Source organism: Equus caballus, chromosome 6, assembly GCF_041296265.1.
Source record: "Equus caballus isolate H_3958 breed thoroughbred chromosome 6, TB-T2T, whole genome shotgun sequence".
NCBI classification, from domain to species: Eukaryota; Metazoa; Chordata; class Mammalia; order Perissodactyla; family Equidae; genus Equus; species Equus caballus.
Window position 1 is genome coordinate 47613472 of NC_091689.1, and position 126829 is coordinate 47740300.

The following is a 126829-nucleotide window of genomic DNA, read 5'->3' on the forward strand; positions in this document are numbered from 1 at the left end:
AACACACAAAAAAATATGAAAATATACTATACACTGGTAAATATAAGTATATAATCAAATTCAAAATACTCTAAATACTGTGATATGGTAGTGTGTTAACCACTTAGCTTTAGTATAAAGGTTAAAGGATGAAAGTATTAAAAATAACTATAGCTATAGTAATTTGTTAATGGATATACAACATAAAAAGAGGTAAATTGTGACATCAAAAACATAAAATAAAGGAGGGAGTAAAAGAGTAGAGTTTTTGTATGCTATCAAAATTAAATTATCAGTGTAAAATAGACTGTTATAACTATAAGGTATTTTATGTAGGCTTTGTGGTAAACAAAAAGCAAAAACCTACAGTAGATACACAAAAGATAAAGAAAAGGAAATTAAGGCATACTGTTATCAAAATTCATAAGTTACAAAGGAAGATTGCAAGAGAGGAAGAAAGAAACAAGGGAACTATAAAAAAAGCAAGAAAAAAATAGGATGGCATTAGTAAGTCCTTACCTATCAATACAGTCATGCATCGCTTAACAACAGGGGTACTTCCTGAGAAATGTGATGTTAGGAAATTTTGTCATTGTGCAAATATTATAGAGTGTATTTAACAAACTTAGATAGATAACCCACTACACACTTAGGCTATATGTTACAATCTTATAATTATTGTATTGTGGTCTGTCATTGACTGAATGTCGTTATATTGTGCATGACTTTAATTACTTTACATGTAAATGGATTAAATTCTGCAATCAAAAAATAGAGTGGCTGTGGGGCCAGCCCTGTGGCATAGTGGTTTGGATCATGTGCTCTGCTTCAGTGACCCAGGGTTTGTGGGTTTGGATCCCGGGCATGGACCTAGCACCACTTGTCAAGCCACATTGTGGTGGCATCCTACATAAAGTGGAGGAGGATTGGCACAGATGTTGTCTCAGGGTCAATCTTCCTCACACACACACACACAAAATAGAGAGGCTGAAGAAGTGACATCAGCATCATGGCAGGGTGAGTTGTTCCTTTTTTCCCTCCCAGCTAAGTTACAACTAAATGGACATCCATTAACCAATGGAAGATTCCCTTCATAGCACAACAGGATGCCCAAGAGATCCATGTGACTACACATCTGAAGGTGGGTGGATTGGACTCCTGGGAAACAGTGGAAGGAGGGGAATGGCCACCTCCTCCTCCCTGGTTGCAGCAATCACCCCAAGTCATGGATCCTCACACAGTGGCCAGAGTGACTGAGCAGAGGTGGGGGCAGCCTGGCTTATGTGTGAATGTTTGTAGAGCAGTGGTAACCTGGTCTGTGGGAGAGCACACCATCATGTGGTGGCCACATCTGTGTGAATGCTCCCTGCTGAGTGGTGGTGGCTCAGTCCATGAGGAGGCACCCCACCCAAGTGGTGGCTCCACTGGCATGAGCATGACAGCTGGCTCATGTGAAGGTTCACCACCAAGTGGCTGAGGCCTGGCCTGCACAAATTCAGAGTGGCCCAACTGGCACAACTATGAGCACATGGGGTGGGAACAGAAAAAAAAAGCCCCTGCCCTCCCAACCCAAGGGTGGCACGTGGACTTTGTGGCTAGAAGCAACAGGAACCACAGCAGAACTGGTGACTCAGAACCCCACTGAGGGCAACCCTGACACCAGCTCCACCAGCAGCAGGGGATGTATACAAGTCCCCGGGTCCCCAGACCCCTACCAGTGGCAGTGACATCTGTGAACCCAGCACCCCTGGCTGAAATGCAACCAGCACCCTAAGACAACCTGGGAACAGCATCCCAGGTGGTGCATGGGACAGAAGGATGCGAGCCTGCAGAGAGTCAGTGGAGGAACACAAGACCCAGGTAACCAGGACCAAAGTAATCAAAGCTGTACCCAAATAAGAAAAGGTGATTACTACCACAAATGCCCCAGCAGAGATTTAATTCACCAAATACCATCAAGAAATAGATTAACACTGAAGGACAGAAGGAAAATGACTACTCCTTAGACACCAAATCTGAAGTCACAGAAGTTTACAATCTAACTGAGAGAGAATTCAAAATAGCTGTCATAAAAAAGCTCAATGAGTTACAAGAAAACTCAGAAAGATAGTTCAACAAGCTCAGGAATAAAATTAATCAACAGAAGGAATATTTCACTAAAGAGATTGAAGCTATTAAAACAAACCAAACAGAAATTCTGGATATGAAGAAAACGATTTATGAGATAAAAAATAATGTAGAAAGCATAAAAAATAGAGCCGAACTTATGGAGGAGAGAATTAGTGAACTTGAAGATAAAATCCTAGAAATGCTTCAGGTAGTGGAGGAGAGAGAAGTAAGATTTAAAAAAAATGAAGAAATTCTTCAAGAAATATCTGATTCAATTAGGAAAAGTAACATAAGGATGATAGGTATCCCGGAGGGAGAAGAGGGGGATAAAGGAGTAGAGAACTAGTTCAAAGAAATAATAGCTGAGAACTTCCCAAACCTGGAGAAGAACCTAGATATATAAGTATATGAAGTCAATAGAACTCCTAATTTCATCAATGCAAAAAGACCTTCTCCAAGGCAAATAATACTAAAACTGGCAAAAGTCAATGACAAAAAATATTAACAGCAGCAAGAGGGAAGAAAATAATCTGCAAAGGAACCCCCATCAAGCTTTCAGCAGATTTCTAGGCAGAAATCTTACAGGCTAGGAGAGAGTGGAATAATATATTCAAAGTAGTGAAAGAGAAAAACTATCAGCCAAGAATACTCTATCCAGCTAAACTATCTTTCAGATATGATGGAGAAATAAAAGCTTTCTCAGATAAACAAAAGCTGAGGGAATTCATCACCCCTAGATCTACCTTACAAGAAATGAAGGGAGCCCTCCTACCTGAAACAAAAAGGCAAAAGTTTACAAATCTCTGAGCAAGGAGAAAAATAGACAGGCAGAATCAGAAAATTAAAGCTCTATATGAGAATAGGTTAGCAAACACTAAATTATAACATAAAGGATAAAGGGAAAGAAAACATCAAAAGTAACTATAAACACTTCAGGACAATGACAGACTCACAACACGAAAAAAGAATAATTTGTAATAACAAAGACAGAGAAGGGGAAGAGGAAAGGGATGGAACCTGCATAGGCTAATGGAGATAATGGGCTATCAGAAAATGGACTATCTCATCTATGACATCTTTTATACAAACCTCATGCTAGCCACAAAACAAAAAATCAGAGCAGAGTCACAAATCATAAATAAAGAGAAAACAGAGACAACTACCAAACTGAAATGGAAGTCAGAAATACAAGGGAAAAGAAACAATGAAAATGTAGAACTGGAAAACAAGAGATAAAATGGCAGTATTAAGCCCTCATGTATTAATAATCACTCTAAATGTAAATGGATTGAATTCACCACTCAAAAGATACAGATTGGCTGGATGAATAAAATAACAAAACCCAACAATATGCTGCTTCTAGGAAACACAGCTCAGCTCTAAAGACAAGGGTAGGCTCAGAGTGAAGGGATGGAAGACGATACTCCAAGCAAATGGCAAGCAAGATAAAGCAGATTTAGCCATACTTATATCAGACAAAGCAGACTTCAAGATAAGAAATACAATGAGAGATAAGGTTGGGCATTATATAATGATAAAAGGGACATTCTACCAAGAAGATATAACACTTATTAATATGTATGCACCTAACACAGAAACACCTAAATATATAAAGCAACTAATAACAGACCTAAAGGGAGAAATTGACAGCAGCACAATAATAGTAGGGGACCTCAAAACCCCATTTATATCAATGGATAGATCATTGACCGAAAGTTAAGAAGGCAATGGTGACCTTGAATGAAACACTAGATCAGATGCACTTAATAGATATATATATATATCATTCCATCCAAAAAAAGCAGAATACACATTCTTCTTAAATGCAAATGGAACATTCTCAAAGATAGACCATATATTGGGAAACAAGGCAAGCCTCAATAAATTTAAGAATATTGAAATCATATTAAGCATCTTTTCTGACCAAGAAGCTATGAAATAAACTACAAGAAAAAAGTGGGAAAGTCACAAAAGTGTGGAGACTAAACAATATGCTACTGAACAACCATTGGACCAATGAAGAAATCAAAAAAATACCAGGAGACAAATGAGAATGAAAACACAGCTTATCAACTCTTATAGGATGCAGCAAAAGCAGTACTAAGAGGGAAATTTATAGCTATACAGGCCTACCTCAACAAATAAGAAAAATCTCAAATAACTAAACTTAAACTACACCTAAAAGAACTAGAAAAAGAAGAACAAATCAAGCCCAAAGTCAGGAGAAGGAGAGAAATAATAAAAATCAGAGCAGAAATAAATGAAATAGAGACTAAAAAAACAATAGAAAGGATCAACGAAACTAAGAGCTGGTTTTTTGAGAAGAGAAATAAAATTGACAAACCCTTAGCCAAACTCAATAAGAAAAAAAGAGAGGACTCAAATAAGTAAAATTAGAAATGAAAGAGAAGAAATTAAAGTGGATACCACAGAAATACACAGGATTATAATAGAATACTATTACAAGCTATATACCAACAAATTGGATAACGAAGAAATGGATAAATTCTTAGATTCAGACAACCTCCCCAAACTGAATCAAGAGGAAATAGAGAATCTGAATAGACCAATCACAAGTGAAGAGATTGAAACAGTAATCGAAAAACCTCCCCAAAAGCAAAAGTCCAGGACCAGATTGTTTCTCTGGTGAATTCTACCAAATATTCAAAGGAGATTTAATTTCTATCCTTCTCAAAATATTCTGAAATTTGAAGAGGACAGGATATTTCCTAATTCATTAGATGAGGCCAACATTACCCTGATACCAAAACCAGACAAGGACAACACCATAAAGGAAAATTACAGGCCAATATTGCTGACGAACATACATGCAAAAATCCTCAACAAAATATTAGCAAATCAAATACAATACATTAAAGGGTCATACACCATAACCAAGTGGGATTTATTCCAGGGATGCAGGGATGGTTCAAAGTCTGCAAATAAATCAATGTGATACAACACATTAACAACATGAGGAATAAGAATCATGTGACCATCTCAGTAGATGCAGTGAAAGCATTTGACAGGATCCAACATCTATTTATAATAAAAACTCAATAAAATGAGTATAGAAGGAAAGTACCTCAATATAATAAGGGTCATATATGACAAACCCACAGCCAACATCATACTCAATGGTGAAAAATTGAAAGTCATTCCTCTGAGAACTGGAACAAGACAAGGGCGCTCACTATCATCATGCTTATTTCACACAGTATTGGAAGTCCTAGCCAGAACACTTAGAGAAGAAAAAGAAGTAAAAGGGATCCAAATTGGAAAGTAAGAAGTAAAACTGTCACTATTTGCGGATGACATGATTCTATATACAGAAAACCCTGGGGCTAGGCTGTAGCCAAGTGGTTAGAATTCTGTGCACTCCACTTTGGCAGCCTAGGTTCACAGGTTAGGATCCCAGGTGAGGACTTGCTCCACTCATCAGTCATGCTGTGGAGGTATCCCACATGCAAAGTAGAGGAAGATCAGCACAGATGTTAGCTCAGGGCTAACCTTCCTCAAACAACAACAACAACAACAAAAGAAAAGGGAAGAGGTTTGGCTATGGATGTTAGCCAGAGGGTGAATTTTCCTCAAAAAGAAAATAAAAAAAAGAATAACACCTTTAAAAAAACAAAAAAAGAAAACCCTAACAAATCCACCAGAAAACTATTAGAAATAATCAACAACTACAGCAAAGTTGCAGAGTACAAAAACTAACATAGAAAAATCAGTTGCATTTCTATACACTAATAACAAGCTAGCAGAAAGAGAAATCAAGAATACAATCCCATTTACAATTGCAACAAAAAGAATAAAATATCTAGGAATATATTTAACCAAGGAGGTGAAAGACCTATACACTAAAGATTATAAGACTTTATTGAAAAAACCCGAAGAAGACAAGGAGATGAAAGATCTATACACTAAAAACTATAAGATCTTACTAAAAGAAATCTAAGAAGACATAAAGAAATGGAATGATATTCCATGCTCACGGATTGGAAGAATAAACATAGTTAAAATATCCATAATACCTAAAGCAATCTACAAGTTCAATGCTATCCCAATCAGAAACCTAATGACATTCTTCACGAAAATAGAACAAAGAATCCTAAAATTTATGTGGAACAACAAAAGACCTTGAATAGCCAAAGCAATCCTGAGAAAAGCAGCAAAACTGGAGGTATCACACTCCCTGACTTCAAAATATACTACAAAGCTATTCTACAAAGCTATAGCAGTCAAAACAGCATGGTACTGGTGCAAAAGCAGACACACAGCTCAATGAACAGAATTGAAAGCCCAGAAATAAAGCCACACATCTATGGACAGCTAATCTTCGACAAAAGAGCTGAGAACATACAATGGAGAAAGGAAATTCTCTTCAATAAATGGTGTTGGGAAAACTGGACAGCCATGTGCAAAAGAATGAAAGTAGACCATTATCTTGCACCACATACAAAAATTAACTTAAAGTGGATTAAAGACTTGAATGTAAGACCTGAAACCATAAAAATCCTAGATGAAAATATAGGTAGTACACTCTTTGACATCAGTTTTATCAGTATCTTCTTGAATACCATGTCTGCTCAGGCAAGGGAAACAAAAGAAACAATAAACAAATGGGAGTATGTTAGACTAAAAAGCTTCTGCAATGTAAAAGAAACCAGGAACAAAATGAATAGACAACCCAGCAACTGGGAGAAAATATTTGCAAATCATGTATCCAACAAGGGGTTAATTTCCAAAATATGTAAAGAACTCATACAACTCAACAACAATAAAACAAACAACCCGATAAAAAAAATAGACAGAGGATATGAACAGATATTTTTCCAAAGAAGATATACAGATGGCCAGCAGGCACATGCAAAGATGTTCAACATCACTAATTATTAGAGAAAAGCAAATCAGAACTACAATGAGATACCACCTTACATCCATCAGAATGGCTATAATTAACAAGACAAGAAATAACAAATGTTGGAGAGGATGTGGAGAAAGGGCAACCCTCATACACTGCTAGTGGGAAGGCAAATTGGTGCAGTCACTACAGAAAACAGTATGGAGACTCCTCAAATAATTAAAAATGGAAATACCATGTGATCCAGCTATATCACTACTGGGTATTTATCCAAAAAACATGAAAATTAACAATTAAAATAGATTTATGTATCTCTATGTTCAGCACAGCATTATTTACAATAGCCAAGACATGGAAGCAGCTCAAGTGCCCATTAATGGATAAATGGATAAAGAAGATGTGGTACATGTATGCAATGGAATACTTCTCAGCCATAAAAAAAGACAAAATCATGCCATTTATGACAACATGGATGAACCTCGAGGGTATTATGCTAAGCAAAATAAGCCAGACAGAGAAAGACAAACACTGTATGATTTCACTCATATGTGGAAGATAAACAAACATATAGATAAGGAGAACAGGTTTGTGGTTACCAGAGGAGAAGGGGGTGGGGGAGGGCAAAAGGGGTAAAGTGGCACATATGTATGGCAACAGATAAAAACTAGACTATTGGTGGTGAATGTGATGCAGTCTATACAGAAACTGATATATAGTAACGTACACCTGAAATTTACACAATGTTATAAGCCAATATGACCTCAATAAAATAACTAAAAAAAAAAAAAAGAAGAAAAAATATATCAGTTCGCTGAAGTAGCAAAAATAAAAAAATCCGAAAGCCAAAAAAAAATTAGAGTTGCTGAATGGATTAAAAAACAAGAACCAACTATATGCTGCCTACAAGAGGCTCACTTCAGCTTTAAGGACACATAGAGGCTCAAAGTAAAGGGAAAGGAAAAAGGTATTCCATAAAAATGGGAACCAAAAGAGAGCAAGGGTGGCTATACTTATATCAGACAAAATAGACTTTAAGTCAAAAGCCATAACAAGAGACAAAGAAGGTCATTATATAGTGATAAAGAGGTCAATTTATCAAGAGGATATAACAATTGTCTCTCTGTCTATATATATATATATGCACCCAACATTGGAGCCCCTAATACAAAAGCAAATAATAACAGATCTGAAGGGAGAAATAGACAACAATATATTAATAGTAGAAGACTTCAATACCCAACTTTCAACAATGTAGGTCATGCAGTCAGAGAATTTAATAAGAAAATATTGGTCTTGAACTACATTTTAGACCAAATGGACCTAGCAGACATACAGAACATTCCATCCAAACCCAGCAGAAAACACATTCATCTCAAGTGCACAGGAAACATTCTTCAGGAAAGATCATATGATAGGTCACAAAACAAGTCTTAACAAATTTAGAAAACTGAAATCATAACAAGTGTCTTTTCCAACCACAATAGTATGAAACTAGAAATCAATATCAAGGGAAACCTGGGAAATTCAGGAATATGTGGAAATTAAATAGGCCTCTCCTGATCAACCAATGGGTCAAAGAAGAAATCAAAAGAGAAATAAAAAAAATCTTGAAATAAACAAAAATAGGAACACAACATGCCAAAACTTATGGAGTGCATCAATAGCAGTTCTAAGAGAGAAATTTATAGTGATAAATGCCTACATTAAGGAAAAAGAAAGATCTCAAATAAACAACCTAACTGCACACCTCAAGAAACTAGAAAAAGAACAAACTAATGCCCATGTTAACAGAAGAAGGAAATAACAATGATCAGCAGAAATTAATCAAATAGAGATCAGAAAAACAATAGAAAAGATCAAGAAAATGAAGAGATGGTTTTTTGAAAAGGTAAACAAAATTGACAAACCTTTATCTAGACTCACTAAGAAAAAAAGAGAGCAGAATCAAATAAACAAAATCAAATGATAGAAGAGACAACTGGTGCCAAGAAATACAAAGGATCATAAAGACTACTATAAATTCCTAGAAACATACAACCTTCCAAACTGAATCATGAAGCTGTAGAAAATCTGAACAGACCAATAACAAGAAGGGAAGTTGAATCAGTGATTGAAAACCTCTCAACAGAGAAAAGTCCAAGACAGATGGTTTCACCTATGAATTCTACCAATTATTTAAAGAATTAATCCCAATAGTTCTTTAACTTTTCCAAAAAATTGAAGAGGAAGAGGCACTCCCAAACTCATTTTAAGAGGCCAGTGAAATAAGCCATGATGCCACAGCCAGACAATGACACTACAAGAAAAGAAAACTACAGGCCAACATCCCTGATGAAGCTAGGCACAAAAACTCTCAACAAAGTATTAGCAAACTGAATTCAACAGCACGTTAAAAGGGTCATACACCATGATCAAGTGAGATTTATCTCTGGGATGCAAGGATGGTTCAATATATGCAAATCAACAAATGTGACAAACCACATTAATAGAATGAAAGATAAAAATCATATGATCATCTCCATAGATGCAGAAAATGCAGACAAAATACAACATCCTTTCATGATGAAAACTCTCAACAAATGGGTACCTCAACACAATAAAGGCCATAGGGGAAAAGCCCACAGCATATTCAACAGTGAAAAATTGAAAGCATTTCTTTTAAGATCAGGAACAAGACAAGGGCGCCCTCTCTCACTGCTCCTATTCAACATAGTACTGGAAGAGCTGGCAGAGCAATCAGACAAGAAAAAGAAATAAAAGTCTTCTGAATTGGAAAGGAAGAAGTAAAATTGTCTTTGTTTGAAAATGATATGATCTTATATATAGAAAATCCTAAAGACTGGACCAAAAAACTATTAGATTTAATGAGCAAATTCAGTTAAGTTGTAGGATACAATATCAACATACAGAAACTAGTTGTGTTTCTATACAGTAACAACGAACCATCAGAAAGAGAAATAAAGTAGACAATCTCATTTATAATAGCCTCAAAAACAATAAAATATTTAGGATTAAATTTAACCAATGGAGGTGGAAGATCTGTACACTGAAAACTATAAAACTTTGATGAAAGGAATTGAAGAAGGCAGAATAAATGGAAAGATATCCTGTGTTCATGGACTGGAAGAATTAACATTGTTAAAATGTCCATGCTACCCAAAGCCACTTATAGAATCAGTGCAATCCCTGTCAAAAATCCAATGGCATTTCCCACAGAACTAGAACAAAGAATCCTAAAATTTGTATGGAACCACAAAAGGACCAGAATAGCTAAAGCAATCCTGAGAAAGAAAAACAAATGTAAAGGCATCACACCCCTGATTTCAAACTATATTACAAAGCTGTAGTAATGAAAACAGTATGGTACCGGCATAGAAATAGGTGCACAGACCAATGGAACAGAATTGAGAGCCCAGAAATAACCCCCTCATTTATTATCAACTAGTATTTGGCAAGGGAGCCAAAAAGACTCAATGGGAAAATGATAGTCTCTTCAATAAATTGTGTTGGAAAAACTGGGTAATCATATGCAAAAGAATGAAACTGGACCTCTATTTTATACAATCCACAAACATTGACTTGAAATGCATTAAAGGCAAATGTAAGACCTGAATCCATAAAAGCCTAGAAGAAAACATAGGGAAAAACTCCCTAACATTGGTCTTGCCAACGATTTTCTGGAAGTGACACCAAAAGCACAAGCACAAAAGCAAATATCAATAAGTGGAACTACATCCAACTAAAAGCTTCTGCACAGCAAAAGAACAATCAACAAAATGAAAAGGAAACCTGTGGAATGGGAGAAAATATTTGCAGACCATGCTGATTACAGATTAATATCCAAAATATATAAGGAACTAATACAACTCAATGGCAAAAACCCAAATAACCTGATTAAAAAACAGGCAGAGGACCTGAATAGACATTTTTCCAAAAAAGACATACAAATAGCCAACAAATGCATGAAAAGATGCTTAACATCACTAATCATCAGGGAAATGCAAATCAAAGCCATGGTAAGACATCACCTTGTTATGGAACCTGAAGTGAGTTCGGTCACCCATTGCACAGCAAGCCAATCTCTGACACTGGGTGTTGTGGAAGAAAGTAGGAATTTTATTTTTGCACAGTGCTAAGCAAGGAGAGAGGGCAGCTAATGCTGAAATCCGAAACTCCCCACAAAGCTAAAAGGAAGGGTTTTTATTTGGGGTTTTAGGTAGGGGAGGAGGAGCATATGGCCTTGCTGGTCGGAGCTTTCCTACCAGCCTGTCTTTGGCCTTGAGGCTACTTGCAGAGAGGAAAGAGCCCATGACCTTGCTGGTCAGCAGCTTTCCCACCAGCCTGTATCTCTTTGCGGGGAGGAGATAATCCAGGTGCTTGTCCTTCACGGTGTCTGTCTCCATGGAGGATAGCAGATTCTGGAGCCAGGAAGCCAGAGAATAAGCAGGGAATGAGTGTTTTGGTTTTAATACGCTGGGTTTAATGTAGGGAAACTGATATCAGGGTCGATATCAACCTCACACCTGTTAGAATGGCTATCATCGAAAAGACAAGCGTTATTAAGTGTTGGTGTGGATTTGGAGAAAAGAGAACCCTTGTGCGCTTTTGGTGGGAAAGTAAACTGCAGCAGCCACTATGAATAACAGCATGGAAGTTTCTCAAAAAATAAAAATAGGACTACCATATGATCCAACAATCGCATGTCTGGGTATATATCTGAAGGAAATGAAATCACTATTTCAAAGAAATATCTGCACCCGCATGCTCATTGCTGCGTTATTCACAATAGCCAAGACATGGAAACGACTTGAGTGTCCATCATTGAATGAATGGTAAGGACAATGTAGTGTATTATATATACACTGTATTATTACACAGCCATAAAAAGAAGGAAATCCTGCTATTTGGGACAACATGGTTGGACCTTCATGGAATTCTGCTAATGAATAAAGTTAGACAGAGAAAGAAAAACACTGTAAGATCTCACTTATATGTAGAACCTAAAAAAGCTGAACTCATAGAAACAGAGAGTAGAATGGTGGTTGAGAGAGACTGGGGGTGGGGGAAATGTGGAGATGTTGCTGAAAGGGTACAAACTCCCAGTGATAAGATGAATAAGTTCTGGGGATCTACTGGACAACATGGTGACTACAGTTAATAATACTGTATTATATACTTGAAAGTTGCTAAGAGAGTAGATATTAAAAGTTCTCACCTGGGGCTGCCCCGCAGACTAGTGGTTAAGTCCATGCACTCTACTTTGGTGGCCCAGAGTTTCGCTCGTTTGGATCCTGGGTGCAGATGTGGCACCGCTCATCAGGCCATGTTGAGGCGGCGTCCCACATGCCACAACTAGAAGGACCCACAACTAAAATATACAACTATGCACTGGGAGGACATGGGGAGAAAAGCAGAAAAAAAAGTTCTCATCACAAAATGAAAAATGATAATTATGTGAGATAGAGGTGGTAACTAACTTTATTGTAGTAATAATTTCTCAAGATATGCGTATATCAAGTTATCATGTACACCTTAACCATACACAATGTTATATGTCAATTATATCTCAATAAAGCTGGGAAAAAAAGAATTTCTTTTTTGAGATAGGATGGGGAAATATATTGGAAGGTAGAGGAGCTGCTGGGTATTGAGAGCCTCACCAGGCCAGGCTGTGCTGGACTACGTTAGGCTGCTTAGGAGGGCTGAGGACCTCATGGATTCTCCCTGTGGCTATGGGAGAAACCAAAGCTATAAAGTATCGGGGACAGTGACTATAGTTAGTAATATTGTATTGTATGTTTGAAATTTGCTAAGAGAGTAGATGTTAAAAATTTTCACCACAAGAAAAAACTTTGTAACTATGGTAGTAATGGATGTTAACTAGTCTTGTGATCATTTCACAATATATACCTATATCGAGTCATTATGTTGTACTCCTGAAATTAATATAATGTTATATGTCAATTATATATCAATTTTTTAAAAAAGATCAGAGAATAAAGACACTGGCTGAAACAGCATGTAGGATCCGATACTTTCTTTTAGTGGGTGAGAGAGGAGTAATTGAAGAACTGTAAGGTGGGGTGTTGGTCTCCTCAGTAAAGATGCTTAAAATTGTAAATCTTCATAGCAAAGTGGCCTGGGTTGCTTCCTGGAAATCTCACTAGAAAAAAATTCAGAAATCCTTAGGGCATCAGGAAATGGATCTGGTCCAAAGCTATGTAGGTTCCAAAAATCTACAGTTTTAATTCCTTACTCTAGCCTCTCCCAAACTTCCTCACTTTCATCCAATTAGTTACATTCTCAGGGGAGAGCTCTGTAAGTTCTTCACAATTAGCTTGTGTTTCAGTGACTGAAATGCTCCATTTCTGTAACACACAGTTTATATTCTTCTTCTTACTTCTCACTTGGCACTTTTTCTATATTCCTCTATAAAGGTCTTGAGTTTTTGGTGTTGACATAATTTTGGTACAGGTGTTTTACTTGTCATTTTGTTACTTGGGCTGTCAGCTTATCATCCTACAGTGGGAAGGAACAGGTTCAGTTTTAGCTACAGTCTTTCCGTGATCTTAACCATACTGTTTATGGATCTTCCTCCCTTCTCCTTGAGGAATACAACTTTCTTTTAAAAAATGTATGTTGTGTGATGTGAGGATTTCCATGGGCTTTCTCCTCCACTATCTCTTATGGGGAAAATTCCTGCAAGAATCATTCTGGCAGATTCATATAATAAAGAATGATTCTGGATTTTTAGTTGGATTCTAGAAACCACTCTCTCCCGGGTTCCAAAATCTTGATCCTTTCTCTGCCCATGCAGTTCCTTTTCTCTAAGTTATTTTTGGCACCGTATTTGTTTGTGCTGAATTTCCCTGACCCCTATCCACTGCCCACCTCAAGTTCCATTCTACTAACAGTCTGAATGGCGTGAAGGTGTTTATTCTTTGCTATTTTCTATTGAGTGCTTTGCCTAGGCTAAGCTGGTTTCTCATTACTATATTACAGGTTACCAATCTTGGAAAAGCCTTACCAGCCACAATGCCTTCCAACATTTGGAAAGCCATGCAAGCACAGTTTGTTGTAAAAAAGAACCCAGACTTTTTATGGTTGATCATGAACGTCTGTGAAATCCAGATTATGAGCGCATTTTCTCATGTAAATGATGGTTTAATATTTTTTATATGATAAGTATATTAGCAATGGAGCAAACCAATTATTAACTTCTCTATAAGGTTGTCTTTGTCTCTACAGAGTTTTATTTGGATGGGTGCTTGGAAGTCCCTGTTTCTTGGTCCTCTTCCATACTTTCTTTTGATTTCTTCTCTTCTCACTGTTAAGGCTACATGTTGCTGCATTATCTGAGTTAATGTAGTAACAGGTTTGTGGATGACCATTTAATTTCATTTCTGAATGACTAATTTCTTTCTACTTTGGGACAGAAGCTATAAGTAAAGATCAGGGAGGACCAGTCTTCTTGAGCCACTGAGCCTCCTGGGAAATTCCTCATAGAAACCTGTTAGGCACAAACATATCCTGCCTCTGCACCTGACCTTCCTGCTCCTCTTCTCTCTATCTGTTGTTACCCTTACTGGTAATTTACTGTATTGTGCAGAACAATTTAGTTGTCTTGGTCTCTACAACATCCTTTAAGATCAGCTCTAGGGGACTGTCCTTCCACAACGTGAAAGGCTAATTAAACTGTTTTCTTAAGGAAAAGAACTCTTTCTACACCTCATCTCCATCCTGAAGTCATATAGACAGTGCTGCAGAACTTTTTTAATAGAAAATTTTTCTTCCTGTTATATTCCTGTGTGGTTTTACTTGAAAAGCAGCCAAATGATAAATACATACACAAATATCCTGTCTCCCCCGTCGGGTCTGGTTAAGACTTAACAAGAAGCGCCATGATCTCCACCTGTTAGTATGTTGTGGTTTGTCTTGTGTATCTGTGGAGGCAGAGAGAGATTTGCGGCATTTGTTACTATATGTTTGTTGGTGATAAGCTGCTTCTGTTTTTGAAATTGGAATTCACTTTATTAATTGCTGAAATTTTATGCCTTTGAAATTATGTATCAGTTACCTAAATAATGTTTTCAAAAATAGTTCTCCTTACTTATGATAATTCCTCTTAAATGTCCTGCACAGTGTCATTCAGTCATTCAATAAACATTAGTTGAGCATCTATTAAGTTATAGACATGGGAAATATAGAGCCAGTCCCCTCAAAATCTAGTTTAAGAGATTGAGTGGCACATAAATAAATGAGTTAAGAATTTCAGGCGCTGTGGTGGCGGTACTGGGAGGCAAAGCAGGGCACAAAGGAGGTAAGTAGGTATAGGCTTTACCCCCGCCTGGGCCCTTGTGGGGCCTTAGCAGATGCCTGTAGCCTGCAGGGTCTTGGTTAGCATTGAATCCCTTAGAAGGATTCAATGATAAGGAAAGGAGAATCTGTTCACAGACTTTTTAGATGTGAAAGGGAAGAATAAATTTTGCTGTATTTTCAGTGTTTTCAAGCAGGTCTGCAGGCAGGACTAAGCTGCGCCAAAGCTCCATGTGCAGCAAAGCACCAATGTGGGAGCATCTAGCTTTGAACGTCAAGTGTCAGCCATAGATGGGCAATCTTGGATCAGCTGCCCAATTTCTGCTCCTCTTTTATTTTGTTCTGAGCTGTCTTCTGAGCTAGAGGGTGAACTGTGGGGGCACTAACCTGGGATTTGAGTGGCTTAAGAATCTCCACCCACAAGGACTCCAATTGTTGGGGAGTTGTTAATTACATAGCTCTGATGAGAGGCAGATTAGTCAGGAAGCTAGTGAAGCTTAGGGTTCGTGGCCTCTCATCACACCAGCCCCTTCCGAGGCCCTAAGAGGGGCCCTGGTGTTGTGCCCACAGGGCATATGTCTTGAATGCGCCATTTTCTTGAGTTGAGGAAAAGACACAATTCAGGGAAATTATTTTTTGCCCAAAGGTCAAGAAGCTAATTAAACGGGCTTGAGCATGGAGCACTAAATCCACATTTTCTCAGAAAATCATGAAAAATTGAAGATGCTTAAAAAACACATGTTACCTTTTCATTAGTATAGGAATGGTGGAAAATAAAAATAAAATAAAAGATGAAGGATTAACCAACCGGGAGGAAAGGAGAGATGATTAATGGCTATGGTCAAGATGCTGAGACAAAAGTGGGGAAATGGGAGTGTGACTGTCAGGACAGACGGATATGAAAGGAAAAAGGGGCTGGACCTAGGTCCAGTTGCTTTTAAAAAGGGTTTTAGATCTAGTTGTCAGTAAATAAGAAATGGTGACTGGGAACCAGCAAATCCAACAGAGGAAGCAAGGTGAGATCTGAGAGAGCAGATGGAAAGGATGCACAGATCCAGGAGTGCACAGATCCAGGAAAATGAGAAGCACCTTCTTCGTGTGACAGATGCCATCTTCTTTTCAAGTCTTCTTTCTCCTTTAGATCAGCCGGAATAGACTATGTTCTGCTGCTGGAACAAGTTAACCCCAAATCTCAGTAGCTCACACACACACACAGATTTACTTATCACCAAGCTACAAATCTGTTGTGGTAAGTGGAGGGCTGTGCTCCACATAGGATAACTGCTCAATTGGCCTTCTGGCTCCACCATCTCGTAGAGGTGCCATCTGGAACATGCAGTTTCTTGGGCAGCAAAGAGAGAGACTAGAGAATCATACTTGGGCTTTTCACTGCCTCCACTTGGAAGTGACACATATGACACTCACTCACATTTCTTTGGCCAAAACTAGTCACTGGGGACTGGGAAAATAAATATTTGTTCAGTATTATGTCTATGCCACGTTCTTCAATAGAACTCTTGGTAGTGAAGCTGTCAGTTTTTTCTTGTCTTGGGGAAGCTTCTGAGGTACAGCTGTGTACAGAAATTGAACATGATCTGAACCTCACTAGAGTGGGATTTGAAGACATTTTATCTTCGATTCCTTTGACTGGTGGATTCTCTAACTCCTTACCTTGACTTTAGTCTATGCTGAGTGTGATTTGTCAGATTTGTGTCCCCCGCTTCCCCACCTGCCATATCCCCCCGTAGTCATTAAGTGCAGGGCTATTTTCATCCTTTGTTCATGCATTCATTTCTTTATTTATACAATATTTATTAAGTTCTTTCTACATGTCTTCACTTGGTCCTAAAGAGATAATGAAGAATAAGACATAGTCCTTGCTTTCAAGAAGCTCTCACTTTGGAAACAGTAAACAAGTCTGTACAGATTAAATAGACAGTAGTAGTTTTGAGATGGAAGTTGACAGCTGCATGCATTTATAAACATGGAAAGATTTGGGAATTATCTATCTGTGGTGGGCTTAAAAACGTAACCTCTAGAATTCAAATATGCATAAATGTCATGTTCTCTTTTTTTAATAATTGGTTTCATCTTGCTCAGTAGCAAGGGGTATTTATGCAGATTAAAAGTTTCCATAAAGTTAATTCAGACTCTTTCATTTAAATGTCTTCTTTGGGGCCGGCCTGGTGGGGTAGAGGTTAAGTTTGGTGCACTTCACTTTGGCGGCTGGGGTTCACTGGCTGGGATCCAGGTTCAAATGTACACCACTCATCAAGCCATGCTGTGGCAGCGACCTACGTACAAAATGGAGGAAGTCTGTCACAGACGTTAACTCACAGCTAGTCTTCTTACCAAAAAAAGAAAAAGTCTTCTTCAACTTAGCTCAGCTTCAACATAATAAATACTTTGTCAATTCTGGGTTCAAACTCCCTGTTGCTGTTGGTTTTCCTCTTTTTCAGCAAGCATTCCCTCTGTTTCTCCTCCCAAAGATGGTGTCTGGGATGAGGGGCCTTCTTACTACCCTAATGGTAGCAGGGAAAGGGTCCTTGGTCTGCTTGCTCTCCACTTAGCATCTGCTTGTTGTTGATTTTAGTAGCTTTTATCTGGTCTGGTTTCTGGGCAGCATTGCGCTGGACTTGTGGAGAAATGAATGAAGCCTATTCAGTGTCAAGCTCTTTGCTAGATGTTGCTAGCTATAGTCTGCAAAGGGCTGAACAATGGTGATGGGCTGGACCTGAGATGAGGTAGGCTTTGGTAAAAGAACCTTTACCAACCCTTGTACTGTCCACACAAGGAACACAGATGTGTGAGGTGGATTGCCAATGTGTCAGTGAAACAACTCAATTAATATTTCTTTTTGATGTGTAGATCTTTTTTAATTCATAAGGAATATTTTGTATCTTAGTCACTCTGTTTCTGATAGGTCCTGAGGAACCGTCCCTCAAGTAAGAATGTTTAATTATTAACTTCCCCAGAAAAGAGATTACTTAACCTCTTAAACCTCTACTTTCTCATGGATGGGTTGAGAATAATAGCGCTATATTACTGTATTGTTGTAATATATTGTATTGTTTTACCATCCATAAGACCAATTGAGCAGTTATCCTAAGTAAATGGACAGAATTCTTTCTGCTCTTTGCTTCTGCACTTCTTATTCAATAAGAAACTGCTGAACTAAAAAATTTTATAACAAAATTTTCTTCCTGTTACAGTCATGTGTGGTTTTAATTGAAAATGTGCCAAATGATAAATACACAAACATCCTGCCCGTTTAGCCATATCTGATTAAGACTAGAGCAGCAGGCTCCATGGTCTCCACCTGGCAGACCATGTTGTGGTTTGTTTTCTGTGTTTTTGAATACATGAAGAAACCTGTAGCATCTATATATTTCCAGAACTGGCTATCTTAGCCCTGCCCTGGGGATGGGGCTGCATTTGTTTCTGGAAATTGGAATTTACTGCATTCACTGCAGAAACGTCTTGTTTTGAACCATAGCTCATACCATTTAATGGTATTGTATTAAATACATTAATATAATAGCATTTAATTTTATTGTATTCTCATTATATCAAATGACATACCTTGTATTGCGATGGTAAGTACTCACTACATCAAGCTGAAAAATGTTCTCAAAACTTATTTTTATTGAGACGGTTTGTGTAAAACACCTAGCAGAGTGTCATTCATTCATTCATTCAATAGCTATAACTTGGGGTTTTTTAATAGCCAGGCATTGGGGATATAGAGATGAATTAGACACAGAACTTCTACTAAGAACATTAGAGCTTATAAAGTAAAATTGGCAAGGAAACATAAGTTCATGAAAGCGTTACAGACACTCAGGCAGAATTTCATGATCAGTAGAGTAGGAGCAGTAAAGAGTGAGGGCCAATTGTAGGAGGCTCGCAGCTCTCGGCAGCACCAGCTATCATCACACCACCCAGCCACCACTGGGGTTCCAGGATAGATTTTTGACAGGCTCCAGCCAAGGCTAGAGGTAATGTAGAATTTAATTTCACATTCTAGAGTCCTGTGATTCTTGGGATGGGATGGAATAAGATGCCCTGTTACTACTTCTCTACTACTATGTACCAGTACTAGTTAGCACCTGTAATATCACTTATTAATGCTGACTCATCTAATCCTCAGTAAAACCCTGTTATCTAGGCATGACTGTTACTCTCATTTTATAGATGAGACAACCATGGCACAGAGAGTTTAAGAAACCTGTTCAAAGTCACATCTATAGCATGTGCAGAGCTGGGAGTCAAGACCAGGCAGTCTGGCTTGTGAGTCTGTTTGCTTGACCACTGCGTTGCACTCTCTCAAGTTCATTCTGGGACCCAGCTGGGTTGGTGTCCTCTATAAAACTTTCCTCCTTTTTCATATCTATGATGAGATTGTACACCGATATTTCCTTATACATCAAAGAAGATCTTACCTCTCTTGGGGGGCAAGTTAGCCCATGTTGAAACTGCACCCCAAGCTGTGGAGAGTGTACAATGCTGCTTGGAGACAGCATGCCAGCCCTGAGCTGAGCTCCTCCTTTTCAGCCCATCCTTCCCTGTAACAGGGTCTGGAACTGTTAACGTTGCCTTATCTATGACGTCTCAATCCTGGGTTAAATGAGACCATATGAAATTGGCTACATTAAATGCATGCCTATGCCCTCCCAGGGGAAGGCATGGCTGGACTCCAGCAGCCATATCCTATGTCCTAGGTGTCTGGGTGAATGGTTTCTAGTGATGGTTAAAGTCCAAAACTGGGGAAGAAATGTTAAGTCTGGGCCCCAGAGGGCAGACAGCATCAACTCTAAGTGACAAAGCAGATCCTGATCCCAGCTCCGGCACCTGAGTTCAAATCTTGCTTCTGATATTTGTAGTCAATTATTACGATTAATATGTTAAGATTACAGATAAAGAAGCAGACAGGATTCGTTGTAGCCATGGGGCTTAGGAGTAGGAGGAAGAAATGACAAGTAAGTGATTCTTGCAAAATTAATAGGTAAATATTAGAATACTTATGGAGAGAAATGCACGTGTTCAATTGTGTTTTATCCCTTTTAATTTACCTGAGTCTCAAGGAGAAAGAATGGGCATGGCAGGAACAGGGAGCCTGTGTCTACTGACCTGGATGAGGTGGGTCCTTCTAGTAGGGAGTGTGACAAGGCTGTGGACTGTCTCAGCTGCCCTCAGTGTTTGTCCCACTGAGAACTTCAGGTGTGGGATGGGGAAGGGCATGAAGCTGTCTTTGAGCTCTGGTGGGGACTCTGGGGATAGGGGTGTCATGGAATGCTTCCTTCCTATATCTGTGTGTAAATGGTGAGGGCCTGAGTGAGTGGACCACAGGGTGGGTTAGTGTGCCCTGCAGGGGTGCACTATGGCAACACCGAGCTTGAGGGGGCATGAAGAGTGAGGTGGTAGCATGTGTTAGGAAGGTTGAATTCTGAGGTGGGGACCCTGTCTTGTATCCCTCTACTGCCCTTCTTTCTCTCTGTACTGACCCCAGAGCTTCTTGCTGGGGAGCATCTGGGAGCTTCTCTGATCAATGGAAATCAGAACAAGGCAGCAATGGCTAAGTCAGGCATAAGCCCCTTCTGCTTTTGGCTTTCCCTTCAACCCATCTGGGCTTTCATTCATCCACATTTCCACTTGACCTCAGAATGAAGGAGGTGGAGTCACGGATGGTTTCAAGCAGCATTTGCCCCCTTCTCTTTTCTCTTTCACATGCCTCTTTTGCCCCCTGCCCTGAGCCACCCCTAGAAAAAGACTTTCTACTTCCCTTTTTTGTCTCTGGCAATTCCCTTAAATTATATTTTGTGTCTTCTTTAGCTATGGTTTATACTACAGTGTTGTTCTGAGTCTTACCCAATGAAACTCTCAACATACAAAGAGGGAAAATTTGAAGTTTAGAAAACCTTAGTCTTTCAAAGCTATTTGTTTTCTTCTTCAGGCCCAAAAATCCTATTTTGGAGGACTAGAGTTGAATGTTGACCACTTCTTTCTCTCTGTTTCCTGTAATAACAATCTCTTTCTCTGCTGAAGCATCATTTGGTGATTGGCTGAAAGGGATAGTTTACATAAAATAAAAAGAAATAAAAGAAAAAATATTTAGCATATTTTAAAAGCCCCTTATATATAGCTATTGTGTCCATTTGTCTATCTATCTATCCATCTATCCATCTATCTATCCATCTATCTATCTATCTATCTATCTAGATACCTATCTTTACAATCACCACTATCATCAATCTATCATCCCATCTAATCTTTCCTTAGTGTCTATATTGCTATCTTCATTAATTTCTTTCATAGTTCAAACAATGAAATTCTAATTATTAGTCAATAGATCATACTAGGATGTTTAAATACAAAATAGATATTAATTGTGATTTTTTTTTTTGGTGAGGAAGATTGTCCCTGAGCTAACATCTGTTGCCACCCTTCCTCTTTTTGCTTGAGGAAGATTGTTGTGGAGCTAACATCTGTACCAATCTTCCTCTATTTTTTGTGTGGGATGCTGCCACAGCATGGCTTGATGAACTGTGTGTAGGTCCATGCCCAGGATCGAATGAGTGGACCCCAGGCTGCCAAAGCGAAGTGCCATAACTCAACCACTATGCCAGTGGGCAGCCCCCTAATTGTGATCTTTTAAAAAAACAAGCAATTAAATTTTACTTGGCTCCTTCAGCTTCCAGGAATTTGTCATTCCCAGCTCTGCCATCTTGTGGCGATCCTATAAACTGCACACTTGCGATCTGGAACCTCTGATCTTAGACAAGCAACATCCATGTAGAAGCTGATGCCTTCACACAGTGGACAAGTCCCCTGATACTGTGAGTGCATTACTACTTGACTTTGAAATTTCTTTTTAAAAATTAATCATTTACTTATTTGGAACTGAGAAGTCTAGAACCCGTTAAGCGCTGTGTAAAGATCCCATGTCTACTTGAGCTGAGGGCTGGCTGCCGGCCTTGGGAAAGTGCAGGGGTAGGGGTTAAGGGGAGGTCATCAACACAAGAGTCTCTGTTGCCTTAAACACACCCTGCCCCAGCCACTTCTGAATGATAAAGTGACTTAGATCTGGAGTGAGAAGAAGGATATAGGTTTATTTTTTCTTTTCTACTTCTTCAAGAAGGTTGAGTGATTCACAGGAGAATATAGTCATGCATCACTTAAAAATGGGATACATTCTGAGAAATGTGTTGTTAGGCGATTTCATTGTTGTGCAAACATAGAGTGTACTTACACAAATGTAGGTGGTATAGCCTGCTATACACCTAGGCTATAGGGGACTAATCTTATGGCACCACCATCATATATGTGATCTGTTGTTGACTGAAACATCATTATGTGGCTCATGACTGTAGACAGATTTCCAGGTACTACATGGGCAATATGGTAAAAACTTAATATTTTTCCCATTTGACTAATAATAAATTTCTTTTATGCAAATGTAATAATAATAATTCCCTTTCTGGGTATCTACTACAAATAAATAATCTGAAATGTAGGCAAAATTTATGTGAAAAGATTTTTATGGTAATATTAATTATATGAAAATGAACATATGGAATTTTCCTTTCCATCTTCTTCCTTTTCCTCATTCTTTTCTTCTTCCTTTCCCTCTCTGATAATTATTGGTAAGATATTACCATTAGGAAGCTAATTCTTTAACATTTTCTTATTTTCAAAAGGATAAGGGATCTCTACTGACTTCAGCTTTTCAAAGGACAATTTAAATTTTAAATCAGAATGTCATTTTTATTAATTTACACTAGGAAATGCAACTGTCAGATGGACTGGATATTACTCGAATACGGTCGAAGCATCTTCTAACTGTAACCCACAAGGGTGGAGGAAGGTTTGGTATGAAATGATTGAAAACCTACATAATGAACAGGGGAAGCTGGATATTTAGTTGGAAGGTTTAATGGTCTCAAGCTCTGCAAACTGACAAACCCATCTTTCCAACAAAGATGGATGTATCTTCCATTCCAACCAGAAAATATCATACGCCCTCAGGAGACCAGACCATCATATTGGCCAGTAAGGGCATTCTCTAGCTTAAACTATTCTGGTACAGGCAATTCTCCTGCTTGTTCTTTGATGGTTCTTTTATGTTTCTGGAGTAGAATGTTAAAACTGAACTTTCTACCAAGACATCAAAATGTAATAGATATGAAATTCTGGAGCCAGACAGCTAAATATAGAATTTGCAAAGGAAATATATCAGACTTGCTTCCATGCCACTTGGCCCCCTGAAGCAGATTATGGACAATGAAGGGATCATAATGTCAAGAGGGGGATTTGTGAGGGAAATATTTTTCAAAGAGAACTGTTGCAATGCTGTGAGCTCTCTTCCTCACCGAGAAGGAAGAAGTGAGGGAATCTTATATCTTTTATCTCAAGCCTAATGAGAAAGATTTTCATTGACTAACACGGAGAGCTTGAAATATTGAGAGACTCAGTGAACTCATTGAACTGGTGCTGGTCGGGTGCAGGATAGAGGTGGCTATTCCCGGCCTGGCCTGCACTCTGGGAATTTGTTGGCATGAGAGGCTATACATGGCCTGTGCCGGAGAGAGGACCAGTGCAGGCTTGTCTTGGGTCCTGTCCAGGAGGGGGTGAATGCTTGATTTCTAGGGACAGTGGGAAGAGTTGTGAAATAGAGATGCATGGACCATGAGAAGCGAACTGCAAGAGAAAGGTCCCTGGTGACAGAAACCTCTGAAGCACTTACTCTGAAGGTAAGCGCGAAGCCACCCTGCCAAGGACGAACTTCCCTGACAGCATACGTCTCTTCTCTCTCACGACAGCAACTAGCAAACGGGGAAGAAAATGAAAAGGTAGAGGAAACAAAACCCAACAAAACCTACTTTCCCCAAATTAGCTAGTCCTGAATTGCAGGCCTTAGAATAAGGGAGGGGGAGGAGAAGACTTACTTTTGAAGAAAGATTGAAGTTTTGATTATTATCTTGGTCTGGACAAAGGCTTACTCTTAACATTTGCAGGTCCTGGCAAGGATGCAAATTGGGGCCCACATACCACGTATTGAAATGTTTAAAAGGCCTAATTAAAGTTCACAAACTTAAACAGAACATGTTATAGCCTCTTCCCTTGACAATATTCCTTCTAAATGACAAAAAACGAAAGCTGTTTGCTGGATCCCTCAGTCTCCTCTTCCAGTAGCCCAGGACATTAACAAGACAAGTACACCCTTTCTCTTCCTCTTGATTTGGGGGGAACTCTTTCTCCCTTTGCTGAGGCCTGTCTTTGCTCAGCCCCACTTTTCGCACCTTTTGTGCTTAAGTGCTGAAGCCAGAGATTTTTCCTCATGCTTCCCAGTCCAGGGCAGGTGACCTCTGCTCAAAAGGTACCCTGATCCCCTATCCTCTCAGAGGAACCTGAGGCTGGAAGTCAAGGTTCCTTGTGGGAATGTTGCCTTGTGGGAAGAGCCATCTCGAGGCTTCCCCTCTTGCTCTCCCAATTCCTACACCTCCCACATAGCAAGGGGCCTGTCCTGTAAACACGTGTTCAACCCAGCTTGTCTGTCCTTGCTCTGCATAAACCAGGGCTTCTCAAATGTTGATATGCATAAGTATAACCTGAAACCTTTGTGACAACACAGATTCTGATTTAGTAGTTCTAGGATGTGGCCTGAGAATTTTCATTTCTGAGTTTATCTTCCTAAGAGTAAGTCCTTGGTTCTGGGCCAGATTTCGAGAGTTTCATGCTATTCAAGAAAAATATGAATTTATATGTACCTAAATGAAGGCAAGAATGTAGTCTGTGGGATGGTGATAACACTGATTTTTCAACTGATGTTTCACTTGGTGAAAGGAATATCTTTGAAGAATGAATTTCCCAAGGTCAGTGTGGGTGAATGTATTTAAATTTTTAAGAGAACAGCACTCGTCTGTGAAGCTCAGAGTATTTATTATGAATAATTTCCTTTCATTATAGGTACATGTAAAAACATTGCAGTAATGAAGAAGATACATTCTCATTTATTTGGGAAACAACGTTACAGAGATTCTTTGAAGAGTTACTTGCTCCAAAAATGGCACTATATGGTGCTAAGCTCAACATCATCATACGCAGGGTCTTCTTGTCTCAGGACCAATGAGGGTTCTTTCTCTTCTATGCTACAGTTGACAGCTTCTCTAGGAGACTGTAGAGAGATGTCTGAAATAGTAAGGAGAACCTTGGTTTCAGTGCTGACAAAAATAAAGGAAGGTGGAAGGAGACGTAAAAAGTGGTTACAAGATAGGGAGGAGGGACCAGTGCTGTGGGGACCCAACGCTTGTCTGAGAAGCTAGATAGAGCTACTCCATACTGACTCAGCCACTCTGTGCAAATCTTGTCTTGATTTCAATAGTTGGAAAGAAGATAGATCAATAATGGCAAGGAGTGGACGACAGACACAAACACTCTCTTCTACAGAAGTCTGGTACAATTCCTTAAGGAATGGAGGGTGGAGATGACTCTCTAGAGCACCTCAGATGACCTCTCCTCAGCACCTCAATAATAGATCAAGCCTGACCTAACATTAATCATGAGAACAATTTGGGTTCTCTGTCAGATGCCAAAAGGGAGAAGCTCAGCCAAATCCCACAATCTCCTACTCCCCAGGGACCACATACTCAAATATAAGCAGAAAGCCTAGTCCTAAGGAATGAGGGTCTTCATCTATCAATTGAAACAGTGAGAGAAATGTGTCTTTGTTTCCTTCTAGTGCTGAGATTTTATGACCCTCTAATTAAGGCCATTGCACATTTTTCATAGATAATGGGCAATATCAACTTTAAACATTTGGTTAAATAGTTACCCCAAGACAAGTTTTCATAGTTCACAAATTTAATTTACATTGCCACTAAAAATCTTTCCAGATTAGTTCTTGCAATCCAAGAGAGTCCGCAAATTTATCGTTGGAACATATGTCTCAATTTGGGGTATGAAAAATGAGAACAAAACCTCTGCAACTCATTACAGACATTTCTACATCCAACTGATGGTGGACATGGACACAGAGAACACAACATGTTTCTCCTCTCAGAAGAGGTAAAATATCTGTAATATACTAGGGAAAGGGAAGAGCTGATCTTATCCAGGTATACGAGGCTACCTAGATTCTGATAGTAAAGAAAAACTGACTATTGACGGTCCAAACTCATCTTTTCCATGGCAGGGAAGTAAGGCTACTGGAGACAGAGCTGTCCACTCACCTGTCTGGGAATACCTGGCACTATCTCCCTCCTCTGGGGAAAAATAATTCTCACTCATCCCAGGGAAAGAAGGAATTTCAGGAACAAATGACTCTTCAACATCATCATAACCATTTCCTGTGGCATTGACATGCTGTCCTGGAGGCTCTGAAAGTAGACAAGGACTTAGGGGGAACAGCAAAATATGGGTTGGACTAGGTGATATCTTAAGTCCCTTCTAATGCAGAGACTCTAACAGCTGATAAATATAGGCACCATACCCAGGGTTGTCTCAAAGGCGTATATTTGATCTCAATCTTCTCAGAAATCATTTGTATCTTCTAAATATTCCAATACATGAAGGTCAATAATATTTTTCTAATATGGTCTCTCATACCATAAATCATCAACAAAAGCAATTGTGCTATGAATTTCAGGTACTATTTTCAAGCATATGGTACTGAGTTGTAACATATAATATGCACACATCAGTGACTGAGGAAGGATGAATCCAGATCGAGAGAACCCAGGCTGTTCATGTGCCCTCTGAAGCTGTGGGAGACACAGAGCTGGCAGGGAGAGGGAAGCATGGATATCTATCACTCAGTGACAGGAGATCTCACCAGTCCCAATCACAGGAGGCCTGGGTTTCAATTCCCTCTAGACCCAACTGACCTCAGGATCTGATCCCCAGGAGCCCTTCTGGACATGCCTCATCCTAAGAGCTGTCCATCTTCACTATCTGGAGGAGATCCTGGAGGGGCATTCTCCTCTCTTAGGTCCCTTGTAAATAAGAGTTTCTAGTAGGGGGTAAGCACAGGTACCAAGCACTCCATGTATTCCAGGGCTTACCAAAAACACTTTTTTGGTCTCAATATATACATAATCCATTAAATGATCCAAATATCATACTCTCTCAGGGTCCAACCATACTTCCAAATGTTCTCTATTGCTACAGAATTTTTGAGATTATCAGTTTCAGATGTTATTTAAAAAAACATGGCCTTTGAACCCATAATAATACATTAGATGCATGTCTGTAAGTGAGGAGAAGTAGCTGTGGATGCAGAAAGCTGAGTATGATCTTTCTCTTTCTGAGGTCACAGAATGGGCAGAGAGAAGAAAAAATTGTTGTGAACTGGAGAGAAGAGATCCTTCTCATCCTAATTGTAGGATGAGTTCTCTTCAGATGAGATTCCTCCTCCTCATCCCCACCATCCAAGGGATGACCTATCTCTACTACCTGGGGCAGATTCAGGGTCTCCAGTCTGCTTGTTGTCCCCTGGGTAATATGGCAGCTTAGTCACTGAGTCATCAGACAGGTTATCTGTTAAGGAGAAAAACATAACAAACAGAAAACTTTTCCCACACCAGGTGGCCCAATGTCATGGTTTAGAAGAAACCTTGAGGATTCAGACTTGTAGAGAGAAGGCTTGGAGCTCTTGACTTAAGAGGAGGCTGACTCTGTGAGGTTGGGTTAGTGGTTGGGTCTGTTCTTGCTGAAGATAACCCATGGCTAGCTCATGAACAGAGGGGAGGGCATGGAACATACCTGGGCTGTCCAACAGGTCTTCCTCTGGTTTTATGATGTAATCAATCTCTTGGTACAAGGGCTCATCAACAGCATCTTCAAAAGTAGATAAGGCTGGGGAGTATGGCATGACTTTAGAGACTGCCCTTGGAGGTATTCTCTTTACCAATAGACAAAGTTTTCAGTGCTCTCCAATTCTCACACTTGGGGAAACCCCTGTGGGCTGCTAGGGCCCCTTTCTTAGCCTTGTGCCTTTTTGAGACAGAACTAAATTTCCTGACCCTGATCTTGATCCTATACTCATTTTCCACTGACACTGTTCACACAGGAAGTTATAATTTTTGAGAGTTTACATTCAACCCAGGACCAAGGATTCAATTCTTTCAAATCTTAAAGTCTATTGTAGAGAAGGTGGACTTTTGCCAGATAATGAAGATGGAGACCAATACTTGTTCACTTTTCTTGATGTCACAACTGGCTTGGTATCACAACTGGAAATAACCTTTCCTCTACTTTCCAGATCATTTACCACCCCTAAGGCCCACCTTGATGCTCTGCTCTCCATCTGTGCAGCTGAATTCCCAGGATGATAAAGATCAGGAAAAGAAGGGCCCCCAGTATGATACAGAAGATCCCAGGTAGGGAGAAGAAGCCAGGGACAGGAGCTGAGCCTGAATTGGTGCCTGAGGAGAGAAGAGGGCCATGTGGTTTCAGAGAGGGTCATAAGCCTAGGAGAGCCGTCCTCCCCACCTCTTATCCCAGTCATCCCTTGAGACCTAAAGACCACGAAGTCACCATTCAGATACAACGGATCTGCCTGAACCCCAAGATATGATTGACCCAGTCCTGAGCAGTGTCAACTGTCTTCTGAATCTGGCTCTAAGGGATTTTTATAAAATGAAAGCTAGTAAAGCTTTGGAGCATTGCAGCTGCCACAACTTAATAGGACTAAAAACACCTTAGACCTTGCCTATGCTAATATGGTTAATTTTGCCAGAAATATTTATATTCAATAGAGCAGGTCCCTGAAAATATGGTTTTCTCCACTATCACATGGTTCAGAGCAGAAGGATCACTTACTTGCATGGTTTTGGAGAACTGCTTTCCTCTCACCTGCAGAGAATAGGAGGAAAATGGGCTCACTGTACTGAGTTGGCCTGGAAAAGCCATAGGGTTACCCTTACTAACCACTGGCATATTGTTCTCTCCCAGATCCCAGGATTTCAGGCAAACCCTCTCCTGGAGCCAGAGCACAGAACAGCAGGTTAGTTCAGGAAGTGCTTGTGGATCTAAATTCATACCTCCTTCAATTTTTGGTCAATTCCCGGATCCTCCACTCACCAGAGCACCTCACTCCAGCATCCTCCTCATGCTTGCAGTCATTCTGCCCCCAGGGCTCCGCAGCACAGGCCCACAGGGAGGACTCCCTGCCCCTGCACTGCACTTCATCCAGCCAGATGCTCCCATTTCCCAGGCCAAATGCTGCCTTTTGCAGGGCATCCAGAGCAGAGCCACAGCCCAGCTGCTGACACACCACCTCGGCTTCTGCCAGGCTCCAGGAGTCATCACATACTGTACCCCAGGAGCCATTGTGCCAAACCTCCACTCGCCCTGAGCACTTGGTGTCTCCTCCTCTGAGTCGGAGCTTCTCTTTGTCTGAAAAGGCAGCAGCACCTCCTGTTACCAACCCTGGTGGGAAGGAAGAAGCCCCTGGGAGCCAACAGGGGAGGCAGGAGGGGCTGATGTACCTGTGCAGGGGGCAGCAGTTGGACAGCTCTTGGGTCTCATTCCTGCAGAAACAGACAACAGGGAAGTGCTGGATCAGGGACAGCTGGGGGTGGTCTTGCCCCCAAATAAGATTATCTAAGGTTCTTGGCTCAGTCCAATGACAAGTGAAAATAACAGGTTTCATGATTAATCTAATGGGCTGGATTAATGAGACATTCACTGGATCTTAGCCCTTATCTCCAGCTGAAATTATTTTATCAGTTTACTTGTTTATCACTCACTGCATTCCAGAATAAACACAGAAAGACATGCATGCAGACAACCACACACACCCACACACACCCCTGAATGAAAGCTCCACTAGAGGAAGGATCTTGCATATCTATTCACCCCTGTGTTTCTGCTATTAGGACAGTGCCTGGCACATTGTGCACATTCATTCAACAAGTATGTATGGAGAATCTTCTATAATTACTGTGTATAGGGGCTTGATAAATATTTATTGAATGCATGAATAGATGAATACAAGTCCAGTAATTCCTTTAAATTCTTACTAATCAGTAAAATAATAAAGAAAATATAAATGAATGGTAATGGTTTGTGGTAATAAATAGTGCATGTTAAAAATAATTAGTCCATAAGCACAGAATTAGTTTATATTCAATATTCCATTTACTTAGTTTTTAATGGAAAATTTTAAAACAGATTCTAAACTACTCATCTATTTTTGAGTATGACATGTGGGCAAGCAAAGATTACTATGTAAGAAGAAACTTAAAAAAGGGAATGTACAGACTAGAACAATCAAAATTCAGAGAAAGACAGTTGGACAAAGAGCTCGCAAGTAAGACATAAATGTCTGCATGAGACTCAAACAAATATACTGAAAAATAGATTGAGAGGACATAGAGATAACAAACAAAAGACAAAAAATAAAAGAATTAAAACTTAAATACATATAAGTTCAAAACAACAGAAGAAAACAGAAGTGTACTTGGTACTTTTCATAAAATATCGGAATTTCTATATTCTTTCTAAATCATCCAATCAAACCTCCTACCCTATGCAGAGAAAATCTCAGAAAATGATGGCAGGACCTTTTTGGGGTGGTTTTTCACTTTCAGAGTCAGAGACTTTACAACCTCTCAATTCAGAGTGTTTTACTGTAGAAAAGATATTATCAATATAAGGTTCAATGATTTAAACCATCATTGGCCTTCAACAGGGAAAAGACAATGAGATGAGGAAAGAGGCAAGAAAGAGGGTGAGCCTCTGCCTTTGAAATATCTATGGCTATTTTCTCTCCTCTGGGAGATTTCAGGAGACTCCCAGCATGTTGTCCACAGTACAACTGAATGGTATGTGTGTGTGTGTGTCTGTGTGTGTGTGTGTGTGAGAGAGAGAGGAAAGAAATGTTGAGAAAGGTGTTATTGCCTAAATGTTTGTCTCCCACAAACATGTACTTATTTATTTCTATATGTTGAATATCCAGGTAAGGACTGACAAAGAAGAGGCAAGAAAATGGAATATAGTTAAATGATTATAATGTTGTGTTTTAAAAAATATAATCTGGCTAAGAAAAAAATGCGGATATGAGGAAAGTGAAAAATTAAGAAAAATCGACAGAGGAAAAGATTGAGTGTCTCCATGAGGATAAAAATGATTGGTAAAGGAGCATTATGGGATATAAGACATAAGGATAAGAAGCAGATCTCATCAAGATGGTGGTGTAGGCAGACTCTGAATTCACCTCCTCCCATGAACACAATCAGACTACAAATATTGTTGGAAAAATTACCCTGGAGGGGAAACTGAAAACTGGATAAAAAGAACCCTCACAACATGAGACAGTCCTGAATGAGACAGAAGAGGCAGAAATTCCTCGGGAGAGAAAAAAAGCCACTTTTGTGAGCCACGGAGATTCACAGCCAGCTGGGTGGGAGCCACCTAAGGGACATAGCCCTCCCTGGAGGAGTGGGATCCTAAGCAGGGGCCCATTACTGCTATAAGCATCCTTCAGACTTGGCACAACTGAGGTGAGTGTCCTACTGTCTGGCTTCACTGGATTTTAACTGCAGTGAGGAATATCCCCAGAAAAGCTATCTGACAAGCCTGAAAAATCCCAGCCCTCAAAGGGCCCTTGCACAAATTCACCCATCTTAGAAAACAACCTAAAGTCACCAAAAAGAAGGCTTCACAGTCCTTTGGTGAAAAGAAACTCACCTGGTAGACTCTGGGTGCATCTCAGTCAGAGGTGAGACCTCTCCAGAGACTGAGACATTGGTGGCAGCCATTGTTGTGATGTAGTACAGGTGTGCTGACACAGAAGCTAGCAGATGCCATTGAAGTTCTTCCCCTGGCCTGTTAGCCCAGGGGTCTGCCACACCCACTAGAGCACAGGTTTAACCAAGTTCAGCCAGGGCAGGCAGCCTGCCCTAGGGACCAGTCCCACCCAACAGCAAGCCCTCAGGTGACTTCTCGGTCTGCATAGACTCAGTGCCTTGATCCTTTACAGGCAGATGTGTGTGCCCCCCTCTGTGGGCCAGGGCCTATGTGAGGACCAGATAAACTGTAGGGGGTATTGATGGAAAGCTGAGGGGTCTGCAGTGGGGTGACTGGATATGCTCTGGGGGTCAGGAAGTGCACATGGGCCAGGACTGTGTTGATGGTGTGTATGGAGCTGTGGGGGGTGGGGCTTATCAGTGGCAGAAGACCTGTGCTTCACAAACAGCCAAAAAGAGTATCAGCCCCACCTACCAAAGCCTGAAACAATTGGGTGCTCCTGTGCCTAGGGCCAACCCCACTCAGCTGCAATCCTAAAACAGCTGACAACAGCCTTGCAGGCCTGAGGCCTACAGTAACTGTAAGCCCCTGAGCCTAGTAACCAGCTACACTGGGTACCTACCCAATTAACAGGAAAGCTGCAATAGGAGTGTGCTATTATACCTTGTAGCCAATGGTGCTGGGGTTTCCCAATCCCAATTTACAAACAGCCATGCAGCAAGGGAAAGACTAGATTCCCTGGGTACATGCATTAAGAGCAAGTCTGTCACAGCAGAATGACACAAGTAGCCCACACAGGGGTCACTCCTGGATCATTTGGACTGGTGATGAGAGGGAAGCACACTGCCAGGCCTCAAAAGGTGTCTCTTCCACACGGCCACTTCTCCAAGATCAGGAGACATAGCCAATTCACCTAGTACATAGATACAAGCACAGAGAAAGAGGTGTAATGAGGAGGCAAAGGAATACATTCCAAGCAAGGGAACAGGACAAAAACCCAGAAAAAGAACTAAATGAAACAGAAATAAGCAATCCACCTTAAAAAGAGTTCAAATAAAAACTCATAAGGATGCTCAATGATATTGGGAGAAGACTGGATGAACACAGTGAGAACATCAACAAAGAATTGGAAAATATAAAAAAGAACCAATCAGAAATGAAGAATAGAATACTGGAAATGAAAAATTCACTAGAGGGACTCAATAGCAGAGTAGATGATACAGAAGAGCAGATCAGCAAGCTGGACAAAAGACTAGAGGAAATCACCCAAGCTGAACAGATAAAAGAAAAAAATAATTAAAAAGAATGATAACAGTCTAAGGGAATTCTGGGACAATATCAAATGCTCTAACATCTGTATTATAGGTGTCCCAGAAGGAGAAGAGAAAGACAAAGGGGTAGAGAATCTATTTGAAGAAGTAATAGCTGAAAAATTTTCTAACTTAAGGAAGGAAACAGACATCCAAGTACAGGAAGCACAGAGAGCACCAAACAAAATAAGCCCAAAGAGGCCCACACCATGACACACTATAATTAAAATGTCCAAAATTAAAGATAAAGAGAGAATCCTAAAAGTGGCAAGAGAACAGCAACAAGTGACATACAAAGGAAAGCCCATAAGGCTATCGGTAGACTTCTCAGCCAAAACCCCTCAGGCTAGAAGAGAGTGGCATGACATATTTAAAGTGCTGAAAGAATATCCTACAGCCAAGAATATCCTATCTAGCAAAGTTATCATTCACAATGGAAGGAGAGATAAAGAGCTTCCCAGAGAAGCAAAAATTAAAGGAGTTTATCACCAAGAAACCAGTTCTACAAGAAATGCTGAAGGGATTTAAGTGGGAAAGAGAAGACCACAAACAGGGTCAAGAAAATTATCAAACCACAACAACAACAAACAAAGCAGGCAATAAAATCCCTGGTAAAGGCAAAAATATAGTAAAGGTAGCAGATCAACCACCTATGAAGATAATATGAAGGTTAAAAGACAAAGTACTAAAATTACCTATTTCAATGATAAGAGGGTAACGGATAGACACACACAAAACAAGAGACTAGATATGATTTCCAAAACATAAAATGTGGGAGGAGAGGAGTAAAAGAGTAGAGCTTTTAGAAAGAGGTCAAGCTAAAGAGACTATCAACTCAATACAGATTGCTATATATGTAGAATATTATATAGGAACCTCATGGTAATCACAAACCAGAAACCTAAAATAAAAAACAAATAAATAAGAAGAAAGAAATCAAACACATTACTAAAGAAAGCCATGAAACCACAAAGGAAGAGAGCAAGATAAGAAGAAATGAACAGAGAAGAACTACTAAAACACCCAGGAAAAAAGTAACAAAATGGCAATAAATACGTATTTATCAGTAGCTACTTTAAATGTCAATGGACTAAACACTCCAATCCAAAGGCATAGGGTGGCGGATTGGATAAAAAAACAAGACCCATATATATGCTGCATTCAAGAGACACACTTCAGACCTAAAGACACTCAGACACTGAAAGTGAAGGGATGGAAAAAGATACTCCATGCAAATGGCAGAGAAAAGAAAGCAGGGGTAGCAATACTTATATCAGACAAAATAGACTTTAAAACAAAAACTGTAGCAAGAGACGAAAAAGGGCACTACATAATGATAAAGGGAACAATCTAACAAGAAGATATAACACTTGTAAATATCTATGCACTCAACATAGGAGCATTGCTAAATCCAGAAAGCAATTATTAACAGACATAAAAGCAGAAATAGACAGTAACACAATAATAGTAGGGGACTTTAACACTCCACTTACACCAATGGACAGATGATCCAAACAGAAGATCAATAAGGAAACACTGGATTTAAATGGCACATTAGACCTGATGGACTTAGTGGATATATATAGAACATTCCATCCAAAACCCACAGAATACACATTCTTTTCAAATGCACATGGCACCTTCTCCAGGACTGATCACATATTAGGCAACAAAACAAGTCTCAATAAATTTAAGAATACTGGAATAATACCAAGCATCTTTTCTAACCACAAAGGTATGGAACTAGAAATCAATTACAGGAAGAAAATCAGAAAGGCCACAAAAATGTGGAGATTAAACAAAATGCTACTGAACAACGATTGGGTCAATGAAGAAATCAAAGGAGAAATAAAAAAATATCTGGAGACAAAAGAAAATGGAAATGTGACATGCCAAAATCTATGGGATACAGCAAAAGTAGTTCCAAAAGGGAAGTTTATAGCAATTCAGGCCTACCTCAACAAACAAGAAAAATCCCATATAAACAATCCAACAGTGCACCTAAGAAACTGGGCAAAGAAGAACAAACAAATCCCCAAATCAGCAGAAGGAAGGAAATAAAAATCAGAGCAGAAATAAATGAAATAGAGACTAAAACACAATAGAAAAATTAATGAAACCAAGAGCTTGTTCTTTGAAAAGATAAACAAAATTGACAAACCTTCAGCTCGACTCACCAAGAAAAAAAGAGAGATGGATCAAATAAATAAAATCAGAAATGAAAGAGGACAAACTACAACAGACAACTCAGAAATACAAAAGATTATAAGATAATGCTATGAAAAGCTATGCCAACAAATTGTATAATTTAGAAGAATGGATAAATTATTAGAATCATACAATCTTCCAAAACTTGAACAAGAAGCAGCAGAGAATTTGAATAGACCAATCACTAGTAAGGAAACTGAAACAATAATAAAAACATCCCCCAAAATAAAAGTCCAGGACCAGATGCCTTCCCTAGTGAATTCTACCAAACATTAAAAGAAGACTTAATATCTATCCTTCTCGAACTCTTCCAAAAAATTGAAGAGGAGGGGAGACTTCCTAACTCATTCTACAAGCCAACATTATCCTGATACCAAAACCAGACAAGGACAACACAAAAAAAGAAAATGCAAAAGAATGAAAGTAGACCATTATCTTATACCATGCACAAAAATAAACTCAAAATGGATTAAAGACTTGAATGTAAGACCTGAAACCATGAAAATTCTACTAGAAAACATAGGCAGTATGCACTTTGACATCAGTCTTAGCAGTATATTTTCAAGTACATGAGTGACCGGGCAAGGGGAACAAAAGAAAAAATAAACAATGGGACTACGTCAAACTAAAAAGCTTCCACACAGCAAAGGAAACCATCAACAAAATGAAAAAACAACCTAACAATTGGGAGAAGATATTTGCAAACCATATATCAGATGAAGGGTTAATATGCAAAATATGCAAAGAACTCATATGTCTCAACAACAAAAAAACCAAAACCCAGTTAAAAAATAGGCAAAAGATCTGAACAGAGATTTCTCCAAAGAAGATATACGAGTGGCCAACAGGCATATGAAAAGATGCTCAACATCATTAGCTATCAGGGAAATTCAAATCAAAACTACAATGAGGTATCACCTCACTCCCATCAGAATGGCTATACTTAACACAATAGGAAACATGTGTTGGAGAGGATGTGGAGAGAAGGGAACCCTGTACACTACTGGTGGGAGTGCAAACTGGTGCAGCCACTATGGAAAGCAGAATGGAGTTTCGTCATAAAATTAAGAATAGACCTACCATATGATCCAGCTATTCCACTGCCGGGTATTTATCCGAAGAACTTGAAAACACGAATGCATAAAGATACATGCACCTCTATGTTCATTGCAGCCTTATTCACAATAGCCAAGACTTGGAAGCAACCTAGGTGCTCATCAAGGGGTGAATGGATAAAGAAGACATGGTATATATACACAATGGAATACTTCTTAGCCATAAGAAATGATGAAATCTGGCCATTTGTGACAACATGGATAGATGTTGAGAGTATTATGCTATGTGAAATAAGTCAGAGGGATAAAGCATCAAATGCCACATGATCTCACTCATAAGTAGAAGATAAAAACAATGACAAACAAACACATAGCAACAGAGATTGGATTGGTGCTTGCCAGAGGGGAAGGGAGGAGGGAGGAGAGGGAAAAGGGTGGTTAGGCACACATGTGTGGCAATGGATTATAATTAGTTTTTGGTTGCTGAGCATGATGTAATCTACACAAAATTCAAAATATATTACTATTTACACCTGAAAGTTATATAGTGTTATAATCCAATATTACTGCAATAAAAATAAAATTAAAAAAGTGATAAAAAAGGAAATATGATGTACATTTGAAATTTATATAATGTTACAGACCAATGTTATCTCAATAAAGAAATAGAAAAGGTTCAAGGATAAGAAGCAGTGGTCAGAGAATGGAATAAAGAAATCAAGATTTCAAGATGTTTAGTTATTGATGATTATTAGTGTATGCATAGGCAGAGAAGGAATGGAAGGAAAGGTGCTTAGAAATGAGGATCTCAATGAGTTGAGAGACCAGAATGTTGTATCAGTTGTGTTTAAAGATGCTGAAGTAATGACTAATGGTTCCAGGAATAAGGCAGAGATGAAGAACCTGGTGAGCCTAAAGTTGCAGTCTTCAGTGGACAAAGGGAAGTGACTAGAAGGTTGGATGATGACAACAACAAACAAATAGTGGGTAGCATTGCTTCATGGAATGAATTTCAAAGTAGCTGGATGTTGAGAAGAAACACAGAAGAGGAATTACTGAAAAGGACAACTGAGAGCAAGGAGTATAACTGTTCCAAGTCTCAGTCCAGAGAAAAGTGTGTTGAAAGAGAAACACACAGCCTCCGATTCACAGGGAAATCAGTGTTTTCAGAGAAAAGTCAAGTTTTTATCAGAACATGAAAGTGAAGGCAATAGTGATGATATAAGGGAATTTGAAGATGATGGGCTCAAAATTCCAGGAGACTCTGCAGAAGATTTTGAGAGAGTCAGATGAAAGGGACATATTAGTACACAGTAGTAAAGGAGGAAGGCCCAGAGGATGAAGGATCAGTCAAGAAGACTTGGATTCTGAGGGCCTCTTAGAAGAGATAAATTCAAACAGAAAGATACAGGGAACCCAGGCCACTGACCACACAGCAGTTCTCCATGATGAGGTAGACAAAAAGATAAACAAATTACTCTTTAACAGGATTGTTTTCTTGGGTCTTGGGTCCTGCCTAAGAGCAGTCTTGGCTCTGCTCACCATTCCAGGGTAAACCTGCATAGCTCTCCCTCAACCTCTTTCTGTTATGGCCATGATGGACTTTTCTCAGTACCTCATAGACACCATATTTCCCACACCTCAGTATTTACACTGACCAAAAAGATCTCTCCACTTTCTTTCCTTTATTGGCTTTATTGATTTGTTTTTCAGGTCTCACTCTAAATGGATTTATTCTTTTGCCGCACGTGCACACTTCCTCAGAACTTTCTATTTCTTCATGACACTAGAAATTTCTGTCCAGAGAGTGTTTTTAGCATTGGATTGTAGCTCCATGAAGGCAGCATGTGATACATAATAAGAAATATGTCTTTGGTCTTCTTCCCATACTCGTGGCACACAGCTCCTAAAACCCTAATTTCCTAAGTGATAAGAGCTTTAGGGGCATCTTTCGTTATAATATTAGTTCTTGTTCCTGGATGCTGAAATATCTATGAAGCAGAGAGATAATACTGCAAGGGTTTTCTTTTAGTTATTCATAAGAAGCCTCTTTCAACCATAGGTAAGTTTATGTAATAGAGTGATTTTTGGAAAGCTCCTAGAGAGATAACCACAAGATGGGGGCTAGTTGCCATAGGAATAAGCCATGTGATTAGAAGGCAGAACTTTCAACCCCACCCCCTGACCTATTAGGAGGGGAAAGGGATTGGAAGTTGAATCAATCACTGATGGCCAATAGTTATATCAGTCATGCCTCCAAATGAAGAGTCTACATAAATATTAAACAATGGAGTTTGGAAAGCTTCTGAGTTAGTGAACACATGAAGGTGCTGGGAGAATGGAATGCATTGAGAGGGCATGGGACTTCCTTGCACCTTTCCCCATACCTTGTCCTATGTATCTCTTCTATGTGATTGTTCCTGAGTTGTATCTTTTTATAATAAAATCTAGTAAGTAAATGATTTCACCCAGTTTTGTGAGCTATTTTAGCAAATTATCAAACCCATAGAGGGGGTTGTGGGAACCTCTGGTTTACAGTTGGTCATCAGAAGCACAGGTGACAACCTGGACTTGTTATTGGTGTCTAAAGTAGGAGCAGTCTTGTAGACTGAGCCCTTAACCTGTGGGATCTGATGCTATTTCCAGGTAGCTAGTGTCAGAATTGAGTTACATTGTATGACACTCAATTGGTGTCAGAGAATTTCTAGGTTGGAAACCCCCCAAAATTTGGCGACCAGAATTGTATTGATAGTAGAGTACAGTGGTGAATTGACAGAAAAGAGGCATTTTCCTTTCCACAGTAACTATATTTCCTTCTCTTCTCTGTCCTCATGCCTGGAACATAAGTTTGTACCTACAGGGACTCAATTACTGTCTGTAAGTAGACAGACTTGAGAAGTAGTCTGAGTGATGTAAATGCCTTGCAGAGTAAAAAAATCATAAGCTTATGAGATGGAGCAAACAGCATTGGATTCCCTGCACTGTGCCTTGTTTACTTTAAGGTGTTGAGTATATCATTTAAATACTCCTAACCTCAGTTTCCTCATCTGAGTAAAATTATCACCATAATACCTATTAAAACTTTGTTGCACATATTGAATTTCATTAAATGTGAAAAAATTCAATATAATGACTAGGACATAGTAAGTGATTCGTATGACTGAAGTCTTACTTCTCATCCTTCTGACTGAGCAAATATAGGTTAATAAACATAATCTAATACTGCATTAGCAATTCCTTAGAAAGCTTAACAGAAGGGATGGAAAAAGATTTTACATGCAAATGGAAACCAAAAGAAAGCTGGGTAGCTATATTTATTTCAGACAAAATAGACTTTAAGACAAAGACTGTTCTGAAGGAAAAGAAGGCCATTATATAATGATAAAAGAGTCAATCCAACAAAAGGATATAATATTTATAAATATTTATGCATCCAACATAGGAGCACCTATACATAAAGCAAATACTAATAGACCTAAAAGGAGACATAAAAAGCAGTATAATGATAGTAGGGGACTTTAATATCCTCCTTATATCAATGGATAGATAATTCAGCCAGAAATTCAATAAGGAAACATTGGCCTTCAATGACACATTAGCTCAGATGGCATTAGCAGACACATACAAAACATTTTATCCAAAAGCAAAGGAATACACATTCTTCTCAAGCGTGCATGGAACATTCTCTAAGATAGATCCTATGTTACTCTCAGAAATAAAATAGAGACTAAAAGACAATAGAAAAGATTAATGAAACTGAGTTGATTTTTTGAAAAGATAAAGTTGACAAACCTTTAGCTGGAATCACTAGAAAAAAAGAGAGAAAACTCAGACAAATAAAATCAGAAGTGAAAGAGGAGACATTACAACTGAAGCTACAGAAATGCAAAATATCCTAAGAGATGACTATGAACAATTATCTGCTAACAAATTGGACAATCTACAAGAAATGGATAAATTCATAGAAACATAAAAACTACTAAGACTGAATCATATAGAAATTCTGGACAGATTACTAGTAAGGAGATTAAACCAGTAATTGAAGACATCCTAACAAACAAAAGTCCAGGACGTGATGGCTTTACTAGTGAATTCTACCAAACATTCAAAGAAGGATACCAATCCTTCTCAAACGCTTCCAAAAATAGAAGAGGAACGAACATTTCCAAACTCATTTTATGAAGCTAGTATTACCTGGACGAGGACACTTACAGAAAAGAACATTACGGTCAAATATCCCTAATGAATACAGAACATGCAAAAATCCTCAAGAAAATACTAGCAAACAAAATTCAATGATACATTAAAAGGATCATACACCATGATCAAGAGGGATTTATTCAAGGGATACAAGGATGGTTCAACATCTGCAAATCAATTAATATGATACACTATATTAACAAAATGAAGGATAAAAATCATATGATCATCTTGGGAGTGACATCAGCATCATGGTAGAGTGAGTGGTTCCTTTTGTCTCTCCCCTCTAAATTACAACCAAACAGACATCCATAGACCATGAGAGGATTTCCTGGAAAGCTGTGGAGCTATGGGAGAAGCCCCCCTCCCCCAGTGACAGCAATACAGGGTGTAAATGTTCACACAGCAGTCAGATGACTGTGAGTGGAGGTAAGGGTGGCCCAGCCCCATCTGTGTAAACACCTAAGGAGTCATGGCAGTGGTGGCCAGTGGCAGTAGCACCTGGTGGTGGCTCCATCCCACAATGGTCAGTGGAGTGGCAGCAGCCTGACCCACACAACTGCAAGCAGACAGGGTGGAATCCCCCAGCCCCCAGCGACGCCACCCTTGAGATCAGCTCCACCAGCAATGGGGGCTATATACAAGTCCCCAGGTCCCAGGCCCCTTCCAGTGACAGCAACAACTGTGAACCCAGCAGCCCTGGGAGTGGTGCAACAAGCACCCCCAGACAACTCAGGACCAGCAGTGCAAGTGGTGCACAGGACAACAGCATTTGAACCTCTGGAGACGCAGTGGAGGAACATGAGACCAAGGAGACCAGAACCAAAGTAACCAAAGCTGTATTTTAATAAGAAAAGGTGATTACTACCACAAATGCACTGGTAGAGGATCAATTCATCAAACACCAGGAAGAACTACAGCAAAATGGAAGAAAAGAAGGATTATGACAACTCTCCAGAAACCAAACTCAGAGTCACAGAAGATTACAACCTAACTGACAGAGAATTCAAATAGCTGTCATAAAGAAACTTAACAAGTTACAAGAAAACTGAGAAAGATAGTTCAGTGAGCTCAGGAATAATATTAAGGAACAGAAGGAACACTTCACCAAAGAGATTGAAGCTCTAAGAAAAAAAACCAAACAGAAATTCTGGATATGAAGAACACAATTAATGAGATAAAAAAGAAATGTAGAAAGCATTAAGAATAGAGCAGATCTTATGGAGGAGAGAATTAGTAAACTTGAAGATAAAAACATAGAAATAATTCAGGTGGAGGAGGAGAGAGAATCAAGATTTTAAAAAGTGAAGAAATTCTTCAAGAAATATCTGACTAGTTAGGAAAAGTAACATAAGGATTATAGGTATCCCAGGGGGAGAAGAGCGGGAGAAAGGAGCAGAGACCTTACTCAAAGAAATAATAGCTGAGGACTTCCAAAACCTGGGGAAGGGACTGCATGTGAACATACATTAAGTTAATAGAACTCCTAATTATATCAATTCAAAAAGACCTTCTCCAACATATATAATATTAAACTGTCAAAAGTCAAAGACAAAAAAGTATATTAAGGGCAGAAAAAGAGAAGAAAATAACCTACAAAGGAAGCCCCATAAGGCTTTCAGTGGATTTCTCAGCAGAAACCCTACAGTCAAGGAGACAATGGAAGGAATATTCAAAATACTGAAAGACAAAAACTATTAGCCAAGAATACTCTATCCACTGAAATTATCCTTCAGATATGACAGGGGAAAAGAAGATTTCTCAGACAGTCAAAAGCTGAGGGAGTTCATTGCCACTAGACCTGCCTTACAAGAAAAGGTGAAGGGAACCCTCCTACCTGAAACAAAAGGGCAAGAGTTTACAAAGCTTTGAGGAAGGAGATAAATAGACAAATTCAGAAAATTGGAGTTCTATATCTGAATAGGTTAGCAAACGCCTAATTATAACATAAATGATGAAGGGAAAGAAAGCATCAAAATAACTATAAACATTTTAATCTGGTTACAAACTCACATGACAAAAAAGAATAATTTGTGAGAACAAAAACATAGAAGGGGAAGAGGGAAGGAATGGAATCTGTATAGTCTGATGGATATAAAATGCCATCAGAAAAAGTACTATCTTATCTATGAGCTCTTTTATACAAACCTCATGGTAACCACAGAACAAAAAATTAGAGTAAAGTCACAAATCACAAATAAAGAGAAAACTGAGGAAAAAAATCACAAAACACCACCAAACTGAAATGGCAGACAGAAATACAAAGAAGAAGAAACAATGGAAGTATAGAACAACTGGAAAACAAAAGATAAAATGGCTATATTAAGACCTCATACATCAATAATCACTCTAAATGTAAATTGATTGAATTCACTACTTGAAAGACACAGGGTGGCTGGATGTATTAAAAAACAAGACCCCAAAATATTCTGCCTCCAGAAACACATCTCAGCTCTAAAGAAAAACATAGGGTCAGAGTGAAGGGATGGAAGATGATACTCCAAACAAAAGAAAGTGGAAGTGGACAAACTTATATAAGACAAAGCAGATTTTGAGATAAAAAAGATAAAGAGAGATAAAGATAGGCTTTATATAATGATAAAAGACATATTCCACCAAGAAGACATACACTCATTAATATAAATGCACCTAACACGGGGGTACAAAAATATATAAAGGAACTATTAACAGACCTAAAGGGAGAAACCGACAGCAACACAATAATAGTAGGGGACCTTAACACCCCACTTATGTCAATGGATAGATCATCCAGACAGAAAGTCAACAAGGACACAGTGACCCTAAATGAAACACTAGACCAGATGAGTTTAATAGATATACGTAGAACATTCTATCCAAAGACAGTTGAATACACATTCTTCTCAAGTGCATATGGAACATTCTCAAAGATAGACCACATGTTGGGAAACAAGGTGAGCCTCAATAAATTTAAGAAGATTGAAATCCTATCAAGCATCTTTTTTGACCAAAATGGTAAGAAACTAGAAATCAGCTATAAGGAGTAAGCTGGAAAAGACACAAATACATGGAGACTAAACAACATGCTACTGAACAACTATTGGATATGAAGAAATAAAAGTAGAAATAAAAAAATACCTGGGGGCAAATGAAAATGAAAACACAACACATCAAAACCTATGGGATGCAGCAAAAGTGGTACCAAGAGGGAAACTTATAGCAATACAGGCTTACCTCAACAAACAAGGAAAACCTCAAACAAACAATCTAATAGTATACCTAAAAGAACTAGAGAAAGAACAAACAAAGCCCAAAGCCAGTAGAAGGAAGGAAATAATAAAAGTCAGAATAGAAATAAACAAAATAGAGACTAAGAAAACAATAGAAAGGATCCATGAAACTAAGAGCTTGTTCTTTGAGGAGATAAACAAAACTGACATGCTATTAACCATACTCGCTAAGATAAAAAGAGAGAAGACTCAAATAAATAAAATCAGAAATGAAAGAGTAGAAATGACAATGGGCACCACAGAATTACAAAGGATTGTAAGAGAATATTATGAAATGCAATACACCAACAAACTTTATAACCTAGAAGAAATGGATAAATTCTTAGAATCACACAACCTCCTAAAACTGAATCAAGAAAAAAATAGAGAATCTGAATAGACCAATCACAAATGAAGAGACTGAAACAGTAATGAAAAACCTCCCAAAAAACAAAAGTCCAGGACAAGATGGCTTCTCTGGAGAATTCTACAAACATTCAAAGAAAATTTAATACCTGTCCTTCTCAAATTATTCCAAAAAATTGTAGAGGATGAGATGTTTCCTAACTCATCTTATAGGGCCAACATTACCCTGATACCAAAAACAAACAAGGATAACACAAAAAAGGAAAATTACAGACCAATATTGCCGAGGAACATAGATGCAGGAGTCCTCAACAAAATATTAGCAAATCGAATACAACAATACATTAAAAGGATCATACACTACGATCAAGTGGGATTTATTCCAGGGATTCAGGGATGGTTGAACATCTGCAAATCAATCAATGTGATACACCACATGAACAAAATGAGGGATAAGAATCACATGATCATCTCAATAGATGCAGAGAAAGCATTTGACAAGATCCAACATTCATTTATGATAAAAACTCTCAATAAAATGGGTATAGAAGGAAAGTACATCAACATAACAAAGGTCATATATGACAAATCCACAGCCAACATCGTACTTAATGGTGAAAAGCTGAAAGTTATCCCTCTGAGAACAGGAACAAGACAAAGGGGCCCACTCTCACTACTCTTATTCAACATAGTGCTGGAAGTTTTAGCCAGAGCAATTAGGCAAGAAAAAGAAATAAAAGGGATCCAAATTGGAAAGGAAAAAGTGACACTCTCACTGTTTGCAGATGACATGAATCTACATATAGGAAATCCTAAAGAATCCACCAGAAAACTATTAGAAATAATAGCTACAGCAAAGTTTCAAGGTACAAAATCAACTTATAAAAATCGGTTGCATTTCTATACACTAATAACAAATGAGCAGAAAGAGAAGTCTAGAATACAATCCCATTTACAATCATAGCAAAAAGAATAGAATACCCAGGAATAAATTTAACCAAGGAGAGGAAAGGCCTATACACTGAAAACTATCAGACATTATTGAAAAAAATCAAAGACAACATAAAGAAATGGAAAGATATTCCATGCTCACAGACTAGAAGAATAAACATAGTTAAAATGTCCATATTACCTAAAGAAATCTACAGATTCAATGCAATCCCTATCAGAATCCCAATGACATTCTTCATGGAAATAGAACAAATAGTCCTAAAATTTATATGGGACAGCAAAAGACCCTGAATAGTCAAAGCAATCCTGAGAAAAAGAACAAATCTGGAAGTATCACAATCCTTGACTTCAAAATATACTACAAAGCTATAGCAATCAAAATAGCTTGGTGCTGGCAGAAAATCAGACACCTAGATCGATGGAAAAGAATTGAGAGGTCAGAAATAAGACCACACATCTATGGATAGGTATTCTTTGACAAAGGAACCAAGAACATACAACGGAGAGAGGAAAGTCTCTTCAATAAATGGTGCTGGGAAAACTGGACAGCCACATGCAAAAGAATGAAAGTAGACCATTATCTTACCCCTTAGACAAAAATTAACTCACAATGTATTAAAGACTCGAATGTAAGACCTGAAACCATTAAACTCCTAGATGAAAGTATAGGCAGTACACTCTTTGACATCAGTCTTAGTAGTATCTTTTTGAACACCGTGTCTACTCAGGGAAGGGAAACAAAAGAAAAAACTAACAAATCAGACTACATCAGACTAAAAAGCTTCTGCAAGGCAAACGAAACCATGAACAAAACAAAAGGCAACACAGCAACTGGGAGAAAATATTTGCAAATCATATATCCGACAAGGTGTTAATTTCCAAAATATATAAAGAACTCATATAACTCAAAAAAATACCTCATCAAAAAATGGGCAGAAGATATGAACAGACGTTTTTCCAAAGAAGATATACAGATGGCCAACAAGCACATGAAAAGATGTTCGACATCACTCATTTGGAAAATGCAAATCAAAACTACAATGAGATATCACCTTACACATGTCATAATGGCTATAATTTACAAGATGCGAAATAACAAATGTTGGAGAGGATGTGGAGAAAAAGGGACCCTCATACAGTGCTGTTAGGAATGCAAACTGGTGTAGCCACTTCAGAAAAAAGTATGGAGATTTCACAAAAAATAAAAAATAGAAATACCATATGATCCAGCTATCTCACTACTGAGTATTATCCAAAGAACATGAAATCAACCATTCAAAGAGACTTATGCACCCCTATGTTCATTGCAGCATTATTCATAGCAGCCAAGACATGGAAGCAACCCAAGTGCCCATTAATGGATGAATGGATAAAGAAAATGTGGTATGTATATATACAATGGAATACAAATCAGTCATAAAAAAGATAAAATTGTATCATTTGCGACAACATGGGCAGATCTTGAGAGTATTATGCTAATCAAAATAAGTCAGACAGAGAAAGACAAACACCATATGATTTCACTCATATGTGGAAGATAAACAAACACGTGGACATAGAGAACAGATTAGCGGTTACCAAAGGGGAAAGGGGTTGGGGGAGGGCAAAAGTGGTAAAATGGCACATATGTATGGTGACAGATAAGAAGTACACTATTGGCGGTGAACACAATGCAGTCTATACAGAAAGTGAAATACAATAATGTACACCTGAAGTTTGTATAATATGGTAAGCCAACATGACCTCAATAAAAATAAAATCATATGATCATCTCCATAGATGCAGAAAAGGCATTTGACAAAATTCAACATACATTTATAATAAAAACTCTCAACAAGTTGAGTAAAGAAAGATTGTACCTCAATGTAATAAAGGCCATATATGACAAGGCTACAACTAACAACATACTCAACTGCAAAAAGCTGAAAGCTTTTCCTCTGACATCACAAACAAGTCAAGGATGCTTACTTTTGTTACTTTTATTGAATATAGTTTTGGCATTATTAGCCCTACCAGTTAGGCAAGAGAAAGAAAGAAAAGACATGCAAATCTGAAAGGAAGAAGTAAAACTGTCACTATTTGCAGATGACGTGACATTATATATAGAAAATCCGAAAGACTCTACCAAAAAGCTGTTAGAATTAATAAACGAATTCAGTAAAGTTGCAGGGTACAATATCTACATACAAACATAGTTGCATTTCTATACACTGACAACGAAGTATCAGAAAGAGAAATTAAGAAAACAATCCCCAGGCTGGCCCAGTGGCGTAGTGGTTAAGTTCATGCACTCCACTTCGGTGGCCTGGGCTTGACAGGTTTGGATCCTGGGCATGGACCCAGCACAGCTTGTCAAGCCACGCTGTGGCAGCACCCCACATAAAACAGAGGAAGATTGGTACAGATGTTGGCTCAGCGACAAATCTTTCTCAAGCTAAAGGAGAAGGATTGGCAACAGATGTTGGCTCAGGGCCAATCTTCCTCACACACACACAAAAGAAAACAATACTATTTACGATTGCATTGAAAATAATAAAACATCTAGAAATAAATTTAATCAAGGAGGAGAAAGACCTGTACACTGGAAACTATAAGATGTTGATAAAAGACATTGAAGAAGATAAATAATTGCAAAGATTTGCTGTGCTCACTGATTGGAAGAATTAATATTATTGAAATGTCCACATTACCCAAAGCAATCTACAGGTTCACTGCAACCCTTATCAAAATTCCAATGACATTTTTTGCAGATATAGAACAAACACCCTTAAATTTGTATAGAACTACAAAAGACAAGAAATAGCCAAAGCAATCTTGAGAAAGAAAAAAACAAAGCTGCAGGCAACATGCTTCCTGATTTCAAACTATATTACAAATCTATAGTAATCAAAGCAATATGGTATTGACATAAAAACTGACACAGAGATCAATGAAACAGAATAGAGAGCCCAGAAATAAATTTATGCATAAAGGGCCAATTAATTTACGAGAATGGAGCCAAGAATATACAATGGGGAAAGGATAATCTCTTCAATAATAACGTTGGGAAAACTGTACAATCACATGCATAAAAGAATGAAACTGGATTATCGTCTTACACCATACACAAAAATTAACTCAAAATAGATTAAAGACTTGAAAGTAAGACCTCAAACCATAAAACTCCTAGAAGAAAACATAGGGAAAAGCTCCTTGACATTTTTCTTGGCAGTGATTTTTTTAGATTTGACACCAAAAGCAAAAATTAGGCAAGTGGGACTACATCAAACTAAAAGCTTCTGCACAGCAAAAGAAAACATCAACAAAATGAAAAGGCAACTGACAGAATGCGAGAAAATATTCGTAAATTATGTTTCTGATAAGGGGTTAATATCCAAAATATATAAAGAGCTCACACAACTCAATACCAAAAAAACCAAACAATCTGATTAAAAAATGGGCAGAGGATCTGAATAGACATTTTTGAAGAAAACATACAGTTAGCCAACAGGTACATAAAAAGGTGCCCAACATCACTAATCATCAGAGAAACACAAATCAAAACCACAGTGAGATATCACCTCACATCTGTTGGAATAGCTAATATCAAAATGACAAGGGGCCGGCCCTGTGGTCGAGTGGTTAAGTTTGCACGCTCCACTTCGGGGGCCCAAGGTGTTGCCGTTCCGATCCTGGGCGCAGACATGGCACCGCTCATCAAGCCATGCTGAGGTGGCATCCCATATAGCACAAACAGAAGGACCTACAACCAGAATATACAACTATGTACTGGGGGTCTTTGGGGAGAAGAAGAAGGGGAAAAAAATAAGATTGGCAACAGATGTCAGTGTAGGTGCCAATCGTTAAAAAAAAGAGGAAGTAATAACAGTTGGCAAGGATGTTGAGAAAAGGGAACCCTTGTGCACTGTTAGTGGGAATGTAAATAGGTGCAGCTAATATGGAAAATGGTATAGAAGTTCCTGAAAAAATTAAAAATATAACTATTATATGATCCAGCAATTTAACTTCTGGGTATTTATCTGAAGGAAATGAAAACACTAATTTGAAAAGATATGTACACCCCCATGTTTATTGCAGCATTAGTGATCATAATCAAGACATGGAAGCAACTTAATGTCAATCAATGGATGACAGATAAAGAAAAAAATGTGGTATATATGTGTGTGTATATATATATGTTGTATGTATATGTTGTATATGTGTTATATACATATATATATATAATGGAATATACTACCCCATTATATGGTATTATTCCATTATATTCCATTAATGGTATATGTGTTATGTATATAATGGAATATTATTCAGCCATAAAAAAGGAAATCTTGCAATTTTCAACAGCATGGATGGACCTTGAGGGCATTATGCTAAGTGAAATAAGTCAGACAGAGAAAGACAAACACCATAGAATCATACTTATATGTGGAATCTTCAAGAAAAACAAGCTCATAGATACGAATAACAGATTGCTGAGTACCAGAGGTAGGGGGTTGGGGTGGGCAAAATGAGTGAAGGTGGGCAAAAGGTGAAAACTTCCAGTTATAAAATAAATAAGTCCTGGGGGTGTAATGTACAGCATGGTGACTATAGTTAACACTGTATTGTATATTTGAAAGTTGCTAAGAAAGTAGATCTTAAAAGTCCTCATCATAAGAAAAAAATCTTTTAACTATGTGTGGTGATGGATGTTAAGGCTGACTTATTGTGGTGATCATTTCCCAATATAAACAAATGTAGAATCATTATGTTGTACACCTGAAACTAATATAAGGTTATATGTCAATTATATCTCAATCAAAAAAAAAGAAACAAGGTTGGGACATATGGATTAAATTTGCCCCATTCAAACTTCATTTTGTAGACATATCTTACACTCATCACTTAGATTTGAAAATATAAAATCTCACTAACAACATCCCACAGAGCTGGACAGACACATAGAAACAGACAGTAATTCACCTGTACACGTGATATAAGCTTCCTGTGTTGGAGGGCATGAACTGTATTTCCAAGGGTCGGAAGGACACTGCCAGAGGGACTTATCAGTTTTCCGACACTGGATTCCATCTACCCATCGTGGTCTAGAACCTTCTCTAAAGGCAACAGAAGTATTTAGGGTCCCACTGTCTCCACAGCCAAGCTGTCTGCAGATCATGGACAAGGTCATGGCTTCCAAGCGGTTGCGGCAGACACTGCCCCAGGTCCCGTTGTAGAAAACTTCCAGCCACCCAGCACACTCCTGGTCCTCACTCACCATCCTGAGGGCCAGGAACTCTAAAATTGAAAGGGGTAGGGGAACAGGGCACAGTGAACATTCCACTCAACGCACTGCGTTTTTCTCTATCGCACAGATTGTGAACAGTCATCGCTGACTTTGCTGAGGAAGCACCCACCAGGTGGCAAGACTGAAAACTGTCTCTTTTTTACCTGACTTTGTCCACTTGTGTCTGTCTTTCTATTTCTACCACAATGACGTAGTGGAATATGAACTGAGAGGACCCCTGACCTGGCACTCTGCATGGAGCGAAAGCTGAATCCTGCATCCTGACAGAACTTCTGACAGAGTGTGTGAAAGGGAGTGAGGATAGTGAGGTGGTAGGCAGAATAATGCACCCCCAAAGATGCCTATGTCCCAATCCCTGGGACCTCTGAATGTGTTACCTCACATAGCAAAAGGGACTGTACAGATGTGATTAAGATAAGGATCTTGGGATGGTGAGGTTAACCTGGAATGTCATGGATTAACCAGGTGAGTCATCTAATCACATTCTTAGACCCACTATCCTTAAAAGTGGAATACTTTTCCTGGCTTTGGTTAGAGGGAGATCTAACTATGGAAGAATGGTTAGAGATGTGCAATATTGCTGGTCTGATGATGAAGGAAGAGGGCAATGAGTCAAGGGATGCAGTCAGATTCTAGAAGCTTGAAAAGACAAGAAAAGGATTCTCCTCCAGAGCCTCAGAAGAGATACAGCCCTACTGACACCTTGATTTTAGCCCAGTGAGATCAGTGTTGGACATCTAACTTACAAAACTGGAAGATAACAAATATATGTAGTTTAAAACCACTAATAATGTGATAATTTGTTACAACAACAAATGGAAACTAGTACAGTGGATCTCAAGATTCTACTACCGTGGGTAACTGAAGACTGAGCCCTGCTTTCAAATGGAAACTGTAAGAAATGGCTCTGCCAGCAGATATTTCTGAGAAGGAAGGACGAAACCCTTAGCTGCTGTAGGAGGAAAAGAGTGCCTAATCTTCATAACTGCTAGAAAGACTGGCATTATGGAAGCAAGCTTTCTTCTATGGCTCTTCCAGCAACACGCCCTGGAGGCTGAGACTCCCATCTTCCAGAGCCCCACCTCCTCCACCAGCCTATGGACAATGTGCAGCGCAGACCTGAGCAGATGACCCCTGCGTCCTCCTTGTGCCTGCAGTCGTGCTGCCCCCAGCCTGGGGAAGGGCACTTCCACACGTGGGACTCCTTTCCTCTGCAGTTCAGGTCATCCAGCCAGATGGGCCCTGATCCCGCCCCAAAGTGAGCAGAGACTGTGGCATTGAGGGCCTCTCCACAGCCCAGCTGTCGGCACACCACATGGGCATCGTTCAGGTCCCAGTTGTCATCACAGATGGTGCCCCAGGAGCCCTGGTGAAGGATCTCCACTCTGCCAGCACAGGGACCACCCCCGTCCACCAGGCGGAGTTGTCTGCTGTCTGAGGAGAGAGAGTCATGCCAATGGGGCATTTAAAGGTCAATGAGAAGGGTTTTCTGGTCCTGTGGGACCCCTCACCTGAGCAGTGGGCAGCGCTCTCCTCTGAGGCTGCAGAGCCTGCTGGTTTGGACACAGAGTCATTGCACTGAGGCAGCACCTGGGTCTGGTTTCCTGCAGAAACCACAGTGGTCAGAGGGTTAGCAGGGTTGAAGAACAGGGAATTGAATCAAACTAAATTACAATCTAGTGTGGGGTCTGAGATGAAAGCTGTAACATAGTAGTCATGTTATCGTAATTTTAGAGTTCGCCTTCTTTATGGAGAGTTCTGCTTCTGACAATGCCAAATTTTCTGTTTTAAGCTAAGCGTTGCACTAGGAGTGAATTTAGAAAAGCAGGAACCTATCAATAGTGTTTGAAAGTGTTGTAGAGCTACCATGGCAGTGAGAAGTTTTGGAGGCAAGATCTCAGAGACAAGTAAAGGGCGGAGGTGAGCCACTTTCCCCTTTAGGGCTTTGTCAATTCAGAGGTAATAGCTGAGGCTGAAAAGCTCAGCAGAGACTTTGCTGGACTCACAGGCTCAGGAAACACAAAGTGTAGTTCAGGGTCAGCCAAGGAGGAGGAGCCTGTTAACCAGAACCCTTGTACCACAGAAGGAAGAGTGAACTGAAAGTAGACTATTGCTCACAGCTTCTAATCACTTCACCTCCTCTTAAATAAGGTGACCCGTAAATCAGGTGCCTAGAGGAAGCAAAATATCCTTTCTGAAGGATTTCTGCAATTTTTCACCTAAAGTCTGTCATTAAAAAAATACTCATGTAAAAGAGATTTCATGGAAAATGAAGAAGGAAAAGGAGACATTAGGAAGATTTTCACAGGGCATCTAGCTATTGGCGTTACCTGACGAGGAGTGTAAACAACCATGATGGAAATGTTTGTGGAATTAAATGACAAGATGCTATCAGAAACTATCTTTTAGTTTGCTTATTGGCCATTTGTATATCATCTTTTGGGATGTATCTCTTCAAATCTTTTCCCATCTTTAAACTGGATATTTGTCTTGTTTTTGAGCTGTAAGAATTCTTTACATATTCTGAGTGTATTTTGTCAGACAAACATATTGCAAATTTTTCCCTATCAGTGGAATACCTTTTCATTTCTTAATGTTGCCTTTCAAGGAGCAAAAGTTAAATTTTTTTTTTTTTTAAATTGGCAATTAAGGGGCCTGCCTGGTGGTGGGCTTGTTAAGTGTGCACATTCTGCTTTGGTGGCCCGGGGTTTGCCAGATTGGTTCCCGGGTGCAGACATGGCACTACTTGACAAGCCATGCTGTGGTAGGCATCCCACATATAAAGTAGAGGAAGATGGGCATGGATGTGAGCTCAGGGCTGGTCTTCCTTCAAAAAAAAAAAAGAAAGAAAAATAAAAGATTGGCAATTGAGCTAACAACTGTTGCCAATCTTCTTCTTTTTTTTTTTCCTGCTTTTTCTCCCCCAACCCCCCCAGTACATAGTTGTATATTTTAGTTGTGGGTCCTTCTAGTCGTGGCATGTGGGACAGTGCCTCAACATGGCCTAATAAGTGGTGCCATGTCCACGCCCAGGATCCGAAAGCAGCGAAACCCTGGGTCTCCAAAGTGGAGCATGCTAACTTAACCACTCGGGCATGGGCCGGCCCCAAAAGTTTTAAATTTTGATGAAGTCTAACGCTCAATTTTTTAAATGCTTAATGCCTTTTCTGCCTTAGGAAATGTTTGTGTACCCAAGATCATGAAAATTTTCTCTTATGCTTTCATTTAGAAGTTTAATAATTTAAAATTTTACATTTAGGTTGGTAATAATTCTGAGTTTATTTTTTGGTATGGTGTGAAGAAAGGGTTGCAGTTTATTTTTCACCCATTCAGACATCTATTTATTCCAACATCATTTTTTGAAAAGACTATACTTCCTCCAGTGAAATATTTTGGCATCTGCATTAGTTTTTTAGGGCTGCCATAACAAAGTGCCACAAACTGGGTGGCTTAAACAGCAGAAATTTACTTTCTCACAATTCTGGAAGCTAGACGTCTAAGACCAAGGTGTTGGCAAGATTGATTTCTTATGGGGGCCAAGACAAGGATCTGTTCCAGGCCTCTCTCCTTGGTTTGTAGATGGCTATCTTCTCCCTGTGTCTTCATATGATCTTCTTCCCATGTGTGTCTGTGTCTGAACCTCCTCTTCTTATAAAGATAGCAGTCATATTGATTAGGGTCCATTCATATGGTTTCACTTACCTTAATTACCTCGTTAGAAGCCCTTTCTCCAAATACAGTCATATTCTGAGGTGCTGCAGATTAGGACTTCAACACATGAATTTTGTGAGGGAGGAGGACACAAATTAGGTCATCGCATCTTTGTATACAGTCAACCTACTATACAGGTATTTGGGTCTATTTCTGAACTCTCTATTCTGTTGCATTGATCTGTTGCATCTATCTTTACTCCAAGACTGTACTGTCCTGGTTACTGCAACTTTATAGTTAAATCCTGAAATCAGGTAGCTTCCAAATTTGTCCTTCTTCAAAATTGTTTTGCCCATTTCATTCTACATAGATTTTAGAATTGGCTTGTCAATTTCTACCCAAAAATGCTTACCTCATTGAAATGAGTTAACATGGTACCTTAGCTGCTTTGGTCTGTTTTAGTGAAAATAAAAATAAGAGAAGCAGTCTGAGGCTGCCAGAGTCTCAGAGTTATAGCTAGTGATTTACTCTGTAAAGGGGAAGGCCATAACACCATAAAAGAGTTGGATGGATATCTTCTACAATCAGAATATGGTCCCAATTCAGTGGAAGATCACTAAAAAGACCTTACATGAAGCAGGGGAAAAGAATCAGGAACTCCTAAAACATGGAGATATTAAGTCAGAGGGTTAAGACACTTTGGAGGATAGTATAAACATTTTTTCCCCAAACCGTTATTGTTAGATTTTGTGCGTGGGAGATCAAAAAACTATTTCCTTTGTACTAAATTCTGATGAATGGAAGGGCATATACAGTCTTCCGCAAGACATTCAATTTGCTGTAGCTTTTGCAGAAATGTGGATGGAGAGACAAGCTCTCAAGCCGATGAGTTATATGAAGGCAGGTGTGCATGACTTATGCCCTGCATAAGAGAATTGTCCAGCTCCACTCTTAAGTGGAATCCTCCCTCTGAGGGTGCTGAAATATTGAGAATGCAAGCATGTTTGCATTGGTTATATGGTGATACTAAAATTTTCCTGATCCTATGCTTTTGACCCTGTGATAAAAGGGGCTTTTGCTGCTTGGGCTCCCTATCTGGCTGTTATTTGGGAGATGAGATGATATCAGGGTAACTGTTGTGGATCTTCTTGCCCAACAACTGCAAATGGTGCTAAACAATGGGAAAATGATTAGAATTTTTCAAAGAAAGGAAACAATAGGTTATAAAAACACGTTGGGGCAATTAAACTGGGTGGAAGTGTTCAGCTGGTTGATTAAAAATGGAATGAAACAGGAGGAGACAGATGGAGTAGCCACCAAAATTTTATGAATCACCATAAGAGATTAGGTGGTCTAGCTGTCCCCAAACTCCTCAAACCGTAAAAAGACCAGGGCAAATTCATTTGGTTACTCCCAGGCTTGATGAATTTAAACTATTCACTGATTACACAAAAGAGGAATCTATGGATCTGTCAGAGCCAGTGCAGGTTAAAATGATGCAAGGTAAAAGAGAGGATTATGACTCTGAATGACAGGTGGGCCAGGGCACAGCCACCATCAGGGGATAGGAAGTTATTCCAATTGGTAGGAGGAAAATGGCTTGAGGGCGGTGAGAAATAATATTGGGATTTTTGGTGCTCAATGTACTGTCTATACCTAAACCTGACAATGGTAAATGAAAAAGCAATATAATTAATTTAGGAGGATATGGTGATATAATTGTAGAAAGCTTGCAGGTAAAAGTATGGCTAAAAGTAAAAATTTATAAATAAAAATAATGTATGTTTTTGCCTTGCCCTTGCTTGAATGTATTATAGGAATGGATGTGATGTCTGAATTGAGGACTCTTCCCTTACTCAAACCATTGGGAAAAGTGATGTTATGCTTTTCATTCTGTTCTAATTGGGGCTGCTAAGTGGGAACCTTAGAATTACCTAAACCCACTCAAGTGACTAATTCAAAATAGCATAAGATACCTTGGGGACATCAAGAACGTAGGCCTTATTTAAGGATCTCTCCAATATGACCGGTGGGAAAAACCGATGAATCCTGCAGACTAACAGTAGATTACAGAAATCTTAAAGTAGTGCTCCCTGTAGCAACAGCCGTATCCAATATAATATGAACAGCTCAAACTGTGCAACAGTTAAGGAAGATTGATGTTTTGTGATTGATTTGGCTAATGCTTTCTTTTCAATTTCTACTTTGGAAAAAAGTCAAAGCCAATTTGTGTTCATGTGGGATGGACCCCAATATCAATTTACTGTGCTTCCACAGTATTTAATTCTCTTCTGTATTGTCACAGCTCAAATTGAGGTACATTCTGCATAATACTTGGCTTGTATTCTTTACAAATGCCAGTGTTATTAAATAAAGCAAGATTCAGAAAGTGTTCCACATTAAAGGAGAGTAAATGGAGAAAACAGAATGCAGCACATTACCTTACATTTCTTTTTTGCCATGAATACTGTACATGGATCAGTTAATAAAATCGGAATAAAGCTTATGGACTAGAAAATAATATTATAGCAATGTTAATTTCTTAAATTTGGTAATTGTACTGTGGTTATGTAAGGAAATTCCTTCAAGTATTTTAGGGGTAAAGGGGCATCATATTAGCAACCTACAAATGTTAGCTACGAATTCAGAAAGATTTCACCTATTCAGGGAGAAATGGGGCAGGAGGAAAGAGAGACAGACAGAGATTACAGCAAAATACTAACATTGGAGAATCTGGATAAAGGTTATCCGGGAATTTTTATACTATTGAAACTTTTCTGTAAATACCAAATAATGTCAAAATAAAAAAAATTAAAAATAAAAGGTGAAAATAAGTCAGAGAGGATTCATTCCTAGGACATCTTCACTAAAATCATAAAATGCCCAGGAGAAAACCTAGTAAAAGATGTGCAAAACCTCTGAGAGAAATTGAAGACATAAAATGAATGGAGGGATATACCAGGTAAAAGAATCGGGAGACTCAATATTGTCAAAGTCGATTCATCTCCAAATTCATACGTGGATTAAATGTAACCTCAATCAAGATACAGCTATGTTATTTTTTTTTGCTGAAAAATTGCAAGCTGATTCTGAAAGTTATATGAAAATGCCAAATACCAAGAATGACCAACACAATTGGCAAGAAAAGCAACAAAGTTAGAGGAGTTACTGTAAAGTAGCTCCTTTAAAGTAAAGTTATCCAGACTTACTATAAAGTTGCAATAATTAAGAAACTGTAGTTTTGTGCAAGGATAGAAAAATGATACAATGGAACAGAATAGAGAGTCTAGAAAGACTCAGACGTACATGCACTCTGCTTATGACAAAGGTGGCACTGCAGTGGGGTAGAGAGTCTTTTCAGGAGAAGATTCTGAGTCAATTGGATATCCACATTAAAATAAGAAACTTGACCCTTATCTCACACCACACACAGATATCAATCCCAGAAGGACTGTACAATTTTATATGGAAAAGAAAAATTATTAAACTTCTATAAGATACTCTCAGAAAATATTTTTATGATCTTGGGGTAGGCAAAGTTCTCTTCAAAAGGATGTAAGACACACTCAATGTACAGGAAAGATTGATAAGTTATACTTTATTAAGATTAAGAATTTGGTTCATCAAAGAATACTATACTATTAAGAGAGTAAAAATAAAACACAAAGGGTTAAACACATAAAATAAACAATACATATTTGCACCAAAAATCCCTGTCATGGTAATTTATAGCATTGTATTTGTAATATTCAAGAGCTGGAAACAACTCACATTTCTACCATCAGTTGAATAGATCAATACATGGTCATGTGATCATTCAACGGAATATTCTACAGCAATAAAATGAGTCAAGTGTTGCTATAAACAGCAACATGAAGGAATCCCAAACATAATGTAGAGTTAAGGAAGTTAGACAGAAAAGAAAACATGCTACATAATTTTATATAAAGTTCAAAAATCGATAAAAATATTCTATGGCAGTAGAAGTTAGGAAAGTTGTTTTCTTTGGGGAGGAGGGAGGGTATAATGATTAGTGGGATGTAATGATGACTTCTGGAGTGCTGTTAATGCTCTCTTTATTGATCTGAGTTGGGCCATGACTAAGATATACACTTATTGCTTATACATTGTTCTCTATGACTATGCTTAAGTAAAAATGTTTATTAAAAAATCTTATTCCTCTTAACACTTCTTGCCTTGACCTGAAAAACGAATGAACAATGAGAAGAACCATATCTCACCATGAAATATCTTACTTTTGAAGCCAGTTTTTCCACACTTTCTGCTCTTAGAGACATTTCACTCAAGGAGCATCCTAAGTACCAGTTAGCCCCTCCCTCTCTCTTACCTGAGCAGATCACAGAGGCTGTGTTTCCATGGGTACAGTCAGGAATGCCCAGGGCAGTCACAGGGCAATTCCACAGGAAGGACTCAGCCCCTGAGCAGTGAAATTGGGCTTTCCAGACCTGGTCACCTCCTTCCACAAAGTATGTTTCTTTTGGGGTAGAGATGGCGACTCCACAGCTGAGCTGATGACAGACAACATTGGCATTGGCCATACTCCAGTGGGAGGCACAGAGCGTTCTCCATTCTCCAGAAATATTCATCTCCACTTGTCCCTCACACTGAGAGGTGCCATTTTTCATGAGCCGGACTTCTGTGTACTCTGATGGGAGAAAATAGGATTTCAGCCACATCCCAGTTTTCCTTAGCACGGTATGCAGGGAGGTTCAAGTTCTGCTCTGCATCTCACCTGAACAGACAACTTGAACAGCCCCACTGTGGTGGCAAGAGCCTCCTGGACAGGGCACTCTGGGGCAGAACCAGAGCTCAGGCTCCTGCCCCTCACACCAGAACTCTTCAGCCCAGACTCGTCCATCTGACTCTCTGAAGGGCACATCCCCCAGGACAGACACAGCCTTGCCACACCCCAGCTCCTCACAGATGACCTGGGCAGTGGGGAGTGTGAAGTTCCCATCAGACACTGGAGTCCAGTCTCTCCCAGAATGCACTTCTACTCGCCCTGAGCAGGGTCCATCCCCTCCAACCAGATGCACAAATCCTAAGAGAAAACAAACAAACCCAGTGAGTGTTCATGATTTTGGCTCAGCAATTGGAAACAACATTTCACAGGAAATGTGTGAAAGCTTTTCTTTTTCAGGGGTGGGGCATGGTGAGAGAACTTTACAGTTAGTGTCAGAATTGCATTTTCATGAGCGAGTTTCTGATGAGAATTCCAGAAGGATTTGCAAGGTCATTTTGGAATGGCTAAATCCCAGGAACATATACCTTGAAGTTGGTTAGAAATCTGAAGTCCTTATTTAGGGGTTTGGAAACTCCAAGACCCAACGAAAGTGCACTGTAGTGGGAATTCGAACTTGGATGCAGAGATATGAAGAGCTGAACTAATCCAGAGTTAAAAAAGAATCAAGGGATTCAAGAGACTAAAGGCCTATCAGTCAGACCAGTTTAGAGGACCATCCTGAGATTTCTTGGGATAGAATTCTGGCCAGCTCTCTTTCAGGGGCCAATCCTCAAGTGACTGAGGATAGGGGAAAATCATGAGTGCATGCCAAACTGTAGACAGACTCAAGGGAGGAAGTATAGATATTATAACTAGTTCGCCTTTAAGATTTCACATTTATTTATTTATTTTTTTCCAAGTAATTTTATTAGGATTATAATAGTTTATAACATTGTGTAATTTCCAGTGTACATTATTATTTATCAGTTCCTGGGTACACTTCATAGTGCTCATCCCCAGTAGTCTAATTTTTATCCATCACCATACATATGTGCCCCTTTATCCCTTTCGCCCATCACCCCCGCCCCACCCTTCCTCTCTGGTAACCACTAATCTGTTGTCTTTATCCATGTATTAGTTATCTCCCACATATGAGTGAAATCATGCAGTATTTGTGTTTCTCTGTCTGGCTTATCCAACAAGAAAATTAAAAGAAAAAAAAGAAAAAAAAAAAAGAGGAAAACATGGCCAGTATCCAGTATTTGTGGAACAAAAAAAGGTTTCACGTTTTATTTTTCTGATAAGTTTTGAAGGTGAAAAATTACAAGAATTTCTTAGTTGGGCTGATTGTGAAAGAAGCTGTCCACAGATAAGTGGACACACTTTATTACCCTGGGTTTCTCCCTTCCACCTCCTAACTCTGCTACTCTCCATTTCTCCCACTGCAAACAAGAAAAAACAATCTTAAGAGCTACAAATGGACGGAAGGGAGAATGAAAAAGGGAAGCAACTTTTGTGGAAGTGGAGTGTGGGTGGGATGTGTGGTAGACTAAGTCGGGACGGTATGAGGTATGACTGAAGGAAGGAGACCAAGGGAGAGACTCATGATCATGATTTGGTCATCCAGGGACCATATTTTGCATAGAGGAAAGATAATTCAATGAACCTCCCCTCTCGAAATCATAAGGAACAATTTTTTAGACACTTGCCTGGTTTTTGAGTGTGCTCATGATTATTTATGTAAGTGGTAGAATTTTTTCTGGTAAAGGACTGTGATTGCATAAGTATGTGCACTTTGAGGCAGGTATGATAGATTTTCAGAAAGAATGTTCTAAAAAAATAAAAATCTGCTACAGAGAGCAGGAGAGAACAGGAACGACACCACAGGATTTAAAGAATTGAAGGATCAGCTTGACCTCTTATACAAGAATGAATGGTGAGAGAAGAGGATCTGCTTGCCCTTCATTTCTTCATTTCCGTCTCTCCAGACAGACTCGGGTTAGGACTCCTAGTCTGCTCTGGTTGGGAGGTTGGTCATAGGCTACTCATAATCACTTTCTACATAATAAGTTGTTAGTTTCTACATTAATCCCATGAGATCACAAACTTAGAAAGAACAAGAAAGAAATCCTTCTTGTATGCTATTTTACTTAGCCTGACACTATTAGATACCGAAATATATGCTGAACAATTAATAAGGTCTTGTACACATCAGTATAGAGCCTTCTAATGCAAATTACTATTAATTCTTTTTCATTTTCTACTTGATTTAAAAATTCACATGGAAGAATATGTAAAAATTGCAAGGGAATTTATGAAACAGAAGGCTGATATGAGGGGATAAGATATTAAAAATATTAAAACCAACTGTGTTCGTGTGTAACGATAGACTACAGTGTAATGGAGCAGAACATAAATATCTAATAGACTCAAAGACACACACACATATACACATATAGAAATCTGTTAATATAGAATATAGAAAAAGTTAATATTTTAAATCATTAGAGAAGATAAATTATTCAATAAATAGTGTTGAAAAACTTAGGGATAGATTTAAAAATAATAACATAAAAACCCTACTTGCTATCAATCTCTAAAATAAATTTTATAGTAATTAAATATATACACATCAGAAGTGAAGTGTAAGACACCGAGAGAAAAAAATAACTTACACATATCTTTTGAAAAATAAAGTTGATTGTAAAGAAGATTCATTCTAGGGCTTTCCCATCAACACAAATTTTTTCAGCGTGTCATGTAACATGACCCCACATTTCCATATTGACTATGATCCGGAAATCCTTTCATTGGTTTATGATTTGGTAAGGACATATTAATATCTGTGCAAGACTGGTATCGTTAGTGAAAAGTGAAGTTTTAATAATCCGATAATTCCACAGTTGTTGTCTGAGTTAAAATAGAATTTGGGCTTAATGCAGATAACATCCACTTGTTTTGTGCCATTTCTCTTTTTATTGGAAAGTAAACGAAGTTTCTGTACAAATGAGGGCTGAGGAAGAGCCCAACTGACATGGAGCTCCTAGCTGAACTCCTGACTGGTTCATCTGAAAGGAGGGAGTGAAATTTTTAGGGTGAAGACTGTGCTTACACTGATAGCTCCTGTCCAGCTCTTTGTCCTTTTAATGGAAATCAGTCCTCTTGACCTGACCTGAAAAAAGTCAGGGCACATTTCTGAAATTCTGCCTAAGCAGAAGAGGTGGCAGAGAAAAAGCAGTTTTACCAAGGACTACTGAATTTAGAATTAATAAATTTAACCTAATGCCACAGAAGCCCCGAAGGATCAACATAACAAAAATGGAAAGTAACAAAAATCCCTAAAATTTGGAATCCATGTCTTACACTGTAGAGAACTAGGTTCACATATTGGGCCATAAATATGAAGAGATACACACTGTTATTTTGATCAAAAAGAAAGAAGGCACCCAGGCCCACACCAAGCAAAATATGGCCTCTTTCAATGCTAAGATTAAAGATCAACAAGCTTTAAAGGGTGTAATTAATATTGTGGATGCTCAAGTACTGTGTTCTTATTTTGGGCCAGAGCAGACAGACCTGGGGAGGTTCTGTCACAAGAGTGAGTTGTTCGAGGTTACAGAGTTAGAGAATACTGTTGGCTTCCAGAAAGCCTCTTCTGTCCTGTTTCCTGTTCTCAATGACAGCTCCACGTCCCAGGTTACTGCACAACATCTCATCTTCCTTCAGGTCATGTGTTAAGCATATACCATGGCCCACTCTCCTTGGTACGTCACCTCTATTCTTCTCTCACATAGGTGGCCTCCATTTTCCAAATTCAGCCCATTTGTAAGAAAGACGTCAACCTGAGTCATTGGAGGGATTTCGGGGGGCCAGGTCTTCAGGAAACTACTCTTATTGCACCTGTGCCTGAGCCTGGGAGATCCTCCATTTTCTACATCTCAGCTTCTGCTCAGGGCTCTTTTGGCCAGAAGAAATGTCCCCTCTCATTGTTATAGCTTTGGGGCTCAATTTTATCTCAAGAAGAAAGACAGCAAGGATGAACAGGTTGAACAGGTTGGTTTTCATCATCTTTCATCTGGATACCATGTATATTCTTCCTCTCAGACCAAGACTGCCTTCTCTATCCTGCCTATAGCTGTTAATTATCTGCATCCAAATGAACTCTCAGGGCCTCTGACCATCAGCCTCACCTGCCTCTGTATCCTTTTGGCTCTTATCCATCACTCCAGGCTCTACTATTCTGGGTGGAACAGAACACGGTGTTGCCTGAGATAGGGGAACTGTCTCCATTGGATGTGGTATTTGGCCACTCAGAGATACAAAAAGATCAAAATTTTCCTTGAAGACCAAGCTTGCCCTCTACCTTGGGCTGACCACTCAGCCTTGAAAGCTAGAGGTGGTCAGCATGACCTTTCCGTTGAGGTGCAGCAAAGGGCAAGGAGAGTGGGTCACTGGAGGCCCAGAAATAGGCAAAAATTGAGCCTCTGTTTGGGAAATGATGATAATGGAGAGAGAGGAGAGGCTTCAAAGGAGGCATAGCTAAACTCTGTGCACAGGTCTGTTAGTTAGATAGGAAAAAGGTATTCGAAGGCAACAGTGAGAGTCCATTTTCATGTCGTTTTATTCAAAATACAAACATCTTTTTAGAGTTTGCCATATTCCAGGAACTTTGGTAGATGCTGGGAGTGTAAATCACAATAAAACAATGTTCTTATATTTGTAGGGCTTTAACCTAAAGCCTTCTCCTAGTGGAGGAGAAAACAAGTAGACAGTTTTAAGCCTCCTGAAGAGTTTATGAGAGGCCTGGATATCACATAGAAAGGGAAACTGCCTCTGCATAGGGTGTTGATTTATATGAATCAATGCTACCCAAGGCAAAATGAAAACTGTGGTCAGATATATCCTTGTCTGGGCTCTTGCTGTATAAATATCCCGTGTCCTTAGGCACACGTAGCATTCTCCACATCACACTTGGATCCTCAGTGCTGTTCAGAGAGACCCCTATGTGCCCTTTGTCAGCTCCTATTGACATTCCCCTCCTGCTCAGCTACTATAAGCCTTTCTACCTTCTTCAAAAATTGTGTTTACTCCCTTACTCCCATTCTTATGAAATAAACCCCCAAATACAATTCTCATATCATTTAAGCCATCAGGTATAAACTATATAATCTCTTACCATAAAACACAAAAATTAATGTTTTATTGCCTCCACCACTGACTTGCCAGTGCATGGCTAAGTATCCCTCCAAAGTCTGAGTCTATACAGATGTTTTAAAAGAAAAAATGGAGAAAGAACCTTTTCTAGTGACAATGGAAGGAGAACCTGTGACTCAGAGCATTTCATCCACAGTTCTCTGGTCCTACTGGCCAAAGAGGTATGAATATTTAAGTTTAAATTTGCAAAGGAGATTTGCAATTTGGCATAAATCCATAAATTCCTCTCTGATTTGTTTAATGATATCCCCTATGCCTCTACTTCTACTAACCTAGTGCAAAACAGTGTCTCACGCTATGCATACAAAAACAATTCAACTGAGGAAAGTACATCCTCATTCTTGGCCCTTTCTCTGATAGGCTCACTGTACAAAGGGAGTACGTGTGGTGATTTGCAAATGTTTCACTCTTACAAAAAGTAAATTATAAAAAAAATTATGAAGATGGATTTTAATTGGGATAAGAGAATAAAGTATTTTGTCAGGTAAGGCCTCTGGAGAAGACAAGAATGGCAGTTGAGACTTATAAGAGAGAGTAAATGAAGCCCATCATTCACAGATGCTTTGTGTACTGAGGGTTGTTGGGTAGATGTCTCAGGCCTCTCTAGCCCCTCCATTTTCTATTGTCCCAGTATTCAGACACCAGCTTCCTTGGAACTTTCCATTCTTTCAGCCACAGGACAATGCACTGACCTTACCTGAGCAGATGACCCCTGCATCCTCCTGGTGATTGCAATTCTCCTGTCCCCAGCCTCTGGAAGGGCACTTCCACACATGGGACTCCTTTCCTGTGCATTTCAGCCAGATGGGGCCTGATCCCGCCCCAAAGTAAGCAGAGATGGTGGCATCGAGGGCCTCTCCACAGCCCAGCTGTCTGCATACCACTTGGGCATCACTCAGGTCCCAGCTGTCGTCACAGATGGTGCCCCAGGAGCCCTGGTGAAGGATCTCCACTCTGCCGGCACAGCGACCTCCCCCGTTCACCAGGCGGAGCTGTCTGCTGTCTGAGGAGAAAGAGTCATGCCAAAGAGACATTTAACAGTGAATGAGAAGGGTTTTCTGTCTACAGGACCCCCTCACCTGAGCAGTGAGCAGTGCTCTCCTCTGAGGCTGCAGAGCCTGCTGGGCCAGATATGGAATTGTTGCCCCTGGGCAGCATCTGGATCTGGTTTCCTAGCGATCAGAGAGTCATAGGGTTGAAAAATGGGAAAGAACAGGAAAAGTTAAGTTGAAAATAATCTAGTGAGTAGTCTGAGATAGAAGGTGTTACGTAGGTCCTATCAGAGGTAACCTTTTGATTTGTAGAGTTCTGCATAGCATCTGAGAGAGATATACAGGAAATGTTAGAATCTTTACTCTGAGCAGGTAGACGAGTTCAGAGTCACTGTAATGGGCTAGCAGCTGGATGGATTTCTGATGAACCACACACATTTCGGTGCCATCGACCTGAGAGTTAGAAGGATTAGATTAAAGGGAATGAAGTGAAGAACAGGGCTAAGCTCATCAGAAGCTTTAAGTAGCAGTCATGAATTCTATACCAATCAGAATTGTTCTTTTTCTTATAGTCATTCAGACCTGAAAAATCAGTGGATCATAAGACAGGCCACAGTTTGCCCGAGAATATTTCACTTATGATTCTAGGCTTCAGACTCCAGATCTGGATACTTAATTTCAAAAACGGTATTCCTCTTCAAGTAGACTGGGCAACCTCACATGACAGATGATGTCAGATGATCTGGATTGACATTGGCCAGACTCCACTGGGAATCAGAGAATATTGCTCCTTCTCCCAAACAAATCTAATTGCTACTTAGACTTCATGTCAGGAATTGCAATGATTCAAAATTTGGACTTATTTGTTTTCTGGGGAAAAAATATCCTGTATTGCTAACCCCACACAGAGCAGAAATAGGTTATAGTCCTGCTCTGAAAGCACTTGAACAGACAATTTTGATGGACTCACTGTATTATTATTCTCTCCTTTTTACTGATGAGTAAAGTGACGTAAAGGGAGGTTAACTAATGTCTATCAAGATTGCCCTTTAAGTAAATGATGAAGTAGAAAATAAAACCTAGAAATTCTGCTTCCAAGAAGAATGGAGGAATTCACAGCAGGCCAATGGTCCTACTGTGTACAACTAAAAAAGCTGGAAAATAGAAAAAAAAAGTAAAGATTTTAGATTTTTGTGGATACAACATGGACTAAATACAGCAGTCTGTCCTTATCTTTGGTTTCATTTTCCATGATTTCAGTTACCTGCAGTCAACTCTAGTCTGAAAATATTAAACGGGAGATTCCAGAAATAAACAACTCATAAGTTTTAAATTGCACACCATTCTGAGTATCATGATGAAATCTCGAGCCCTCCAGCCAGCTCCATCCTACCCATGACATGAATCATCCCTTTGTCCAGGGTATCCATGCTTATGTTACCCACCCATTAGTCACTTAGTAGCCCTTTTGGTTATCAGATCGACTGTTGCAGTACCTCGGTGCTTGTGTTCAAGTAACCTTCATTTTTCTTAATAAGGGCCCCAAAGTGCAAGAGTAATGATGCTGGCAATTTGGATATGCCAAAGAGAAGCCATAAAGTGCTTCTTTTAAGTGAAAAGGTGAAAGTTCTCCACTTAATAAGGAAAGGAAAGAAAAGAGATCATGCTGAGGTTGCTAAGATCTATGGTAACTTTTATTACAGTCTATTGTAATAATTGTTCTATATTATTATTTGTTATTGTTGTTAATCTATTTCTATGCCTAATTTATAAGTTTATCATAGGTATGCATGAATAGGAAAAAACATACTACCTATAGGATTCGGTGGTATCTGTGGTTTCAGGCATTCACTGGGGGTCTTGGAACACATTCCCTGCAGATAAGGTGCGATTACTATATGCTAAAATTCCAAAGAGTGGAGATAATTTCATTGTTAACCAAAGGTCTCCAGCTTCTTTTTCTCTAAGGGAATGTCCCAATTTAGTGTATGAGTTAATGGCTCAGGATCTGGGCTTCGGTAAGGCAGAGGACTACTGCTGGGACAGAGAAGCCAGCATAACTTTGGGGGTTACTTGGTGTTAGAGTGACAGAATTGGAGACTTGAGGGCCACTCCCACATAACAGGCTTTCTTCTCAAATATTTGCCCACTAGAAAATCTGTGGAGGGCAGGAGGCTAAAGAACTATATCAAAAATCTTGGAAAGCAGAGTGGATATTCCCTCATTCTCTTGGGTGCTGAGCTACCAAAACATTGCAGCATTATTCTTCACAGGCTCTCAACTGAAATCCCTGAAAACCCACGCCATGGGAACAGAGGAAAAGCAGAGGTAGACTCAGTGTTACCAGAACTGCAACCCAGACTTGTTCCAGCTCAGTTCTAGGTTGTCTTTAGACACTTGGTTTATCAGTACCTCCTCCTCCACCTGCCAAGCAGAGCAAAAGATGAATCCTTTCTGGTGTTAGAAAATATATCTGCAGTATCTTATTTTTTCATACCCAATTTTTAGCGTTCAGTAAAAAGTTACATGGCATGTAAAAAGATGGGAATCACATGACAAATTAAAGTGAAAAAAAGGAAGATAAGAGAAGGCAGAAATACACACGATAAAGATGTTGGAGTTAGCAGATAATAATTTTAACCATGATCAACATATTTAGGAAAAAAGAGGAAAGGAGAGAACAACTGGTGAAAAGATAAAAAACAATTAACAAGTAATTGTAAATATATTAAAAATACCAAAGTAAAAGTTACCAACTGACAATAAAAGTCTATAGTTAAGAATTGAATGAATTGGTTTAAAAGAATTTTAGGTAGTTTTTTCAAGACAGAGTTAGTGACTTAGGGGAGTTCTAGAGAGAAGAGAAGAAGCAGCGAAGAGACAGAGAGAGAGCAGCAGAAGCAGTATTTGAAGAGATAATATTTTGAGAATTAAAAAAAATGGATGAAATGTATAACTCACATATTCAAGAAGCTCAGAGATTCCCAGAAAGACATGAAAACCTCCACACCTAGTAAAGCTGCTGAATCAAAGGAAAAGAGGAAAATATGGAATAATAACATTTGTTTAATGCAAAATAGGAGATAAAAAGGAATATAAAGCAGGTGGGTCAATTAAAAGCAAATGGTAGATACTACCCAAGTGATATGAGCAATTGCATTTAAAAATAAATGGATTAGATGCTTCAAGTAAAAGCCAATCTAGATACAACAGCAACATTCAAGTAAGTGCTACTTGCAAGATATTCACCTTATATACGAAGGCAAAGAAAGGCTGAAAGTAAAATGATGCAAAAAAATGTATGTACTATGTAAACACTAACGTAAGAAAACTGGAGTAGCTATTTCAATATCACAAAAAGTAGCCTTAAGACAAGATACACTAATTGAGTTAAAGAGGGAATTTTCACCATTATAATGGGATAAGCCCTTAATAAAGATGTTATAGATATTAAAATCCAAGAAAGATGTTAAAACATAGCTTTGAAGTATATAGTAATACGTTATAGAATGAAAAGAAGAAATAAGCAAATTCGCAATCAAAATGGGGGAACTTTAACATAACTTTTTCATAGCAGCTAGACCAAGTAGACAATAAAGAAGGAAGAATATAGGAGATGTAAAGCAACATGATCTACACATTTAACTAAATAATGTATTTATAACATGCACCCAACGATGAAAGCATTCATATTATTGTAAACGCACATGGAAGATTTATCAAAAATTACCAAATGATAGGACAAAAACTTTCAGATAATTGAATTCACACAGAATGCTTTCTCTGACCACAGTGAAATTAAATTAACAATTAATAAGAAAATATAGTTAGCAATCCCTAAATTTTGGGAAATTAAGTAACACTCTTCCAAAAAAATACGTAGGTCTAGAAATAAATTAAAAAAATTAGAAAACATTGTGAAATAATGATTATAAAAATATGATGTAACTAAACTCCTCTAATGCAACTAAAGTAGTGCCTAGGGAAATTTTATACGTAGATTTAGAAAAGAGGAAAGACTGAAAATGGAAAAAAAAAATGCAAACTTCCATTTAAGAAACTAGGAGATGAGCAAATAAAGCCTAAAGGAAGTAGAACGCTGGAATTAATAAAGATGGAAACAAAAATTAGTGAAAAAGAAGGCAAACATAAGATAGAGAAAATACAGAAAACCCCCTTTGAATGTGGTTCATTGAAAATTGATAAACAACAAGCAATACTAATCAAGAAGATTGAACAAATGAACTTCACAATACCAAGGATGAAAACAGAGGCATCGCTATAAATCACAGATTTTTGGTAACAGTTTTATTGAGATACAATTTACCCACTTAATGTGGATAAATACCCAGAAGAGTTCCAATTTCCTATGACCTTGCTAACATGTGTATTTTTGGGTTTTTTGACAATAGCTATCCTAACAGGCGTGAGGTGATATCTCATTATGGTTTAGATTTATATTTCCCTTGTGATTAGTGATGTTGATCTTTTTGTAGACCTGTTGGCCATTTGTATGTCTTCTTTGGAGAAATGTCTATTCAAGTCCTTAGCCAATTTTTAAAGTGGGTTATTAGGAGTTTTTTTGCTCTTGATTTGTAGAAGTTCCTTACGTATTTTGGAAATTAACCTTTTATCAGATATATGGTTTGAAGATATTTTCTCCCATTTCATAGGTTGCTTTTTCACACGACTGATGTTTGCTCTGCTGTGCAGAAGCTTTTTAGTTTGATATTGCTCCACTAGTCTATTTTTGCTTTTGTTGCCTGTTCTTTTAAAATCATTGCCATATCCATGAATCATTTATATATTTATTCACATACTTATTTGTTAACATTTGACCAATATAGAAGAAAATAAATAAGGATAAGGAGGGCTTGATATATATCAACATATGTGTGTGTGCACATACAAGAATACGGGGACCTCTGTTATATGGATATAACAGGCATAGGTGTTTAGCTTTGTATCTAAATCAATTTGAATTCTACAATACATCGTATCCCCTTACATTTTATTTCTTTCAGGAAGCCTTCCTAGACCACTCCTAAGTATATTCTTTGACTTTTGTTCCTAAAGTAGCCTTAACTTTTCTTTCCAGTTTTATTGGGATATAATTGACATACAAAATTTTGTAGGTTTAAGGTGTGCAAGGAGTTGATTTATACACTTACACTTATGTATTACAAAAGGATTACCACATTAGTGTTAGTTAATGCCTTCCTCACCTCACATAGTTATCATTTCTATTTTGCAGTGAGGACATTTAAGATTTACTCTCTTTAGCAACTTTTTTTTTCTGGTGAGGAAGATTGGCCCTGAGTTAACATCTGTTGCCAATCTTCCTCTTTTTGCTTAAGGAAGATTGTCTCTGAACTAATATCTGTGTCAATCTTCCTCTATTTTGTATGTGGGACGCCCTGACAGCATGGCTTGATGAGCGGTGTGTAGGTCTGTGCCCTGGATCCAAACCCATGAACCCCAGGTCACGGAAGCAGAGTGTGCAAACATAACCACCACACCACCAGGCCAGCCCCTCTCTTAGCAACTTTTAACTGTATAAAACAGTTTTGTGAACTATAATCGTAATGCTGTGCACTACATCCCCAGAACTTATTTGTCTTCTAACTGGAAGTTCGTACCCTTTGACTAACACCTTCCCATTTCCACCAGCCCCCAGACCCTGGTAACCATCATTCTACTCTGTTTCTATGAATTCAGCTTTTTGAAATTCCACATGTAAGTGATGTCATATAGTATTTGTCTTTCTCTGTCGGACTTATTTCACTTAGCCTAATGTTGTCCAGGTCCCTCATTAGCCTATGAGCTTTACTGTGAACTGTGTTCACCGCTGTAACATTAGTGCCTATTTGAGGGCAATGAAGGACTATTATATCTAGCAATATAGTGTACCAGGTACTCTGGGGGAACCCTCCAGTATGTGGAAGAAATGCTTCAAAGAACAACCAAGGAACAAACCATGAGACCAGTCTGATATATAAGATATAAACAAGAAGGAGAAACAGGTTAGCTCTGGGAAAATTCGGATGGGAGCCCTTTTAAGGATATTATGCCTTGGGCCTGTATTGAGGAGCAATGTGGGAACTGTAATGAGGACTCCCCTTACATCAGGACCATATAAGGGCTCAAATGTGTTGTGAGGAGCTATGGTGGTCACCTGGGCTACCGGCAGTAGCACAAACAAGTCTCTTCTTGAGGAAATCATCCCCAGTTTAGACCTTCATGAGTACCAAATAGTTAGCACAGGAGGAGGCAAGCCACCGTCTCAAAGAGGCTTTCTTCCAACAATACATATAAAATTGCAAACTAGTCTACCTAATAATCTTTTACCCCATCACCCTTCTTCCTCTCTTTCTTTCTTTCCACATAACAAATCATCTGATAAAATATCAAATTTACTTGCATATATTGGTGTCTTATCAATCCTCCTCCAGAATCTGCTCCACAAAGGTAGAGATTTTTCTTTAAATTTTGTTCACTGCTATATCATGAGTACCTACAAACTTTCCTGACGCACAACACTCAGTAAATATTTGATGGATAGATGAACAGCAAATGAATGAACTAATAGAAACCAAACAATAATTTTAGATTTCCAACAAACTCAGACGATGGATTTATCATATAAAGAACATACAGCCATATATAAAATATTTTAAAAATGAATAAAATCAAGAAGATGTGCAACTACAAGAGTTTACTGGAAATGAGCAGATACATTTGAAGAACAAATAGAACTTTTAATTATGAAGAGTATAATTGTTAAAACACTCACTGGATGAGTTATATGTCAGACCAGATACACATGAACAAAGAGTAAACGGACTGGAATGTAAATCCCACATATTACCACGAATGCGGAACAAAGAGTCAAAGAAATAAAAAAACCGAAAAGAAAGTTAAGAAATATGGAAAATAAAATGACAAGATATAACATATGCGTAATTAGGTTCCAGAAGAGAGGGAGCGCAGAGCAGTGAGAGATAGAGAGAGAGGTTGGAATGGGCTATATTTGAAAATATAATGGATGAGAATTTCCAAGTGATGCAAAGAACTCAAAATATATCAATAACGACAATAAATAAATCTGTTATAATAGTCAGTTAAAAAACAAAGGATATCAGATTAGATATTTAAAAAAATATAGTAAAATAATCTTTGTAAGAAATATCTAAAATACTAGAATACAGAAAATCTGCAAATAATCATATAAGATATATGGGGCAAAGACAAACAAATAAAAACTGTGATATTTATATTAATAGAAGACAAAATAGACTTTAAGATTCAAAGAATTATTAAGAACCAGAAAATAAATCAGTAATGAAAAATATTTTAATCCACTAGGAAGATATAATAATTTAAAATCTATATGTATTCAATAAAAAGCCTCAAAATATATAATTCAGTGATGTTGGAACTAAGGAGATCACATCTATCTCAATAAATGATAGGTCAAGCAGACAAACAGTAACAAAAATTATAAGATTTGACCTAATCTATTAACCTGCTATTAGATCTTATACACATAATAAAGAGTGTGCACATTTCTAACAAGCATAAATGGAACATTTACAAAAATTGATTAGTACTCATCCATAGAACAAGTTTAAGCAATGTCAAAGAATTGGTACAACAGTGATCACATAATCTGATCAAAATGAAATTGTTAAAAATAAATCCAAAAGATAAAAAAAATTCCCCCATATGTTTGGAAATTAAAAAAAGAAAATCAAACAATTTGCATTGTTTGAGGATCAACGAAGAAATCATAAAGTAAAAATGGTTCAAAATGAAAATGAAATTTCCACTTTTTTAAACATTGAAATGTAGCTAAAGCAGTACCTAGAGAGAAATTTATAGCTAAAGTGCTTATACTATAAGAGATAAAAAAGATGAAAATTAATTAAAGATTCCTTTAAATTGAGAAAAGAAGGGACTACTTCTAAAGAAAGTAGAAGGAAGAATAAAAAGGGAAGGAAATGTTTGATAAAATAGAGCAGACCACAAAGTCCAAAGATGGTTCTTTGAAAAGATTAATAAAATAGAAAAATCTATGAAAAGAATGTCAGATCCTGGATGTATTTTGCGGTAAAGGTGACAGACCTTCCTGACAGACTCGGTAGGAGATGTGAGAGAAAAAGAAGAATCAGGGATGGCTGCAAGGTTTTGGCCTGAGCTGTGGATGGAATACATTTGTTTCGGGGGTGAGGGGATCAGGAGCTCAGTTGGATGGGTTAATTTGAGATGTGTATTAGATATCCAACTGCAGAAGCCAAGTACATGGAGATACAAGTTTGGGTTTGTGGGGAGAGAGCTGGGCCCAAGATACAAATTTGTGAGCTGATGGCACATAAAAAATATTTGTAACCATGAGATTAAATGTGATCACCAAATGTGGGTTGGAGATATTAAAAAGAAGAGGCTCTGCATTGAGTCCCTGGGTCACCCCACAATTAAGAGTTCTGGGAAAAGAGATTGACTTAGCAAACAACACTAGGAAGGAGTGACCAGTGAAGTAGAATAAAAACCAAAAGAGTGTTGTGTCTTAGAAGTCAGATAAAGAAATATACTGAAAGGAGGGAGTCATCAACTTTGCTAAATATTACTGATATATCAAGCAAAACCAACCAACCAATGAAACAACAACAACTGAGAACAGATCATTGAATTAGCGATGTGGGGATCATTGACGGGCTTTACAGGGGGGAGTTTCAGCAGAGTGAGGGGGCAGAAAAACCTGATATAATTCAGAGGGAAATTGCAGAGAGTGATTGCAGACTTTCGGGAGGAGTTTGCTGTAAAAGGGGATAAAGATAAGGAGCAGTAGCTGTTGAGAAAATTGGAGCAAGAGTTTACTCATTTGTTTTGAGATGGGAGAGAGAACAACATGTTTGCATGGTAGCAGATATTCAGTAGAAAGGGAAAAATGGATGGGGTGTGAGAGACGGGGGAGAACTCCCTCAGGCATGCCCTTGAGGGGAGTTGGTGGGATGGCATCTAGTACACAAGCGGAGGAACTGGATTCAGATGGGAGCCACTGAAGAAGCGGAGGAGAATTGCTGATAGGTGCATAGATATGGTAGTGAGTTTCTGGGAAGTCTCCTTCTGATTGCTTTAATTGTAATTGGAATGCAGGCTGGCATCTTTTAGCCAGGTTGTTAAGCAATTGAATATACCTCTCCTTATAGTATCACAGAATAAAGCCCATATTACACAGCTGTATTTTTATTTTGTGATGGAACTATCATGTATCTAAAGTGTCTCACCCATCTAAAGTGTAATTCCTATCTTGTGCAAATGGCATAACACCATCACACACAGCAAAATAAATTCAGATACAATAAGGTTTTAGATGCTCTTCAGTGAAACTATAAAATTATTAAATTAAATAAAATTATTACTATTTTTAGATTTTTATTTATTTTATTTTTCCTGTTTCTCCCAAAGCCCCCCGGTACATAGTTGTGTATATTTTAGTTGTGGGTCCTTCTAGTTGTGGCATGTGGGATGCTGCCTCAGCATGGCTTGACGAGTGGTGCCATGTTCACGCTCAGGATTGGAACTGGTGAAACCCTGGGCCACCGAAGCAGAGCACGTGAACTTAACCACTCTGCCACGGGGCCGGCCCCCTAAATAAAATTATTAAATAAAATGATTAAAAGTAATTTTGGGATGAAGAATGGCATTTGAAGCATCACATTAAAGGCAGAAATCATAAAGGTAATGCATTGAAGATTTGGTCACATGACCCCCCCACCACATACACACCCCTAAAAACATTAATATGCAAAAAATTGGGGAACATATTTACAAAATAGACATTAATACTAAGAGTAAGTAATAGTAAGACAAACAGTAAATGATGTTAGCTTATAAAGAATTCCTATAAATAAATAAGAAAATGAAAAACAGGAGAAAAAATAAAAATTGTCACGACAGATATCTTAGGACTGCAATATGAGAAAGAAGATAATATTTGTATATATAGGGTCAATATGGATAAAAAACATGATATAATACACTTGTGGCAAGGTTATGAAAAAAATAATACTCAGTTAATGTTTTAGAGAATTAAAGCTATTGAATTAAAGCTATTGAATATTAAAGCTGTTCTGATGGGCAATATATATCAGAGGCCTTCAGAATGGTTATCTTGAAAAAATAATAATGGCTTTTCTATTATGTCAGTGTGTTTGGTCAATGTATGTATTTGTAAAAACTTTATCACAGCATCATAAATGAAAACATAAATATACAACAAATAGTCTTAGATAAGTAAGTTGTGATTCAATAATAGAGTGAAATACTGGCAACCATACAAATGTCATAGAAGATATTTTAACAGGTCAGAAAGAAATTTAAAATTCATCATTAATTTTGAAAGTGGATATAAAATGGTGTCCAGGAACTTTATGATCCAATTGTGTGTGTGTGTGTGTGTGTATGGACTGAGACATGCCCTCAATTAAAGCAGAGATTTAGTGTACAGAAAGACTCTAAAGGGAGTTGGTGGAACGTGACTTTTATTGTAAAGACTCTGTAGCATGTGCCAGGCTCAGGAAATATTTAACGCCCTTTGACACCATGATGCCAACGTTGAAATTTCACAAGTAGACGGGATGAATTCATGTGAACTGAGTGCTTTAGAGTGTGAACACATGCTTTAACAATATGATTCTACAAAAACTTCTCTCTGAGGAAAAATTACGCTTGTCTGAGTGAGGTGAGACTTCTTCTTGGCCTAATGAGAAACTTATTCATTGTTCTCATAGCATTAATGGAGAGGCCAAAATGGAATCAGAGTACCAATTTTATATAGCCATGCGCCTGCATAATGGCGTTTCCGTCAACAGTGGACCACACATACGATGGCGGTCCCAAAGATTAGTACCATATAGTCTAGGTATGTGGTAGGCTGTATCATCTAGGTTTGTGTAAGTACATTCTGTGATGTTTATACAACAATGAAATTGCCTAACGACACATGTCTCAGAATGTATTCCCATCATTAAGTGATGCATGACTGTATTTTTTTTCAAGAGTCCACCTCTACCCTGAAAAGCCTGCAAAGCCTGAAAAGCCTGAAAAAGGACAACCATAATTAGCTTATGGCCAGAACCCAAGGAATGGAAGTCCCAAGAAATACAACAAGGGAGTGAGGAGCAGAACATCTTGCTCCTGTTCGGAGGAGTAGAATTTCCCAAAGAAGAGAGACAGAGACTTCTGACTGGAAGGGCTTGAAATAAGGAGGAAACATGGGTTAAGGAAGGGATAGAGAGATGAGGAGCATTGCTAAAGCATGACTCTGACGTGTTCTGGACACACCATAGGACAAAGGCCCATATCTAAAACAGTTGACTTTCCACGCATGTGGCTACATCATTCTCATTTCAGGAGCTCAAACACTGATATCTTGGACTCTCCTGAGTCAGGGGCCCAGTGGAGACTAGATTTCATGTAGGATCTGAGAGAACTACAAGGGAGAAAATTCACCATAAGGATATTCATAAACACAGGTTCTTCCTAAATAGCAGATCCTTTAAGATGTCATGGAACAAGTTCTAGTACCCCAGTGGGGCAGGGAAAAAGTGACCAAGAGAGGAACATCCTGAAGTCTCTAAGGCAGATCCCTCTTCTGCCCTCAGTGCTCTAATATAAGTCCATCTATGAGCACTGATATCTGGCATCAGTTTTTTCTGTGCTGCATGGTGGGGTTGGAGAACCACCAGTCAACCCAAGAGGTAGGAAGGGAAAACACCACAGGCAGGAAGGCAAATTTCTGCCAAGAACCCAATGCTGGGAAAATACTACAGTAAAGCAGAAAAATGTCTGAGCTGTGGGTTTGTGGGGAAGAAGAAGAAAGTCAAAGTCAGGCCTAGACTGCAGGTGCAGGGTTATCTGAGAGCATAATTATAGTTTACATTAGGAGGGCTTTCTTTATATGCAGGAAGGTTTCCATATCTGCCTTCATCATATACACAGACACACCCATCATTACCACCACTACCAACCCCAGCAGTCTGGCTTAGAGAGTGTAAGTTCTATGAGTGCATATCTAAACATTTGACTTCCACTGGGCAGACATTTGCCTGCCCACACATTTAGCTTTTACATACTCTTCAAACTTATGTTCACTCATTTCCTCTCTCTCTCTCTCACATGCACACATATGTACACACACACACATATGTACACACACACATATACACACACACACACACAAGTCCATAGACTAAAAGAGCAGAAATACCAAAATACTGGTGGAGACAGAGATGATATGGAGTACAGGAAGGACAGATAGAGACCCACCCTGAGGAAGTCCCTCGGCCATAATCCATAGAAACTGGGAAGTGATCAGACATTTTCTGAGCTTTTAGGTATTGTGGGGCTGAAACACAGACTCAGTCAATCTGAAAACAAACTTTCTATCTCTGCAACATCTCACTGCTGAACTTGAAAAACAGAGTCCCACAGGAGAAAATTCAACATTCAGTGTCACTAAAGATCACATTTGGTCAAGACCAAATGGCCAATAGAGAGGCGTTGTCTTTACAATCCCAGGGATCATTCCCCCAGAGTCTTAGAGCTAATCCGGTAACTCTGCTGATCTTAGGAAGTGAGGCGATGCTTACCTTGATCACTTGCTACAACACTGAAGAGGAGAATAACAAGACCTTGGAGAAAGCAGTGTCCATTCATGGTCATTCTGATCCTCCTATCTTCAGGTACCAGCCTCAGCTTTCCCAAACCATACAAAGAATCCTTCTGGTCCTTAATGGCGGCTCCTACAGCAGGAAGGGGACTATATAGTCCCATCCCCTGACATCGCCATCTTCCAGCAGCCAATAGAAACCCTGTTTAACATCTTCCCTGCCATCAGAGACTGTATAAAAGGAAACTTTTTGAAGTTCAAACACCAATTAGATACTGAATCTTAAATTTCTCCTTATATGAGATCGAAGGTTTTCTAACGTCAGATGTCATTCTCTTCCTCAAAGCTGATACAGAAAAGCTGTGTTAAAATAAATACAGGTGGCTTTCTTTTCTCTGCCCCAGGGATCTGGCTCAATGATTAGTTCAGCTCAGCTGGTGGGATCAGTCAGATGCACTGTTTCTGAGTCAGTTCTACATCCCATGGGCCCAAGAAAAGATTATTTTTGTTTAATGAAGTTTAGGTCTCCACTGTGAAATGACCAACGTGTTGTGGCTGCAAAGAAACAAGAATCTAACAGTAAGAACAAAAAGTCAGGTGATTAGAAAATTGGAATCAGAAAGATGAAAAATTTGCGGGTAAGTGAAAAAAAGTTGAGATGGACATCAAGGGGACATGATTATTGGATTTATAGGGTGAGCTTTTCTCTCCTTTCATTTCTCGTAAAGTGAAAAGCCTCATAAAGATCCAGGGCTCCTAATGACATCAAGTACGAAGTCTGTCTTTCCTTTCCATCTCTCTCATCACAGAGAACTTTTTGCCCCGAAGACTACCATGACCAGCACAGACACTTCACCTAGGAATAAATTATAGTTCCCTGGGACATGGTGGGACTACAGATGACAAATTAGTTACAAAATTGATCCCATTTTACAACATGGCAATCTGTCCCTGACAATCCAGTCTTCAGAAAGTGAGTCCCCTCCTGTTCCTGGGTCCTGTTTTTCAACATTTCTGTCCCTATGTCTCCACTTCTTCAGTTAATTTTCATATAAACTCGTTAGTCTACTTTCACATTGTATTCAGGCCTCTTTGAGTAAATATATAAGATGGCTGTCATTACAGTGCTTGGGAATGAAATCAGTTTTACACAAATTGCTTATCTCACTCTTCTATCAATAAAACAAGTATTTATTATTTTATCACTTAAAAAGTTTTTTATTGGGATATAATATATAAGATAGTGTACACTTAAGGTGTACAACATGTTGATTTGATACATTTATATATCACAATATGATTACCACCATAGCATTAGCTAACATCTCTATCATATCATATAATTATTGTTTCTTTTTTGTGGTGAGAAAAATTAAGATCTAGTCTCTTAGCAACTTTGAAATTTATAATACATTATTGTTGTTTATAATCACTATTCTGTACATTAGATCACCAGGATTTATTTATCTACTGGTTGCAAGTTTGTGCCCTTAAACAACATCTCTCCGGTTCCTCCAACTCCCAGCCCCTCATAACCACCACTGTACTCTCTGTTCCTACGAGTTTGGTTTTTTGATTCTTCATATAGTGATATCAAACAGTGTTTGTCTTTCTCGCTGATTTGTCTTACTTAGCATAATGCCCACAGCCTAATGTAATCCCCCTGTTGATTTTTGCTTTTGTTGCTTGTCTTGTGGCATCATATCCAAAAAAATCATTCATTGCCAAGAGCAATGTCAAGCAGTTTCTTCCTTATATTTTCTTCTAGGAGTTGTATGGTATTAGGTCTTATGTTACTGTTTTTAATCCATTTTGAGTTAACTTTTGTGAGTGATGTAAGACAGGGATCCAAATTCATTTTTCTGCATTTGGTTATCTAGTATTCTCAACATCATTTGTGGAAGAGGCTATCTTTTCCCCATTGAGTGTTCTTGGCTCCCTTGGTGAATATTAGTTGACTGTATATGCAGGGGTTTATTTATGGGCTCTATTCTCTTCTATTGGTCTATGTGTATATTTTTATGCCAGTACCATACTCTTTTGATTACTATATCATTGTAGCATAGTTTGAAATCAGAATGTGTGATGCGTCTGGATTTGTTCTTTTTTCTCATAATTGCTTTTTCTATTCAGGGTCTTTTGTGGATCTACACGATTTTTAAGATTGTTTTTTCTATTTCTGTGGAATATGCCCTTGAGGTTTTCATAGGGATTGTGTTGAATCTATAGATTGCTTTGGGTAGTATGGACATTTTGACAATATTAAATACAAGGATTTCTTGAACATAACACTAACAAGGGCAACAAAAGCAAAAATAGACAAGTGGGACTATATGAAACTAAAAAGCTTCTGTACAGTAAAGGAAACAATCAACAGAGTGAAAGAGGAACTCATACAACTCAATAGCAAAAAACCAAATAACCCAATTAAAAAATGGGCAAAATACTTGAGTAAACATTTCTCCAAAGAAGACATACAAATGGCCAATGGGTATATGAAAAGATTCTCAGCATCTTTAATCATCAGAGAAATATAAATCAAAACCACAATGAGACACCACCTCATACTTGTTGGGATGGCTATTATATAAACAAGAGAGAACAAATATTGGTCAGCATGTTGAGAAATTGGAACACTTGTACACTGCTGGTAAGAAAGGTACAGTCCTATGGAAAATAGCATGACAGTTCCTCAAAACATTAAAAATAGAACTACCATATCATCCTGCAATCTTGTTTCTGATTATATATTCAAAAGAATTGAAACTAGGATCTCAAAGAGACATGTGCACTCCCTTGTTCATTGAAGCATTATTAACAATAACCAAGGTATGGAAAGAACTTAAATGTCCATCAGTGGATGAATGGATAAAGAAAATGTGGTATATACCTACAACAGAATATTACTCAGCCTTAGAAAATGTGGAAATCCTGCCATATTCAACAACACGGGTGAACCTGGAGGATATTACACTAAATGAAATACGCCAGTCATAGAAGGACAAATATTGCATGATTCCACTTATATGAAGTATCTAAAATTGTCAAACTCATAGAAGCAGAGAGCAGAATTGGTGGTTCCTAGGGATTTAGGGGAGGGAGAGATAGGTAGTTGCTGTTCAATGTGTATAAAGTCCTGGTTAGGCAAAATAAATATATTCCAGAGATCTGTTGTACAACATTGTGCCCATAGTTAACAATACTGTATTGTGCACTTAATTTGTTGAGAGGGTAGATCTCATGTTAAGTGTTCTGACCACAATTAAAAAAAAAGTCAGTTGAACTAAGTGTGCTTGATAACGTAGTAAAATTGAGAATCAGGCAATTATTTAAATTTGGGATTGTTCTCTTTATTATGTGATAATTTGGAAGCTGGTCATAAACAACCATTATTGCATACTGACACGCTAGTTATAGAAGGGAAAAGTTCTTCAGAGAATGTTTGAATTGTGGAATCAATTCTTAGTATTTCTGCAATAGAAGAAATCAGTCTGATCTTGACTTTGTAAAGATGTGAATTGGATAGCCAGGCTTGTTTAGTTGTCTAGTAGCTTTGGTATTTTTAATTATCTTAATACTCTCATCTAAGTACTGGAGTAAAGAATGAATGCTTGATATTTTTCAATTGCAGATAAGATTGAAAGTCAAAAACAAAAGCTAAAAGTTTGAAAGGAAAGAGTTTCTAAAGATTGTGGTTATGATATGCTCCACAATTAAACAACATTTATTAGCCAAGTCATTGATAATCTTAATATTGCTCTTTTGTGAAAAGTTGCCATCTTACACATTTGATAGAATGTTTTGTCCTAACATCTGTGCCAATCTTGCTCTATTTTGTGTGGGATGCTGCCACAGCATGCCTTGATACAGTGCTAGGTCTGTGCCAGGATCTGAACCTGCAAACCCTGGGCTACTGAAGCAGAGCTTGGGAACTTAACCACTATGCCACCAGACTGGCCCCAGAATGTTTTGAATGTTATTTTCTTTCAAAAGAAAAATCCATAAACTGGAATTCGTGAACCTGGAATCCATTTCTTTCTTCAAAAGTTAATTTAGATTTGACTAGTATTTTAGAGGACAAATTCTTGGAACTCACTACTGATGGAAGCGTGGAGGTTAATTTTGAAGATACAGCATCACTTAATTTCAGATGAAAGTCTTAAAAATGAATACATATTTTAAATTTGCTGAAGTTGTTTTGATATCTCTTATCAAAATGCTGTCAACATGCATCTAACAGACTGATGTCCCTACTATGAGTACCATTAAAACTAAACATAGAAACTTCCCTGGGAGTAGCATTATCACCAATTCAACTTAGGTAGATAAGTTAATAAGCAAGAACCAAATACATTTGACACATTAGTAATTTTAAAAAATTTAACATAGATATCATAGATAGTGTTCTTTCAAACTTTGAATATAGTCACTTACTATGTGGAATTGCTATTTCACGATAGCTTTTTGTGAATTTATTACAAATAACTTGCCAAATGACAAAAATTTATGAAAATAATAATGATTTTCTTTGTCAATAATATGCAGACTCTTTGTGAAACATGGCTATAGATTTGGTAATTCTTTTTTTCACCTCTGTTATGTTTGTTCCTATTGTATATTAAAAAGTAGCTTTATGTTTGTTGAATATAATAAAAATATGTTTGTTAAAAAAACTAGAATTTTATTTCAATTGCAATAGTGGTGGTTTTATATTTAAGAATTATTCTTTTTGTTATATCTCCCTGTTCAATATATGAAGTAGGTAGACTCAGAGAATATATTTGTGATATTGTCAGTATATGATATTTAAGGACAAACAATGTAAAATAAGTATAATCGCTTTTCAGTATTCTATCCATTTATCTGGTTCTGATCCAGTCCATGTGGCTGAGAGAGCATTTGTCAGTCAAGCTGAGAAGGAGGAGGGATGGGGATGTGAGGACGCTCTTCCTTAGTTTATGATCCTCCCCAGAACTATCATTGCTCCTTCTGTCATGTGTTCCTCTGACAGAGCACTTGTCCTCTTCCATCCTGCTAGCAATACTGCCCTGAATTCACATGGTCTTTTAGACGGGTCATATTTTAAATATTTATCAATTGATATGTTAATATGATTTGATATATAAATCAATACATAATGAAAAATTTAAAAATATGTCCCTTTGTAATTTCTGAATAAACCATACTCTAAATACTATAAAATTGCTCACCAAGTCATTAAGTCGTAGCTTCAGTGTTTCATCAAGTCATTAAAAAAATTCCAAATAATTTTCTGATTTTTAGAAATTGTGGATATGAGTTTTTGCTGGATAAAGCTATCATCAGCTATATAATGCCCTAAGACCTGAGATCTGATTTGATGTAGGGAACAGCATCAGATTCTTTTGAATTCTACTTTATACTAATAGTCCTTGGATAACTTGAAGTTTCAATAATTTGAGAATTTCTTAGCATTAGTGATACTTTTCATGGTTTCAAATCCTCAGTTTCTGTTGATTCTAATAGCAATTATGTTTTAAAAATTTGTCCCTAAAATATTGCCTAAGAATCTTATTTATTCAATATATTTATTTTCCTATTTAATTTCATTTAATATTTTGGCAGGATGTCATGATGGTTAAAAGTGAGAGCAGTTGCTGGGCTGCCCGGGTTTGAACCCCAGTTCTGTCACATAAGTTTTAAGTAGTTTTTATGCCTCAGCATCTTTATCTGCATGATTGTGATAGCAATTACAGTATCCAAATGAGTGAAAACACTTAGAATGGTGCCTGACATAGAACGAAGCACTATAAAAATGCTAGTTCTCATTTTTATTACTAAAATTAATGTTAATGTCCATGATAGATGAGAGTTCAGAAGATTTTAGAGAAATTGTACCATTAATGGCGATGAAATTCACCAGACCTCCCTGGAACTCCCTACCCCCTCCAAACCACCCTTAGAGTCTGTTTAACCCTGTGACCTCCCTCTTTTCACAGGAGAGGGAAAGGCTACCATGTTGGTGAGTCTCACAGCAGCTGTCAGTCCTTGTGGTCCCCGTTATGCCCTAACTCATCTATTCTTGACATGATACAAGGCTTTCTCCAAAAAGCCTTTCTTAAAGAGGCTAGAATTCCCATAAATAGTCACTCAAGGGCAACTTCTGAGATTTGCTTGCCTGGGATGGGTAGGCAGAGTCCCAGGGAGCCAGATGTTCACTAGGTGATTATCCCTGAAGTTTCTAGCATTTTCAAGAGGCACATAATCTTTCCTGCCAGAATGTGGTTGTGTTCACCTGGGGAAGGACAGATGGAGTCATGTGCTATGTGTAGAAGTAGGGGCAGCTTGCCTGAAGGGCTGAAAGTCAGGACAGCCCCAGGACCACTCATGGTGTGCTCACTCAGAAGTTCCAGGGTTTCCAATGAGACATCAATTTTCATTCAAATAGTTGTTTCCCTATAGGCAAATGTACCATTTTCCCTAATTTATTTAAAGAATTATTCTTGTATTTTGTTTGCAGAAGTTTGATTATACCATGTCTTTGTGTGGGTTTATTTGGATTGATCCCACTTGGAGTTCACTCAGTTTCTTGAATCTGCAGGTTTACGTCTTTTGCCAATTTTGGGAAAATTTCAGCCATTATTTTTTGAAATATTTTTTCAGTCCCATACTGTCTCTCCTCTCCTTCTGGAACTACAGTAACATGAATGTTTACTCTTTTGTTATTTTCCCACAGGTCTCAGAGGACTTGTTGGTTTGTTTGAATATTTATAGTCTTTTTTCCTCTATTGTTCAGATTGCATAGTTTCTGTTGATATATCTTTAAGTTCACTGTTTGTTTCCTCTACCATCTTCATTTCAGTATTGGACCCATCCAGTCAGGTTTTTATTTTGGTTATTGTGTTTTGGAAGTCCTGGTGCGCTGTCAAGGTCAACTCCCTCAGGACTAAAGCACTCTTCTCAGGTGTTGAGAGTGGTGACAGCCGACATCTTTCATCTGAATTCCTTTCTGGGAAGTGCCCTCTGCTGCAGAGAGTTTCATCATCTAAGTTCTCACCCTTTCCTTAGTTAGCCCATAATCAATGACTGGCCAAAGTAGGAGTGTAAAGGTCTCCTTCTTTTGCCTCATCAGCACAATCTTGAAGGGCCATCATAGCTCCTTAGGTCCCCATGGACACCAACCAACCACATGGTGGCAAGGTGGCTGCAATGAACCCCTTTCACCCTGCAGAGGGCAGTGATTCATCCTCACTGGAATTAGCACATATTTTGGGTATAGGCTTGCCTTTTCTGCCTTCAGGATGAAGCCTACACAGGCTCCTGGTACCAGTTCTATTGTGAATCCAAAAAAAAAAAAAAAAGATTGAAAGCAGTTTGTTTTGAGTATGTACAACTATGCTTTCCAGGATATGTTCATACAAATTAGTGGATACCTGAAGGCGTGGTTTCTCTTTTTTGTACTTTCTGTCATGGTATGCATGTCTCTGCTCCAGCTGCCTGGGAAGGCTCTGTTTGGCTGAAAGAATGGGGACTTCTGGCTGGTCAAGGTAGAGTGCAGGGGCAAGGAGTCCTCCCCACAGGTCAGAGCTTGTAGTCACTGTGGGAAGACTACTAAGGTGAAGAGGATGCTGCAGTGAGGTGCTCTGGTGAGTGGAGAGGACTGAGTCATGGATTGAAACTTTGTAAAGGAGAAGTAGTTTTGACAGCTTTGAGGATGAGCTACGTACTGGGTTGAATAGTGTCCCCCTAAAATTCATGTCCATCCAGAACTTCAGAATGTGACCTTGTTTGGAAATGGTGCCTTGTAGATGTAATCAAGTTAAGATGAGGTCTTGCTGGATTAAGGTGGGCCCTAATCCAATGACCAGTGTCCTTATAAGAAAAGGGACATTTAGACACAGACACTGAGAGAAGAACAGCATGAGAAAATGAGCGACCCACAAGAGAAGGCGTGTAATGATGGAGGCAGAGACTGCAGTGATACGTCTATAACCCAAGGAACACTAAGGCTTGCCGACAAGCACCAGAAGCTGGGAAAAAGCAAGGAAAGATCCTCTGCTAAACCTCCAGAGGGCGCACGGCCCTGCTGACACCTTGATTTTGGACTTCTAGGCTCCAGAACTGTGAGAGAATAAATTTCTGTTTTAAGTCACCTAGTTTATTTTGACAGACTTAGGACACAGAGTAGGAATGTAAAAATGTTCTTTCAAAAAATGCTTCTGTGGACTGTAAGTATTCTCACACCAGGTGAGGCTGTGGCCTGAATGGCTGGATTTATCTGGGCACTTTTGGAGGAGGGGGACCTAGGGCCCTCCAGGAATACAGAGTGAAGGAGTCAGGGTGATTTTCCTAGTGAGGGTTGGACAACCTTAGGTCCTTTCTTTGCTGTCCAGACAACAGAGGAAATTGGCCTCATATTTAAACAGGTATGATGTTCCCTTACATCTGCCTCTGTGACAGGAGAGATAGTCTAAGATTCTCTCTGGTGCACACATTTCAGACAGGGCTGAATACACCCTGAGGGACCCTTAGCCCCTCAGAAAAGGGTCAGGAGTCCCTCCTTGGGAAATTTTCCCTTCCTTGGGTTGACTTGGGGTGGAAAATTTGGGGAAACAGATCACTTGCTGTGCACATGGGTGCTGTTCCCTTTGGAGATATCTCATCCTGAACAGGAGTGCTCTGAGCTTTCTATCTGTCTGCTCTGGTGTGGGTGAGTGCTATCCCCGGAAAGGGGGCAGGTTATGACGCTTCTGAGCTATGAGTCTGTGGCCATTGTGACACTTCCTGATATTCCTTAGCAGTCTCTTATGTAACTTCTCAGGAGAGTATAGGATGGGGCTGAGATCTCCAAAGGACAGGGGCTGGGCCAGTCCTGGCCAGGCTCCTACAGTCACCCATTGTGCCTGAAGCTGTGAATTCACCATCTTGAGCACCCAACAGGTGACAGTAAGGGGCAGGATTCCCCCATGTCCTTTTGCATCTTAAGGACATATTTTTATCAGGGACCCATTCAGGTTTAAATCCTGGCCCTTGGTTCTTTTTTGTGGCAAGTATCCTCCATTTTATCATGGGACCTGATGTCTTTCTTTTCCTTATTTTCCTGGCAATTCAGCAGTGCAAAAAGAAATAAAGTGCCCAGGTAGGCTCTAAAAAATAGCTAAGGACGAGGGGAGCTTGTGGGCAGTGAATGAGAAAGGGTCCATTGTGACATGCATACTGAATCTGCATCTTATCCTTAATATCTTTTCTGGGAAATGATACCTGTACTTCTATGGACTCTAAGCCTCAGTGACTTTGTACTAGGAGTGCCAAGGAAACATGGTATCATATACGAGAGCAGTAAGTTCAGTGCCAGATTTAGGGACACAGGTTAGGACTGGACCAGGAATTCTGGGTATTCCCATAAGGCATGAAAAAGGTAAGGACTCTGATGAGCTGGGAGTAGCCCCAGAGACTTCAAATGTGGGAATATATGAAGGTGTTTCAGGATGTGGTTTTCTTACTCAGAACCTTTGTAACAATCTGCCCCCATGTAAATATTATCCACATGAGGCTGTGTGAAGACATTGATGATAACAATGACACCAGGGAGGAGAAATAGCTGGAGTCAAGTGGATGTCCCTTGCCCTCTCTAGCATGTTCTTCTGGCCATAAACCATCATCTCCGGGTGATTCACAGCATCTGTGGGCACAGCATCTACACATAGTGTTCCTACATCCCACTTCAGAACCACAGCTTTCTCCACACTCTGAAGATGTCAGCAGATCTCTCTGATTTCCAATGAACACTGAGTCTTCTCTCTGGAAACAAAATATTTCAAGCCTGAGGTTCTGTTCTTATGTAGTTTTCACTGTGCAAATTTCTCTTTTAATGTGTGTTCTTGGAATGTTTCTTACCTGTCAGATGATCCTGTGGCCAAGCCGCCCTTGAGTCAAGAGTGTGAAGACAAAGTTTGTTTTGGACATGTCCAAGGCAAAGGAGGTCAATCTGCTCTTGGGGATGGGGATGAGGGCAGGAAGGCCTTTTGTGGAAGAGACACAGAAGACAACAGAGTTTTGGGAGATTGCAATCTCAGTTCTCTGAGAGGGAGGGTCTGGAGTCCTGGGACCATCCTCTGAGGAACCAGATGACTGTTTCTCCAGGTGGTTTAAACTCTGCTTTTTTTCTGACACATCAGTGACTACCTCATGACCTCAGAGAGGAAGAAACAGACTGAGTTCTCTGTGTGCAGAGCTGCTTTAATAGTTTCATATATGTGCTCTTGTATGGGTAATGTGACTATTTCCCAAACCAAGATATCTGGTTTGACAAAAAATTATAGAACTTTAGGGTGGGAAACAACTGAGAAATATCATTTTACTGAAATATACTGGGATTTGGTGACTCTTTTGGTGTTTTATGGGGATAATCCTATCAAATTTTGAAGCTGGTATATCCACCAATTATCCAGAATGTCTTTATAGACTCTGGGATCGTTGATACTTCAAAGAATCATAGGGATTGTACAGTCAAATCCTGCTACATAAGTAAAGTAACTGAAAGTAGATAACATGTGACTTTCTTAAGGTCACACAAGGAGTCACTGTTAGATCCAGGATGACCCTATCCTGGTTCCTGGGGAGGGGTCCACTCCACCTATATACTTTCCTGCTGTTAAAGAACAGAGGACAGATGGCCTGGAATACAATTACAAAAATGAAGGGTTTGCTGTGTCTGAAATTATTCCTGAGATTTATTTATGTGAAGTGGATGAGATAGACGTGCTCAGAGCCACCTTCATGAAATGCCACCTGTACAATTGCACAGGTTCACGCACCAAGAAGGACCTCACACTTCCTTTATTGCTTTCCTGTTGTCATCTTGAACTTCTTGATAGTTTTTGAACAGAGGCTCTGCATTTTATTTTGCACTGGGCCCCACAAATTATGTAGCCGAGAGAACAGTTCCTCACATACAAGTAAGAAGGAAGTTCGATGACTTGTGGTCTTATTCTGACTTCCTGGAAAGGAAAATTTGAGCCCTTAATTGCCAATCCTTCCTTCAAAGACAAAATTTGAGTGGGCCCAATTTCTTAATTACAACCAGAATTATCTTCCCAAGTAATTTCAGTTATTTCTAGGTATCTGTAGGGAGGATTGGAATAGACTGGATTTCGTGAGAGGTACCTTCCTGCAGTTACAGCCGTGCATTTATTTTTAGATGCTGTGACTATATTTTCCCAATCACAACAATCATACAGACTATCAAAAGAGTTTTGGGTTAATTCAAGAAGGAACAGAGTAAGAAATATAGTTAAAATGGCAATCTATTGTTATTAGGCTACACTTAATACTCCATAGCTATTAATATATGAGGATTACTCTGATAAGCGTTTTCATGGGGGCAAGTGTTGGGTGAATGGTGAGAATTACTCCATATTTCCTTAAAACTCATGGCAGGATTGCTTTCATAATTTTCAAGGCCCAATGAAAAATGAAAATGTTTGATTCCTTGTTCAGAAATTATTAAGACTTTGAACATGGTGACAGCAGAACATTAAGCCAAGCATAGAGTCCTTCTGAGCGTGGAGTCCTGGGCAACTGCTTAGGTTGCAAGCCCATGAAGCTGGCCCTGATCCTCAGAGTTTCAGAGCTGCAAGCCCCAATAAACCGTTGACCACCACAGCCTGTGTGAGGGTGGTGGGGTCTCTGGGAGGAGAAGAACTCTAGAAGCTGAAGCAGCTATACTCATTTGATGGCTTTCAGAAAAGACTGGGATTATCCCTGTGGACATTTGGGAAGTCAGGATCTGGTCCCTAAGTGTCCTCTTGGGGTAGACAGTAAGAGAGTTGTACCTTCCTGTGACCAGGAAGTGATTTAGTCCAATCTTCCTGGGAAAAGCAGGATTCTCATAATTTGTTTCTCCAATTTCATGTCCCTTTCATGTTTGTATAGACTGAGAAATAGCTCTTCATAGAGGTCTTTAGTCCCTATTGCAGATATTTCCTAGATAGTGATCTGAGATCAACAGTTTGTATCTAATATGGTTTTCATGACGTGTTTTATATTGTGCAGAAATGATCTCAATCTGGGTCCCGAGGGATGCCGTGTTTTCACCTTGCCTATAATTCTGATGCCTCTAGAGAGCGCTGTTTAGTCTCTGCAGTATGGTTACAACCAGGCCCTAAATTTGCTATTGCAGGTTGGTTTTTCAAATTCCTCAGGGAAAGAAGATAGGGAGAGGAGAAACTCCTGAACAAAGAAGACGAGCTTTGGAGTGAGGATGCTGAGCTCGGAGACGGTGGAATGTCATTTGCAGAACAAATATGCTTCTATTGAAACTCCTGGTGGGGCCGGCTCCGTGGCCCAGTGGTTAAGTTTGCGCGCTCTGCTGCGGCAGCCCAGGGTTTGGATCATGGGCGCGGACATGGCACCGCTCGTCAGGCCACGTTGAGGCGGTGTCCTGCATCCCACAGCTAGAAGGACCTGCAACTAAGATATACAACTGTGTACAGGGGGTTTGGGGAGATAAAGCAGAAAGAAAAAAAAAAAAAGATTGGCAACAGTCGTTAGCCCAGGTGCCAATCTTTAAAAAAAAAAAAAAGAAACTCCTGGTATATTTTTGTCCAGAGTAGAGGTTCAGAAAATATCACTGTCTATGTCCAGATAGTATAATGCTGACTTATGTTCCATTTTTATATAAATTGTCCAATAATAAACACTTTGGTCCTTTCAGATGAGTTCTGTGTTATTGAGAAATCTTTGTGAACATCTAGAGACTTAAACAGAAACTGCTTTTACAGTATTGATACCCTAGCCACTTTTACTCCAATATATATTTTCTTCTTCTGGATGAAACCCTAGGTGAATGGTCCACGGTCAGACTGAGGGAGATGCAGAACCACATCCAGACTTGAGATCTTTCTCCCAAGATGACTCAGCAAAAACACTTGAATATTCCAGAAATGTTCTGTCTTAGTTACATCATCCTTTCTTACATCTTCTTATAATTTTGGCCCCTCCCCCTATAGACTCTGGAATTGGATTTTATGGAGGTAGTTGTAGGTGTGGCAGAACTTTCTTAGTAAAAATAAATCTAAAAACTTCTCAGAGGCATAACTGGAATGCGAAAGTACAGAAGTCACCTGGAAGCAGAATGTGTTTAAGTTAACTTTGTAACTTTAGCTGTGAAGATTTTTAGTTCTCAGCTCATTTCCAAACCCATTTCTGTCTTTTCACGTGTGACTTACTGGGTGTAGCACATGACGTGTGCTACACAGTTAACTAAAATGAAGCTTATTTATTATATCCTCAAGTACACAGATCTTTTAAAATGTAAATCAATTCAAGTTACCCAATAGTATGGTTAGATTTTAGTTGGGAAAACAACTTTCAGTTCCCTGTTCTCACTTCCTCTGGCTATAAAAAAATATCAGAAACACTGGGTATCTTGGTGGATCAGAGGAGTGCTCGAGGCTGGATTAGGGTCAGGGTTAGTGATGATTCATTAGGAGCTGGACCATTCTTGTTTCCTCAGCATGTTATAGCCATAGTGAATGTGGATAGTCTTCTCAACTCATATTCTAGAAGATACTGGTGCATGACATCTTGGAAAATAGTAGTGTTATAAGTAGTTATACTCTCTCTGTAAAAGTACTCCATATTCTACTATCTCCAAATTATTCACTTTGAAGAAATGAGTAACCCCCTGGATTCAAGCTAGGAGTACAGGAAAGTCAAATGATAAGCCATACCATGCAAAAATTGCCTGCTTTTATCCCCAAATTCCATCCTAATGTGTGCCTATCAGTGGAAGACGAAGGGAATGAGGTCCTTTATTTGTGGTCTACTGTGTTAGGGTTGAGAGGATCACATATTATACAGAGTAGGGTCACACTTGCTAATCTTCTGAGCTTCCTGGGAAAATCATTAGAGTTCACATATCTGCTGGGGACAAATATACCATCTACATATTATGCTCAAATTCTCAAGTCTTTTGAATAATAAGAAATAAAGTGGTTTGACTCGTTGGCTCTGTGTACTGTCCCCAGTGTTTCCAAAGTTTCTTGAGTCTGAGCTATGATGCTTCTAACTACTACTTACTGAAGGTGTTTGTATTGAATTCTCAATCTCTGTTTTCTTCCTCTCTTTCCTATGCCTCCAATCTTCTCTGCCTCATTTCACCCAATGTGTGGACATTTTGCTCCTTCTTCCTCCTCCAAAACATTACTGTCAAAAGCATATTTTATGTAGTCAACATTCACTGAGGTTCAGTGTTAAAGGAGGGAGAGGAGGGAATACAGCCTAGTGCAAGATGTAAATAATTAGCAATTTGACCTAATCTTAATATCCCACCACTGTTCTCTCCCATCACATCTGAACAAGGGAATTTCTCTTTGTTTCTCTTTCCATTTTTCACCCTGTCGCCATTACTTAGTAATACCCTCCTCTCTCTCTATGGACGTTTCCTAATTTCTTTCTCTTACAAATTTTGAAATGCCTGCTATAAGTCCTCTTTAAATTGACCCTCCTGCCTCAGGTCTAGAGAGGTAATGGGAGAGAAGACCAATAAAACATCCTTCCTCCAACTACGACAAAGTAGAAGAATTTTGTCCACTTCCGAATGTATGCTTGATTCACGTGCAGGAAATGAGAAAAGGTGTATCCTTCTGGCAGGCATTGCCTGGCCAGCTTTTGTTTCCCTGATTCTCGTTTTTGAGGCATCTTTGTGCACAAGCTGACCCCACTAAAGAGGATTTGTGCATTCTCTCTATTTGGAGTTCAGGCCAGTTTTGTGCTTTGGTTTAACAGGGACTGCCTAAATTTCTGTATAGGAACATGGCAGAGTTTTGGCATAAAAACAGATTACTCTCAGGACTAATAACCGACTGTCCACATAACAGAGTGTAAGGAATATAGGCCTAAGTATAATATTTAGGCACTGACTGACTCCTCTAATAAAATGCACACATGGAGTGTTAACTTTTACTACCATTACCCACAACCTACCCCCTTTTCCTGAAGGCAAAAACAACTGCTGTTATTTCTTTCGATATAGCCAATTTTTCCTTCCTGCTATATACCACTATGGTTATAATTACAAACGGGCCTAAAGATGAACAGAAAAACATCCCGCACCTTTAGTAATATCTGATTAGCTGTAATGTAAGAGGTCTTGCTGATCTCTACGTGGCAGAGCTTTGTGGTGTACTTATATCTTAGATCGCTCTGACAGATCAACAGTGCCTACAGAATTCCTTAAACTAGCAGCCTAACCATTGATCAGTCATAGAGACAAAGGGGTAACTAATTTTAGAAATTTGAATTCGATGTACTTATTGATCATATTTTGTATAGTTTTGCTAAAAAATGACACATATTTGTGTTATGTTCTAAAAATATTTCTTCTTTAATGGGACAATTTGTTTTATATGTCATGATACCCTATTCCTGCCAAAATGGTGAACTAAAAGGGAAATGAGTATCCAAAGAATGAACCACATCAAAGTGAGACCATTTCCTGGGTTGATAGCAGCCTGTATTGAAGTGGTGACCTGAGAGTAGTGGGCTGGGCAGAGGGCGGTGAAGGGCTCCAACCTGGAAAGAGAGCTGCAAGGGGAGAAAATGAAAGTGTGGACCAGAGGAAAGCTCTGACTTGTATTTCCCCCAACTCATTTTAACGTTGTTTATAGCCACAGAAATCTGTGGCAGCAATCTGAGCTACTTCACAACCAATACTAATATCAGGTAAGTACAAAAGTACTACTAAGCCAAGAAGTTAAAGAAAACAATTAAGAAATAAATAGTAGGATGAGTGTAGATGAAGAATAAGGTGGTGAGTTGGAATATTAATTTGAGTAATTTTCCAAGAAGGCAAGAAAAAAGAATAAACACGTAGAAAATATACAACTAAAATACTAAGAGATATAGAGGACAGAAGAAAAGCTCCAGTAAATACCTAACAGGAGTCCCAGAAGGAAGGAAACGTAAAACTAGAGAGGAGCAAAGAATTGAAGAACCAGTAGAAATTTCGCAGAATTAAAAAAAATGTGAAGTCTCATTCTGGAAGGACTTGTAGATTGCCAGTGAAGTAAGATAAGGAAAATCATTCACATCCAGACAAGCAACCGACAAATTTACAAAATATCAAAGCAAAATTTCAGGAAAAAAGAGCTTATCATCTGCCAAGGAACAAAAATCAGATTGCCTCTAAACTTAGCAGTAGCAGCATTACTTATAAGACGATAAAGTAATATCTTGAGAGAAACAAGAACATTGAATTTGGAATTGGATGTACAGAAAAAACGTCATTCCTAAGTGAGAGAGAAATATGTTATATAAGCCCACAATTTTATAATATATATATATATATTTATATACATAATGCTGCTATTAACATAAGAAGGAACGGTGAAATTGAATTCAACAATAAGTATAGTGGAACTGAAATGCTAGTCAAACATCAGTCTCATTAAAACACAGATCTTGGTACTTTTATTGTTAAGTTTCATCAAACTCTCAAACAGTAATTGCTATTTTATACAAAAAATAGAAGCAGCAGAAAATAGAGGAAAAAAAGCCCCAGCTCATTTAGAAAACTTAGTATAATATTGTTTACTTTTTTCTGGAGTTATAAACTTACACAGAGTAAATTTTACAAATATTGTGTACACCTCAAGTATTGTTACATATCTATACACCTATATATGCATATGCTAGGTAAAGAACATTTTCTGTGCCACAGAAGGCTTTCTCACGCCTGCCTTCCCTGCCTACCAGTTTATTGACCTCTTATCATCACTGACTAGTTCTGCCTGTTTTTGAGCTGTTTGAGCAGTGAGAGTTCCTTTTTGCCTGGCTTCTTTTGCAAATAGTATGTCAGTGAAATTCAATTATGTTACTACATGTAGCAGTATTTAAAAAAACTGCTATGTAATATTCCAGTGCAAGACTGTATTACAATTTATTTATTTGTTCTATTGTGTTTTGGACATTGAATTATTTCTAGTTTTGCTATTGTAAATAGAGCTGAAATGAGATAGTAGGGAAGCGAAAAAATGACTTCCTCTGTCTACTAAAACACTTATATAAAGATATTCATAACAGACAAAATCACCCAACATTGGTGAAAGCTTTTCTTAGAAATATCCTGAGGAGGAGCTGCTGGGTTACAGGGTAGAGTACGTGTATATTTTGTAGATCTCGACAAAGAGGTTAAAGAGGTTTACGAACTTTTTCCCACTGGGATGCTATTGTTGGGCCTTTTATGTTCATTCTACTGGAAATATGTTCTCTTACAAGTGTCCAAAGGAGTTTTTCAGAGGGTATATGATGTGTGAGATCACAAGAGAGTGAATGGAGAAGGAAATATGAAAATCTAGCTGTCTCTTAGTAGACCAGACAACAAAGAAATTTGTAAAAATGTGGAACAATGCCACTCATTATTTTTTGTTTTGAAAAACATATTTAAAATTAGATATATTATTTATGTCAACATGTAATGGGATTATTATTATTTCTAAGTGAATTAATAATTAAATATTTAAAAGTTTCTCTATTTTAATTTTTAATATATATGTTGACAGATATAACCCACATTAATAAAGCTTCTTGGGTGTTCTCAATAATTTTTGAGCATGTAAAGAGGTCCTGAGACCAAAACATTTAAGAATGCTGTTTTATAGGAATGTCAATTTTTTAATTTTTTAAAAGAGCTGTTTTAATAGACATTATATTTTAGAGCATTTTTAGGTTCACAGAAAAATTCGGTGGAAGGTATAGATATTGATTGAATATTTGAATGTTAAATGACTCACATTCCTGGCATAAAACTTTACTTGGTCATGATATATTATCTTTTATGAATACTACTGGATTCATCTAGCTAATATTTTGCTTAGCTTTTTATAATTATGACCATAAGAGGGATTAGTGGTACTCCTTTCTCATAAAAATTTTCTAAGTTTTTGTATCAAGGTTATGATGGCCTCATAAAATGCGTTCTGTATCATGGAACTCTTTATTTAAAAGTAGTCTTACTGACTTAAATACTTTGGAAAAATAATTGGCGAAGCCATGTGAGCCTGAAACTTACTTTGTGGGAATATTTTTAATAATGGATTCAATTTTTAAAATGCATATAAAACCATTCAGTTTTTCTGATTCTTCCTGTGCTAGCTTTGGTAGCGTATTTTTTGAGAAATTGCCCGTTTCATTTATATTGGTGTAATGTTTATAATATCCTCATCATTTTAACATCTATAGAAATTTACACTGATGTATCCTTTTTCACTCCTGATATTAACAATATATACTTTCTTATATCCTTTATCAGTCTTGCTAGAGGTTTTTCAGTTTCATTAATCTTTTCAAAGAACTAGTTTTTGGCTTTAAAGGTCTACTCTGTTATAGTTTTGTTTTCTATTTTAACTCTTCTAACTTTATCTTCATACCTATTTTCCTTTTCCTTTACTTAGATTCACTTTGCTGTGATGTAAGACAATGTAATTATGTTTATAAATTTCCTTCTAAACCCTGCTTTATTTAGCCATCATGCAAATTTTATATTTGTTTTTCAGTTCAAAACATTTTCTAATTTTCATTATGATTTCTCCACTTTAGTGGGATAATATATCTGAATGATTTCAATCATTTGAAATGACTAAGACTCTTTTTTATGATCCTAAAAAATTAGACCTACATATACCATGTTACTCAGCTACTCCTGGACATTTATTGCAGAGAAATGAAAAGTTAGGTCTACACAGAAATCTGTACATGGTTGTTCATAGTGACTTTATTTGTACTAGCCCAAAACTGAAAACAAACAAAACATACTATCTTTGCAAATCCCTGTGAATCTATAATTATTTCAAAATAAAAAAGTTATAAAAAAGACAGTCTCCATCTAATGATATACTAGATACATATACTAAGAATATAAATTGTAACCCAAATTCTGGAACCTAAAATCATACTCAAGAAAGCCTAACAATTTACTACGTGAGTAATGGGTGCTTTATTCTCTCACGTTTGTATAACTGGACAACTCGTCTTGGTGAATTTCTTAAATATTTCTAAAATTCAGTCTATATGCTAATGATGCCATAGAATAAAACTTCCAGAAATACTCAATTGCCATTTCCTTGTTCAAGAAAATTCTGGACTTCTGAACAAGATGATAGTATAGGAGTTTCTGGTGCTCGTCCCCTCCCAGAAACATTAATTTGAAAAATTATCCACATATGAAAATATCTTCACAAGAGCTAAGAATTGCAGGTGAGGGATTACAACACCTGGTTGGAGCATGGAAATAAGCAAAGACATGTTGAAGAGGATAGGAAAAACAGTTTCACATTATCCCTGGCTCTTGGCCAAGCCAGGCAGCCCAACATGGAGAGAGACACCCTTCCCATAGGAGAGAGAAAGTAAAGTGGACTTCTAGCCCACCTCAGTGTGAGGCTGGTTCCTGTGCACCTAACCTCTAGATCAGCTCGCAGCACCCAGACTCCTAGTCTGCCCTAGTACTGGGCCAGACCCAGTAGTCCTGGCCTCCAGATCCATCACAATACCAGACTGGCCCCCACAGACCTAATTTATAGACTGGCACCCATGGACCCAGGCTTATGGCCCACTCCAATGCCAAACCAGACCCTGTGGCTCCAGACTCCAGGCCAGCTCCCATGGACCCAGGCTCCTGGCCCATCCTAGCACCAGGCCAGTCCCTGTGGACCTAGATGTCAGGCCCACTCCAGAAGTCCTCAGTGTTTCATTGATCCTTATGATCCCAGGATCCAGGCCTACCCACATGGGCTCAGATCCCAAGCCCACCATCACAAACCCAGGTGCCAAGACTGCCCCAGTGAAACCAGGCTCTAGGGACCCAGGAACAGGGCCAGCTCCCTGGCACCCACGCACTAGACTTGCCCAACTGCTGACTCAGGCCCCTTGCTGCCTAAAGACTCCAGCAGCAAGCCTGCCTGTGGACACCACCAATGGCCTGTCCAGAATCTCCAGACAGGCTGAATGGTGAAGAGCTTCCCCTGCCAAAGCCAGTCCGTAGAGACTGGAAAAGGTGTTTACTTCTTCAAATGTGCAGACATCAATGCAGGGCCACAAGGGTCATGAATAATCAAGGAAACATGACACCACAAAAGGAAGAAAATAAAGCTCCAGTGACAGAAACTAAAGAAATGAAGATCTATGAACTCTCTTACAAAGAACGCAGAGAAATCCTCTTAAAGAAATTCATGAACTACAAGAAACACAGATAGACAAGTAAACAAAATTAGGAAAACAATATATGAACAAAAGGAAAAGTTGAACAAAGAAAAAGAAACCATCAAAAAACACACAGAAATCTTAGAGTTGAAGAATACAATGACTGAACTGAAGAATTCAATAGAGAGCTTGAATAACAGACTCAACCAAGCAGATGACAGAATTAATGAACTAGAAAACAGGTTATCTGAAATTATCCAGAAGAGAAAAAAGAAAAAACAATGAAAAAGAGTGAAGAAAGCCTACATGAATTATGGAACGTTATTAGAAGAAACAGTCTCCATATTATTAGAGTCCCATAAGGAGAAGAGGGGGAGAAAGAGGCAGAAAGCTTATTTAAAGAAATATTGGCTGAAACTTTCCAGCTCTGGGGAGAGATTTTGACTCCAAGTTCACGAAGCTCATAAGTCTCCATAATTTCAAGTCCAAACAATCTTCTCCAAGATACATTATAACATGGTCTAAAATTGAAGACAAAGAAAGAATTTTAAAAGCTGCAAGAGAAAAAAATCCTGACATAAATAAAGGAACCCAGTAAAGCTTTCATTAGATTTTTCAGTAGAAATCTTACAAGCCAGGAAAAGAGTGGGATAATATAATCAAAGTACTAAGAGGATAAAACTGCCACAAAGAATACACTCTTGGCAAAGTTATCCTTCAGAAACAAATGAGAGAAAAATATTTCCACAGGTAAACAAAAGCTTAGGGAGTTCATCATCTCTAAATCTGCCTTACAAGAATTCTGAAATGAGTTCTTCAAGCTGAAATGAAAGGATGCTAATTAGCAACATGAAAACTTATAAAAATATAACACACCGGTAAGGTCGTATATAGTGAGATTCAGAATACTCTAATAATGTAATATAGTAGTGTGTTAACTACTCAACTCTAACGTAAAGGTTAAAGGATAAAAGTATTAGAAGGACTATTGCTACAATAATTTGTTAATGGATACACGATATAAAGAGTAAAGTGTGACATCAAAAACAAAATGGGGTGGTGGAGTAAAAGGATAAAGTTTTTGTATGTGATTGAAGTTAAATTATCAGCTTAAAATAGACATATCCATAAGATGTTTTATGTAAGACTCATGGTAACCACAAAGCAAACCTATAGAAGGATAGACAAAAGATGCAGAGAAGGGAATCAAATCATGCCACTATGGAATCTTTGCTTTATAAGGGAATATAGCAAAAGAAGAAGAAAGGGACAAGAGAACTATAAAATATCCAGAAAACAACTAATAATATGACATTAATAAGTCCTTACCTGTCAATCATTACTTTAAATGTAAATAGTTAAATTCTCTGATCAAAGGGCACAGAGTGGCTGGATGGATAAAAAAACAAGAACCAACTGGATACTGCTTACAAGAGACTTACTTCAACTTTAAGGAAATACATAGGCTGAAAGTGAAAGGATAGAAAAAGATATTCCATGCAAATGGAAACAAAAGAGAGCAGGGTAGCTATACTTATATCAAAGTAGACTATAAGCCAAAACTGTAACAAGAGACAGAAAAGGTCATTATATAGTGATGACGGATCAATTCATCAAGAGGATGTAACAATTGCCAATATATATGCACCCAACATTGGAGTACCTAAGTATTTAAGCAAATACAGATCTGAAGAGAGAAATAGACTACAATAATAGCAGGGGACTTCAATACTCTACTTTTAACAATGGATAGGTCACCCAGACAGAAAATAAATAAGGAAACATTGGACCTGAACTGTATTTTAGATGAAATGGACCTAAATATATATACAGAACATTCCATCCAACAGCAGCATAACATACATTCTTCTCAATAGTACACGTAATCTTCTCCAGGATAGATCATATGTTAGAACTCAAAAAGTCTTCGCAAATTTAAGATAATTGAATTCATACCAAGTATCTCTTCCTACCAAAATGTGGTGAAAGGAGAAATCAATAATAAGAAGAAAACTGGAAAAAGACGAAATCAGTATTCAATGGAATATTATTCAGCCTTAAAAAAGACAGAAATCCTACCATTTGTGAAAACACAGATGGACCTTGAAAGCATTATGCTAAGTGAAATAAGTCAGACAAAGAAAGACAAATACTGTATGATATCACTTATGTGTGGCATCTAAAAAAGCAGAACTCTAAAAAATAGAGCCAATGGTGGTTCCTTGGGGCTGAGGGAGTGGAAGAATGGGAAGATGTTGGTGGATACAAATTCCCAGTTTTAAGATGAATAAATTCTGGGAATTGAATGTTAGCATGGTGGTTGTAGTTAACAATACTATATTATGTACTTGAAAGCTGCTGAGACATAGATCTTAAATGTTCTCAACACAAGAAGAAAAAAAAGCAATTATATAAGGTGATGGAAGTGTTTACTAACCTTATTGTTGTAATCATTTCACAATACAAACATGTATCAAATAATCACATTGTACACCTTAAGCTTACACAATGTTATATGTTAATTATTTCTCAATAAAGCTGGAAAAAAATAAAATTCTAAAGAAAATAAAATTTAAAGAGATTTTAATGAGCAGCCTTTGAATTCGCCACCATTTTCTTGTACCACTTCAACACTTTTTCTCCTATTGTCCTTTAATTATTTATTTTTATGTCTTGGATCATCAAATAAAGCTTCAGATTTAAAACCCCCTGTTTGTTAAAAGGATAAGGCAAATGCCATACTGTTTTTCAAAGCCTTCTCACTAATGGTTATTTAAATTGTATTTTTGTATGAAAAACTTTATATAAAAAAGAATAAAAAATTGAACAGTGTTCTGCATAAGGAAGAAAGAGCTTTATTGGGAGGAGGAAGATGTCCTTGAGTCAATGAGTATTGTTTTGGCCTAAAGCTTGGGCCTTTTTGGGTATGGATATCAACACAAAACAAACAACACAATCATGTATGTTTTATTCTAGTGCAGGTAATTAGCAATGATAAGAGTAAAATAGTATCAACAATTTTTTTTGTTTCACCTTTTAAATGTTAATTCTTATCTTGACAAGTTTTTAAAAAAAAAGTAGAAGAATTTTAATTTTTGAAACTCAATGAATAATGAAGCCAGTAAAGGAACGTGGGCACCTTGGCCCCCAGTTTTCATCTCCTGAAACCAGGAAGTCACTGTGACCCTCAAGAGATCAATTCCTTTTAGTTCCATTTGCTTAACTGCTATTTTTCCTCTCTAATGTTCCATAAAGAATTCGTCAAATATTGTGACCCCTAATGACACTTGCCTTTTCTGCCTGGGATTTTGTTTCCTCAATTGGATGAGAAGCTCCTAGAGGGCAGTATTTAGGCCTCTTATTTCTTGACCAATCCAGCAACTGGGCACATTTTTCGTTCTTAGGCAGTGTTGTGGTATCAGTGATTTCTATTTGCGGTTTTGAGTGAGAAATAGGGGGTTTGTGGACATTGAGAGGAAACACATACTCATGGCAGATAGAGATTAGGCTCCTGGAGATGGTATGTAACAGGTCTTGGGAGCTGGCAAAGACTATGGAGGCACCTGAGCATCTTGTCACTGTCTCTGCACTGATCACCTTAGAGAAGGTTGAGTTTAGACCAGGAATTGTGATCATTGTGTGTACTGGGGGGGCGGGGTAGGCAGGTGGGGGGTTAGTGGGACAGAGTGTTCCCTGTGGCAGTGGGCTGGGAATCTCTGGGGAAAGTGACTTAAAGCATGAGACAACTTCTGCTGTCAGGTGCTCTTTTGAATGGGGGAGAATCAATTGATCTAAATTCTTTGATAAATGTTAGATGAGTTTATGTGGCAGATTAGGAATTAGGAGATACTCAGAGAATGGTAATATTCAGAGCAGCTAATGTCCTGCTTAGTTTAGTTCAGAAGACAACATAACCCACATCTTGGAAAATAAACACTTCCCTCCCCACTGATACACAGCACTGCAGAAATATTTCCACAATCCATGTGACACACATTCCTGACATGAATGAGCACACAAAGACAGTATTCCAGAGTTTCTAGGGAAGGATCTGAAATCTTTCCTCAGGAAAATCTGTCCTATTTTTGTCCTTCAACTTAGATGTTGTTCTGCATTTCAGCAGATTTATTCAAGACTCTCTCTGGGGCTACGAAGTCTAGGGAAATAGTTCCTTCATTTTGTGAATGGATATGGTTCTGATGCAGTGAGGTGCACATTCTGATTATCCATGTAGCAATTTGCCCTCTTGCTGGTCTGGCCTGATCATCTAGTACTTTTGGTTCACTGGAGCTGTGGTAGAAGTGAAACTCCCTGAAATGACTTGTTTCCATGTTGCACATATGGGATGAGGCTTGGCCAATCCCCACCCAGATCTTCAACACTCCTATTGTGCCTGAAGCTGTGACTTCATCATCCTGATCACCTAGGAGATGAGAGAGCTGGGGCAGAGAATTCCACTTCCTTTCTCAGATCTCAATGGCAGAGTTTGAACCCAGGACCAGTTTATTCCCGAATGGTGTTCCTTGGCACTATGCCCTGTTTGCTATGCTCTTTGTATTTTTTCTCTTTGTCATGATCTCTCCCTTTTTACTTGAGATAGACCAACGTATAAAGAAATGTAAGTGCCACTGTGTGCCTTAGGGCACAGGGGAACTATAATGAGAGAATGTGTGTATGGAGGGGGAGAAGACATGCATTATAATGTGGGGAACATGAAAACAATTTCTGCTCTTTTCTCATCTCCAAGGTCTCAATGACCCAGTGCTAAAGGTCTTACAAATCATAAGCTTATATATGATAGAAGTACCTGGGGGAACAGATTGGACTGGGCTATGAAGTCCATTTCTGGTATACCTGTGGAGCATGAGGAAGTAGCTGGAGCCCTGTCTGAGCTGACAATGCCCGGTTATAAGGATATAGAGAACCCTGTGGAATCTGGGGATATATGGATTTCCAGATGGTGGTCTCTCACTCAGCGTGCTTTGTCTTAGTCTTGCTCAGATGCAGGTATTCTCTCCGTAATGCTGTGCATAAGGATAAAGAAAACAATGAAATGAATATGGGCCATCTGGGAAGGACAGGTGAGTATTCTTTTCCCTTTACCTCCGGGTTTATATGGCCATAAGCTGGCAGTTTATACTCCCACAGTCCACGTGTGAGACAGCTGAGAACCTCCTACTCACATTTGATCTCAGACGGCTCCCTCATGATCTGTTTAGCTTAAGACCTTTGAGTCTTCCATCTAGGGAGAACATTTTTTCAAGGAGAAGTTTGATTCTGAACCCTTAACTCCATAATAAACACAGGTTTATTATCTAGTGCCTCTTGTTGGTGGAAAAGTTCCTCTTTCTCATCTATACTTGTGATGTTTCTCTTTCTATCAAGGTTCCCTCTCAAGTGACTCAGTTACTAAGGTACCATTTTTTCATGTTAGACAATGAAAAATAAAGTCACTCTTCTCTAGACACTTGTTATAACTCTGTGAAAGGGATAAGTACAGGAGGACTTTGTAGAGATGAGACCATCATAAAAACAGCTTGGGGAGACTAAAATTCATTTTTTGTCGGGAACATTCTACATCCATCGTCCATTATTCCTGAAGATTACGTGAGTGAGGTGACTTGCCTCTCCAGTTAACGTCAGCTCTGCTCTCCTTTGTGCTATTCTATGGTTCCCTTGTGACATCACAGGGAGAACACACACTGGATTCTTGAGTTCTCTGTTCCCACAACATCGCTCCTTCTTTAGGTTATATGCTACGGATACTCTGATCAGATTTTCTTCACACAAAATTGAAATGCCTGTCTCTAAAAGGTTATTGTGTTATTTTGATGTAGGTAAGATAAAGTCTATCCTGGTTTTAATTGTAAAAAACCACAATGTGTAGCCCAACATTGCCATTACATGAATCAGAATATGTAATTTATTTTTGTAGTTAGAAAAGTTAAGTGAATTGCCTCAAATTTCACATGAAGTTGCTGTAACTCTCAGTCATTTGTATAAACGCCTCCACTTTCCCAATTCATGTTCTACTTCATCTCTGCTACTCTTTTTGAGACCCTCGTTTGCCCTTAAAGTCAGAACAACAATACCCCAAGTGATTATTTCAAACAAGTCAACTGGGTGGTTTTGTCTGAAACTTTCCCACTCCAGCAATGAGTGAGAGGGGTATTTCCCTCATGGAGGAGGACGAGACACAGGGTTATCATCTAGGGCCTCTTTAAGTGACCAAGGAAAGTTGAGGGAAGTACAGCTATCCTTTCTGAGAGTTGAAAGTCCAAGCGGGCTCCAATCTCTCTCATGCATCAACTTTGCCCATTTCAAGGCATTTTGTCATTTCTCTGTATCCTCACAGACGCCGAGTAAATCTTGGGTTCTGTGGTTAACACCCCCTCCCATCGCCATTCTCAGTCACTGATGCACAAATGTGCTACTGTGACCATATTTTTCAAATATGAATATTATTTTAATGGATTGTCAAGTGACTTTTGCCCTAATTCTGCATGTGAAAAAAGTGGGAGGAGTCTGATGAGATGCTAAAATATGAACATTTATGACATTTCCTACCTTATGATGACCATTGCTTCTAATATACTAGATTGACTTTCATTACAGATATATAGTTTCTTGGGTCAGATGGGGAAAGTATTATTATAAACTTATAGCAACTTAGAGATAGAAGCATTAGAGTGGATGTAGAAAATATCAGCTACAATATTCTTAATTAGCAGTTGAGAAAACTCTTGTTTTCTCTTTGCTATGTAAGGTGAAAGTTGTGGGCCCTTTGATGAGGGTTGACTTATGGATCCTGTAACAATTCCCCTTATATAACAACTATTATAAAAGTTGGGATTAGCTGCATAGATATTTTGGGAATCAGGATAAAGTCACAAAGAAAAGCTTAGTCTGTCACTGAGGAGCATTTTGGAGCTCTGCTTTCTTCCCTTCCATTTCTTGTATATTCATCTTAAGAAATACTAATCTCTTGTGACAAGTTTTTCCCAGACCCTGGGTCTGGAGTCATATAGTTCTATCCTGACAGAATTGTCCTGAGTCTTTAATGATGTACAGAAATTTTTATAATTTGCATCTCTTCCATTGTTTCTGCTGTCTAAAATGGGTGTTGCCATTCTGCTTGGTCATAGGGGTAATCAAGGAATTTTCTTCTTGTTTCAGGCTGTCTCCTGGAGTCACCAAGGAGAGAAGTTCTGGGAGGGAAGGAAGATGGGATGGGAAAAGATCCTTCACTACTTGTGAGGTTAGCAAGAGAGCCCAGGGATTCTGAGACTGAGATCTGTACCCCTGGGCCATCAGTTTGAGAGTCATTGAGCCTGTAAGGAGCCACTGGTGACATCATATCCTAGACAGGTGTTGGCTTCTGAGACCCTTATTATGTACGTTTATACTGAAAAAATAAATAAATATTTTGAGACTCTCAGAAAAGTTCTGTGTTACTAGAAATGTTTTGTTGAACTTACAGCTTCTTACACTCAATTGCTTGTAGTCAATCCAAATCTCAAAATTCCTAATTCCAGATGAAATCCTAGGTGAATGACTTACGCTATTTTAGTTTCTTAAAGCAATGTGTGGAGTCATTCATAGAGAGGAGGAAAAGCCCATGGTTCCTATAAGACTAAGCAAACATTTAATCCAGGACCACAGCTGAGCCCTTCCTCTCTCCACCCAGATGATCACACAGCAAACTCATCTGAATATTATAAAATGTTCTGTCCTGATTGCACTGTTTTCTTATACAGGTGCCATTCTCCTCTCCCATCTTGTAGTGAGATATGGTTTCATGGAGAGAGATGCATAGGGAAGGAATTGTTATAGATTTTCTACCCAAAACTTCATGGCCCTCAAAATATTGTTTCTTTATTATCAAGCAAAACTAATTTTTATCTTTCTTCTCCCACATCAGGTTTTCTTTTCATGTAAGTTCCCACACATAATCCTCCTTCATCTTTACCTACGACATATATCTGTTTACCTGCTTGTCCTCTCTATTCACCTCTCTTAACCAAGTGCAATCTTTGTTATGATGGGTCATTAAGGAATCTGAGTGGAAACCTCTGTTGGAAAGGTGTATAAGGAACTGGAGGGTTGGGGCAGGTGGAGAGAGAGAGTGCGAGAGAGAGGGATCATAGAAGAAAAAGGAGGACGAGGAGGAGGTAGAGGAAAGAAACAGAGAAGGAGGGAGGAGTAGGGGAAGGGAAGGAAGGGAGAAGATGGGAGGAGAAGTAGACGGAGGGGAGATTTATTTAGGTTGGAGACATGGAATAGGTTGTTTTGAGATGAAAGGAACTCCTGCCAGTAGAAATGTTAAAGAAAAGTCTGGTGCAACCTGTCAGAACAGTTGGATGAGGCCTTTCTGCGTTGAATGGGAAGTTAAAAAAGCCTGGAAAGTCTTTTCATTGTCTGATACAATACTTCGTGACGAAGAACTGTTGAAAGCGCAATTCACTTTGATGTTTGTAAAACTGTACGGCTGTCTACTAAGATGATATTCAAAATGGCCACAGGGTGTTGGTCTTTTGTGTCTGCATCTGTTTCTTTGGGGTATGTGTCACTGTTTGTTTGTGTATCTTTTTTTCTTCACAGATGCTCCTGCAGTTTCTGGGGTCACGTTGCTTGTCTTTTATTTTCTATTTTATTTTTATTCTCTTTTTTTATATGTTATTTATTGATTATTTTAAAATCTGGATTGTTTAAAACAATTTTAAATAATTTTTCTTGTTTTCTTCATCTCTGGGTTTGCACATGTCTTTCCTATTACTTTATGTCCTATGTCTCTGACTATTTCTTACTGAGGGTAATTTCTTTTGCTTTTCTAATTTGCCTAACAAAGTTCTTGCGAATGTTTTTTCATTCTTCATGTTTCACTACGTTGAAATGAGAGAATATAACTCTAAGTCCCTATTGCCCCGCTCTCCAAATGTAATTCTTCCCAGAGTTAAATGAACTCAAGAAGACCCAGGGCTCAAAATCAGACATCAAACAGAAAGCCCTCTAGGTATTTAAAGCAGGAAGCGGTTTACTACAGGAAATTATGTGCTTATAAAATCCTCATCAGGAAGTTTAAAAAAACTCCGGAAACCACTGTTAAAGGTCATGATGCTGCAACACCGAGGCTGGCAGTTTGCAGAGGCCCCTGCAAAGTAAACCTCCCATGAATAGTAGAATCCATCATTGGTGGAACCTAGCCCAGATTCCTCCTGTAAGACTGTGGGAAATGTAGTTCTCTGTCTCCCAGCATCCGCCTCAGGGAGAGCATAAAAGAGGTCAGGAATGGTGAAGATTGTTGTGAGGTAATGTGGCTCAGTTGCCTATTCAATGCAAACAGGGGCTCTCTTCTTGCTTTCAGCAGAAAATCTAGTGATCAAACCACAAGATGGCTCTGGCTACATTATATTTCTGTTCTTTACGAGGTTTCTTCAGGGTGCTAGATCAGGAGGGCTTACCGTTGGTCGCATACTATGCTGAGATCTCATCCCTTTAGAAATTAATTCCAAATATGGAAACCATCCTCTCCCTTACTTTTCTAAAAGGACACTACAATCACAATAGTTTTCAAATCATTCTCCCCCAAATCTTGGTTACTTAAACATATATCTTCATGTGTGGGGCACCAATGTTCTGGTCTTAATTTCCTTCCCAAGAAGCCATTGCTCTTCAATGATGCTCCCTGCCTAGTGATACGCCTGATGTATTTATTAAAAAATATTAATTTTAACCCAATCTCTGGGACCTAAATTGAGATTCAAGATAGCCTAATAGTTTTTTTCATGGACAATGGGTGGATATTTCCCTTATATTTTTATACCCAAATAATTTACCATGGTTAATTTCCAAATTCAAAAGGAGTTATCTCTTATGCTAATGATGCCATGGAATAAAACTTCCAAAAACCCTTCAATTGCCACTATTATTGTCTTTCCATATAATCTTCATATATCATGTAAATGTCAACTCCACATTTTTCTTCTTTAACTATTTCTGTTAATTTTTTTGGTCATTAAATTAATCTTAATTTTTTGAACATTGCTTTTAAATGGAAAAGTAAATATTTGTTTTTTAAATATCTCACTGATGATTATGAAAATGGTGTTTTTTCCTGGTGTTTGTCTATATAACAGGACTTAAACAGACTTTATATGAAACAAGAATAAAAATATTGAACAGAGTTCTGCACAATGAGGAAAGAGCTTTTTGGTGGAGAAAGATGTGTGGAGTCATTGTGATACCAAACCTCTTAATCTCAAGTCCACGTGTCTGATGTACAGCAAGCCAAACACTGAGACATCTGGTGCTTAGAGATGGAGAAAGGTCCCATTTGATTTGGCCAAGATGAGAAGGTGGGAGCATGACTTTGCTCAAATCCACCTTAACAAGAGCAGAAAACAGGGGGTTTTATAGAGCTACAGGGCTTGACAGGAGGAGCTTCAGAGAAACAAAAGGGTCACTCCTAAAAGCCCCTGGCAATCTGACTTCTGGGCTTCAACAGCTGCTGGGGACTGGCCATCCAGTGATTACAACCTCCCAGGAGGCACTATCTTTCTTCTGCAAAACAAGCTCACAAATCCTTGAGACCCCTGAGTCACCCCTCAAGTTAAACAGGAAAACAGCAAAACAGCAAATTGCTTATTGAATAGTTACAGTAACCCTCAGTTACCCAGCTTCAATTGAATATCTTTAGGCTTAAAACACCTGCCCATAATCAGTCAAGGTCTTTTTCTGGAAAGTATTCAAAATGGAACACAACAAAACACAGCGGATATTGTTCGTTTAGCAATTATTGGTAACAATAGGTAAAATAGTATCAATAGTTGTTTTCATTTCAGCTTCTAAATGTGGATTTTTATCTTGATAAATATTTTTAAAATTCTGGTTGAGAAATTTTCAGTTTCTGAGGTGTCCTCAAAAAGAAGCCAATAAAGGCACGTAGGCACCTTGACCCCTTGTTTTCATCGCTGAACCTGAGATGTTGCTCTCTCAGAAGATCATTTCCTTCTAGTTCCATTTGCTTAATTGCTACTTTTTCTCTCTAATCTTCTGTAAAGAATTCCTCAATTATTGCAACTCATAATGACCCTTGCCTTTTCTGCTTGGGATTTTATTTTCTCAGGTGGATGAGAAGCTCCTGGAAGACAGCCTCATATTTTTTGTCCAATTCAGCCCTAGGCACAGTTTTTGTCCTTAGGCAGTGTCTGGGTGTCAGTGATTTCTCTTCATTGCTTTGGATGAGAAATGAGGGGTTTGTGCATTAAGAGGAAACATGCTAATGGCATACAGAGATCAGGCATGAAGGCTCCTGGAGATGGTATATAACAAGTCTTGGGAGCTGGCAAAGACTACGGGGGCACATTTGCATCTTGTCAGTGGGTCTGCACTGGTCACCTTAGAGAAGGTTGGTTTTAGACAAGGAATTGAGATCATTTTGTACACTGGGGAGTAGTGGTGGGATAGAGGGTTCCCTGTGGCAGTGGGCTGGGAATCTCTGGGGAAAGTGACTTGAAGCATGAGACAACATCTGTTGTCAGGTGCTCTTTTGAATGGGAGAGAATCAATTGATTTAAATTCTTTGAAACATGTTAGATGGGTTTATGTAGTAGGTTAGCAATGAGGAGATATTACTTCAAAGGAAATTCCATTTGCGAGCACGGCTCTGTTCTTGCACTAGATAATGCTATGGCCTGATCCCTTGGCTTTCTCCCCACTGTTTCTAGAGCTGCTGCCGAGGACCAAGCGAGCACATTCTGGTGATATTCAGAGCAACTACACTGCCTAATCTTCTGTTTAGTTCAGAGGAAAACATTATATTTATCTCAGAAAATAATCTGTTCCCTCCCCTGACACATGTGACTGGGGAGATCCCACAGTCGGTGGGACACACATTCCTGACATGAATAAGTAAAACAAGACAGAATTTTAGAGCTTCTCGGAAAGAATCTGGACTTTTTCTTCAGGAACATTTAATCTGTCTTCATTTCCAACTTAGATGTCCTTTTCTGTGAATAAAGCTGGCTCTAAGGCTGAAGAGTCTGAGGAAACAGGCCATATCTTTTGTATAATGATATGATTGCAATGCAGGAACACACTCATTCTGAATATTTGTGTAGGAGTCTTCCGTCCTCCTGTTCACGTTGAGGTTTGCTAGTGTTTTGGGGATCTTTGAGGCTTTTGTAGAAGTGAAGCTATCTGATTTTACTCAATGGTTTCTTTATGGTATATATAGGGTAAGGCTTGGCCAATCCCCACTAAGACATTCATTACTCCCATTGTTTCTGAAATTGTGACTTCATCATCCTGATCACTCCGGAGGTGACAGAGCTAAGATAGAGAATTCCTTATCCCTCTTCTCATCTTCATGTATCCGTTTGAATCAGGCACCAGCTTACACTTAAATGTGGCCTTCTGGCTATCCATACTACTTATGATGACCATCTTTGTCATTTTCTTTTTCTCCATTTTTTTCCTTCTTCAGTGAGGTTGATGAACATATAAGGAAATATAAGTCCCAGTTGGAGCCTAGAAAATGCACATATGCAAGGAGGGGAAGGGATCCTTTAAAATGTAAGGTACTTGAAAATATGTTCCTCATCACAAGATCTGGGGAAAAAATTCTTCTTTTCTGGGGTTTAAATTCTTTCTATGACCCTGGGCTAAGAGTTCCTAGTATTCATACTTTTGTGTATGATAGAAATACCTGGAGGACAGAGGTCAGTACTGGGCTAGGAGGTCCGTTCCTCGTATACCTGTGGAGCATGAGAAATCTTCTGGGGCCCTTCTGGGCTGAGGTTAATGCCCAGGTGTAAGGACGTGGGAAACCCTATAGAATCTGCAGATCTATGAGAGATTTTCCAGATATTTGTCTCTGACCCAGGAAACTTTGTCTTAGTCTTGCTCAGATACAAATATTCTCTGTGTAATGCTGTGTATAAGGATAAAGATGACAGTATTATAAAGATAGATTAACTAGGAAGGCCAGGTGAGTATTGTCTCCCCTTTACCTCTGGGTTTTTCTGCCCATAAGCTGGCAGCTGTAGTCAGTTCCGTAGTCCATATGCTAAATAGTTTACAACATCATGCACAAATCTGGTCCCAGTGAGACAGCCCCCTCAGGTTCTGCACGTGACCTCCTCGTCCTTTCAGTTAAGCCTAAGACCTCTGAGCATTCTCTCTGGGGAGAACATTTATAAAGCTGAGTTTTCATTCTGAGCTCTCATTAAATCCTGTGAGTGGAAATGTTTCTCCTTTTTGTCTATTTCTGTGATGTTTTTCTTTCTATTAAAAGTCCCTTTCAACTGACTCAGTGACAAAATTTCCATATTACATGCTAGACAATAAAAGGCAAGGTGGCTCTGAATCTTTCCCAGGCAGTGGTGATACATTTGATTTTGAAATAGGATTAAGGATAGAGAACCCTAGCGTCTGTGGAGATGAGACCTTCAGAGAAAAATTGAAAGTCCAGTTTCCTGGGGGGAACATTCTGACCACCTGTTGATCGTAATGCCTATTTACTGTGTATGTGGGACAATTTGCTCTCCAGGTAAGGTCAGCTCTTTCCTCCTTAGTGCTGTTCTATGGCTCCTCACGACATCCTAGAAAGGGAACACACCATATTCTTGGGTTTTCTGTGTCCACCATATGGCTTCCTCAGTATGACTGTGATACATCCTAAAGATACTCTGAGGAGGTTTCCCTCACACAAAATTGAAATGCTTGGTCTGCAAAATGTTATTGTGTTGCTTTGAGGTAAGAAAAAACAGGCAGAAAGTGAACTTTTGGCTGAACAAATATTTGAATTTGAGAAACTTTTGCTTATTAACTCAAGAGAAGAATGGTATCATGCATTTGAATTTGCCACATCCCCAACAAAACCAAAAATATATGGTGTTTTTAGTTGTAAACAACCAAGTCTCCCCCAACACTACCATTATATAAATTAGAATATATAATTTATTGGAAATTTAAAATTTAAATTTAGTTGGAAGATTGAAGTGAATTCCCCCAAATTTCACATGAAGTTGCTGTAACTCTCAGTCATTTGTACAAATGTCTCTACTTCCCCCATTCATGTTCTACCTCATCTCTACTACTGTTCTTGAGACGCTTGTTTGCCCTTAGAGCCCAAAATCAGAACAGCAATACCCCAAGTGATTTCAAAGAATCAAATGGGTGCCTTTAAAACTTTTCCCATTCCAGCAACGAATGAGAGGGATATCTCCCTCAGGCAGGGGTGATGAGATACAGGGTTATCATCTAGGGCCTCTTTAAGTGACCAAGGAAAGTTGAGGGGAGTACAGCTATCTTTTCTGAGAGTTGAGAGTCCAAGTAGGCTCTTCTCTCTCTCATAGTCAACTTGGCCCTTTTCAAGGTATTTTTGTCACTTCTCTGTATCCTTACAGAGGCTGAGTAAATCCTGGGTTCTGTGGTTATCCCTCTCTTCTGCCCTCATTCTTGGCCACTGATGCACAAACATTGTGCTACTTTGACCATGTTTCCTAAATTCAAATGTTGGTTCCTTACAGTGTCGTGATTTTTTTTGTGCTAACTCTAGGTGTGATGAAGTGCAGGGAAACAGTTAGATGTTAAAATATTGACACATTTGTGGTGAGTTGGACTTATGGTGATCACTTACATTAGTACTTCATCTTAAGACTTTCCTGATAAATATAGTCGTGCACAGCATAATGACGTTTTGGTCAGTGACAGAGAACATATACAATAATGATCCCATAAGGTTAGTACCAGATAGCCTAGGTGTGTAGCAGGCTATATAATCTAGGTTGTGTAAGTACACTCTATGATGTTTGCACAATGAGGAAACGGCCTAACGACGCATTTCTCAGAACATGTCCTCTTCGTTAAGTGACACATGACTGTATGTAGTTTCAATGAGTTAGATATCAGATGTGAGGGGAGAATTACTGTAAATTTTCTTGAAGACACATAGAAAGTTAAGCTGGAAGGAACCACAAAAAATAGAAGTGCTGATGTCTCCGATTACAGATTAGAATAGTGTCTTTTTTTCTTAACCATGAAAGATGACAGTTGTGTGGTTTTTTGTGACTTTTACTTTTGGAGCTCAAGTAATAACCCCTATTTGGAGATAAACTAATAAGGCTGGGACTATTCAGATGGAAATTTTCTGTCAGGTCAGGGCCCCAGAGAAAGACTTTGTCGTTCAGGAATGAGGGATCTGGAGCTCTGTTTTCTTATTCCTTCCATTCCGTGTGAATTTACTCTATTCATATTTTGCGAAGTGAAATGTTCCCATCTTCACCCTCATGTCCTGCTGATTGTGTAGACAGGGAAATAGTTCTGCATACAGTTGTTTTCTGGCAATAATCTCCTGTGGTAAGTATTTACCAGATTAAGGCTCGTGAACCCCACAGTTCTATCCTGCTATAAATGTTCTGAGATATTTGCTGATGTTTGGAAATATTTGCCATCTGAGTCTCTTGGAATTGTTTCTGCCTAAACAGGGTTCTGTCATTCTGCTGTATTGACCTATAGCAGGGATGTGTTCTTTCTGTTTCAGGCTGCCTTCTTCAGTGCCCTTGGAGAGAAGCTCTGAGAGGAGAGGAATTTGGAAGGAGAGAAGATCACTCACTTTTTGTGAAGGTGGTTGAAGACAGAACCCAGGAAGTCTGCCCAGTCGCAACAGTTTGAGAGTGATTGAACCTATAAGGAATCCTCTGTGACATCAGACAAGAGAAGGCTTTTGAGATGCTCATTATCTGTTTGTATTGAAATGAAATTGATAATAAGTACTTTGATACTCTTAGAAAAGTGCTGTGTTATAAGGAATTCTTTGTTGAACTTCTATCTTCTTTCATCCAATTTCTTTTAGTGAATAAAAATCCCAAACACACTTCTGTTGTCCAAGTCCTAGGTGAGTGACATATGCTGTTTCCTTTCCCAAGGGAATATGTGGTTTCACTCTCATAGATGAAGAGACATGCTCATGGTTTTTATCAGAATAGGCAGATACTGAATCCAGGACCACAGCTAAACTCTTCTCTCCACCCAAAACGATTTCACAGCCAAATCACCTAAACATTCTAAAGTGTTTTGTCCAGATTGCATCACTTTCTTATATAAGTGCCATGTTTCTCCCGTATTCTACACTGAAATATGGTTTCACGGATAGATGTGTGGGGTAGGAATTGCTACAGATTTTCTTATTTTGCCCTAAGCTTCCCAGCCCCTTAAATTTTACTTTTCTACTACCAAGTTAAACCAATTTTATCTCTCTTCCACATGAGCACGCAATTCTCCTTCATCTTTATTTACCACATACACTTGTTTATCAAGTACTTCTGTTTCTTGTTCTTCCTTTCTGTTTACCTCTTACCCACATACTATGTCTTTGTCATAGTAACCACTTTCTTTTGTTTGTTTGTTTCTTTTTTTTTGGTGAGGAAGATTCACTTTGAGCTAACATCTGTGCCAATCTTCCTCTATTTTTTGTATGTGGGATGCCTCCACAGCATGGCTGATGAGTGGAGTTGGTCCATGTCCAGGATTCAAACCTGTGAACTGGGGGCTGCTGAAGCGAAGCAAGCAGAATTTTAACCACTTGGCCACTAGGCCAGCCCCCCCAAATCACTTTCTTGTTTGCCTCTGCAATTATAACTGCCTTACAATCCAGTTTATTGAACTGATCTGTCCCTTTTAAAGGCTGTGCACTACATTTCATCATATTTAGTTTAAAAATTATTTTTCCACATGTTCCTTCTTTATGTACAAGTCTCTGTTGGCTCTCCATGAACAATATTAATGCTCTGATATTGTGACATTCATTGGATCAACTGTCATCCTGAAAAATAATGAAGATTCCCTGGCATAATCTCTATAATTTTGATTCAATTGATGTAGAGAGAACCCAAGAATATGCATTTTAAGAAGCAAATGTGACAAAGATTCTTTGCTGACTCCCCAAATCTGTGCTTCTCTTCTTCCTGGGCACATGATTCTTCAGCAAGAGGCTATATTTCTTAACTTCTCCTACAGCAAATTGTAGCTATGTGGCAAAATGTTAACCGATAGAACGCCAGCAAAAAGAATCCATGTTAAATCCATGTCATTGGCTGAAAAGAAATTACTTTCTCTGTTCTTGAGCTGGAAATGGCACAAACTGAGGTCACCTTAGAAGCTCTGTTTAGAGTGAGGAGAGTTTCTTTTCTAACCAGGATTCTTGGAGTAATTTGTAGAACAGAGGCCACCTCTTGCCCTTGTACTTTTCCCTTAGAGAGGATAAACTTTTCTCATTAATCACCATATTTTTGGGCCTCTTTGTTAGAGTTGCCTGGTCTTTACTGTAATTAGCATAACGCTCTGTATTCTTCTGATTATGGTGTTCAGTATATCACAAGAGCTGCTGAAGTAGAGTTTAAAAGACCACAGGTCTTAACATGATATACAAGGACCTTCACAACCTGACTCAATTTACCTAACATGTAACTTAGGCATCAGCAATGAGTGCCAGATGGGGTATGAGCCCCCTTCTGGGTGATGTCAATTATTACAGCATCATGGGACCAGGAATGCAAGCTCCCATGGCCTCCAGAGTCCTAAGCAGCACCACCAAAATCAGGGCACCAGATACATATAACAGTTCCCTTCTGGAAGATACTTGTGCTTTGGAGCATGGCAAAGGGAGAGCACAAACATGGCATACGCCAATCTCTATCCCTGGAGAGTATTCCAGCAGGCTGCTAGATTTGTGTGTTAAATTAGATGCCTGCCCCTCAGGTCAAGGCTTTAATATAAGCAGATGAGCCTCCTTCACTTTAAGTCTGCACAGTCTCTAAGCTGGGTCCTGGAGCAGGTGAGTCTTAGTGTATGAACTCTTTAAGAGTGGTTTCTCAGATTGGTACAGTCATGTGGGTCTCAGGATGCTAGCCCTGTTGATTTTCAAAGTTAGATGTTTCGCGGGCTCATCTATCAAGTGTGTGTCTTAAAAGTTGGGATGCCTGATGTGGGGTTTGAACCCTTTGCCCCTTGGGGAGAAGCTCCATGTTTTGAGTTCCTTCCCAGTTGTTGGATGCTACACTAGGAGTGAGGTTTATGGCAAGACTGTATCCTGGCTTCTCCCACCCGCTTTCATGTGGTTTCCTTTTTGTTTTCCCAATATGTAGTCATCACTCTGCCAGCCTTTAGGTATTTTTAAGAGGAAATTTTTCCATATGTCATTGTAGACTCAGTGTGCCCATAGAAGGAGGTATATTCAGAACCTCCCTATGTTGCAATCTTGAATCAGAACAGGACGCATTAGACCAGGTGGACTTAACAGATATTCATAGAACATTCCTTCTAGCAGCAACAGAATTTACATACTTTTCAAGTGCAATTGGAACATTTTCCAAGATAGATCATATGTTAGGCCACAGAACAGGTCTTAATAAATTTGAGGATTAAAATCATATCAAGCATCTTTTCTGACCACAATGGTATGAAACTAGAAATTAATTGCATGAAGGAAACTGGAAAATTTACAAATATGTGGAGATTAAACAACATTCTAAGGAAAAACCAATGGGTCAAAGAAGAAATCAAAGAGAAATAAAAAAATACCTCAAGACAAATGAATGAAAATATGACATACCAAAATTCATGGGATGCAGTAAAAGCAGTTCTAAGAGGGTAGTTCATAGTAATAAATGCTTATCTCAAGAAAGAGGGAAAGTCTCAAATAAACAACCTAAATTTACACCTCAAGGAACTAGAAAAAGAAGAACAAATGAAACCCAGAGTTGGTAAAAGGAAGGAGATAGCGAAGATCAGAGCAGAATTAAGTGAAATAGAGACTAAAAAGGCAACAGAAAATATAAAGAAAACCAAGAACTGCTTCTTTGAAAAGATAAACACAATTGACAAAACTTTAGCTAGACTCACCAAGAAAAAAAAGAGAGACGACTCAAATAAATAGAATCAGAAATGAAAGAGGAAATGTTACAACTGTTACCACAGAAAAACAGAGTCATAAGAGACTACTATTAACAATTGTACCCTAACAAATTGGACAACCTAGAAAAATGGATAAATTCCTAGAAACATACAACCTACCAATCATGATGAAATGGAAAATCTGAACAGACCAATTACTAGTAATGAGATGGAATCAGCACTCAAAAACCTCCCAACAAACAAAAGTCCATAACAAGATGGCTTCACTGTTGAAGTCTACCAAACATGTAAAGAATTAATACCAATCCTTCTCAAACTCTCCCAAAAATAGAAGAGTAAGGATCTCTTCCAAACTCATTTTATGAGTCTAGCATCACTCTGATACCAAAACCAATGATGCTACACAAAAAAGTAAATTATAGGCCAATACCCCTGATGATCATAGACGCAAAAACCCTCAATAAATATTAGCAAATCAAATTCAGCAATACATTAAAGCATTCATACATCATGATCAAGTGGGGTTTATTCCAGAGATACAAGGATAGTTCAACATCTGCAAATCAGCCAATGTGGTACACCATGTTAACAAAATGAAGGATAAAAATCATATGATTATCTCAATAGATGCAGAAAAAAATTTGACAAAATTTAATATTTGTTTATGATAAAAAGTCTCAAGAAAGCTCGTGTAGAAGGAATGTACCTGAACATAATTAAGGCCACATATGACACGCCAACAACAAACATCATACTCAATGGTGAAAAGCTAAAAGCTTTTCCTCTAAGATCAGGAGGAATACAAGGTTGTCCACTCTTGCCATTTTTATTCAACACAGTATTGGAAGACCTAACCGAGCAATTAGGCAAGAAAAAGAAGTAAAATACATCCAAATTGGAAAGGAAGAAGCAAAACTGCCATTATTTGTGGATGACATGATATTATATGTAGAAAACCCTAAAGACTCCATCAAAAAGCTGTTAGAACACTTAAACAAAACCAATAAAGATACAGGATACAAAATCAATATACAAAACTCTGTTCTGTTTCTAATACACTAATAATGAACTATACACTATAATGAACTATAATAGCTATACACTAATAATGAACTATCAGAGAAATAAAGAAAACAATCCCATTTATAGCTGCATCAAAAAGAATAAAATATCTAGGAATAAATTTAGCCAAGGAGGTGAGAGACCTGTATATTGAAAACTAGAAGACATTAATGAAAGAAATTGAAGAAGACACCAATAATTGGAAAGATATTTTGGGCTCACGGATTGAAAGGATTAGTATTGTCAAAATGTCCATATCACCCAAAGCAGTATACAGATTCAATGCAATCTTTAACAAAATTCCAAAAGCATTTTTCACAGATGTAGAACAAACAATTCTAAAATTGGTATGGAACATAAAAGACCCCATATAGCCAAAGCAACCTTGAGAAAGAAGAAGAAAGCTGGAGACTTCATACTCCTGGATTTCAAACTATATTACAAATCTATGGTAATTAAAACAGTATAGTATTGGCAAAAAACAGGCATATAGATCAAAGGAACAGAATAGAGAGCCTGGAAATAAACCCATGCATACATGACCAATTAATTTACGATAAAGAAGTTAAGAATATACGCTGGGGAAAGGGCAGTCTCTTCAATAAACGGTGTTGGGAAAAATGGAAAGCCACAAGCAAAAGAATGAAAGTGGACCACTATTTTATACTATACACAAAAATTAACTCAAAATGGATTAAAGACTTGAACACAAGACCTGTAACCGCAAAAATCCTGGAAGAAAACTTAGGTGGTAAGCTCTTTGACATAGGTCTTAGCAATGATTTTTTGACTCTAACACCAAAAGCAAAAGCAGCAAAAGCAAAAATAAGTAAGTGGGACTACATCAAACTAAAAACCTTCTGCACAGCAAAGAAAACCATTGACAAAATGAAAAGGCAACCTACTGGAGAGGATAAAATATTTGTAAATCTTATATCTAATAAGGGGCTAATATCCAAAATATATAAATAACTCATAAAACTCAATTGCAAAAAAACCAAATAATTCAATGAAACAATGGGCAGAAGATTGGAATAGACATTTTTCCTAAGAAAACATACAGATGGTCAAGTTACAGGAAAAGATGCTCTACATCATTAATCATCAGGGAATGATAATCAAAACCACAATGAGATATCACCTCACACCCGTTAGAATGGCTATTATCAAAAAGACTAGAAATGATATTTTTATATATATTTATAAATAAAATATAAAGTATATTGTATACAAATAAAATTATATATATATAAACCAAGCTCATAGATACAGAGAACGAATTAGTAGTTTCCAGAAGCGGGGGGCGGGGGGTGGGGGAGAAAAGGGGGATCTATTTTTTTTTAGTTTAAATAAATTGAATTTAAAAAAATGAGCAAAGTTCTTGAATAGTCATTTTTCCAAAGAAGACATAGAAATGGTCAGGAAATGTATGAAAAGGTACTCAACATCACTAATCAGGGGCCAGCCCCATGACTGAAGAGTTAAGTTCATGTGCTTCACTTCAGCAGCCGAGGGTTTCACTGGTTTGGATCGTGGGTGCCAAAATGGCACCGCTCATCAGGCCATGCTGAGGTGGTGTCCCATATAGTGCAACTAGAAAGACCTGCAAGTGGAATATACAACTATGTACTGGGAGGCTTTGGGGAAAAGAAGAAAAAATTCGCAACAGACATTAGCTCAGGTGCCAATCTTTAAGGAAAAGAAAATAGACTTTGAGTCAACAACTGTAAAAAGAGACAAAGAAGGTCAATTCATCAAGAAGATATAACAATTGTAAATATATATGCACCTAATATCAGAGCATCTAAATATACTAAGCAAATACTAGCATATCTGAAAAGAGAAATAGATAACACATGATAATAGTGAGGGACTTCAATACCCCATATTTGCCAATGGATAGACCATCCAGAAAGAAAATTACTAAGGAAACATTGGACTTGACTATATCTTAGACCAAATGGATATGTTTTTCATGTCATAATTTACATCTTTTTAAATTGTACATCTATTTACAAATTATTGTAGCTACAGTTATTTTTAATGCTTTCGTCTTTTAAACCTTCATACTATAATTAAGTGATTCACACATCACTAATTTAAAGTACTAGATTATTCTGAACTTGACCATGTACTTACCATTTCTAGCATATTTTATATTTGTGTATGTTTTCTTTTTACTACTTAGAGTCCTTTCCCTTAAGTTTAAGGAACTCCTTTGAGGATTTCTTGTATAGCACATCTAGTTGTGATGAGTACCCGAAGCTTTTGTTTATCAGGGAGACAAACTGTTTCCCCCAAAACAACAGTTGTTTCAATACTTTGACTACATCATCACACTCTCTCCTGGCCTATAATGTTTCTGCTGAGAAATATGCTAATAGACTTATGGGAGTTCCATTATCTGTGTGAAATTTTTCCTTCTTGCTGCTTTTAAAAATATCTCATTTTCTTTGGATTCAGGCAATTTTATTATAATGTATCTTTGAGAAAATCATGTTAAGTTGAAGTTTTTGGGTGATCTATTATCTTCATGAATTGGACATCTAAATTTCCCTCCAATTTTGGGAAGTTCTCAGCCATTATTTCTTTAAATAAACTTTCTATCCCTTTCTCCCTCTCTTCTCCTCCTGGCACTCTTATAATACACTACTGTTTCGTCTAATAGTGTTGTGTAATTCACATAGGCTTTCTTTATTCTTTTTTAATTGATTTTTAATTTTTATCCTCAGACTGGATAATTTCAAATGACCTGTTTGCTAGCTCACTAATTTTTTCTTCTGCTTGGTCAAGTCTGATGTTGAAGCTCTCATTGAATTCTTCATCAGTCATTGTAGTCTTCAACTCTAGAATGTCTGCTTGATTTTTTAATGGTTTCTGTTTCTTTGTTGAATTTCTCATTTTGTTCATGTATTGTTTCTCTACTTTCATTTAGTAGTCTATCTCTATTTTCTTGTAGTTCACTGAAGTTTTTTGAGAGGATTATTCTGAATTCTTTGTTGGATATTTCATAGATCTCCATTTCTTTCGGGTCAGTCACTGGAATTTTATTAGTTTGCTTTGGTGGTGTCATGTTTCCTTAGATTGTTCGTCATCCCTGTGGCCTTGCATTGGTGTCTGTGCATTTGAGTATGTAGGAACCTCTTCTAATCTTTACAGATTGGCTTTGACAGGGAAAGTCTTTCACTGTGCAACTTTTCCAAATACTCTGGGTGCACAGTCTGGTGCTGTCCTTGGGCAGGCTTGCTGCTGGAGTCGTTTGGGTGGCCTGGTGTGGGGGTGGGTTAAAAGCTTGGAATGGCAGTAGTCAGCCTGGTGCTGGGCCCTGCTGGGACCCTGGCTTCACAGGTGCCCCCTTGGAGCCTGGGTTCACAGGCATTAATTGGGAGCCTAGGGAGCCACCTCGTACTGCAGGAGTTTCACAGGAATGGGGTGAGCCAGGAGTCTGGGTTCATGGGAGCTTGCCAGGGCCTGGTGACTTGGAAACTGTGTAGGAGGAGGTCCTTAAGAGGATGTGACTATTGATTGACCTGTGAGCTGGACCACTCCCTCCCCTGACCCTGGAATGTGTGTTCTGCCTACCATTCCCATACTAGGATCTGTTCCAAGGATGTAGCATTGAGAGAGTATGGTGTCACTGAGACCATATGGACTGAATACATGACTGAACCTTGTTAAGGCCTCTATATAAGCTTTAAGATTCTAGCAGGCAGTTGCAGAGATCTTCTTGTCTTGTGGCCTCCCAAGACAAGCCTCGTATATAAGTTGTCTTGATTATTAAACCTGCCACCTACAAATTTGGAGTGGTCTGCCTCTTTCTTTGGTCTTTTCTTGCCCTCTGTGTATGGGGACCACTTTGTGAACAAATAAGTGGCCTGGGACCACTGGAGCTGGCTGGTGCTGAGATGAACTGGAGCATGGATTTTCCGGGTCTTTCCAGGAGAGCAGTGCCAGAAACACCACCTAGTACAGTGGGAACTGCCTGGGGCCACGGAGCCAGCAGATGCCTGCCTGAGATGGAGGAATCAGTTTGCAGGAGCCCACTAGATGTCTGGCACTGTGGAAGCCACCTGGAACTGCTGGAACTGGTGCGTGCTGTGATAATCTGGGAGCCTGGATTTGCAAGAACACACTGGAAGCCTCGTGCCAAGGATGCTTCCTGGGGCTGCTGGAACCAGCAGGCACCAGGGTGAAATAGGGGCCTCTGTTCCCAGGCATCCTCTGGATGCCTGGTGTCACAGGAGCCACTCGGAGCTGCTGGAGGTGGCAGGTGCCAGGGTGAGACAGGGCCCCAGGTTCCTGGGAGTTTGCAGGGAGCCTTGCCACGGAAGTTATCTTGGGCCATGTGAGCTGCCTGGAGTCAGCAGGTGCTGGGGTGAGCTGGGGTTTGGGTTCATAAGAGCCATCTGGGAACTTGTGCCAAGCATGCTGCCTGGGGCTGCTGGAACCATGAAATGGGGCCTGGGTTTCAGGGAGACACCCAGGACTGCAGGAGTTAGCCTGGTGCTGGGATGGGTGGGCTGTAGGGTCCATAGTGAAGGTGGGCACTCACGTTACTCTCTCCACACTAGGCTGCCCAGAGTTAGGGAAAGGATAATGGGGGTAATGTGAATCTATCTCTCTTACCCTCTTTAATGCATCCTTTCTTACTTGTGTGCTTTACCCTAGTGCAGTAATCCTTCAACTAGAGTCCTTTGCTCTTGTGAAGGTATTTTTGTCTGCAGATAGTTGTTCAAATCGATGTTTCTGGGTCGGGGGAGAAGTGGTAGAAATTCCTATGTTGGCATTTTGCTGATGTCATTCTCCTCTCTCTCTAACTTGTAGGCAACCTTTAGAGTAGATCTGACCTGATGATTCCTATATCCCTCTTGTGCCTGTAGTGATGCTGATCCCGGTCTTAGGTAGGTCACCACTACACACAGAACTTATTTCTTGTGCAGTTCAGGTCGTCTAGTCAGATGGGCCACAACCCTGTTCCAATGTGAGCAGAGACCATAGCATTGAGGGATGTCCATGGGGGAGGAGGACATCACTCAAGTATTAGTTCTGATCATAGATCATAGATCAAAAGGCTTGGTAATCCATCTCCACTCTACAACACTGGAAACTCTCCTGTTCATCAGTCAGTTCTGTTAATGCACTGAGGTGAGAAATGCTAGTAAATAAGTTATGGATAAGTGATAAGTATTTCCCAAGACTGTCAGCCTTCCTCATCTGAACAGTTGTGAGCTCCCTCCTCTGAGACTGCAGGGGATTGTTAGAATGAGGTAGATGCTGAATCTGAATTTCTGCCAAAACTACACTGATCAGCTAAACACAAGCGGGCTTGATTTTGATTCAAGAGATCATGGAGAATTTGGGTATGGATGTCTCTCTGGAAGTATGTTTGGAAACCTGTAAGCTCATGAGAAATTACCTTCTTATCTTTAATCAACTAGTTTACTGATCCCATACTAATTAGATACTGATTGTACATACTATATACTGATTTTTAAGTTTTGAACAAGATTCTCTGCTAAATACTGCAGAAGTAGCTCAGATTTGATTATTGACATTGCCTCCTTTGAAATTGGCCAAATTCAAATTTTCAAATTATCTGAGTTTCAGTTTCCTCAACTAGAAAATGTAGATGATTAATCAAAACTACCTTAAATGCTTACTGTGAGATTTGAATGGTTTAATACAAAGTAATTAATAGTTTCTCAATAAAACTACTATTTTTGAAAGATGAAGTTGAATCACTCTGGTAATGGTATAGGATTAAGCAAAAAATTATTTCTTTCAGGAATTTCAAGTAATTAGATATGGCTGGAATAACAAACTAAAGGTCCATATCCTGCAAGTGTCATAGTCACACCAACCATATGAATCATATAGACAGGGCCCCTTGTACTAGACTTAGGGCATTTAGTTGTTCTATAAATGTTAGTGAATAAATTAAATTATATTTCACAAGATTTTTTCTGGAGTAATGGGAACAGTATAGTAAGTTGGGGAAGACAGGATGCTTGCAAAGTAGTTAGGATATCCTAGACTTTTCTCACAGAAAATATCTTATTAAGCTCATTGAGGCAATGATAGGACCCCACTCTTCATTGTGTCTCATACATGAAACTGACACAGCTTGGGAACAATCACCCACACCCTCTCCTTTCTTTGCCTTTACTCCTTACGTTTTATCCTGATCTTAAGATCACAGGCCCTGGGGAGGTACTGTTTTCTTTCTCTCTTCTGAGCTCCCAGAGGCAGGATTTGTGTGGAAACACAAGGAGCTATGAGGGAAAGTCACTGGAGAGGTGTCCAAATAAGAGTCATTTCTTGAGCATATAAATGTATGGACCTAAATTTCGCTATCTCATTTGCCAAAATATGTTCCTTTGTTGCAAAAGCAGTTCCGTGGCTGGGTTGAAGTCAGAGGACATTAGCAGCTCCGTGTCAAACTGGAGTCACAGAGAGTCCCTAGGCTCCAAGATGTGAATCTCAAGTCACCTCTCAGGGCTAAAGCTGCCTTTCATGAACTGGAGCTCTATGTATCCCAGGAAAAGATAGATCTTTAGAGAAGAGCTGTTTGACTTTTCTTTTGTAGTCCCGAGTGCACTGTGCAAACAGCTAAGGAATTCTGGGACTGTCATTTTTTTAAGGTTATCTTTTTTGTTATTTCCTTCGGCTTACTTGTGATACCCATCTATCTATTCATCCATTATTTGTCCATTCATTAATCCATACATTCTCCACCCATCTCTCTATTTTTCTGTCTCTGTCTTCTCATTTTGTGTGTGTGTGTATATTTTAATTTATACCTTAGAGGAATCAGTTACCCTTATTAATAATAAATACTTCTGGTGTGGAAAATTAGTTCTTGGAAGAAAATAACTAAAAATCCTAAAGTAACTAGCATAAGCTCTTCAGCAACATTTATCTCCAATCAACACTAGATATTTTGATAAGTAGCAAAATAGATGTTAGAAATGATTTTTGCACATTTTAATTTTTATCTAATTTCAAATGTACATAAAAATTGCCAGAATATTACAAAGAACAATTCTCCACTTTTACCATTTAACATTTGCTCCATTCCCTCTCCCCCTCTTTTCTGCACTGCAGACATCATGTGCTCTTTTCCTGAAATTTATCACTGTGTATTGCCTAAGAACAATGACTATTTAAGGTAGCCAAGTACAGTTATCAAATCAAAATATTGTATCATGCAAAGTTCATATATATGTAGTTATTGTTTCAATTAACTCAATCCTGTCATCCAGGATTCAGCCAAGTATATCATGTATTACATTTAATTGTCATGTCTCTTTAGAAAGTCTTCTTTAATGAACTCAGAATATTATAGATAAGTAGATTGATAGACAAATATATGGGTAGAAACATATCAATAGATATTTAGACAGATATAAAATACATATATGTGCGTATATGTATGTATACATGTGTGTGTGCACGTACGTTTATGTATGTGTATTTTTTTTCCAGTTCCCTGCTGAGATGGACTCTGTCTTAGTCACCTTGGACTGCCGTAACAAGATATCACAGATTGGATGGTTTAAAAAGAGAAACTTATTTCTCACAATTCTAGAGGCTGGGAAGTCTGAGATCAAGGTGCTGGCAATTTGGTTTCTGGTGAGAAATCTCTCCCTGGCTGTAGACAGCTGTCTTCTCACTGTGTCCTGACATGACAGAGAGAGAGAGCTCTGATGTCTCTTACTTGTTCTATAAGGCAGCAGCCCTATCAGATTAGGGCCACCCTTATGACCTCATTTAAACCTAATTAGCTTCTAAAGGCCTTATCTCCTTATCCCCAAATACAGTCTTATTGAGTTTGGGGCTTCAGCATATGAATTTTGAGGGGACTCAATTAAGTTCATAACAGACTCTAAATAGTGACATCCCAGGAGCAATGAGATCACTTAAAACTCCAGTATTGCTTTCAAAATTCCACTTCCCTCTAAAAGAAACCAAAGCTCCTTGGAAAAGTGCCTAACTCCAGAGCTGGGAAAAGGAAACTACAAGATGAACCTGAGATCTATAATTGTGACATAAATTTAGAAGTACTCAAAGATGATGGAAATGTGTCTAATGGACATAGGAGCTAGCATGAGGGGGCCCCTACCGGCCAAATGTGAGACAATTTGTGCACCAACGTAAATAATGTTAGCAACGAACTACAGTCATTCAATAAAATGAAAACTCATGTGTTCGTATTGAATAAATAAATGCAGAAGTAGGAAAAATTCTTTCTTACAGAATTTTAACAAATAAACAAATTAGAAATTATGGATTTAAAAGTCATCATTTGCTAATCATCATAGTAATAATTGATTCAGGCAAGATAATAAATAGATGCTAAGACTAGTAATTGAGGCACAATGGAGTGAGCAGGTTGGCAAATCCTCTCCCCCAAAAGAAACTAAAAAAGTAAATAAAACAGTAAAAAAAAAAAAAACCTTTTCAGAACTCTGGAAATTGACCAAAGGCAAAAATCAATTTGAGGGGCTGGCCTTGTGGCCTAGTGGTTAAGTTTGTGCGCTCGTCTTTGGCGGCCCAGGGTTTCACCGGTTCGGATCCTAGGTGCAGACATGGCACCACTCATCAGGCCATGCTGAGGCAGTGTCCCACATGCCACAACTAGAAGGACCCACAACTAAAATTATACAACTATGTCCCAGAGGGCTTTGGGGAGAAGAAGGAAAAATAAAATCTTTAAAATAAAAAAAAAGAACTACAAAAGAAATATTAACCTTCACTT

The 126829-nt window shown here is 38.6% G+C and overlaps 1 protein-coding gene and 1 long non-coding RNA gene across 2 annotated transcripts; one reads left to right on the plus strand and one right to left on the minus strand.

The window, feature by feature from the left end:
* Positions 1-25190: 25190 nt before the first annotated feature.
* Positions 25191-78038, minus strand: LOC100147591 (antigen WC1.1). Its single transcript, XM_005610904.3, has 15 exons — positions 77897-78038; positions 64949-65254; positions 59047-59355; positions 58642-58959; positions 52154-52246; positions 51762-52076; positions 50318-50632; positions 29755-29796; positions 29348-29662; positions 29087-29119; positions 28552-28689; positions 28028-28120; positions 27719-27802; positions 26497-26643; positions 25191-25456 (listed from the first exon to the last, which is right to left on the minus strand). The coding sequence occupies exons 1-15, from the start codon at positions 77967-77969 to the stop codon at positions 25338-25340; spliced, it is 2700 nt and encodes an 899-aa protein (XP_005610961.2). The 5' UTR covers positions 77970-78038; the 3' UTR covers positions 25191-25337.
* A 24122-nt stretch (positions 78039-102160) lies between these two features.
* LOC138924768 (uncharacterized) lies at positions 102161-105537 on the plus strand. The gene is made up of 3 exons (XR_011439979.1): positions 102161-102712; positions 103086-103175; positions 105271-105537. It is a non-coding gene; the product is annotated as an uncharacterized lncRNA (long non-coding RNA).
* The last annotated feature ends 21292 nt before the right edge of the window (positions 105538-126829 follow it).

Bases quoted from the DNA above. Each gene is read 5' to 3' on its own strand.
- LOC100147591 (XM_005610904.3), bottom strand. From the start codon at position 77,969: ATGACCATGAATGGACACTGCTTTCTCCAAGGTCTTGTTATTCTCCTC. The intron at 65,255-77,896 runs GTAAGCATCGCC...CTTTCTCCTCAG, and splicing joins TGTTGTAGCAAGTGATCAAG to ACAGCAGACAGCTCCGCCTG. The intron at 26,644-27,718 runs GTAGTAGAGATA...GTCTACTTTCAG, and splicing joins AGACCCTGAATCTGCCCCAG to AGCCTCCAGGACAGCATGTC.